This window comes from Clytia hemisphaerica, unplaced genomic scaffold (genome assembly GCF_902728285.1).
Source record: "Clytia hemisphaerica strain Z4C2 unplaced genomic scaffold, Clytia hemisphaerica genome assembly, whole genome shotgun sequence".
NCBI classification, from domain to species: Eukaryota; Metazoa; Cnidaria; class Hydrozoa; order Leptothecata; family Clytiidae; genus Clytia; species Clytia hemisphaerica.
In genome coordinates this window covers 836,946-950,300 of record NW_027103512.1, presented here as the reverse complement: position 1 = coordinate 950,300, position 113,355 = coordinate 836,946, and the positions used below count along the sequence as shown (strand labels likewise).

General features: G+C 34.8%; 10 protein-coding genes across 15 annotated transcripts; 8 read left to right on the top strand and 2 right to left on the bottom strand.

Moving 5' to 3' along the window:
- The first annotated feature begins 1,863 nt into the window (after window positions 1-1,863).
- On the top strand, window positions 1,864-6,355 carry LOC136799262 (uncharacterized). The gene is made up of 3 exons (XM_067055958.1): window positions 1,864-1,979; window positions 2,222-3,024; window positions 6,266-6,355. Exons 1-3 carry the CDS (start codon window positions 1,969-1,971, stop codon window positions 6,307-6,309), a joined length of 858 nt encoding a protein of 285 aa, XP_066912059.1. The 5' UTR covers window positions 1,864-1,968; the 3' UTR covers window positions 6,310-6,355.
- Window positions 6,356-7,593: 1,238 nt separating this feature from the next.
- Window positions 7,594-15,928, top strand: LOC136799277 (N-alpha-acetyltransferase 20-like). Its single transcript, XM_067055977.1, has 2 exons — window positions 7,594-7,727; window positions 14,696-15,928. Exon 2 carries the CDS (start codon window positions 14,720-14,722, stop codon window positions 15,245-15,247), a length of 528 nt encoding a protein of 175 aa, XP_066912078.1. The 5' UTR covers window positions 7,594-7,727; window positions 14,696-14,719; the 3' UTR covers window positions 15,248-15,928.
- Window positions 15,929-18,698: 2,770 nt separating this feature from the next.
- LOC136799276 (transmembrane and coiled-coil domain protein 3-like) lies at window positions 18,699-52,053 on the top strand. 5 transcript variants are annotated; one of them, XM_067055971.1, is made up of 20 exons: window positions 18,699-19,212; window positions 23,257-23,355; window positions 25,152-25,313; window positions 26,304-26,392; window positions 37,337-37,443; window positions 38,503-38,761; window positions 39,323-39,382; window positions 39,975-40,059; window positions 40,412-40,472; window positions 40,746-40,839; window positions 42,166-42,209; window positions 42,592-42,636; window positions 44,842-44,936; window positions 45,709-45,754; window positions 46,277-46,309; window positions 46,675-46,837; window positions 47,480-47,602; window positions 48,810-48,926; window positions 49,271-49,461; window positions 50,354-52,053. In XM_067055971.1, exons 1-20 carry the CDS (start codon window positions 19,140-19,142, stop codon window positions 50,547-50,549), a joined length of 2,142 nt encoding a protein of 713 aa, XP_066912072.1. In that variant the 5' UTR covers window positions 18,699-19,139; the 3' UTR covers window positions 50,550-52,053. The 5 variants fall into 5 exon arrangements, with proteins under 5 accessions (XP_066912072.1, XP_066912073.1, XP_066912076.1 ...); XM_067055972.1 differs by lacking the exon at window positions 23,257-23,355; XM_067055975.1 differs by lacking the exons at window positions 18,699-19,212; window positions 23,257-23,355; window positions 25,152-25,313; window positions 26,304-26,392 and adding an exon at window positions 30,303-30,399.
- Window positions 52,054-53,104: 1,051 nt separating this feature from the next.
- LOC136799278 (chromatin accessibility complex protein 1-like) lies at window positions 53,105-54,661 on the top strand. The gene is made up of 3 exons (XM_067055978.1): window positions 53,105-53,416; window positions 53,789-53,830; window positions 54,030-54,661. The coding sequence occupies exons 1-3, from the start codon at window positions 53,176-53,178 to the stop codon at window positions 54,152-54,154; spliced, it is 408 nt and encodes a 135-aa protein (XP_066912079.1). The 5' UTR covers window positions 53,105-53,175; the 3' UTR covers window positions 54,155-54,661.
- Window positions 54,662-60,020: 5,359 nt separating this feature from the next.
- Window positions 60,021-67,587, top strand: LOC136799261 (DDB1- and CUL4-associated factor 13-like). The gene is made up of 12 exons (XM_067055957.1): window positions 60,021-60,329; window positions 60,988-61,043; window positions 61,518-61,569; window positions 61,810-61,900; window positions 62,279-62,421; window positions 63,272-63,397; window positions 63,847-64,046; window positions 64,458-64,556; window positions 65,009-65,045; window positions 65,903-65,991; window positions 66,374-66,448; window positions 66,820-67,587. Exons 1-12 carry the CDS (start codon window positions 60,060-60,062, stop codon window positions 66,905-66,907), a joined length of 1,326 nt encoding a protein of 441 aa, XP_066912058.1. The 5' UTR covers window positions 60,021-60,059; the 3' UTR covers window positions 66,908-67,587.
- Window positions 67,588-69,301: 1,714 nt separating this feature from the next.
- LOC136799259 (tumor protein D52-like) lies at window positions 69,302-75,038 on the bottom strand. Of its 2 annotated transcripts, XM_067055954.1 has the most exons (6): window positions 74,838-75,033; window positions 72,567-72,682; window positions 72,267-72,368; window positions 71,986-72,046; window positions 70,374-70,456; window positions 69,302-70,150 (listed from the first exon to the last, which is right to left on the bottom strand). In XM_067055954.1, exons 1-6 carry the CDS (start codon window positions 74,961-74,963, stop codon window positions 70,144-70,146), a joined length of 495 nt encoding a protein of 164 aa, XP_066912055.1. In that variant the 5' UTR covers window positions 74,964-75,033; the 3' UTR covers window positions 69,302-70,143. The 2 variants fall into 2 exon arrangements, with proteins under 2 accessions (XP_066912055.1, XP_066912056.1); XM_067055955.1 differs by lacking the exons at window positions 69,302-70,150; window positions 70,374-70,456 and adding an exon at window positions 71,499-71,797 and having other exon boundaries at window positions 74,838-75,038.
- A 301-nt stretch (window positions 75,039-75,339) lies between these two features.
- On the top strand, window positions 75,340-78,491 carry LOC136799260 (histone H2A.Z). The gene is made up of 4 exons (XM_067055956.1): window positions 75,340-75,446; window positions 75,639-75,713; window positions 77,621-77,864; window positions 78,059-78,491. The coding sequence occupies exons 1-4, from the start codon at window positions 75,444-75,446 to the stop codon at window positions 78,115-78,117; spliced, it is 381 nt and encodes a 126-aa protein (XP_066912057.1). The 5' UTR covers window positions 75,340-75,443; the 3' UTR covers window positions 78,118-78,491.
- Window positions 78,492-85,179: 6,688 nt separating this feature from the next.
- On the bottom strand, window positions 85,180-98,164 carry LOC136799256 (pumilio homolog 2-like). Its single transcript, XM_067055947.1, is given in 12 exon segments — window positions 85,180-85,513; window positions 86,520-86,603; window positions 86,950-87,197; window positions 88,842-88,979; window positions 89,154-90,031; window positions 90,229-90,649; window positions 90,652-91,348; window positions 91,479-91,660; window positions 92,730-93,059; window positions 93,581-93,810; window positions 94,171-94,284; window positions 98,075-98,164. Coding segments are annotated over 11 exon segments (3,543 nt in total). The 5' UTR covers window positions 94,256-94,284; window positions 98,075-98,164; the 3' UTR covers window positions 85,180-85,263.
- A 6,816-nt stretch (window positions 98,165-104,980) lies between these two features.
- On the top strand, window positions 104,981-108,591 carry LOC136799255 (uncharacterized). Its single transcript, XM_067055946.1, has 2 exons — window positions 104,981-105,678; window positions 105,911-108,591. Exons 1-2 carry the CDS (start codon window positions 105,450-105,452, stop codon window positions 108,097-108,099), a joined length of 2,418 nt encoding a protein of 805 aa, XP_066912047.1. The 5' UTR covers window positions 104,981-105,449; the 3' UTR covers window positions 108,100-108,591.
- Window positions 108,592-109,815: 1,224 nt separating this feature from the next.
- On the top strand, window positions 109,816-110,208 carry LOC136799191 (thioredoxin-1-like). The gene has a single exon (XM_067055877.1). The coding sequence runs from the start codon at window positions 109,816-109,818 to the stop codon at window positions 110,206-110,208; it is 393 nt and encodes a 130-aa protein (XP_066911978.1).
- The last annotated feature ends 3,147 nt before the right edge of the window (window positions 110,209-113,355 follow it).

Sequence of the window (113,355 nt, the reverse complement as noted above, 5' to 3'; positions counted from 1 at the left end):
TCGCAAAATACGTCATACACTCCACCACAGCGCACAACGAACAGTGTTTTAGTGAATATCAATAATTATAAGAATATCTTATGTGCTTAAATTCAGTAAACTTTGAGTGCTTTATTGAATATTAAGAAGATAAGAAGATAAAAAATGCACTGGATAATTTTCATTGTAACAGTTTGGTCAATCATTGCTGAAAGTTTGAAAAAAATTTTCCGACGCAAAAAAAAATTTCAGCCAATTAAAAGCACAGTGTGCTTATATTGCCAATTAAAAGCACAGTGTGCTTATATTTATTATGTTTGCTACATCGTCTAGGCTAAAAAAAGTGCGAAAGACACGAACGTCATTTTTTAATGAGTGTTGTTATGATTTTTTAGATCGCGGTCGCATACAGGAACTCGCCAAATGTTCCTAACTGATTATAAATGACCAAGTTAAAAAATTTTAATTTTTCTATATTTGAGTACTAAAAAGGCATGCATAGACCTTTTTCAAAGAGGACGTCCTGTTGAATAAATTATGTAGTCCAGCCATAAAAACAATGATAGAGCCATGCATAATTACTGTATCATGCATATTGTAATAATTATGCATGGTTTTATCATTGTTTTTCTGCTGGACTACATAATTATTCAACAGGGTGGCCTCTTTGAAAAAAGGTCTATTCAAATAATAAAGGTTTAAAATTTTTCTCTGGGCTAGATATGTTAGTAAAATATCTCAAATTGCAAATAGCCAGACGGTGTCAATCGAACGAATCGAACGCCGAATCAATCGAACGCAATTGAACGCAATTGAACGCAATCGAATAATTGCAATTCGATTGTCGAACGAAATCGAATCGCAATCGAATATTACCCAAGGTTGGCTGTTTGATTGATTCGATTACGTTCGATTGTATTCGATTACGTTCGATTGTATTCGATTACGTTCGATTGTATTCGATTGTATTCGATTATGTTTGATTGATTCAATTGTATTGGATTTTATTTGCTTTGGTATGGTACATCAAGCACTCGGCCGCCCACGCTAAAAAGCTCTAACAGAGTGATCCAATTTAATTTAATCGCAATCAAACTCCACAGATGTTACGCGAGGTAATCGTCACAAGCCAAAATCCATGTTCAACAGATTTTGAAAACGAAAGTGTAAAGAATAAACATTGCCGTAAACGCGTTTAAAACGCGGGTAAAAAGTCCTGGGCCGAGTCCCGCGTTTGCTCATTTAGCCAATCAGATCACACAATCTAGCCGGTTCCCAACTCCCGCTATAAAATCACATTGTAAATATCGAAATAAAACCGGGGGTTTAAATATTTACTAAAGGCTTATTTCGCTGAAAGAAAATAGCTTTAATGAAACAAATTTTGGTTAAATATCTTTGTTATTATATACAAAACCTGAATCTAAATGGTTTTGAGAAATAAAAGATTGTACGACTTCAAAATAAACAAAGATCGTTTATGACCCCCGTCTCAGATGAGGTTTTCAGTCTGTATATAAAGATAGAGAACTAAAACAAGCTTGACCCACTAAACTATATATTCAGCACCAGACTCTCTGACATTCTGAGAAATTATTTGCCTGGGAAGAGCAGCAGATTTCAGCGAAATGCTGCTTTTTGCTCTAAAAGTGTATGGTGGAAATGGTGCTTGTTTTTAAACTTAAACATCAATTCATTTGAAATATTTTGTTTATTTGGATTATTGAAAGGTTAAAGGTTTGTTTCATTTTTATTTTTTGATGATAGCTTCACTCAATCACTTACAATTAGCCTTTGAAATTTGTTTATTTTGGTATTCTGATTGCTCTCGCATGATGCCGCCATTATGGAGTTTTTTTTTTGCGTTTGCTAAATGCGATTTCATTTCATAAAATCTCCGCCCGATCCAATACTGGATTACGCCCTTTTCTCGCCTTCAGTCTGCAAGTCATTGCTCAAAGCCTCTTTCGCCAATTCGCGCTGATAAAGATGGCCGCAATGTAAGTACAGAATTCCAAATTCCAAACATTCCTTTAGAAATCCAAAGTTATCTAATCTCTATAATTAAAATACCTTCATTACATACAGTGACTATGAAGGGAATCAAGGCTCTAACATATTGAGAGCTGTATTTTACTCGATCTTTAAGAAGAAACGCCTTTATTTCATTCAGTGATTATAAAGGACCAAATTTGAGGGTATCTTGTGATTTTATTAAGATGTTTAAACGTCTCTTTCCTAGAAATGGAGATAATGTTCCCGCAGCTCCCGAGAGGATTGAAGCGGATCACGAAGAAGAGGTCCCACAGGAGGTGGTGCCTGACAGATTTGAATTAGATCCTGATAATTCCGAAGAGAAATGGGATCTTCCAGAAAATCTCCTTGAATACATCCATAAGTATATCAAGCTACATGTCACAGATAAGGACATTAAAGACAGCATTATTTATGAAAACCCGGTGCCAACCAACCTAAAGCAGGTCCCAGAACTTGACGGTTACATACGAACGATACTTGCAAATAATCACAAGACATTAACCCTGAAATCTGAGAAAACCCTCAAGTTAATCCAAGAAAAGATTTTCTTGGCTTTTGGACCACTGATGAAAATCTGGTACGCTGTCGATCAAGATAAGATCCAAAATCCTGATGACGAATCTACGAAACACCTGTCACATTTATTAGACCAGACAATACTTGTGCTTGGTCAGGTCCAGAATGCAATGAATTATCACAGAAGGGAAAATGTTCTATCCACCTTAATCGACTCTTCAACAAGGGTTAAAGACATTTTAAAAAATCAGAGCCAAGAACTCAATCTACCCAACAACAACAAACTTTTTGGTGAAGAATTCGAAAACAAATTAATTAAGGATACAAAGGCAATAAAGAAGTCGGAATCAGTCTTTACTGGAGTCAAGCCTTCATCTTCTGCAACAAAACCTAGATTTCCCACAATTGGAACCAAACGACCCTTTCCAGGGGGCCCTCTATCAACAAGCCGTGGCAGAGGGCATTCATCAAGACCAGGCTTCTCATTCAGAGGTAAGAAAATTTCCTCTCTTAAACCAAAAAATATCAACTTGTTTTGTACCTCCAAAACCGAGTCCCATTCCTCCACTGAGTCAGGTCCAGGTAGAACAAGACCTTTCTTGTGTGCACCCTCTAGTAAAATCACTGTTTCCTCAAAAATTAGTCAAAAACCTGCCAAAAGCAGGTCGAACGAAGTTTTATTTGAGAAATTGGGAAAAACTAACACAAGATCCAGAAATACTGAGAACAGTTCAGGGATATCAAATACCCTTTGTTTCAACTCCAAGGCAAAATCAAATTCCCCAATCTCCAAACATGTCAAAAGAGGAGATATCACTAGTAGATCAGGAGATAGAACAAATGTTGGAAAAGAATGCTATAGAAATAGTTCATTTTCAAAGCCAAAATCAATTTCTAAGTTCTCTGTTCCTGGTTTCCAAAAAGGATGGAGGGAACAGACCAGTGATAAATCTGAAGTCCCTAAACAAGCACATTCCTTACCTTCATTTCAAGATGGAAAGCTTGTCCTTACTCAAAGAACTTCTAAAAAAGGGGGACTTCATGGTCAAGATAGACCTTTCGGACGCCTATTTCTCAATCCCGTTAAGTCAAAAATCCAGGAAGTATGTGAGATTCAAGTGGAAACAAAAAATTTACCAATTTCTTTGCCTGTGCTTCGGCCTTGCTCCAGCACCAAGAGTCTTTACAAAAGTGATGAAAGTTCCTATAGCCCTATTGAGAAGGTTGAATGTCCGTCTAATAGTTTACTTGGACGACATTTTACTCCTGGCGTCTTCCATTCAAGAGATAAGAATGGCCCGGGACACTTTGATGTTTTTACTTCAACATCTGGGATTCACAATCAACATGAAGAAGTCAGTTCTAGAACCAGTTCATCAGATTCAATTTCTGGGGGTGGAAGTGGACTCGTTGAATTAAAAATTGAGCCTGCCACCAGAGAAAATGGAAAAGATCATTTCCCAGTGTCAGAATATGCTGGAATCTTCTCAGGTATCGATAAGGGATCTCACAAAACTTCTTGGCCTCTTGTCCTCAGCAGCAGTAGCAGTTCTCCCTGCACCTCTTCAGTACAGAGCTATACAAAGCCAACAGATAAAAGAACTGTCGAGACACAAAAATTTCGACTCAATGATTTCCTTGTCAGAAGAGGTGAAGGAAGAACTGAACTGGTGGTGTCAAAACCTTCAATTGACAAACGGACGTTCTCTAGTTCTACCTCCTCCTCAACTTTTGATATCTTCAGATGCATCCAAGGAAGGATGGGGTGCATACTGCAAGGGGAAGGAAACAGGGGGTCAATGGTCAGCACCAGAACAGGATCTTCATATCAATGTACTAGAGTTGAAAGCTGCAAAACTAGCAATACTAGCATTCCACAGGCTTTTTCCACAAACATTGTCCATTCACATTCAGATGGACAATATAGCAGCCCTTACATATTTGAAGAAAATGGGAGGAACCCACAGCAAACTGTTAACAGACCTAAGCAAGGAGATCTGGAAATACCTTTTAGAGCATCAGATCACGATTACTGTAGAGTATCTTCCAGGGCGCCTGAATGTAGAAGCAGACCGCCAATCACGATCAGTGAAAGACTCCAGCGAATGGAAACTAAAAACTCAAATATTTCGAGAACTTTGCAAAGCAAGGGGGACACCGTGTACAGACCTTTTTGCCTCAAGACTAACCCACCAAGTACCTCTTTATTATTCTTGGAAAATAGATCCCTACAGCAGGGGACAGGATGCATTTCAGACTCAGTGGACTCACATAAGGGGGTATGCGTTCCCACCATTTTGTCTAATAGGGAAAGTTCTTTGGAAGGTGTCAGCCGAAAAGGCAACAATCTTGTTAATAACACCAGCCTGGCAGACTCAAAGCTGGTATCCACAACTTCTTCAATTGTCCATTCAAAACCCTATTCTTATCCCAAACCAATGGGACCTTTTGATGAACCCTCAAAACATAATACACCCTCTAATACAGAATCAAAGCCTCCAACTGGTGGCTTGGACAGTTTCAGGGAGAGAATCCAAGCAGAGGGATTATCGGAGAAAGCTGCAGAGCTCATCACTGCCTCAAGAAGACCAGGGACACGATCTCATTACAAATCGGCCTGGGGTAAGTGGGATAGCTGGTGTGGTACAAGACAAGTTGATCCCTTTCGATGCCCTCTAAATTTCATCATAGAGTTCTTAACTGATTCTTTTCAGAGAGGCCTGGAGCATAGTACAATTGCTGGTTACAGGTCCGCAATATCTGCCTACCATCAACCTATTGATGGTTTACCAGTTGGAAAACATCCCTTGGTTTCTTCTCTTCTAAAGGGTGTTCATAATGAAAGGTTTCCTCAACCGAAATACAATTTTATTTGGGATGTAGATGTAGTAGTTAGATATTTAACCTCTATTGATTCAAAAACAGCCAGTGACAAATTATTAACCTTCAAATTAACAATGCTCCTTTCGTTAACTTCAACAGCCAGAGCGCATGAAATAACTTTCCTTGACACAGCATTTTTGGTCAAACATCACTCAAAATATATTTTTTCATTTGGCAAACCAACTAAGGTTGACAGACCAGGAAAAGTCAGACCTCCAATTGAATATTTTCCGTTTAAGGACGATGAAAATCTGTGTGTTTGTAAAAACATTGAATTGTATTTAGAAAGAACAAAAACTTGGAGAGAGGGGAAAGGTCAATTGTTATTGAGCTATGTGAACCCCCATAAACCAGTAGTTTCTTCGACCGTCTCTGGATGGGTGTTAAAAACCTTATTTTTGGCAGGGATAGATACTTCAACCTTTAAGGGACATTCTACTAGGTCGGCTTCAACTTCAAAAGCTTATGCTCAAGGTGTTCCAATGAAAGAGATTCTAAAAAGAGCACACTGGTCAACTTCAACCACTTTTGAAAAGCGATACAAAAAAGATTTAGTTGAGGAAAATGATTTTACATCAGCACTTTTCTCTAATAAATAGTACGCTTTAAACAGAGGCTTTGAGCAATGACTTGCAGACTGAAGGCGAGAAAAGGGCGTAATCCAGTATTGGATCGGGCGGAGATTTTATGAAATGAAATTGAGGATTGTGCAAGGGCCCGAAGGGCCCGCAGTGCAATCCCGATTTTATGAATAAAATCGAAGCCAACGATCTAATACTGCCCGCCCACCTTATTCCCCTTCATCAGCCTAATATAACAGTATATTATTTTATTTTGTTCTCAATTTCAGGTCGTGGCAATTTCCGCGGACGTGGACGAGGTCGTGGCAATTAGTATTAGTTTTATTTACTCAGAAAATATATATATCTGAACCAAAAAATAAACAGAATTGTGTCAAATTTATTTCTCACCCCGAATTGGCTAATCTTAAAAATAAAAGTCTTCGACTTGTTAATTTTTACATAATTTCGCAATGACATTTCAGACTTTCAGCGTGAAAAGGGCGTAATCCAGTATTAGATCGTTGGCTTCGATTTTATTCATAAAATCGGGATTGCACTGCGGGCCCTTCGGGCCCTTGCACAATCCTCAATTTTGTGAGACTTTGTATTACCAACTTTTGCTTATGGCAAACACCTGTGACTCATCAAACATAATCTTAATCGAGCGAAATCGAAGATTAATCGAATGTAATTGGCAATCAATCGAACCAATCGAACATATTCAACTATCAATCGAACCAATCTAACTATACTCTAACGCAATCAAACACAATCGAAAATTACCCAGGGGCCAGGAATCGGCCGTTCGATTGAGATTCGATTACGTTTGACAATCGAATCGCAATTATTCGATCACGTTCGATTACGTTCGATTGGTTCGATTGCGATTTTTGTTCGAAGTTATTCGATTGACACCGTCTGGAAATAGGCTCTGGCCTCTGTGGAGTGCAAGGCTGAAAGCCACATGAATATGGTTCATCCTATAAAAGGAAGTTCATTCTATGGTGGCCTATCTATCTTGAAGTGAAGGTGGTTGAACAAAATGTTTTTGGCATATTGATGTAACTGACAAACATCACATTAATTTAATTTGTCACACGTGTAAAACAAAATTTGAAAGTCTGAAAGTGTCAAAAACAAAAAATATACTAAAGTTAAAGTTTACCACTGACTTGAATTCAAGGAAGGGGTACCTTGAAAGAAATACCCCTTACCCTATAGTACTTTTAACAAACCTAACAATACTTTTGTTGTAAATGAGAGGCAATTTTTAGGTATTCAGTATCAATGTTGATTGAGGCAATGCAATCAAGAGAGAGAGTCTGTTCGATTTTTTTTCTAATCTGTCACTGGGTGGTCAGTTTTACTTAATCTTACTACCGGTTTAAGGTGATACATGCTTCCAAAATCAGCTTAACAGATCTAATAAAACCAGCCTGTCGAGGTGAGAGCATTCTAGACAACAATATTTCATGTAGTTTTGATTGGTGATGTTTAGATCCTTTCAGAACCAAAGAAGATATTTTGATATTAGAGCTCTTCCGCCTCTATAGTAACATTCTCGCCCGGGCGTCAATTTGTTATTATCTAAAAGTCATATGTAGTCTCCACCTGTGTGCGAACGACAGACCAAACGACTGACACTGCTTGCTTGACAGCTTGACTGCCCTCTGGACCTCCTTGGACTACCTCCACCACTATTCAGCCAGGGCTATAACATGCTCTGACACAGCATCAAAACCCACAAAGGTAATTCCTTTGCATTAGATGGCTATTGTTCCCTCCATAAAAAGGCAGGATTCAATATGACGGCCCATAGAACTACAGTTACACGCAGTGTTACACGTCATATCTTCCTTTCACAAGTGTTTCAACCGGTATTCCAACGAAGCCATATTTTGGTTTGTACAGAAATTTCGCCCGCTCAAATCTAAACAACAAAATGGTCAATCTCACTAAAGCAAAACATTGCGGCCACGGCATTTCCCTGGATAAAAATTCTGGTCACGTGACCATCCGTGATTTTAGACCAATGAAAACGCTTCATTTCCCCGGATTAAAGTTGTGTCTACACTAACGCGCGGGAATTTGTTAGAAAAAGAGAAAAAAAAACCGGGGGTCAAATTAAATGTTTCTCCCTTCTTGCGGCAAACATAAAAGACTTTAAGAGGCCATTTATTTAAGAAAGGGTGTTATATCATATATAAATCATGTAAGTAAGTGATATTTTAGTAAGAAGTTCATTAACAATTTTATTTTGAAGTTTGTTTTTAAAAACAAAACCCCCGTGCTCTATGATAATCTCATTTTCTTAACTTATGGACCCACTTGGAAGTCTTTGTAATACAGATCATCTGGCAGTGTAGTTGCAGCCTATACAAGAATTGGAATCTAAAGTCTGAAGTCGTAACTCCTTGCCAGTGAACCCGCAGAGACATTTTTAGTTGGCAGACACTGACTTTAGGTTGGTTTGGAAATCATTTTATTTTGAAATGTAATCTTCACTTTAGATGAATACCTTTATTTATTTGGATTCATGAAAGGTTCAAGGTTTGTTTACTTTTTATTTCAAATTATTTCATTGATTTATTGAGCTGCAATAGCTGATTGAAAAACGAAGATTTTTGATAGTTATCAGCGTGGGCTTGGCCGCCATTTTGAATTTTGATTTTTTTTCTCCTGTACTCGGCAATTTAGAGGTTGTTCGTAATACGCGATTTGGCTTACGCGTAACACTTGTGCTTTGGGTTGGCAAACAATATCATCCACCAGGATCCAGCCTCTCTTATTTTCCCCCTATTTTCTACTTTCCTATCTTCTATCCTGATTTTCTGACTTTCTCTAGTGTTTCTGAAATTTGATTGTACCGGTGAAATTGGTCTCCGATCCCGGCTCGAACCACCAAATGCAAGCAACCTTGGTTTACAAACCCAATGCCTAACCGCTTGCGCCAACGAGACACGGCAGAAGGTTGTCATTCACAAATACTTATAACGTGTAATTTACAGACCTTTATTAAGAAAGCTCCCAACCCTACCGGTACCCCTACAAGGATCCCTACGGGATCCTAAGTTAGGTCCACAGGGTACGTATGCCCTCAAGAAGGCCTTCGGCCTTATATTGTGACTCTCGAGCTCCAACCCTAACCCTAACTGATAATAAACGAACCCCCGTCTAGGTCACGTCCGCAGATTGAAAAATTTCAATTGCATCCTGGTGGATGATATCGTCTGCCAACCCTTCCTTTGACACGACCCTCGACATGGCCCAAGAATTCTCGGGCCTCTTCGGGCCATGTTCGGGCCGTGAGGCCCTATCAATTCTTTTGGCCCGAACATGACCCGAGTCATTCGGGCCATGTTCAGGCCATGTTAAATGTTAAATTGATTCAGCATGTCCAGTCAAATAAAATAGTACATAATAAGATTTGTCTGTTTTGTTTATATCGCTCAAAAAACTTTACGAGCTTCCCATGGACATGCTTCAGTTTAAAACCAGGACCAGTTTACTAGCAAATATTACCCTAAGTATATTTATAACTATGTTTTCATACCAAATAAGACATTTAATATTTATATGAATTTACAACATTTATATATTTAATATAATTAAGAGAAACCAAGTTTTTCTCAAAGAAAGTATGGCCCGAACATTTATGTTAAAAAAATTCAGTCTTGAAATTACACGCCTGTTTAAATCATGTTTTCAAAAATTTCTCGGGCCATGTTGAGGGTCGTCCTTTGACGCCTTTGTTTCGAGCGTAAAACTCCTACTGTTCAGGATATGAGCACTGCTCTTGTTTTGAATATTGAAATTCTCCCGATAAATCAAATGCCCCTTTAGTACTAAGGGGCCATCAACTTTCGATTTTCGAATTTTTTAACGACATTTGACCGTTAAGGGGGGAGGGGGTCGACCATGTGCCGTTAAGGGAAGGTCGAAAATCTTGTTAGGGGTCAACTCACCACATATCAATTCTTTTCACCAGATAATATCGATTTTTGAGACGTTTATTCCATACAAATGTTACTTTCCATATTTCTTTTCCTCCTTTTATCAACTAAGATCTGCTAAAGTCACATACCTAAAGTATTCACTTCGCTGTTTTTTAGAATAATTTTAACCAAAACAAACGACCCGATGTTTAGCTATGCGGCCCTTGAATTTTGCAGACGGTTGGTCTTTTTTCTTTGAAATGCCGCTATTCTTCTGATTATGATTATGGAGATAATTTTAATTTGCGCAACTTTTGGAAAAAAGTTTAGAAATTATATCTCCGTTACCGTAAGTTGGTCTAATCTCGACATCCGTCTTCTAATTTCGACACCCTTCTTTAGAGATAGGAATGATATGAAAGTCGGAATCGGTGATTGAAAAAAGATTTATCCTCCCTTACCACTAAGCAAATAAAATAATTTCGACCTTTTCTTAATTTTTCAGCTCTAGAAAAGGGTGTCGAATTTAGAGGAGAGATGTCGAAATTAGACCAAGTTACAGTATATTTTTAAAATGTAAACTGAGCAAAGCCGTAGTGAAATTAAAGATGGCTGACAAAACAACGATGAAATTGAAGGAGAAAATTTAGAGTTTCATCGATTTTTGACAATTTTTTAACTTTAGAGAATTTGATGGCCGTTAAGGTCGAGGGGGGGGAGGGGTCAGAGCCTTAGGGGTCTTCGACAAAAAACTTTCGAATTTTTTATCGGCATTGGGCCGATAAGCTCCAGACCCCATCCCCCTTGCTCTTATCGGCCAAAATTTTTGAAGCCAATTTTTACATCTTCGAAAACACAAATCTTTCCAATCATGTCCGCCATCGCGTTGATCTCGCCTTCCCACCCGTCTTCGTTGAGTTTTGTCTATTTGCACCAACATTGAGTTTGTTAATTTTTTTTTTCTATTTCTATTTGGTTGAGTTGCAGGAGGCTTTGAGGCCTATTTTCGCAACTATAGACGCTTTCAATGAGCGCCCCGTCAGCACCTTGGACTGACTACCCAATTCCCCTCACATGAAGAGTTTTTTTATCAAAGCTAATTCAAAATTGTACTTTTAAAGTTGCAAATTTGTGCGCGAAGGTGAAAGCAAATGAAATTGTATGCTTTCAGTGGAGTTTGTGGACAAAATCAGCAAAGTAAGTACAGTATAAGCACACTGTGCTTTTAATTGGCTGAAATCTTTTTTCGCGTTGGAAAAACTTTTTCAAACTAAACTTTCAGCAATGATTGACACCAAACTGTTACAGTGAAAATTATCCAGCGCATTTTTTTATCTTCTTACCTTTTTCATCTCCATTGAAGCACTACTCAAGGTTTACTGAAATTAAGCACCTAATATATTCTTATAATTACTGATATTCACTGAAACACCATTCGTTGTGCGGCTGCGGTGGAGAGCATGACGTAACTCTCGCGGCAACTAACTCGTCTTCTGTTGGAAGATCATATTATTGGCCGTTTTGACGTTACCACCCCCAAAGCAGCGAGTGCCTCTGTCTTTCTGCATTTCTTTCCACTATTTTAGTTGGCCTTAACAATAATAGATCCAAAAGGGTAATCTTGGAAGATAATTTGTTTTTGGCCCTGGCTTTGGGAAATACCGTGAGTGATCCTAAATCCGACAGCCCTGCCTAATTCCGACCCCTCAATATTGAAACAAATATATGAAGGGTGGGATTTTACAGCTGCCCGTAGAATCTAGCACCCAGGTAACCCCTAACATGGTTAGTCTCCCCTAGCAACATGCTAAAATCAGGTACCAATTGCTGCTCGACCTTTTAGCCCCCCCCCTCAGGCCAGGGGGGTTCCAGCCATGTAAAATAAGGTTTTTGTGATAATTTGCCCAAATTACACCAAAATTAGGGAAAATCTCAGAAAACCTCTATATTAACATTAGAAATGATAAGAGATTGTTAAAATCACTCCAGGGGGTTAAATGGCCCAAATATGGCTAATTTGTTGTCCAGACAAAAAGATTGTTAACTAAAAAGAGCCATTTAAGCTTAGTCTATACCAAACCTAGTTCAAACTAAAGCTGAATGGTTGTTTTAACTCCTAATAGTAAAATGGCTCACTTTTTATGTTCTTTGGTCCCAAAATAGGACAATTTGTTGTCCTTTTTGGGACCGAATAACCAAAATTTGCTACCTGAAAATTAATTGTGAACCATTCATACAGTTTTGTGCAAAATTTTAGCTTAAATAAGCTGATAGCTTTGGCACTATTTTGGAAAAGATAGAAATGGTTGAATCCCTAGTGTTAGGTTAATTAAAATACATTTGCCTTTAGGACAACATATTGTCCACGAGAGGGGCCGTTCAACGATTTTAATTTCAATTATCTTATGTTTGAGGTATTTTGAGCCTGATCTGTAAGAATCTTGAATGAATTTTTGTTTTAAAGTTGATTTTCATGACAATTAATTGCCCATACTTTACAACATTTAGGACAATTTATTGTCCATTTTTGGACCTTTTTACAAGATTTTATAATTGGAATCTTGTTGTAGGATAATGTTCTTCATGTGTACCAAATTTTGACTTGATTGGAGCACCCTATCAAGACTTATTGATCTTGGATAACTCATTATCCTTTCAGTTAGGACAATTCATTGTCCTTTTTAGGACCGCAGTTCAAAAGCTTATATCTCTTTAAGTATACCTTTCACAGTCACGGGACCAGCATGGATCCGAAGATGGACCTTTTAACTTAACCACGGGTATCAATGTTGGGCCTAGAAGACATTTATGAGTCTGTAATTTTCAAAATTAGGAAGGGGTGTAAAGATGGTGCAAAAACAGCCATTTTTGTACCTTCTTTTTGACAGTGACCATTGGAAAATTTCCCAGTTGATAGAGACTGCCTGCTCTTAGTTCCAGTGTGTAGATTAAAGGCTGATACTGAAGAGATGAAGAATTAAAAGTAAGCTTCTCAGCAGGGAGAAAGCTATGTATACGCACATTTTATCCAATCTGTGATGCCATAAACCATTACTTTCGGCATCCAGTTAAAAAATAAGTTTGAGAACAAGATGGCTGTTATTGAATTTTTTTTCTCTATTTGTCAAACAAAAAGTGCTCATAATCTCCTTATACTTTTAGAGGAAAAGAGATATGTTTTCGTAAATGTTTTTATGAGTGTATTATTATGAATAGAACTCAAAAAATAACTGGAGGATCCCTTTTAATTTAATTATGTAGCGAAAAAAGATGAGTTTTAGCTTTTAGCTTTGAACGTGACCAATGACTTAGTTTGGCGAAGATCAACAGGCAAATCATTCCATATATTCGTAGCATTGTGGAGAAAGGTATTTGTATCAAATTTGATCAAAGTAAGATAAGATAAGATTAGATAAGTAAGGAGGGCATATTTTTTGAATAGCCTTGAAGGTCATGAGAGCATTACTATAATTGGCAACTTTATTGAAAGGTTTATTCATAGGGGTGAAATGATCAATCTGCCTAGACAATGACTCAAATTGCCTACAAATTGAGCAATGTTGCCCTGTGTTAACACAGTAAGTATGTTAAATGTGGATAAACCAACGCATTGATCAACAATCGCTTTGTATTGTCGTTCAAGGTTGAACCTACCCTTTTGATCTTATTATATCCATTTCATAGTTCAAACTCCCCCTTTTGGGGATCCCCTTTCTGCATTATGTTTTTCATTTATTAAGTATCCCCCTCCAACACTTGATATACCTAATACACCTTTTCGACCTTAGTCGCGCGGTCAGAAGCGTGCCACCTAATTATTTAATTATCCCCCTAAACTCAATCCAATCCTTTTTTGACACACTTTTCAATTGTCTATAGGTGTGAAAAAAGGACTGGGACGGTTTTAAAGCAGACAAGAAAATGTCTGTTTGGCAATTGTCAGCTACAGTCGAAAAGGTGTATTGTTCAGTCTTAGAATAAAATTTATTTATTAAATAGACAGCCAGTTATCATCAGTCATAATCAGTTAGTAAATAAAGAAAAAAATTTATTTTCTCAATGTGATACTTTTTTGATCAGTAGAGTGCTTAACCAACCAGAATTAGAAGCATGATATGATAGTTGAAGCAGTGAAATTATATCTTCAATACTGACAGTTTCATCGTGTTTTATGCAAACAATTTTCAGATGAAATCCTGGATTTACTATCAGTTCTGAAGCTGATAGATAAGGTTGTAGGGTAGTAGTACTACCTACGGAACCAATAACTTTGTATGCATTATCCAAAAAGTTTTTATTATTGACTGGACACATGGTTAGATACAAGTCCTTATGGTACACCAAGTTTATAAATTTCACAATCCTGCCAGCTAATATGGCATTGATCCATTTAGGACAGTTCCTTTTTCATCATTTTAGTTATCGAGTTAAATTATTCAGCTAAAAATTGCCTAAAATTGACAAAGCTCTATTATTGTTGCTGACTCTCAAATAATGACTATGCAGGACTATCAGGCCTGGCCTTGAATGGCGCGCACACGCTAGCACACACGTAAAATTATTTGCCTAAATCAAGCAAAAACAGGTATTGAAAGTCTAAATTTAAGGCTTGCAAGTGCTATAATGGCACACGCAGACTTTTCTTCATTTCATGGCCAGGCCTGACTATGTCTTACTCTTCATTTTAATAATTTTGATGAGATTCTTTGTTAAGATAATCTGTTTTTCATTGTGAAAATTTTACCAGCCATTGTATATACTTTTTTTAATTTGATATTATAGATTAATCACTTTTAAATAACAAGAATGACAACTTTACGCCAATTCAAATGTGAAGATCTCTTCAAATTTAATAAAGTCAACCTTGACCCCCTAACAGAAATGTATGGACTTTCATTTTATTTATCGTATTTGGCTCACTGGCCTGAATACTTTCAAGTTGCAGAATCACCCAGCGGTCAAGTGATGGGCTACATCATGGGAAAAGCAGAAGGACACGTGCAGAATGAACAATGGCACGGACATGTTACGTGTTTGACCATTGATCCAGAGTATCGCCGACTTGGCTTAGCAAGAAATCTCATGAAGGGTTTAGAAGACATTTCTGAAGATAAGAATTGCTTTTTCGTTGATTTATTTGTACGTGTATCAAATGAGGTAGCTGTCAATATGTATAAACAACTTGGTTATGTTATCTATCGGACAGTTCTGGAATATTATTCAGGAGATCCTGATGAGGATGCCTATGATATGAGGAAAGCACTGACACGAGATGTGGATAACAAATCGGTTATTCCCTTGAAGCATCCTGTTAGGCCGGAAGATGTTGATTAGATTGGTTCCTTATCATGACAGGCTTTTTGAAAGCTTTTTCTTATAAGTTGAATATTTATGGAACGAATGAAGAATCAATGAAATAACTGGTACTGAGATTTAAACTTGTCTCCAAAGTTCATATTGTAGAATTTCAACTATTCAACTTCCCCCTTTTTCTAATAACATAAAGATAAAAATCGAAATTTTAAGATGAATATTATGTTTTTTAATTAATTTTAGAATATTTGGCCAGCCTTATTTCTAATAAATTACAAAGTAAATTCTCTTTGTAAATTTCAATTAGTACGATAATAAAATGAAACTTTATCTTCCTTTTCTTTCCAACGTTTTTAAAGGCTTTTAGTAATCATATATTCTTTTAGTATATTTATATATCGAAGATATAGAATCTTGTGACGTTTGAAGTTTCGAATTTTAGGGTTGATGAAGATGAAGATAAACTCTCTTTACTTGGGGGTAAGGGCCATACTTATAAAGAATGAATAAAGAAGGAAGAACTGTTTCTTCTCAGTTCTTGCTGTGTTCGACTGTTTTGGCTCTAAATGGTGTTCAAAATAAAAGAATTATATTTCTCACCAGGTCTTCTCGATAATTTTTATGTTATTTTATGATATATTTTTTTGAGAACATATTTGGTTATATCTATTTTCCTTTTTGAAAGAGATATTCTCATTTTAATGTTTTCCTTTTTTTCTTCCCTTTTTTATTCATTGTAAGGTTTTTGCTATTATTTGGGGAAAAAAATCTGGATGAATTGAAGATATTATAATATTATTTGAGTGAAATCTACTTTGCATATTCAGATTTTGTTTAATTTGATAAAAGAAATCAATATAATTTCTTCATAGTCCTACCAGATTGTTGTTTGTTGAATGTTTCAAAACTAACCGAGTGAAGTTTTTAGGTTTGTTTATAATAGTTGTTAGGTTCTGTTTCGAGTACTGTAATTTTCAGATAAATTGTATGAAACTTTATTTGATTCACATTTTTTAGATAATCACAAAAGCTTTAAAGCCTAAATATTTGCACCTTAATATTTCTAAATTGAATGAAGTTTTTTTTTAAATGTCAACACTTTCAAGATCCTCTTGCAATGTATTCTAGATCTAGATTAAAATTGTTGTTTTCATAAGAAATATCAAATCCTTCAAAAATCAATATTGAGCTGCTTTTGCAAAGTAAACGATATTACACTTTCTGTCTTGTGTTTTCTTGATATAGTATTTGCTAGTGTATTTTGATATAAGTGGGGCCTACATACAGATACTTTCTATAATTTTACAAGAGAGATTTCTTTCAATTTCTTTTAATACTAATCTAGCTCACATATTTATTCTCTTTGTGAGTGAGGGTTTGATAAAAGTCATGTACAACTTTTCATGTTCAGAAACCACAAAATTGAGATTGTTAAAAGATTTTTTAGAGGAAAACAATATCTTGTCAAAACCCCTTTTAAGACTTATACACTGAGATTTGAAGAAGTTGCTCTTGCTTTTGAGTTGAATTTTACACAATTCCAAAAGTGAGATTAACATTGCATTCTATAGTCAAAGTTCATGCACATATAATTTCTAGCTACATATAGCTTTAAAAGTAAAAATAGTTTCGTCGAAAGTGTCAGTAAGTAGTGTAGCTATCAAAATTTGGATACTTCGAAAGGTTAAACTAGCAAAGTTCAAAATCTTCTTCTCTGCATAATATAAAGTGTTCTATAATAAGTAGGGTGGATTTATGTCAAATTTTTGATATGATATAAATAGACTCCCAAGGAAATAAGTAAATGGATCAAACTGTGTGTTTTAGTACATAAATTGATTTATGTCAATTGTACTTTCAAGAAAGTGCAATTGACTGACAGAGTTATTTGATTGATTTCAGAAATTTCTTTGAATATGAGTTTGAGCATCTGACTCACTTGACTTTCAGTTTTACAGGTTAATTGACAACAATCGATTAATTGCACTTAACAGTATAAGCAGCCAATTTAATAGCATTCATATTTCATGACAGTTTAATTGCTTTGACTGATTAAATCACATTTTACTTTATTAGAGAGATCACTCGTCAGTTTTCTTGAGGAAGATATTCTATATAATTTTTGTTAGTTGTAATTTGTAAAAGTGGGTTTACAAACTTATCAGTTGAATGAGAGGATGTATTTCGACTTGTATTTGCTGGTGTTATTTTGCAATTTAAATGAGCTTAGTTATTTTGACTGTTGGTTAGTTCTGTTTTTTCTTTTTCCTGCAATTTTCATGAGCTTTTATACATTAGATTTTTAGGTGAAGTTATTTTGACAGTTGGTTAGTTCTGTTTCGAGTCTTCTTTTTTAAGGTGAGAGTTTTTATGGAATCTAATAACATAATTTACTCCTGAAACTAATCCCTCCATTTTGTGTGTTGTAATAATCATTCATTAGAGATTGATCGAAAATGTTTAAACTTAGTACCTTAATAAATTAGTTTCCTGCATCCTTTTAAAGGGACAATCAGATGATTTGAGATATTTGGCATGTGGATTCCATCCATTGTCCTGAGCTAAAATATTTTTGCATAAACTATTTTCCAAAGTTGAGATATTCAACTCAAGTTATTGAATGGAAGGAAAACAACAGACTTTCAACGTAAGAACCGTGTAAGAACCCATTTTTTAGTAATTTCAAATTGTGGAAAATAGCTAGACGAAAATACTTTGAGGTTTTACTAAAGACCACAGAAAATTTCTGCCGGCCATACATCTCAAACCATCTGATTATCATTTTAAAAGAAAGTCTTGATATAGATAGGAAGTGTAGAGCTTTAGGAATCTTAGGACAATCACTAAATCAGTGTCCAAATCGAAATTAGCATTATGGTTTGTTTATTTATAATTATCTAAATGATTATCAAAGATAATGTTTTCGATTAAAAAGAAGGGGTTGTAATACCAATTTTTAATCTGATTTGTTGATATGTGCTGATTGAAATAGATAAATGGATAAATAGATAGAAAAAACGTCAGTCAACTTTATTGGGCATGACAAGTGATGATGACATCAATATCTTTGGCTTACAGTCACTCTTATTATGACGAAAAAGTTTTTGGCTTTGAAACCAGTAGACATTCTGACACTCTGTTGTGATGTAAACCAGGCGATTCGATGTTTATTTTGTTTTGTGTTTTTTAGTAAGAAAGTTCAAGCCATTAATTGCATTTGTATTTGTTGACTTTTTCTGAGTATCATATTTTAGATTTTGACTGTTTGAATATTGAACGTTAAAAAGATGTGGACATTTTTCTCATGTATCACTTTAAAAAGTGTCAGTTTTTGCATTTTAGCACATATACGCAATTTATTAACATTGATTTGATGACAATAGGGGTCAGGTTACAAACATATCAATTTTTCCTGTAAAATAAACATGATAGAGGAGGATTCTATCATCCATTTTTCATATAATATATTTTCTATCCTTTTATAGAAATTAAATGGATTAAAAAAAAACAAAGCAACAAAAATTCAAGAAAAATGGAAAAACGTAAGAGGAACTGATTTCGAACAAGAATTGTGTGAAGTTAACCATCTTTTTGAGATATTGGAAAGACTGTAAATATTGGAAGGAAGAGTATTGGTCCACTCCTGACATAATTTCAAAAATCTGAAATTTTAAAAGTTATGAATGATCAACTAACCAAGGCATAACTGATAGACTATAAAGAGAAACACACTGGAACACAACAAAATTGTAACAGGCTTGTACTAAACAAGCAAATGTTTAACGCATTTACAATCAAAGATCCAGCAAGGAAACAAACTCCTTATTGACAACCAGACGAATCAATGCATAAAAAAACGATTGCTATTCAAGCAAAGACACAATAAGCTCGTGGACCTTCAATCTAAACAAAAATGTCAACACAAAAGAAGACAAGTTCATTCGATCGAGATGGTATAAGAAAAATAAAGACTTCATCCTCGATGGGTAAGGAATACGCGTTTTTTTTTACAAGAACAAACTATATTAGAACTCGCTGGCCAAAATGTTAAGAACAAGTTAAGAACATTTTAAGGTTTTTAAACTCTAGGCTTGTAACTTATTAAGCTAGTTGAAAGTAAACATTATCCATTCTAGTGCAGTTCATTGCAGTTGGGCCTTGAGCATTCTTTAAAATTATTAGATCTTGACTGGTATATATTTGATTTTTGTTGCTTTTTCAAGACTTTCTGAAAGTTATTGTTACCTAGACTTCCTCTTTGCTTGCGAAATTAATATCTGTATAAAGTGGGACTAAGTACATGTTTTTTTATAAGCATAACGCTTATAAGCATATGAAGGCTCAGATTTGTAGAATTCCTAAGCATAACATAAGCATATGTGTCAGCCTGAAATATTTTTCTCAAGTTGTCATTTTTTATCAGTTTAAAATGGTTTGGTTGAGGTCAAGTAAAAAAAGACATTCCACGGCTACCACTGCTCCCAAATCTGAACAAATTTTTACAAAATTTCTAAAATTTCACTAAAACTTGGCTCAGGGTGAATTATAAGCATGATTCATAAGCATATAAGCATAATCTATGCCTGGATGCTTTGAGAACTTAAGCATACACGAGCCTGACCAAGGGGTATACACTTGCTTATAAAAAAAAAACATGTAGGTTCTATATTTTGTGTTCTTAAATAAACGTTAACTTCTCCGGGGGTTAATTAGAAAGGTTTTAAGTGAGTCAAACCCCAATCAATCAATTAACTTTCCTAGCCCTACTGAATTGTTACCCCTTCTATTTTCGTGGGTTAATTGATACACATAAAAGAGATAAAAAAAGATTCTTACCCCATGTCTTTGTCTTCCAATTTTCCCATGTGAACCCTCTTACGACGAGTCATCATTGATAATTGCTCTTAAAATAATCAACAACCATAAAAAACACTCAATGAGGTTCTATACAATCACATTAACAATACAAAATTTTGATTTCTGTCATTATAGTTTAGACTTCACTGCCTTTATTTATTTTCATTTAGCTAACCTTTGTAGGAGTTCGTGATATCTTTCTACTTTTACCCCGAATTCATGACAATTTTTTTATTTCCTGCTTATTACTAAAACACTGTCTCAAACGCATTATAAAATGGTTGCATATATTGATAAAACATAGATTTAAATTTCCTCTCTTTCTACCATCAATAACGTTGCTTTAATGCGAGCAAATCACCCCTTAGACGTATTTTATAGCTTCTAAAAGCTCTCTTAATAAAGATTTAGAAGCAAAACATTTTTAACATGCTTGGTATAATGAGAGTACAGTAAAAGCTAAGTATGAGAAATCTTGTGAAATTTTTCTATGTATATCACAGAAATGATATAAATGGTTTTCATATTAGTTTCCAGAGGTTACAGTGTAAGAGCCTATTATTTATACTGTTGAAATAGTATACTAGAAAAGAGATTTTTGCTCTGATCTGAAAAATGGTGTTAAAGGTGGAAATACAAGAGGGCGTTTCTGTGTTTACTTTGGCTTGATAATTCTTACAAGTTATAAGCAGTGGCTTGCTCCAGACTCGTTGATAATAGTAATTTCGAGAGCATTTTTATATTGTTATTAGAGGCTACGTAAAATTATTTTTATAAATCTATGATGAAAATTTAAAAAGTACTGATCTTTTTTGACATAATTACTAAAAAACGTAGATTTTGGTACACCTTAAATAGTTTTCATGCAATAAATTTTAATGCTTTTTCACTTCTGGATACTTTTTATAGTTTATGCTGAAGATGAGTTTTTCGTTTGGAGAGTGGTCGAATACACATGCGTCCTCGAAACCACAAGTTGTTTTTAAGCTCAGATTATTAAAAAAGAACTAGAAGTAATTCACATTATTCTCATCTCCGATGTGTAGACAGGCTTGTCTAAATTTTTGAACGGTCTTCTCTTATAAAGGCCAACATTTTAAGAAATGAAAAGCAAAAATATCTTTCGAAAAAAACATATAATTTGGCAACCTACATTGTCTTATTTATAGGGCTTTAAAATATTTTTTTGGACCTACCCCGGTGGAGGTCCTATAAATTAACCTGTGTTAGTCCGTTCGTCCGTTCGTTCGTTCGTCTGTTACCAACTTTTCTCAGGATTGAATCATAGGAATCTTTTGATTTTTGGTACAAAGGTGCAAAATGGTGGTGGCCAAAATGTGACGGAGCCCGATTTTCGAAAAAAAAATTTTGGGAGCCAATTTGGGCCAAGAAACGGCTAAAAAACGGGTTTTTTAGACTTTGTGAAAAATTCGATCATTAATTTTTTCTGATTTTTTGTATGAAAGTAGGGTACCATCATAGGTAAAAGATGGCTCAAGCAGATTTTTGCAAAAAAAATTTGTTGGCTCAAAAAACGCATGTTTATCTATAAGAATCACTATTAATAAGCATACATCAATGTTCTTAGTCAAATAACTGAATTTTTTTATGAGATAGATGTTTTTTTTGCTCACGAGGGCTTACTTTTAGAGAGTATGTGTGTTTAGACATGAAAATTTGGTTGCTTAGCGTGTTTTTATAGAAAAACTGGCCAAATTCGATATTTTTTTATAAGCACATTATCAATTACTTAGGTATTAGCTTTTCTCGAGATTAGCTCTTTCATTCTTTATGATTTTTTGCACAAAGATGCATAACTTTAAACCCTTAAATGTGACGGAGCCCGATTTTTGAAAAAAAATGTTTTTGGGCAAATTTGGGCCAAAAAACGGTTCAAAAAAGGGTTTTTGGACTTTGTGAAACATTTTGGATCATTGTTTTTTTCTGATTTTTTACATGAAAGTAGGTAAAAGATGGCTCGAGCAGATTTTTGTAAAAAAATAATTTTTCAGCTAAAAAAACGCATCTTTATTTATAAGAATCACTATTACTTAATAATCAATTTTTGAATGAGAAAGATGTTTTTTTTGCTCACGAAGTCTTGAATATGAAAGATTATTTCAAGAGCATGAAATTTTGGTTTCTAAACGTTTTTTTTTATAAGAAACAAACGACTAATTGTAATAGATCGTCACTATTTCTGTTCTGAATGATTGTTTAACGGTCATGCTCACGTAGATGTCAATTATATTTGTTAAATGCATAACCAGGTAGGTCCATAAAAGTATCACTTGTTTCAATTCCCTTTACCTCTTATTGTGTCTGTCTTGTTTGCAAGCCCACCAGAATGCTTTTGAATCCAACCTAAATTAGCTCTAGTTTATACGACACGCTTTTCACCTTGCCTATTCTAATTGTGAATTAAAGTAGGCAGATAGTTGGCTGTCTAAAGTTGATGCATTGTCCTATTTTGACGTCAATGCAAAGACATTATTCAATATTTTTCAAGCTAAGATTTTAACTGCCAACATTCTGTCCACCTTTTGCAAACTCGAACAATTAGAATAAGCAGGACAGAAAGTCGGTCGTCAAAACTAGAGCTTACCCTCGCTTCTTTTCCTACCGAATAAATGTTTTACTAGTTTCTGTCTGTCTGAAATAGAGATTCTTATTCCTTCATAAGACAGGTTTTCCTTTCAGCCTGATAAATAGACATTACATTTTCCTTATTCTTTTATCAAAGAGAGAGAATTTCCCTAAGAAAGTTTCTACTCTGCTGTATGACTTCTTCTTTCTTTTCATTGTTTTCAAGTTTGAATTTTTGAAGGAAACTATTTTCTTTTTACGTTTTAGAACTTTTTATTCCTTTTCTTTTTCATTTTGTTACTCCTTGAGTGTATATGAACGTTTGTATCTTGTAAATCTATCTAGAAAAATTTTAACATTTTAAATATTAGTGAGCCGGGACTTTGCTGAGGAAAATGTCTTTACAATTTGACTAGGACTCGCTTTATTTGTATCTTTCCTTGAAAATTTCTTAAATTACAGTGTTCTATCATCTCTACCAATAACAATAACGAATTCATTCATGTGGTATAAGAGTTGCAAGTTTTTCGTGAACAACTTTAGTACTTGAGTGATCAAATATTGTTATATTCTCTTTACTTTTCTAGCCAGAAACAGTCAGAGAAGTGTATCACCGTTAGCTATTCCAAAGTTTCCAAGATTGAGGAGTAGACCTAGAGCAAATTCTTTGGAGTCTCGCAATGCAGGTTCGTGTATGTAAACTTAATAGTACACGTTTTTTTATAAGAACATAAGGCTTCGATGGCCAAAATGGTAAGGGCAAGTTAATAACATGTTAAGGCTTCGCGGACTCTAAAACGCCCGATTTCTTAGGAAAATGGCCGAAAATGCTCAGAAACTGGTCGAAATAAGAACATTATTAAGAACATTTTTAGGCTTTTAAAACGCTCAAAAAGCTATGAACATCCGAAGCCTTCAAAAATTGTGGATAATCTTATAAGAAAACGTGTATATAAGCTTGATAGTATGAATGAAAAATTAGCTACTCATTTCAAGTCTTGGAGTTATTCTTATTTCCAAGACCTTTGAGTTTAAAAGTAAAAAGTTTTGATCATGTAGCAGCTAAGAAGAAAAATTTAAAAACAGGAACAGTCTCTCCCCGTCACTGTTTCTTATAGAAAAACCAAATATATGCTCAATATGTACCGGGTGACCCACGAAAAAGTTCGGACGTTTCTCGGCGTCTTGAGGCCGAACAAATGTCCCAAAGTGCTTGGAGTTTTATTATTTAGAAAGTAGATATCCTAACTTAAAATCCGAGCCATTACTTTCTAAATTTGACGCACAAGTTCCCTAGTTATGAGCTTTTAAACTCAAAATTCACTTTTCAGAAAGTGTAAAAAACAGGTAAAAAAAGGGGTATCAAATTAGGTATTTTTAGACGTTTTTGATATACAGTTTTTGAGAAAATTCCTTGAAAGTGCCAATTTTGATAAAAACTAGTCTTGTTTTAAACAAAAACTACTTTCAAAGGTGTTTTTAATAATTATTAATGTCATAAAACTCGTTAAATAAGTCAATTTATAAGAGATTTTCTAATTGATTGCATTAATTTAATACCTCTTTTTTACGTGTTTTTTACTCTTTCCGAAAAGTGAATTTTGAGTTTAAAAGGTCATAAGTAGAGAACTAGTTGGTCAAATTTAAAAAGTGATAGCTCAAATTTTAAGTTAGGATATCTACTTTTTAAATACCAAAATTCCGAGCACTTTGGGACATTTGTTCGGCCTCAAGACGCCGAGAAAGGTCCGAACTTTTTTGTGGGTCACCCGGTAAACACATCATATTTGATGTCTCAGAATAATTATATTCTAGTACAACATAGTCTCGTACTGTTTCCTTAACTCGGAATATGGTTCCGCATCCCTTCAACCAATAAAGCCTAATAAACACGTCTCTATAACTCGAATTTTCCATAACTCAAACAAAATCTACCTTCCCTTTGAGTGTCTTGTATAACTATCCAGGGGGGCTATTCTCACCAATTTTTACATTTCCTTTTTAGTTCCCTTTTCTGAGGATGACATTTCCTTGAAATGGTCATTTTTGGCCTGTTAACCTCAAACTGGCTCGAATAAGGGAAATACCTATATCTATGGCTTTGTCTTCATTAGCTCTATCACCTCCTGAAATCTTATTTCAGGATACCAAGTTTTGAGAAAGATATTGACAAAATTCTAAATTTGGTGTTTTTTCGAGAATTAAAAATGTCACACTATTTTTGACCAGCATCCCGAGCTGAAATGACTCCACTGTATTAATAGCAGGGTTAAGCACGGCTTTATTTTGACCTTAAAGTGCGATACCGTAGGCCTGTACATAACTTGACAAAGCAAACCATGCAAGTGAAATCAAATGTACAGTCCTACGATATCACATTGAACAGTGTAAATAAACACTTGCTTTAACCTCGATAATAGCTAGTCTGTTACACTTGAAAAACTGATATTAAATTTCCTTTTGATACATTGAATTTTCTTAGATGATATTCTAGATGAGCTCACCAAGCCGAGATCAGCATCTCTAAACAACATCGAACACTTTCACAACAAATCAGCCAGGACATCACCCAAAGTTGAAAGATACAACAGCCACGGGAGTCACCATCATCACGGATTTCACCTTAGTGCTTCACCATTGAAAGGTAACTTTTATGGGGTTATTCTTCTATTTTCTAAGGATTTGACTGAGTAGATATTCCCTGAGAAATTCCTCAGTGACAAATTCAAGAACACCTTTCTTCACCATTGAAAGGTAACTTTTGTCCAGACTGGATTTGATTATAATTCATTATAATAATATCGGTATTACAGTTGACTTTCGCTAATTCGAAATCAAACAGGGAATATTATTTGTTCGAATTACAGAGAGATTCGAATTACAGAAAGTATAATAAATCGGTATCTTCTTGATGGGGACTGGAAATAAGTTCGAATTATAAAAAGATTCGAACAGCAGAAGTTCGAATTAGTGAGAGTTTACTGTATGTAATAATACGATAATTTTAGCGGCATAATATCAGTTTGTTTAAACAATGTTTTCATCTACAATTTGCCCCTTCCATTAGTTTTACCTTGGTTTTGCTTTGTATACGTCTGAATTGGGGTTTTCCTACTTGCTTAGAATTTTCATTGGTAGAAATTCTTTGACAAATCAACCAGAACATCTTCCTTAGCCAATGAACATAAGAGTCCCAGAGGAATTTAGATGGCCTTCACTTAAAATTGCTCTCTTTCGAAAATAAAGTTCCTGATTGGTAATCCATTCCAAATTCTTCATGATAAAATCAATTTTAGCTAATTCCCACGATTTGGAATTGAAGCCCCCCCCCCCCACTTTTTTTGCAAAGTAAAAAGATTTTTCTTTAGCAAATAAACCATTATTCTTGAATAAATCCTAATAAAAAGGATGCCCTTTAGCCCTGTCGGCTAATTAAAATCCAAAATCTTCTGGCCTATCTTTAAACTCTATATTTATTGGGCCTCACTTTTAAATTCGAGGTATGGGCCCCTGATAGGGTTTGCAGATCACATGATACAAATTCTTGCCAATTTACCAACAGGTTTTTCTTTGCATCAAACTCTACTGAAGAAAGCATTTCATAATTTTACTTTTTATTTTTTGTTCCTTACAGGTTTAAAGAAGAAATTAAACGCGTTCAAATTAAGTAGAAGTAATTGTGATCTATCAAGTCAAGCCAGCCAACAGGAAACCATCGAAAAGGTAAGCTGGTGCACTTTTTTTAGCAAAAAATACGAAAACCACTCTCAAAGGAATGAATTACTTTTAATTACATGGTTTTCACAAGGTAGCAAAGAAAGACACCCCTTTCTCACAGACCCACTGGGTCTCCTTCCCACTTGAAAAATTGTCCAAAATATCGTCCCCGCGGTAGAAAATAATTATCCTCCATTTTTGTCACCACTAAAAATGATCAAATAAACCGATCCTCACTGCAAAATATTATGTTATTTTTTTGAAATCCCAAGCCATAAAAAAATTTGGGAATATCAATCCCCATCGAGTTTCAGTCTGTTATTTTTATCCCCGCTGGCTGAAAAAATCCTACCGGGTCTGTGAGAAGGGGGTGCAAAAAAGTGTACATACTTAAGGCAAGTGGATTTAAAATGTGCAACGATCCACCTCGACTGAATAACTCCACGCATTGACCGATTCCAAAAAATTTTCCCCTCCCTCCTTCTTCCCCCAATTATTGATGTTGAGCAGGTTAATATTTATACTAGCCATAGCTTTCACTAACTGCCACCCGCTAATTAATACAAATGCTTGTAAAAACTAATTAATGCTTATTAAGGCTTTTTAATGCTTTATAGCAAAAGTCTGGAAATGATTTGGAATAGTTAGAATGATTCTTCTCAGCATTTTCTTTGAGATATCAATGAATAAGCTAACATAAATGAAACATATTTTTTTTCTAAAAATGTGAATTACTTTTTACAAAGAATAAACTACGAATCTTAAAACATTCATTAGGAAAAGTGTCCAGGTAGAATCAATTACAGACAGTTACAGATACTAAACCAGTCAAAAGACATGCAACTATATTTATTTCAACCAATTTGAAATATAAATGAAATATGGTAGAACCAAACAGCATGAGAAATACTATGAGCCAGAAACATAACGAGCAGGAACCAAAAATTGACAGGTAACAACGTACTTAGGAGTGATCCAAAATTGTTTACATTAAATGGATTTACCAGTAATCTAGAAGCTGTAACAGCGTTGTGTAAAGGATGGAAGATGATAGGACGTAACGTGGTAATAGTATCAGTAACGAGGCAATATTGATGAGCAGGAAGCAGGTATTAACAGGAAATAGCGTACATTCAGGACTTTTTCCAACGTCATGATAAGGGATCTCATGGACAAAATTGTTTACATTAAAAAGATATGCCAGTTATCTTGCAGTTGTAACAGCAATATCGTGTAGAAGGATGGAAAATCATGACGTAACGTGGTAATAGTAGCAGTAACGAGGTAATATTGCGTTGTCAAGGTAAACGAATCCTCATTCATAAAAAGCTTAAAGGGAAAATAAGAAATATGAAATTAGATGATATATGCTGAGTGTACTGAAATTTCCTCAAAAATAGTTAACCAAAAGTTTCTTTCAATCTTTGATAATAATTTCCCAAATAGTGCCTGGTAAGTATCAACAAGAACACAGGTTATTAAATATAAAAGATTAATAAAACCAAGTCTAAAAGTACAGAAAGAAAAAAATATTTGTACTTACTGTCGAAGTACCATAACACAGGATCTTTAAACATTCTTGTTGGTTGGGAGTAGAGTATGTTGAATGACGATTGTCGAATAAATTTAGTTACAGTTGAATTTCGTTGCCAATTCAACCACCAACAATAATTTTCAATATTCAATCATTGTTCTACTATTATCATTTTAATCATTGTTCATTATTTATTGCATTGCCATTGCCATTGGGGACAAACTGTTTGGGTCGAAAAATGAATCAATCTCCTCAATGTCTAAGACAGGAGACAGATGTTAATTTGACTGTCAGCAAATTCACTGATTGGTATATGTATATATCTTGTTTAATCCGAAAGTCAAAAGTAAATGCGTATACTGGTATAATAAGTATTTTGACAGGAATTCCATTTTGACTGCAGGAGGAGAGAGCTTGAATTTTAAAAAACTTCCAGAAACTTCTCCATTCGATTTCCTGCATGTTGACCAATCGGGCAAAATTCTACAAGCGGAATAGAATCTACTGTCGAAAGCTGAGTAAAATGCCCGCGGCGCCTGCTATTATAAAGAAAAAGTTTTTAGGCTAGCAACTGCCGTCCCGGAAAAAAAACCGAACATTTACGGAAGAGACTGATTACGGGTAGGCTTGCGCGACAAAACAAAACAAAACGCGCAAGAATTCGAGATTCCAGTCCAATATCTATGCGTGAAACTATAAGTGCCTCCTCGTCGCTGCGCTCCTGCGGGGGCAAAAACAATTCCAAAAGATTCTTGCCCTGGTTTTCTGCCTGCTTTTAAGAGACACCCTTAATTCTCTGTGCTTTTTGACGATTCCCTACTGGGTTAAAAGAAAAGGTAGAGCTCTCGTGGGTGTAAATGGGAACATGTATGTAAATGTTTTTCTGGGGAATAGCCTGACTGATCGTCTTGTCAAAGTCCCTCTCATATTGTAAAATGAGATTACTTCATCACAGACTTCTGATAGTGAAGGGCCGAATTACAGCGCCTCCTTTATATTAAACACCAAAATGTTCGCGCTTCTTGAAGCTCTGATGAAATATCGGAGATTTTTTAGGTCCCTTTTAAGGGGTTTAACCCTATTCAACCTAGGCTTTTAGGGGCGGTTCAGAACTAGGGGGGGGGGGCTTTTCCTGTACCACCCCTTAACTTTTGATCTAGTCGGTCTTTTTGGATGAAATTTGGCACACAAGATCCTTGTCACGTAAGGTAACTTTTGACAAAAAAAATTTTTAATGACGTCACTCATCATGCCCAAAGTGAGCAAAAACCGAAAATTTCCTTTGTTCTTATAAATAGCTATTGTATTCTAACAAAAGCTTTAGAAAAAAGTTGCCTGAGTTCAAAATGCTTATTTTATCCTAAATATTCAATAAATTACGGTTTAAACGATATATTTGACATTAAAAATCAATTTGTATTGGAAAAGTGTCAATTTTTTGACACCTTACTGTCAGAAATGTCATCATGCTCAAGGTGTGAAAATTGTTAGGTGTCAAATTTTTTTTTATTTTGAAGCTAAATAAAAGTTAGGAATTTACAGAAAATTTCACGGCAAAAGCTCTATTATTTCAGGAGCTATTACCAATAGTTTGACCTCCGAACAGAAAGAGCCCCCCCCCCTAGTCCGAATACACGCTTTTTTTTATAAGAATACACTTTATAAGAATGTCCATGATGAAAATGACCAAAAAATTAAGAATATGCTAAGAATATCACCATCATGGAATTTTGCTATTCAAGCAAAGAATGTCATTTTTAGAGCATTCTAAATCATAAATTGCCAATTACCCCCAAGTAATAAGAATGCTGTAAGAATATTTTAGGATGATTTTCCCAAAAAAGTTAAGAATATCCATGATGAAATGGATTTACACCATTCTTATAAAAAAAAAAGCGTGTAGGGTTAAGCTATCCTATTTTATGTTTACAGGTATAGTTGTTTCAGACTTGATTCTATGTGGAAGACAGTAGCTATTTTTAAGTACAAACCAATTACATATGCTTAATGGATGCTGACAGGACTAATGTCTCATACAATTAATCATGTTGAATGGCGTTTGTTGTTGATTTATGGTTAAAAGTCTGTCTGAATGATGAATTTTACGGCCTTGGAAAAAAGATTTTTCTAATTTTGTGCAATTGTTGTAAGTTGTGTGTTGAATGGAAATGTCCAAATTAAATAAAAATGTTTGCGGAACAATGAAAATTTGAACCTTGTTTTATGTTTCGTGGCTCTCATTCTGAATGATTCAAAGATTTTTTTTATGCTGAAATTACTGAAGATGAAATTTTGAGAAGTGGGAGTTGGTTATTTGCTTCATTGCAAAAAAAACTCTGGTTGATTCAATAGTGCTTGATCACTTTGATCACTCAGGCTTTTTAGAGAGAGAGGAGTTTGTTTGATTTGTTAACAGGGTTCTTCACAAATTGCGGTCCGTTTTGCTATGAAACGAAGATGTCGTCATTTAAGCCTACAGGTACACTTACACGTCTGTTATAAGAACATAAAGGCTTCGATGGCCAAAATAAGAACATGAATAGGCTTAAATCTCAATAAGTTAAGAACATTCCAAAGCTTCTAAAATTGTAAATGTTCTTATAAAAAAACCGTGTATCTTTAGCTCTTCAATACTGTCTCTAATCCTTTGCTTAATATGATCCTAGACTTTGGTATTTTGTTTGGAGCTCAGTCACATAGATTTAGATTATTTTTGTTAATTTTCACTTGCCTGGTTTTATCATGGACTTTTCCACCATCTCAGTCCTTTCAACATTGACATTAATACATGTATTTTTCAGCCCAAAAAGTATTATTGATTTTTTTCCTTGTTCTTTATATATTCCCCAGGTTTTCATCAAAGGAGGATCTTTCTTTGTATTTGTACCTAGGTAATTTTCACATATTATTCTTGTCAAAATAATTCACTTCTCCTCTAAAATATTTTGTGGCCTTGAATTGTTTGGGTATCTTTACACTGAAAGGGTTTTCTAGCGAAAGTACAAAGTCCACGTACCAGCTTATGGAACTATACATAGTAGTTCTTGTTGAAATAAAATTGAAATTAACTCCAATGATTAAAAGTTGATATGGTTATAAACCCTTCAAACATAAACGCTTTTTTTTTATAAGAATGGTGTTTTTTCATTTCATTTTGGGAAAATCATCTTAAAATATTCTTACGGTATTCTTAGGTTAAGATCAAAATTGGCAATCTACAGGTTAAAATGCATTAAAAATGGCATTCTTAGGTTCAGTTGCTAAATTCCATGATGGTGATATTCTTACTACATTCTTAATTTTTTGGCCATTTTCATCATGGACATTCTTATAAAGTGTATTCTTATAAAAAAAGCGTGTAAAGCTATCTTCAATGAAATGTTGAGGTCATAAAGATCTTTTTGAGAGGTCAAGTAGAACCTTCTTTCACGTTAAAACGGAATGGGAAAATGAATGTAGCCCTGAACCTATTCAACAAGGAATTAAATTATTAATACATTAATCTTTACATGAATATAAATGTTGTGATCTACTTCTTTTCTGATATCCATACTTGAATTCTTCAATTTTTCCCTCCATTTCTTCTCGAATCAATATCATATATATTATTTTTCAATATTATTTTTATCACTATTGATGACATTGGAGAGATATTGAGTTAGATTTCCTGAGAAAGAACCATGCTTTTTCAGAATTTTTGGGGAAGAATAGAGAAAGTAGGGAGAAATTGAAGATGTCTTTATGTATATTGAGCGATTGAACTTTAAAAAAGAGGAACGTGGCTGGATACTTTCCTCTATCATTTGAAACTCTAAATTCAGTTTATAACTCGTGACCCATTAAAAAGAATTACACGAGTATGGAGTGATATTGGTTTTATGATTACCGGTGAATGCCAGAGAACTGAACTGTCCAATCTTACCCTGGGATCGATGTTTTGTCGGCCTAATACTGAAAGTGTTATATTTATGACGTTGTTGTTGTTGGACCAGTAAACAAAAGCTTAAGTCATGTCACTGATCCGATATTACAAGCTTGTAAGTTGCCCTTTTTATCGAATTCTGCATATATTTGTTCAGACAGCCGTTTATAATCAGTGTTTGTTTGAAACATTGTTTTCTTCGGAAAGTATTCATCAACTGTATTTTGTATTTTAAATTTTATATGGGAATAAGTTGCATTGTGTTTATCTAAACATTTGGCTCGTTTTGATTTTTTGTTGTTTGAATGTTTGTGGGTCTGTCAAAAACCATTGGCTTTCTATCATCTTCATGAATTAGGCTTGCTTTTTTGTTTGCTTTGTTGTTACGGGTTGTTTTGTGGGCTTAAATCATCGTAATCGACTCATGTTTCGACTTGAATGGGGAAAATGTTATACAAAGTCTTCAAAACACAACTTTTCTGTAGCACAATTGCTCGAGAGGTGCAAATCAAATTCAAACTGTCGTTTCTTTTCTACTTTCCAACTCTCCAACCGTCTTTCGGTAAGGTCTTCAAAACACAACTTTTCTGTAGCACAATTGCTCGAGAGGTGCAAATCAAATTCAAACTGTCGTTTCTTTTCTACTTTCCAACTCTCCAACCGTCTTTCGGTAAGGGGGCGTCTCTTGAAGGAGCTACGTGCATAAAAATTGTCATTAGATTTGTGTCGAGTTTCCACCGAAACCTTTCAATACCTAAGATCATCTCGAAGGCTTGAATTCTCAAAAGTCACACAAATTTTCTGTTCAGTAATTGGGGTTTTTTAAGTATCTTCGATAAAAAATATTTGAATTCTAAAATCTTTGACTGTTTGTACATGCAAGGTGAAATAATTAAGTAAAGAACAGGGGAAAAGATTCATGGACTCCTAAAAGTGTCATCGCATGAAAAATTGATACATTTTGATGTAATGATGTTAGAGGCATACCCTCATATGGGAAAATACTCAACGAACACTAACTTTTGAGATGAACTACCTGACACACAACGTCGTTTCAACATTCTTTGGGACGTTTTATGGACGTTGTATTGACCTTAAGTACCAATTAGTTATGCCAGCCCTGTCATAGCGTAAAAAGTAGCTCTTTTCTTTATTTTCAAGCACCATTCTAAGAAAGGGGAGAGGTTGCATAAACATAAACATAAACAAACAAGCTTATATAAAAGATGCTAAACTTGCAAACCTCAAACTTATTTTACTGTATAAACAAGTCTAAAGTACAATCTCTAAGTTACTTTTGACATTATGTGTGTTTTGTTAGACTTTCTTTTGAATACAGCTGGATATTTTCTGCGAGTGATAGGATTTTGGTTATTATTACAGTATAAGATTAATCATGCCAGCTGTATTTTTTTAAATTTTATTGCGTTTTTAATCATTAGTCTGGAAACTGGCCTTGCCGTTTGGTATAATTGCTACTTTTTGTTTAGATAAACCTAGCATGGTATTTAGCCTATCAGACGTATATAAACTTTCTTAACATTCTAGTCATAGTAATGAGGTTTTTCTACTTGTTTTATAGCTTCTTTGGAAAATTATTTTTTGGAAAGCTAGATTTACGTATTCTATGTATTCAGGTTGTAAACAATTTTTTTCTAATTTGCAATTTTTAACAAATATAGTGTATTGACTACGTCTTGACTACACTAAAAAGGCATATTAAAGAATCATTTAAAATTTTGTTAAGACAATATTATATTAGTGAGTCAATAATTATATAGAAGAAAAAATTGAACATTTTGAAGAAGTGTTGCTCAGTATACCATTTGCAAAGAACATCGAAGAAAGGACATGAAAATTATCCATTTTACAACTTCAAGGTATTACCAAAATGTAGTCTCCTAGATCCTAAGAGTACACGTTTTTTTATAAGAACAACCAAAATATTTGAAAGCCTTTGGATGTTCTTAACTTTTTGAGTTTTAAGCTTCAAAATGTTCTTAACATGTTCTTATTTTGACCATTTTGTGAGTATTTTTGGCTATTTTTCCTAAGAAAAAGGGTGTTTTTGAGACCTTAAAACTTGTTTTTAACATTTTAGCATCGAAGCTTTATGTTCTTATATAGTTTGTTCTTATAAAAAAACGTATAGTAGTCAGACGATAAAACAGACCAGGCAAGCTTTATATTTAGCAATTTCGTTCTAACTTTTAAGCACATTGCAATAAAAACTGAACTGAAGTTTTGTTTATGTCATATTAGGATTTTAATTTTGATACTAATTCTCACACCTTTATTCCTCGATAAGAATTAGTTTATTTTAAGAGATATCCAGGGATCTACAGGTCTTGGGGTTTAGGGGTTTAAAAGGTTAAAAAATATTTCACAACGTAGTAGAGAGATTATTTTTCAGAGACTCTTTGTTGATCCTAAATGACAATAGTCTATATTGATTCTCATTCATATCTTTTTATAAGAATAGCTTTGTTTGAATGTAGAGTTTTTTTGCCAAGAGTTGTTAAATTGTGAAGGCCCTCCCTTGATCCATTAAGGTAACAGTTTTGGAAGATCATAGCATTCAATCGAAACCCTGAAGAAGTCATGTTAATAGCTAACCTCTATCTCAAAGTTCAGTTTCAATTGTTCTTAGATAGAATTCTATAAATTGGTGAATTATCAATGAAAACGTTCTATAAACATCATATGAAATTTTGAGAAACAACTATGTAAATAAACAGTCTTCCAGATTAAACTTAAAGCGCTCGGAAACTTTATTCTTGATGTATAGCACTCATCGGGTGTGAACCAGGTTTACCTAAAAAATTTGTGATTTTTTATGGCCTCTTATCTAGGATGGTTTCTACTTACGAAAGTTTGCTATCCGTTAATTTCTAATTCGTTTAACTAAAAGCGTTAAGAAACTATTCTTGATGTAGTGTAATTTTAACCATCTGGTGTAAACCAGTTTCACTTGAAATTTGTGATTTAGAAAGAGCTTTCATCCAGTATGGTTTCTATTAGCGAAAGTTTGCTATCCAGTAATGAAATGTCTAATCCATTTAACATAGAACCTCCAGGAGCCGGATGAAATTTCAAACAATTTCATGAGTTTATATTCGTTCAGTTATGTTTATGTTTATGTTCATAATGTTTAAAGCTTTTAATTTCCTCTGTAGTCTAGTTCATTGAGGTCAATTTGAAGGCTTGAATTTGTGTTTTGGTTTGATTGTAGGATGGGCTTGCTTTTTGCTTTGAAGAAAGACATATGTAACATTGTCCAATTCGTCTGATTTGAGCTTTTTGATAGATCTGTTGGCATAGTAATGAATCTTAAATTTAGCATTAACATGTTCATTTCCAATTTAAGGACCCATTTTGACCAGTAGTGTAGTGGTTTGACCACGACTGGACCAAACTGGGAGGTTATTTTCGAAAGTTTGGGTTTTGGCGCCCCCCTATTATTATAAGTTTTTGGTATTTTTCTCTTTTTAGCTAAAAAATTTTAATTCTAAGCTCTTAAAAGGCAAAGGACGCCGAAATTAGTAATCAGTCAGAGGCGCCTTTTTGCACTCCTTGTCTTTCGCCCCAAACCCCCCATCCCCCACCAGGAAAAATCTGTCGCTGGCATCACGCTACTGGTTTTGATTCTACTTTGTTAGCATCCGTTGTGACATCGTTATTTCAAAAAAGAATCTTTTTTTACAATCCTTGAATTCTATACCCACCCGTCTTGTATAGTTCCTCTGCTAAATGCCCTTCTCGGAATTATACAGAATACAAGCCATATCGTTGTCTTGGTCAAAAGTAGCTTGTCCTTTTGCTAATTGTCTAGACTTGATGACATTTATCACGGAGTCAAGCTAAGCGAACTTTTTGTATTATTAATGACAACGCTTCATCGTCTGTATGTCTTTTTTCTTCCCTCTCTCTCTTTTACTCTCTCTGTCATGGTTTTTCCTCGATTTCTTCCCTTTTATTTGGAGAATTTTTCATAGGTATTGCTTCATTTTCTCCGTATATCTTTCACAACAAAAATGCAAGGGACAGTGTTTTGATGTTTTGATAGGGAAAGGGGAAGATGACTTCTTTGTTGTCAATGGAAAGTTGTTTTCGAAAAGAATTTTGATTTTGAGGTGTGTTTTTCGTGGTGAAGAGGACGTATATTTTCCTTCTCATTGCTGTTTCTTCGTTAACAATTATCTTATGATCAAGCTGGATTAAGTGACTTATAGACAGGTAAAGTAACCCTCGACTTGCAAATGAATAATGAAATTGTTTACGATATTTGTCATTAGAAAAGGTTCTCAATCACTTTTTGTCCAATTATGTTTGAGCAAGGAATTCATTTTTGAAATTTCGAAAACCAGCGAAAACATAGAGAGTTTGTACATGGTAAAGTCGCTTACGAAGTCTTATGGCTTTTTCACAACCATTTTCCAGACTCAAAACCTTTTACACTACACTATATGCAACACGGTTTCTTTTACTAATAGCTCTAATGATCATAATCCGTCCTTGTTAGCTTTTTTATCAATTTTCCCTCTTTTCTTTCTATTTTTCACTGTTCTTCATTTCAAGTTAAATGTGATGTTTTTTCAGTAGCTTCTTGATAGTTATACTTTATGTATGAGTGAGCAGTGAACAAAAATAATGGAAAGACGGGAGTCCGTAATTGTTTTGTTTTGATTTTCGCACGAATATTTCAATCCGAGTATTATTGGGAGTTCTTCGTTTATCTAAATTGAATTTCTAACTTAATTAAAAAAAATAGAGTATAATATTGATAAAAATGAGACTAAAAACATTGAAGCACAGTCAAAACGGATACCAATACACCACAGGCTCTTTCAAGGTATAGCTTTTAGAATTCTCAACCGAAAATGTTCTTTCAAGCTATAGCATTTAGGACTGGAAGGAAGGGTACCATTTATATCTTTAAGAGTGATTCGTGTGTGAGAGTTTGTTTGTGGGAATATTTTATGAGCTGTTAAACTCTTAAATATCGATTTTAAGAATGTAGTTTACAAATCACTGAGTTTGGTGCCCTTATTTTTTTTATTGTTTATATTTGAGAGCAAAGCTGTGTCAGTATGGTGTTCTAGTCCATTCACATTAAGTTTGCACATATTTTTACTACTTTGTGGAAACCACTTTCAAGGGAATTGCTATTAATATCGCTGACATGGTTTTCATATGGTAAAGAAAGAAGAGTGTCCACTTCAGATGCGGTGCTCTAGTATATAGTACAATAACGAAAGGATCAAAATAGCAATAAACTAGTTGTCTTCAAAATAAAAATTTGCCTAATTTCTAAGAATTATCTCACTTTTTAATAGCTTTTGGCTCGTCTTTACCCCCTGGATACATCGCATTAACACTGCCAATTTGGAAAGGGCTTGAGTCGAACCGAGTCCTCTTTTTCAAGCAGGTCTTAATAAGTGTACTTGATAATGGTTTTCTTTTTACTTTTATTTTCGTTTCTCTTTTTTTGTAGAGCCCGAACTACGACCCGAACAAATTACTACCTTATGCCACTCCAAACACTCTCAATACAAATGTTGACAGCGGCAATAGAAGTCCTCGTGATGTAAGGAAAAACTGGTAAGTTACCCCGAATTCCCCGATTCTTAAACCCGATAATTTCGACCAAGTTATTCCGATTTATTGATCTGTTATCAAAATTGTTACTTGTCCAACCGGCACCGGCATCAATTAAGTATGATTGAATTCTCACAATGCTGATTCCCAGTTTATTGTATCGAAAATAGAACAAAATAAAGAACATTTGACTGCTAGGACACTTCCTGGAATTATTCATTCTTGATGACGTCATCTGTCACCAAGTGCAAATGATGTCATTTTTGGTTTAGCTAAAAATCTTTTTAGATAAGCAAAAATGATACATTTTTATAATACACTTAACTCTGCTCGCTAAATAAATTTTCTCAAAGCTCTTTTAATGAGACTTTTGATTTCTTTGTTGAGTTGGCTGTGAACATTTTTAAGGTATAACGGCGTATTTGGATAGACTCATTGAAAAGTCGACTGTATTTTCGAACTCAGTCTATTGCTGAAGGCCAGTCTACTTCCCAAAGCAGTAGGACCCTTTGATGAATTAAAAGTCAGATCTATATTTCCGGGGCTTTTATTATCATTCATTACTGATTAAGAGAAAAGATCGTGATGAGTTCAATACAACGAACATACACTTGCTGTTACAATGTTACTGTTGTCCTTTCTGAAGATAGACACCCTTCCATTCAAGGTGTATCGAGCAATCTAAATTTGAAGATATTTTCTGGTATACAATGCAGGTGCACCTCCTATGCCGACAAAGCAGAATTAACCCGCGTCGCGGGAGACAGGGAGCAAAAGTTGTTCTTTATTTTGCTTTAATAGTGCGATGTAAAGCAAATGGTTATAAAGATACGTTGAATGTTGTTATCCGGCTTGAAATACCCCTCCAAAATTTCCAAGAAAAAATATTCATTGTCTCTCTCTTCTTGCTTCTTTTTATCAGTGACATGCGCAAAGACGACAAAATAATCGAACTCGTTCGAGATCTGAACCTAAAGACTTCATGATCTACTAAACCTTAGTAGAGTTTTCGGTAGGTTCGCTAACCTCAGTTTTAAAATTCTTTTTTTCCCTTCATCACAGGCAACGAGATGAGATGAGAAAAAAGAAGAATTCAGAAAACAATAACTCTTTCGTCAACACACAACAACAACAACAACCAAATCATCATCACAGCGAATCGAACGGCAGCGTCACCAACAGTCATGCGCACTCGCAATCTTTCGATCGTCATTCCAGTAATTCGGACACGCTTTCGTTGTCTTCAGTGAAAGATCGACATCGATCATCGCAAGATTCGACAGACCAATATATCGTTGTTGAAGCACTTCATGATGATTCAGTAAGTTTTCTACAGGAAAGTCTCTTAATTTTGACTGGATAGTAAGTTCAGGCAAGTCTTTTAAGCTTGACTGGGTAGTTGAGACATTATTTGACAGACCAATATATCGTTGTTGAAGCACTTCATGATGATTCGGTAAGTTTACTATAAGAAAGTTTCTTAAGTTTGACTGGATAGTTGAAGCATGATGCAGTGAAATTTATATAGGAGAGTTTTTAATTTTGACTGAATATTCAAGACATTATTCAGTGAATTTTATATGGGAAAGTATTTTAAGATTGACTGGATAGTTGAAGCATGATGCAGTTAAGCTTCTGTAGAAGCGTCTTTAAGTTTGACTGGATATGTAGCATGAGTTTTCTATAGGAAAGTTTCTTAAGTTTGGCTAGATAATTGAGGTCTGATTCAGTTCTTTGGTCTCACAATATTGGCTAAATTATAATTGAGACAATATGATAGTAAAACTTAAAAACAATGTCAATTATTGTGTATTACCAATCTGTAAAAAGATCTCAATAAAAGGAATGTCTGTATAATTTTCTATATTTTTCAATCCTTTAGCAAGACAGTCCATCAGAAACTGATGAATGCGATGGCTTCCAACCCACATACTCTGAAGAGGTAGGAATCAATGTTTTCTGGCATGGAGATTTTGTCAGTGCAAATTATTTTGCCGTCACTTTGAAACTGTATTATGATCAGTTTTACAAAACATTCTACCCTAGCCGTCCATTCACCTTAAACACTATAACAAAAGCAACCAGTACACCTCAAACACCAACCAAAATCCAACCAAAACTCAATGTTTACATTTTGCGTGGTCTCAAAAAGGGGTCCCAAAGATGGTAGACTTTCGCTCTCACCCGACGTCACTTTCAAACACGGAATTCCGCGATCCAGTGTTTGTATACATCGGTCTTCACCTAGCTCTTGACCTTGAGTCATGTATCTTAAACCCTTCAAATACGCTCAGCTAATTTTCCATTTCAAGACTTCTCGATGCCACCTGAGCATTGAAGTTGGACATCTTTCGCTAACTTTTATTATTCGAATCTCTTCCTAATTTGAACAACTTCTCAGTTCCTGTCAAAGGGAAAACCTCGAAAAATGCTCTCTATTTTTCGAATCTTTTACTAATACGAAGAAAATTTTGATCCCATGAAGATCGAATTAGAGAGAGTCAACTGTATTTTTTTCTCTTCATTCGCCACAGTACACGCACCAAGAAATCGATCGACTTTTAAAGAAGATTGATAAAACCAAAGATGAACTGGTCCAGATGCAAGCCACTAAAGATGGTATGGAATTTCATTCTCTCAATTTCTAGTGTATTAATATTTAATAACGAACGAATGAATGAACTAGAAAACCCTTACACTTGAGGTGCGTTTTTTAATCAAAAGGAGTTTTTTCCTTTGTGTTTATGGTTATCGATTACGAGAAAGAAAGAGTTTCTTGACATCAAATCGCTGGTAAATTACTAAAGCCTAGGCTGAATCACAGACCTCTACAAAACCGCAGGTAGTATAAGGAGCGTGAATCCATCAGTGGGTGCCAGCAGCCGAGAGATGCTAGCTTGAAGCCGAGACAAATCAGTACAAACTCTACAGTTTGAAGCCTAACTTGTTTTACTTTTCCTTTGTGCTATAGAATACGTGAAAGAATACCTGAAATCAGCAGACGTTGACGACTCGTCCGAAACGGCGATCAAGTAAGCCAACTTCATTTCTATAGGCCATTCCAGTAACCAGGACCAATGGTCTCTTCTAATTGGTCTAAAATTTTTGCGATGAGAGTAATTCATGATATGCACCATTGCAATGTCTTCCATTCCACCCAATAGCTGATTGGTTGAAAGTGACGTATTGACTGATTTTACGTCACTTACAACCAATGAACTACTGGTTCCGTGGTGTAATGTCAGAAGACATTGCAGTGGTGCATATCATGAATTCTAGTTCTAACATAGGATTCTTTTTTACAGGAACAAAATGAATTTCGAGAAAAACAATCAAAAGACCAACGCCAGCATTCAATTACTACAAAAGAAGTTGGAAAAATATCAGGAGAAGCTGAAGGTACTATTTTGATTTATCACCGATACTCATCTTGTCAAAACAACTAATTGTTCAACAACGTTATTCCTTAAAACGGAAGTCTTTCTGGTCTGTGATTCATAATTAAGCAAGCTAGCATACATTCAAAGTCGTCCTATGACTTCTGAATCTATGTATTTTGATGGCCAGAAAAGTGTTTTTTTTGGGAGGTATTGTGAGAAACATTTTTTTATGGTATGTAGTAAGCTATTGTAGATCAGATGCATTTTATCAAATCAAGTTTTAGCTTTTTGTTACCGAGCTGCGAGGTTTGTCAATCTGTTTGTCTTACCGATCCGAATCAGTATCGGAAATTTCGATAATGAATATTTCCTACCTCGGTGGTCACATTAGTTTTACATGGTGGCCACGCTCCTGGAAATTCCTGGAATATCCTGGAATTAATGTTTTCTCCTGGAAAGTCCTTGAAACTCCTGGGATTTCTTGTAATTTTTCAAAATGTCCTGGAATGTCCTGGATATTCTAAATTCTTTGAATATATTTTTTTTTCAATCAACTTTTTCGTTTCGCATTCTAAAATTGGAAAAATCATTTGATATTTTCCTTGCTGAGATAGTAATATTTTATTTTTTTATCCTGGAAAATCCTTGAATTTTTCTGTTTAATGCTATTTTGTCCTGAAATATCCTGGAATTTGATGTTCTAAAGTCCTGGAAAAAGTCGAAATTTGTCCTTGAAAGTCCTTGAAAGTCCTGGAATTTGAAAAAAATAATTCTGTGGCCACCATGTTTTAGCAAGAACTCAAAAAAGTTCATTATATCTCAAATTTTTTATTAAGCTCTTTGATCAGTTTTTAACGAAATTATCATTTTACATTCGGAACGTTCAAATTCAAAGAATTTCGTCATTTTTACATCACTCCAAAATTCCAAAAAAACCTGTGGTCTGAGAACTGAGGTCAATTTTCAAAAGATCTTTATCGTATCAAAAAATTGATTCAAAGTTTGATGTATTTTTATACTATATCTTTCTTTGATTATCTATAAGTATATAGTGTTTTTGATGTTCTACTATAAGTTTAAGAGTTTGTTTGTTGTATTGTAATAGTTATTGTAGAGAACTACTTAAATTTCAAGATGAATTCAAGTGAAAAGATCTTCATTGTATGGCTGTATTTTTTCCTATTTTTCATTAAAATTGCCGCGTATCATGTCTTAAAAGTGCCCCTTATTCCTAAAACTTGCCATGTTATTATTGTACATAAGGCTCTACGTTTTGGATTTTTAAGTTTAATCAAGGCCGAACAAAGCCTATTCAAAGTTAACTTTGACATTTTACTTATTTCAGGTCCTCGAAGAAAGAGGGATTCATGGACCAAAAAGAATTATCAGGTATATTTGCAAACACACATTCCACAGGCTTTCAACTCCTTCAGCACAAGAGAAAAGCTATTTTAAAAGATGGATTCATAAATCTCGATGCTTTCTGGTGAATCGCTTGCATGTTTGTCTTGTGGTTTTTTGAAAACTTATCACCGCTTATTAACACCAAAGACTAGGCTTTTAGATGGAGCCCTTTTTAAAGCGTTAAGTTCTTTCCACTTCCTATCAATCAATGTCTCGAAACTTATGCAAGAAAACTGTTGTCGGCATGACTAATTTGAGCACACTTCTTATCTTGATAATACTTTATAGTAGCTCTTATAACATCTTGACATTAACTCTCTTGTAAGATCTTAACATTATAATTTCTTTAAACCATTTTTATATGAAGGGCTGTACAAGACTCAGTGAGATCTGGTGCGTCAAGTATCACAGGGTAAGAAAATTATAAACTATCGTTTTGGATAAAATTTTGTCAAGCATATCGCCGTGTGAACCAGCAGTGCGAATCAGTCAAAAGTTCGTCCGCCTCAGTGAAGTATATGAAGAGGAACTTCTGTCTCAAAATCCTACATAATTCCTCAAAATTTCAATGTGCTAATTTGCTGTGTAAAATCAATTTTATGGCTCTGATGAAAGACTTTACTTTGACTACTGAAAAAGACTAGACACCGATTAAATAAAAAATAGCGTACAAGTAAAGGTTGCTAACAATTGTTGCTCACCAAAAACCGACTAAGTTCATTATACAGTTGCAGGTTTTGTTTTGATTGGTTCACAGTAAGGAGTACTTTGCTTCTCAATTTCCTCGCCTCGTTTCCATTATCTCTCTCAAAAACTATTTCCAAAATACACAAAAACATAACATACTATTCAACGTTCGTTTCCCTTTAATAAAATATGTTTTTAAGGATATTATTCCCTTACTCGTTCCTGCAAGAAAATAATAAGCTCTCTTATTTTTCTCGCCTGTGAGATTATTTTATCGGTTCAAAAAATATATTTTCAGCAAAGATAAGAACCTGCATGTATTTTCTCCGTTTTGAAGATCTAATTATTTCATTTGAAGAAAAATTCGAAGTTTTGTGTTTTTAACTGGGTTTTACTTGTTTACGATCTGAAGTAAGGTACAGCAAAATACATGTTCCACTTTTCTATTTTGAAATTGCCACTAGTTGTCTTTATAGTTAATATTGAAATTTAAGGTCAGTAAAAAAAGAAGATTTTAGTTTTCTCAGACACTATTTTTAAGATTAATAAGACCTTTTGGTTTGATGTTGGTGACTGTAATACAGTTATTATATTTACCGTTGAGGATTATGTATTTGTTGGAGAGAATTAAAACAGGAAACATAAGTAGTAGTTATCAGACTTTGAAGAGCTGAAAATAAACTATTTTACTCATTCTGAAATAAAATTCATTGTATAAGGTTCACCGATAGCAGTCAATTTAATTTTACATTTTGCACTTTGAATTCAGGATATTCAAGTTTAGAAAAAAAGTTGTGTGAAGTTTAAAGATACAATCTCATAGAAAACCGAGCTCACTGGAGCTATTTAGTTAAAAACAAACGTTTTTTTTAGAACGCGTTAAAAATAAGCAACCACTTCTTTGCCTAGATTGACTTATTAACTTGAAACATTTTTGCTGGTTGATCTTTCATGGGCTATAGTGCTGCTGTCTTCTCTCAAGATGAGATTCTAAAAATTATATCAAGTTATGAGTTTTTCTTGATTTTTGGGAAGGTTCTTACAGTAGTGCGTTTCTAAAACTACTCAATATTAAAGCAGTCAAAATATTCATTAAAAAAGACAACGAACGAAACGCGACGATAAAAAGGGACGAGATAAAAGCACACATGAAACCTCTTAGTGGGAAAGAAATATCCCCATTTTTCGTTTAAATGAAGAAGAAAACAAAAATAAAAGTCAACATTTTAACTGAAAAACATAATCAATTTTTGAAAAGTAAAGTCTAAGAAAGTCAACTGAGTCGTACACATAGGTCGTGTTCGGTCTTTTTTCATTTGTTGTTGTGGTTGTTGTTGTTGAAAAAAACACTTCAAACTTTGCTTGAATGGTTTTTATTTGAAGAAGAAGATTCTACTTTAGCCTTACATTTCCTGTTAGCACGACGAATGGCTTCTATTATGCCTCGGTCCCCATACCGGCCATCTCTTAGACGGTTAGTAAACAATCTCCACCTCCTGTATCATAGATTAGATTAGACTGTTTCGATAAAATTAAAGACACATAGACGAACAAAGGGCTGGAATAGCCCTATTACGTAGCCCGCTTAAATTTCATTTTTTTCCCAATTCCGGCCATTTAAAACTAAAAAACTTGGATTGTGGTGACAAACTTGAGTCTATTGTACGTAGGTAGCTTAGGCAGTATTTGCTATCTAGTTTATCAGGAACTTCTTTCTTTTTTTCTAGTGTAGTGTAAATCTTTTCTGTCTGTAGAAAATGTTACATCAATTTCAAAACCTGATCATTCCCCTAATGTCAAGGTCGAAAGTTCGAATGAATTCAAATGTCTAAGTAGTAAGTCTGCGACTGCAGTAGTAGTTTCTATGACATTCACACCTATCGTAAACTTTTATTAATTAATGAAATTTAAAATTTCTCTTCATTTACAGGGCCGTCTCAAAGCCGTTAGGTTCACTTAACAATTTTATGAAGAAAGACAAACGGAACACAAGTTCAGACAATGTTTCTTTACATACTTCACAAAGTAAGTGACGGAGAATGTCAATTCATGATATGCACCATTGCATCACGAAACCCAAAAGCTGATTGGTTATAAGTGACGTAAAATCAGTCAATACGTCACTTTCAACCAATCAACTGTTGGGTCCGTGGAAGACATTTCAATGGTGCATATCATGAATGGGAAAAAACTGAGGTTGATTTTTTGTGTTATTTTTAATATTACTCTCTAATTCGACTTCTCTTTATAAACAAGATTTTTATTCGAATTAGAGAAAGATTGAGATTGTGATTGTGAAGAAGATATAGGTGTTCTATGATAATATGATCATTTTTACGGGATAATTTTAGTTTGTATATATATATACTCCTATAATTTTCCTGGACCTACTTTGTATTAAATTTAGCCGTGTCTAGCATGTTATACCTTAGACTATAGTTTTCATTAAAATAATGCTTTAATCTTTTTTTATGGTCAATCTAATCCACAGATTGATAAAGCCTGAAGGGCTAGATATCGTGCTTTAAGCCATCGCAGGCAAAGAAAAATTGAATATCCATATCGGAAAAAATATTGTTGATATTGTTTTGGAAAACCTGTGAAGCTTCTGATTGGTCAATCGCTGAAATTCTATTGTAATGTCACTTGACCTAGGTAGGATTTCCTACCTAACCAAGGCACACTTTTCAGCCGAAGCACGACATCTAGCCCTTCGGGCTTTATAAATCTATGGTCTAGCCCACACCGATGAGACTGGGTTCAAGGCATTGTCTAACTTTCTCTAATATTTTTGCAGCGGAAGATGGGATGGAGAGGATGACAAATAGCATGAATAATATCAGGTTCGTGTTTATTCCATTCTTGAATCGGATCACTGATCTCTAAATCGGTGTTAAAATGTTTTCCGCCGAATTTACGTCTCAGCGAAGTACTCTCAGGTCGAAATAAGCGGGGGGCGGCATAACTTAATAAAGCAGGGGGGGTTGGAATAAAAATGTCCTGGGTGTAAAATTTTCGAAAAACTAATTAGCGAGGGGGATGGTTATTAATTACCCGAAAGTATGAAGATGCTTTGTTCACCAAAAATTTCAAGAATACGTGCTAATTTGCTGTGTAAAATCCATTTTCCGTCTCTAGGCTAGTTCGAATGTTTTGAAATTAAAGTGTTTGAAAATCTTGAAATGAGCAGTTACCATATCTAGTGTCAAAAGAAATATTTTCCCAATTTCGAAGTGTGAACATCAGTTAAAATTCATCGAATGATGAACACACTAAACTCAATTGGGATCCAGTACCGTTATTGAGAATTCCATGATTTAATTGATTATATCAACACATTTATTTTCGATATTTCCTTTTTCTAGTGACGAAGACAGCTCGAGTTGCTCCAACAACATGTAAGTTTCCTTCGATTTGACCTTTCATCATGTTGTTCAAAATTTGAGGACGAGAAGGTTCCAGTCTGTTCTACGCACAGATATCTTATATAAAACACTAGATAGAAAGTTTGTTCTACACTATTGAATTTTTTTTTGATTATGGCTTTATTGATTGAGTAATGAATTATGAATGCAGCAACGTCTCGTTCTTGCGAGAGCTGGCAATAAAAGAGCCTTCTTGTTTAAACATTGTCTTGGAAGTAAGTATTTAATCTTTCCGAATGAAGAAGGGCGAAGCTAAAAGATCAATTAACAGCAATCAAAGTCCAAAATCAAACAAGAAAGGCAGTTAATCTGAGACCGTTTTTGCCTCCTTCTTTTAGCCTGGGATCGTCCCATCACAGTGATATAGATTGTGGTGGCATGAATGAAAACCATCCTCTACATGGTATCCATTTTACCGAACGCATTAATTCGCAGAACGAACAGATCGAAGATTTAGTAAAGGAGAATGAGGAGATGAGAGAAGGATTCACAAAAATGAAGGTAGTCTTTTCTATACACCAAGATCTTCACATGTTTTGTTAAGGTACGTAATTTCCACCATCATGGAAGCAAACATTCGAATCTGTAGAGGCGATTCTATGCAAATCGAACGTTTGCTTTCATAATGGCTGAAATTACGTAACTTAACAAAACATGAAACATGAATATCCTCAATCCACCGAGATCTTCATGGATAGCTCGAGTGAGTATCTGGCGTAGTCGTTTTATTTTCCAGAAGTTTAGTGCCGCAGGAAGCATATTGTTATGTGCTCTAATTTGGAAGGATTCTGCGTGCGAATGCAATGGAACGACTTCTTTCAAGGGGGGTTAATAAACGATTCCTCAATCTTTCTAAAGCAAAGATTGAATTGAAAACGAAAAATCGGACACTGACAGTGTTAACAATTTATCTGTCTCAAACGGATTACCGTCTCAGTTAAGCATAAAAAGAGACTTTTTCGCCCTTAGAAAAGTTCTGAAAATTATTGAAAATCTAGACTAATTTTTCATGTTGAGTCTGTTTCCGTCTGAGATGAAAAAAATTGCCTTTGACCATTATCAATCAAATGAGGAGCCCAGAAAAAAGTTAGTCTACTAAACTAATGTTCTCTTTCTGATTGACTTTCTGCATCTCTTCTTCAGGACGACATGGAGCGAATGTTACAAAGCTTCCAAGAAGAGAGATATAAGAATGAACAATTGAGTAATGAAGTCAGTGACATGTATCATCAATGGCATGATCTGACTGAACTACACCAAAACGAGGTTAGTGAACTAACTCGAACCCAGTCCATTAGTTCGCTCATTTTGGTACAGGTAGCTCTGGGTACGAGATTGGTTAGTGAAGGTTTCTAGTTATAAATTCTCTCTAGGAAAATAACCGATCTTTCTTGTTTGTATTGTAACTAATGAGGAGTGAAACTCTTTGTTATAGTTTGCAGTCCTCAGTTTCATCTAATACCAAAAGTCATACTTTAAAGAAACCGATAAACTTTTTTCCTTTGCTTAAAGTTTCTCCTCTTTTTAAATTTTATGCACTCAATTTTTTAAACAGTTTGTGAACATTTCAACCTAGTGAATTTCATTTCAATTTTTACTGATAATGATGATGATCGGAAGACACCGAGACGTCTAAATATATGTTTTAAAAATGTTATTAAAATAAAATGAAAACGCTATTGTGCTTGAAATTCACGTTAAAAATATTCAGAAGGATCAATCAATTTAATTAAAATATCTTGCTTTTTCCCGAGCATTCATCAGTTGGTTTTCTCAGTTATGAAAGTATGAAATTGCTCTGCAAATTACAGTGTTGAGCACTCTGTTGAATTTAAAGTCAGTTGTACAAATAGTACCAAAAAATAAATGTCTGATTGCTCTTATTGTTGTATGTTCAATCGTCTTCAAACCAATTTTGTGGCTATTGTTTTTGTAAGGCAGAAAATCGCCATCTAAATAGGCTAAGAACTACCAGAGTGTGATTAATTACTTTTACTTCGTTCGGGACTTCATTTTATGCTGAGCTTAACCACTTGGAATATCACGAACTACCCACGAGATTTTTTTTTGACCCACGACCTACCCACTTAATTTTTTTCAGGACCCACGAACTACCCACGTAATTTCTTTCGGGACCAACGAGGGCACGGGACGCACGTAATTAATCACACTCGAACTACCATAGTCCTATGAAAAACAAACTAGGTCTGGAAGCCTTTTTCTTTCCATTGTTACTTAATTGAACTTGCATTGAGAAATTAGTTTGTTTTGCTCACTTTTTGATCATGTGATCAAATCTTAAGCCAATCCAAAATGGAGTACTTGGTAACGTGATCAAAAACTGAGCAAATCGATTTTCATCTTTTGATAATAACAAAGAAAAAAGCTAACAAAAAGTTAAAACAATAAGCTTCCAGATCAGGGTTTTTTATACAGACTATGTTACAAACTTTCCTCTCTCTCTTTTCTTCAGATGTCTGGCTTGAAGCAAGAAATGGACCAGACACTGGAACGAATCGAATGTATGGAATATCGATTCTCTGAGAGATCGGGTGATATCGAAGAAGCAATCGGTGGATGTGAAACTCGCGTATGTACTTTTCTTATATCTTTTTGCAAATGTTTTGTTTTCTGATACTGATTACAAAGTATAAATTATTATTCTGAGATGTTCTTCATGACCTTCCGCCTAGTTACATTAAGAAGTGGGAAAATCTAAAACGAGTCTTCAACTCGTCCTGTTTTTGTTGAGAGAGAATTTCTTGAGTTGCTACAAGGTTATGTACCGATATACGTTGTCAATATGTACGTTAAAATTTTGGGTTATTTGGGATACTGGGCGTTCCGAAACCAAATAAAGCCATCTCATTGGTCAGAAATAACGTAATCATTATAAAACAACCAATAGAAAGCCTTCTTTTTTTCATTCCACAGATCACTAAGATGGAGTTGCAACAACAACATCAACAACAACTCTTACTTTCGGTTGACGGTTATTTCGACGCTGGCGGGAACACGAAAGCTCTTTTAACCAAACTTCTTTCTCTCGTGCTTAACATGTTCACTATACTACTTTTACTATTATCCACTTTATCGAAAATCCTGATGCCGTTCACTTCTACAAGGTGAGAGATCAGTATTCATGCAGTGTACAAAGTATGAAAAAACTCGCTAGTGAATGGGCTTTTCCAGAAAAAAACCGTATACCCCCTGTTGAGGAGGTCCTTCCCTCTGTGGCTGGAAATGCTGTACTCTCGGGTACCTAATAGCCGGGGGGGCCCGCTAATTAATTTTTCGGAAATTTTCCACCCAGGACATTCTTATTCCAACCCCCCCGCTTATTGATTTTCGGGAAATCTTTTTTGAAAGTTCCCTCTTTTGCCCTAATTCTGCTGTTTTAGCCTCTTTTTCGAAAATTTTCCACCCAGGACATTTTTATTCCAACCCCCCCGCTTATTAATTTTCGAGATTTTTTCCAACCCCCCTGCTTATTCCAAACCCCCCGGCTATTAGGTACCCGAGAGTAGCCCCTTGGAATTCCAGGCAATTTCAGGTTTAAACTCCTCTGGAATTTTAGTAGGATTTAAAAAGCTACCCCCATGGAATTCCAGTTATTTTTGACAGACTTTTGTATCTCCCTATGGAATTCTGCCACATATTAAACCTTACCCCCTTGGAACGAAAATGGACTTCCTCAACAGGGGGTAAACGGTGTTTTTCTGGAAAAGCCCAATTTTTTCTTTCTAAAGCTTTTTATATGAAGGTAGTAGCAGGGCGCTACTCTTTCTCCCTTTCTACACTTTCCCTTGAGTGTACAATTTGTTAGTCACCCTTCTTAAGCAATAGCAGCAGTAGCCATCAAATTCTATTCCAGTGTCATAAAAATTTTTATATTGTTTTCAAATTTTTAACTGCCTTTGATAAGGAATTGAATGGAAACATTCCTTGACTGCTGCCAACTGTTTTGGCTTATCACGGCAGCAATCAGTAATGATATTTTCCCGTTTTTCGTTTCAGGACTCGTATAATTACAACTTCAATCACGATATTGTGTCTTATAATTTTCTGTCGGAATACCGAAAACGGACTAATGACATTATATGATATCGCAAGACAAATATTTCTCCCGTTATATAATAGGATACCTTATAGGACTGCATCTAGTGAAATGAGTAATAGTGAATCCAGTGAAATGGGAACCGAATCTAGGTAGCATATGACGTGTCGTGTTACCATACAACTCATGACCCACACTGCAGATTGTTTATATATAATTGGATGTGTACGAGGCTGGCCTCGTCTTGATGTAGAAAATTAAATTATTGATGTTGTTTTATTATTGGTACTTCGATACTTTAAAAAGAAAATTCCAATTTACCATTGCAGTTCATTTTTCGAAGGTTGCTTAAAATTATGATGGAGCGTTGATTGGCTTTGAAATGATATCGAAATGAGTTTACCACTTTTTATGGATTGATGATTGGATAAATTTGAATGTATAAAATCTAATTAGTTATGTGGTTCCATCATGTTTAGGCGTTTAAAATCAAATATCCATCGAGAGAATACTAATTTGCTAAGGAATATGATGTACTTGATGAATGAGTTGTTGATTTTATGGATCAATCTTTTGAATGGTCACTTGGGAATTGTTTTCACAATCGGTTTATGTTTTTGGTTCCCATGCACGAATTTTGGAGATTTATGTTATAACGTCTGTGATATATTACTTATTTTAACAAGTAACTGTGTCTTAAATTATCTGCCAAACAATTCGATCTTCTTCAATTTTCTTCTAGCAATTCCACTAATGATTAATAGTGTAGCTCAAAAATCTGCGGTCGAAACTCTCATCTAACCCGGACTCTAATGAATTCATCTACAGGGATTTTCATATTTGGTTAAGTTACATAGCTTCCGCAATTATGGAAGTAAACGTTCAATTTACAGATTCGAATGTTTGCTTCCATAATGGCGGAAATCGTATGAATTAACAAAACACGAAGAACCTTTATGTGCCTGAAATTTTCTCAGTTTTCTTTTAAACGTACTATCAAAGCTCCATATCATTTCGCAAAGAACGTCTTTTGATCGATTTTTCATGAACGTTGAGTTTGGTGTTGATTCGATAGACGATGGCTAGGATAACAATCCTGTAATCTTCATCAATAGATTGAACATCTTGTCTCTAATATGTTTGAACCAATGTCTCTGTTTAAACCTATGTCTCCTTTGCTAACCATTCTATAACCAATCCTCTCTTCCCCTAAATTGAGATGTTTAAAATTAGTTTTATTAATTTTTGCTTCTACCTTTTTTCCAACTGAAACGTTTTGAAAAAAATGTTAACTAAAGGGTTCTAATATGCTATAGAAATTAAACAATAGATACTTTTGTGTGGCGAGGATTTTGTTTATAGTCGCCTTGTGCAGTGTAGTGAGTGAGTACCTTCGGACTTTCTCTATCCCCTGAACACCAGGTGGGCTACGGACCTTCCCAAGCCTCTTGTGTAGCATTAATGCATAATCATATGATGCAGAAATGTTTTTCTATAAAATTGTTAATTTAAAAATTATGGATTCGGTGCACTACAAATAACAATATTGTATAATTTTTATTTTTATACTCAATTTTTTTAATTATTATTTTGCTCAAAAAATTTTAAGATGTTTCTATATTGACCCGTTTAATTAACAAATATATATTTTGATTTCGTTTTCAAACTTTCATACTGAAGGGAATCTGATAGGGGAAGCACTGATCTCTAAATACCGGAGTGGATCGATTTTCCCATATATTATGAAGTTTGTCCAGCGGGATTTGAATAATTTTGAAATACACAGGTTGCAAAATTAAAGTCTGAAGACAAATCACGCTTTTACTCAAAAAATTTATATGTTTGTTACATGACATTTTTTTCTGATTGGTTCGAATTTATTGACACTGATATAGTTATCAGCTGTAAGTAAGTTGTAAAGCAAGTAACATGGGAATAAAATCACGTGAACTTTTTCGAGTAATCACATATTTTGACTGTATTGATATAATTTTGCAACCCGTGTATTCAAACTTTGTAAAATATAGCATAAAACAGAAATAAACATGGCGGACTAGTCTAGCATTTAAATTAGACAGACTTTCTTGAGAAGTCTCTGAGCAGTTAGCCTGTAGAGGTTAGCCTGTAAAGGATTGTATTATCTGTGATGATGCCTTATTTTTCATTCATGGTATTGGGCTCTTACATATGAGATTGAAGGATCGTCGAGAATACGATGAAAACCTAGGATATCCATAAATCTAACGTAGAGCCCTTGAATATTCTCTATTCAGAAAAAAATACATAAACCCCTGGACAGTATAGCCCTCCATTTTCGGGTAAAAAGTGAAGAAATAGAAAGTTTTTGCACGAAATATTCAATAAGGAAACTACAATCAGCCAACACTTATCTTGAGATGGAAGAATTCTAAACATTTTTGCATCCTTCCCCCGGACCCCACTACCAATGTTCCTGCCTGAAATGGTCAAGAGCTCAACGCTGACAGTGAGGATTTGGGTACCGTCTGAACTGTCTAAGATCAAAATTTGGAGGTTTTAGGTGAATTAATAGCATTACAATAAATATAAATTAAAATATATATTTACTTGATTACTTGATTACTTGACAAAGACAAACGTCGAAATATTGTACACGTGTGTGTTTTTTCTGTGAAGCTATAAATTAAAATAGATATAGGTTGATGTTCACTTTGTCTTGATGTTTACCATTGAACTTTCATTTCATTTTTAGACAAGAAAAAAAAATCAAAACTAAAATTAATAACATCATACTCCATCAAAGATGCCATCTATCTCACCAAATAAGTCATTGAACGATTCCAAAGCTGGTGTCGCCAACAAATTATTACAACTTCCAGTCGCTCGTGTCAAGACCATCATGAAAAGTTCACCTGATCTCGGGAATGTCAGTTCAGAGGCTTATTTCCTGATCACTAAAGCAACAGAATGTTTTGTTCAATATTTAGCACAAGAAGCTCACAAGAACTCAAAAGGTTGTGATGAAGTGGATTATAAACATTTATGTGAGTAAAATTTTGCTTGTTTGTTCCGAAGTTGGATTTCTGATTAGGATTTTCTCTTGGAGCTTAAGAATTTTCTAGTAATTTTGAGACTTTGGAATAAGTGATTTTTTCATCCCTTGATAGTCAAAAAAGGAATTCAATTTTTTCAGACTAAATGTTCTTATGATGTTCTTAATACGCTTTTAATGTTTCTTTACTTAAAAACTGAAGCTAGATTTAAAATCTGTTAAAATCTGTACTTTCTTAGTAGCTCCTAAAATCTGAGGCTCATATTGTTATTTCTCTTAATTTGTTCTTAATTTGTTCTTAGGTTTTGGCCAATTTTCAGCCTCGTGTTCTTATAATAAGTTATTTTTTTCTTTTGTTTGACAGCTAACATTGTTCTCACTGATGACAGTTTGGAGTTCTTAGAAGGTATGACGATGTCAACATTTCTTTCATTCTTTCATAAACTTCCCTATGATTTCACACTGGTGGGTTTAAGACAATAGAGAAAGGGAAAGGCTGGGGTGGTTCGATCAATTTCCCTAACTCACTTTCTTAAAACTCGAACGGCATTTCTTCCTCGTCTGCTTTGGTTCTCTTTAAACACCTAAAATCTTTTTTTCTTAAGAAATCATCCCACAAAAAATCAAAGTCAAAGAGTATTGGAAACTAACTGGCTACAACCCAGACCTCCAACGAAAAACACCTACAAAACAAACAAGACCTGACGCCATTGTTATCGATGATGATTGAACGTTCCTGATTGGACATCGATGATGTAATCCTACTCATTAACCAATCATGATACTTCAAAATACAGTTCGTTTATTTGGACTTGGGATTGGTTAAATATGCTTCAAAACATCGCCTTGAGCAATATAACTTAAAAAGTTTTATTTGAAAACGAAAATCTACGAACATTGGACTATTATAAAAGATTTTTTTTACAATGTCGACATTATGATTCCATTTTTATATAAACCTGCATTTGAGTTTTACAGGGCGTACGACAAGTATGAATTTCCATTGGGCGTTTTCAAGGTGCATTTATTTATGGTATTTTTTGAAAAGATTTCATAACAGCGCCACATTTCCAACGGTGGTAGGAAACTTGTACTATTTTTTAATCATAGGACTATTTATGTATAATTTATTGAGTCAGTTTTTTTTAAATGACGATTTAGGAATTTTTGATAACTTGTTATAGATTCATACAGTTTCTCAAAGGTTTAACTTCGAAAGATAAAAGATAAGACCATACATACATTTTATTCGCTGTTTATATTTAAAGCCTGTCTCATAAAAGTATGCAGACGTATTTTCTCTGCACCCACTACTACAAGGCTCCCAGATGTCCCAATCCCGTCCTGATTTACAGATTTTTACTAAATTTAGAGAAATTACAACAAAATGTTCTGATTTTCCTAGTTACTGAGTACATTGTCCTAGTTCTTAATAACTTTTTATACAAAAGAAATCTTCAAAAAGTATAGCTTTACATCTCAAAATTCAAATATATTTTTCGCTGCTCAACTACAGCCCTATTTTACTAACTAATTTGAATTAAAAATGGCTAGGAGCATTTCACTTATGACTTAATCCCTTATTCTATATTTAAAAGAAAGTCATTCTGTACAACACCGTTGAAAAGATATATTTAAGATAATAATAATTCAGATAACCTGAATAATCAAAGCCTCGATTTTCGTGAAAAACTGAGGATGAAAAACATTGACCCTTTCTGCTGGTTTAACGTTCAACAATCACGATATAACACTTTTTTAGAAAAATTATTCATCATAAATAAACACAGTCCTTGCACCCTAAAGCAACACTATTGCGGGGGAGAAGGAATATCAATATGCAGTTAGTGAACATACAATAAAGGTCATAATATTTTGATAATTTTGGTCATTTTAACGTTTTTCAAGATTTAAAGTTCCGGCGAGAAAGTCGATTTTGGGCTATCTCTTTAATTTAATCGGATATTTCAATTTGGAAGGGGTTGACAGACTTACAGGCTATATTCTGAGCCTTATTGGACTATTTTTGAGCCTTTCGATCCTCAGATCCTAAGGTCTCTAGGCTCATGTCAAAACTCTACCCTTCCAACCTACTTTAGAGCACTTACAAATCGATTGTGGTTCAAAAACTTCCCGGTGTATTTTCCTTTTTTCTCAAATATATGACCTTGATTGTACTTCAAATCAGCTCATCAAATCGGAAAATCGGAAAATTGTCTATTTAGCCCAGAATAAGCAAGTTAATCCAGCTTATTGAGCAAATTAGCCGATAATGAAGAAAAACTTGAATTTTAGATTAATTTTCAATGATTCATTCAATGTGTATTACAAATTTTATCCCTTGATAGCTCCCGAATGGAAAATATTCTTTAATAATAGTTTTTTCTAACTGCGCATGCTCGAGCGTGCGCTTGACCAATACATTATATGCCGATTCAGAAAAAGTACTCCGCATCAGAGCATCGTTCTTTTCTGGGAGCTAAATATAAACGATTTTTAAGGAGTGGAGAAATATTCTTGTTTATGGTCAAAGATCAAGATTTTTTTTATAATAGGCTAATTTGTCTATAAAATCTGGGCTAGTTTGGCTATAACTATAAGTGGGCTAAATAGAGGATAGGCTACCTTAAGTGGATAAATTTTGGCGTGGATTTAATTCGGCAATTGGCCAAAATACAAATTTTGGCGGGGATTTAAATTGGCGATAGATCAATTTCGTAAAATTTGGCGGGTATTCTCTTTTGTTTAATTTGGCGAATTGCCGAATGTGGAAATTTTGGTGAGGATTTAATTCGCCAAATTCGCCAAATTTAATCCCCGCCAAAATTTATCCACTTGTTTGTTAAAAAGGTAATTTGAAGCTGTTCCTGACTGATAAAGAGCGCATCGCGGCTGCATTCAGATCATTGAACACGGCGTAAACAAAAATGGTAGTCTTAGCTGTGGACGTTTTTTTGGAGGAAATTTTTACTAAACACGTGTGTGGAAGTAATCAAACGATTGTCCAAGTCTTGCACCAGTGATTGCTTTGAAGGGGACGGAGCAGAAGTCCAAGTGTGGAAGTACCAATAAATTCCAGAGAGTGAGCATTATTGATTTGTTCCAGGCATATAAACCCTTGACTCTGTCGTCAGTTCAGTGTCAGTTCAATCGTGTTTTGTGAGCGAGAATAGTGTTCTGTTCTGTAAGGACAGGTTGCTTGAAAGTAGGACACCAAGATCTTCCAATGAACTTCTCATTTCAATGGGCTGTTGTACATCTGACTGGTAGACTGAGTGCATTTTTTCTTAGTTTGAGTTTGACCACGTGCGTTTTGCGTAGGGTAAAATGGCGGCGAAATGCGAAAATCGAATTTGGCAAAATTTTTTTGAAAAATGACCCTACAAGATTTGACTATATCTTTTTATTCCATGAAGAGATTACTTTCAAATAAAAAATGTATTGACAATGAATGGGTAAGCTTCCTAGAAATCCAAACATAAATTGCATAGCTTTTACCAAAAAATAGCACTTTAGGATCAGAAACAGTCAAAAACCAGCTTTTTCCAATTTTCTTCGAGTTACAGGAATTAATTCCTTGTTTGTTTTGATCTGAAATTTTCAGTAGGGGTGGCCAACATGGTTCCCTTGCTCATATCATCAGGGGGGTGAGACAGGGGTAAGGGAATTAAAGTTTCTAAGTAAAATCTTAATTATCACCCAAAAAAGTGCCTTTTTTTGTCCATATCTTTTAAATAGATTGTCCCAGCCTTATCCCTCTTTCAGTAAAGCTTCCTATACCTTTTGTCCTTCAGTTAAAAACCAAAAATATTGGCCTTAATTGCTTGCTTTCAGTTCCTGTAGCCAGTAATAGTGTGACCCCCTGTATTTCTATTTTAATTCGCGCGGGTTTTTTAATGGAGATGTCACATGACTCAAATCCCGCAGTCTTATTGGACTAGAGAAAGCAAAAGTGAAATCGCGCGATCTGATTGGATGAAAAAAAGACCGCGGGAGCTGGATTCTAAAACAAGATGGCGGCGAGAAAAGCACGTCTTTTGCTTTGGACGAAAGGTTTAAATTTTGGTTGATTTTAAGGTTTTATCTTATCTTATCTCATTTACTTTAATTAGTAGAGGCTTCTTCAATGTTTGGGGAAGGTAAGTCTGTAAAAGTTATTTGTTTTTCGGTGGAAAAAAGTGTTTAAAAAAGCATTTTTTGTGCTCAAGGTTTATTTTTCTTTGCAAATTTTTGTCTTCAATCTTAAATAGATGAACGAGTATTTGACTGATGGTTATGATTTTTTCACAGAACATAGTAAAACTATTCAGGAACTTAGACCTTTTTACAGAATTTCAAAAAATCTGTTAGTTCTGGAGATATATTGAAAAGTTTAGACATGGGTAGTTCGCGTTCGTGTTTCGCTTTCCCAAACCAAACGCATGTGGACGTTGTTTTTTTATATACCTATACAGTTATTAAATTTCAATTGAAAATGTCTTGCACAGTTTCAATAGATCCCTATTGACTCTCAAAACTTTGATTGCAGGGTGTGCACCCCAAAATGCTTACCGTAGAATCGTCTAATATCGACATGCGTCTTCTAATTTCGACACCGCCGGATCTGTAAAATAATCAAAACAAACCTTGAATGAAATTCTTAGTATCATTCTTATCGAACAAGTTCATCCATCAAACTAGAAGTTCAGTAAACATTGCAATCCTTTCAATTAAAAAAGCAGCCAAATTATAAGCAGTTTCACACAACACACGAAACGCATGCAAACTTCCTCGTAACTTTCTCGTGCCCATCATCTGATCATTAAAATTTTACAACTTTATTACGCTTCAAGTCACGTTCCCCGTCCTTATTGTTTATTGCAAGCACGCGCTCTAGGCGCTAAGAGGCCGCGTTAAACTTCTAGGCGCCGCACCTAGCACACCTGGTCCCTTTTCAAATTCATAAGGAAACCGGGTTCTTTTAATTATTTTCGGTTCACGGTAAAAAGGTCTACTAAAAAATTCCTCGCGTGCAAAATGTTGTTGTGATTTGGGCATCTTCGTTGAAAGCATGCTAATTAGTTTTTTAGTGATTACTACATCGTTAAAGTTTCCTTTTCAAATATAAGTAATAACACTTCACATTTCTCATATTATATATATTAACAATCTGTGATGTGATAGGGAGAGTACAATTTAGTGATTGATTGATAACTTTGGTATGTATTTGTTTATGTTTGATTTTTTATTTCGAAGATCAGCCTACAGCTATGTCGAAATTAGAAGACGCATGTCAATATTAGACAATCCTACGGTATTGTCAAACAAGTTCGAACAAAAATTAAATGCAAATAATTGCAATTCGATTGTCAAGCGCAATTGAATCTCACTCGAACTGCCAATCCCTGGCCCTGGGTAAAAATATTCTACCGTCAACTGCTCTAACTTGGTCAAAACATGGGACTGTTGATATTCTGACCTGTTCTTCGCTAGCCTGGATATCCAGCCCGTAAACTTTTTTTGATTTTGATATTTCTTATGTTTACGGTCTGGTTTACCTAGATCGTCTGCATTCTGATCTGAGGATGATTATGCGGATATTCTGATTGGTTGGGTCCAAGCGAATCAGAGATCTGAATGGTGGCGCGCCTATAAGAAATTATGCGAGCCGACTTGAAGTGTCCGCCTAACCAGACGTAATTAATCGAACAGTTTGATTACCGAACTAATCGAACTTTGTCGAACTTAATCGAACGACAAAAGTTCGATTAAATTCTTTAATCAAACTTTTCAAAAGTTGCTAAAATTGTGAGTATTCGATTAAGTTTGACAAAACATATTAAGTTCGATAAAGTTCAACAACGAGAAATGTTCGACAAATTCGACAAAAAAACTCCGTTCGATATTAGTTCGACAACAAGAAAGGTTCGATAAATTCAACAAAAAACCCCGTTCGAAAAAGTTCGACAACAAAAAATGACCTCCTTTGGGTACCACCGTGGACGGCCGCTGGGGGTCCCGGCCGAGGTACCGGGGGGTCTGATCGGTGCTCACTGGTCAGGGGGATGTGAGAGTACACGCCTGCACCGTTGGGGGTCCTTCAAAGTGCCGTCAAAAGCCTGCAAAAATTGCCAAAAATGACCTCCTCAATTGAGGCTGCTACACCCCTTTCTCACCAGGAAAAATCGCCGGTGAGACCAATTGAGGCCTCTACAGCCCTCCATAGCCCCCCATAGCCCTTCGGACCCCTTCAGACGCCCTCTGCCTTGCTCTTCCTCAAAGCCAGCACCCTCCATCAGTGCTCTGAAGCCTTTAAAAGGCTTGGAAAGGCTTGAAAATTGGTAAAAATGACCTCCTTTGGGTACCACCATAGTCTTCTGAAACAGGTTTTATAACTTTATTGTGAAACATGACATAAATCCCAGCTAAAATTGCTTAAACTCAAAATTTTAAGGAGCTGATAACTTCTGAACTATTTATGAGACACCAGCATCTAGTAACATGAAAGCCAGAATATAATAGACCTTTTACTAGTCAAAACTTGAATAAGTAAAAACTCCCGCAGTTAGGTACATATCCCTGACTGATAAAGGGGCATTTGTTGAACTTCAAAACTAATATCTGTCAACAGGTATTCAATAAAATATTGTACAAAAATGAAGGTCAAAGTCATTGCAAGAAATCCTGACAATTATGTACGAGGCTCAAACCAAGAGATAGATAGAGTACCCCGTAATTTGGATCCTGATCTTCATCCATTTGAAGCAGCCAGAGAATACACCAAGGCAATGAATGCAGTCAAGTTGGAACGTGTTTTTGCAAAACCATTTTTGAAGTCACTTGATGGACATACTGATGGTGTTTTTTGCTTGAGAAGAAGCTTGACGTCATTATCAACAATTGCCTCTGGGTCTTGTGATGGCGAGGTGAGATTGTAGACCTTTTGTTAGTTTGAATTTTTTTCCTATCATTCGATTGCTTTGATGCTGGAGTTTTTATTATTCAACATGACTGTACTACCTGTGCAGCAGGAGTACGTGAGAAATGAGACAGTGACTAGCCCGGGGGGGGGTACTAGGGCAAAATGGGTTACGGGGATGCTCCGCTGGTCAGGGTACCTTTTTTAACCTCCACGAGTCCCAGGTAGGGTCGCAAAAACACCAAAATAGAAAAATCAGTCCCTCGTAGGGTGCCTATTTTTGGAAAATTTGGGGAAAAAGTAGAAAATTTGAGAAAATTTTGGAATTTCAGTCCCATTCAGGGTCACTTTTTTCGCAAATTTCGAGTCCCACGTAGGGTCCATTTTTCGAACCTCAGCGGAGGGTAGTACCCCCCGGGGTGACTAGAGACGTCTCAACATTAGTTAGTCGTAGTATAAAGAGGACATTTGCCTCGCCCAGGAACTATATACACTATATACATTATAATGACTTCCAAACGAGATAAAAGGACTATTTTTCTAAAAAGATATTTCATTTAGATATTTAGTATAGGAATGGAGGTTATAGAAGTCTTTAAATGAAGACATTCTGATGTGTAATCCATATTGTACTAGCCATAACAAACGTTATTCTTCTGTTATAGATCAAGCTATGGAATTTGCAAACAAGCAACTGCTTTAAAACATACAACGCACACAAGTAAGGACCCCTTTGTCTAACTAACTTAAGTTGGTCTAATGTCGACATGTCTCATCTAATTCTGACACCCTTCTAATATGTTGGACGGTGAAAAAGAATGCGGCTATTATATTTTGATTTTTCCCGACACGTTTCGGACTCGGTCCGTTGTAATAGATAGGATTAAAAGGAAGGTCAAAATCACTGATTGAAAACATTTTTTCCTCCATGATTGCTAACTAGCGTTTGGCAATTTCAATCTTCATATTATTCCCAGCTGTAAAGAAGGGTGTCAGAAATAGAAGAGAGATGTCGACATCAGATCAATTTATGGTATCTGATGTTGAATTTAAGATTTCTTTTAAAAAATTTTGGTGTGAGAAAGACACATTTTCATAAACCTATTTCGATACTCGAGTCTGATTTATGGAACCTTGTCTCAAAATTTGAGAGAGTTTGTTGCCTTGTATCAAGCCTATGTAATTTATTTTTCAGTGGCTTTGTTCGATGTTTGACATTCAACAGACAAGGGACTTTCTTATATTCAGTAAGTATAAAAATGTTTGATCCTTCTGAAACTGATGATGATTGGATCCTCTAAAGAGTGAACCTTTTATTAACTTTTTGGTTACAATTTACAGCAACTCGTCCTAATTACACCAAAAGCATGAAATGCTCTAATTTGAGACTTGAAAGAATTACTTCTGCGGGAATGACAAATGGTATTTGACTCTGCACTCCTCTTTAACATTTTTTAAGGGGATGACTTTTTTTCTCACATCAATAGGTTGGAGATGATAAAGTTGTGAAACAATGGGATTTGGAGGAAGAAAGCAGTCAAGCAAAAACAACTTATTTACATTCGAATACAATGATTGGTGTGTATTTCTCTTCTAATATATATTTTTTTATTTATGAAAAGATTTTTGAAGGTCAAATTCCTATTGAAATCCCAATGGGGAAAGAAATTCTATTGTTCAAAGGTTTTGGAGTGCAATTTTTAAACATTTAATTTCGAAATTTCCTTTTCGATATCGCTGCCATCAAAGCAAAAGGTCCAATCTCAAAATTGGTTTCTGAAAAAATGAGGAACTTAAAAATTGAGATTTACCCTTTTTTTGTAGCGGACAAGGATTCTATCTTATCTACAAGTGAAAAGGGCAATAGTGTAAATAGTTCAGAATGGTTTGAAAATGTTTTGAAACTTTGCTGTCTAGACATCCTGAACAATGTCGACATGTTATCTTGTTATTTAGGAGTCGACCATCATTGGTCAAAACAACAATTCGCAACATGTGGTGACAAGGTGGATATTTGGGACATTTCGAGAGCCACGCCCATTCAAACTTACGATTGGGGTATTGATACTGTTGAAAGTATAAAATACAATCCAGTGGAGGTAGGCCTTTCATTGATTTGCTAACCTAAAAGGCTCTTATTTGTCAGTTTTTGATGATTTGACATTTATCTTATATTTTAGTACTTTTGTTTACTAAAACTTTCTGATGATCCTGATTTCGTGATTCTTGAACTTTTCCTTGACGCAAGTTAATGTCAATTAAAATAAGACTCTTGATTCATAGCTGAAGTACTTTTATTAAAGGTTTTGTTTTGATTGAAAGCTCTGATGATGCTGATGTAGTAAAACAAGTGCGACAAGATTAAAAAAAGATTTTGAGAAAATGAAAGTACATTGAATAAAAAACATTCCTCAAACAAAGAGACTGATACTCTTTCGAATGTTGAAATGTTTATAATAAATAGAACGTCTTCTATCTTATAATCAAAACATTCGATTGTAAATTTGCTCGAAATCAACTTTGCTAATTTTTTGTTTACAAAAGCAATAGAATGTGAGGTCACATCTCGAAACAACTTTCGATCTTTCACTTGCTTGCAGGATGTCGTTGCGTAAAAAAGTGGCTTTAATTTATCTGACTCAGCATGAAGACACTGCCCAAAATAAGCTCCTTTAATTCCCGTAGAAAACCTTTAACCATAATAAGTTAATTAGAGTTATTTTAATTAGAGATGTGTCATGTCTCTGGTCTTATGTAGTCCATGTTCCAAATTCATAAGTTCGTATCATTCTAAAAAAATACAGCTTTTCTATTGTGAGATTTTAGGACTGAAGTAATTTTTAACCGATAGAAGCCTCATTTTTGTTTTTGTTTTCTTTTAGCTTCCTAACATGTACACGAGGCCTTATCTTTGGTAGGTTATAACACCATTTCTCTTTCTCCTTTCAGACGCATATCGTCTCTGCGACAGCATCCGATCGAAGCATAATACTATACGACACTCGTGGCTCGAATCCATTGCGAAAAGTCACCATGAAAATGAAAAGTAATGCCGTCGCGTGGAATCCCATTGAGGTTTGTGTCCCATAGTCTTTTTGATCTTAATATAATTTTCTTTAAAGAGTGCTTCCTTGGTGAATTATTTTTCCTACTTTGAGAAAAACGTTACAGTTGCCTCTCTTCAATTCGATCTTGAAGAGAGTAAGCATTTTATTCGAGATTCGAATTATAGAGAGTATTTTGAAACTTCCTTTCAGCTGAGGGGACCAATGTTTCAGTTCGAATTACAGAAAGATTCGAATAAGAAAGAGTTTACTGTAATTAATGATTCGCTGTTTATGGTTTATCACCTTAAAGCATGTTACGTTTTGAGGAGAGAAATTTTTATGTTCGAGGATCCATAGGAAGTCTTAAAAAAAAAGAAAACAATTCAGTGGATTTTATACGATAAAAAGTGGACACAGTTTTACTGCCAATCTAGTGTTTTGAATATACCTGTGTTATACTACATCTTCCTTCTCCAGGCGTACACTTTCAGCGCAGCGAACGAAGATTCGAATGTTTACACTTTCGATATGCGTCGCTTGGATACACCTTGCAATGTGCACATTGATCACGTGGGAGCGGTCCTGTCCGTTGATTATTCACCGACCGGTCAAGAGTTTGTTACCGGAAGTTTCGATAAAACCATCAGGATTTTCCCAAGAGACAGAAGTAAAAGCAGGTATGACTTTTAGATTTTTCGTCTTAGTCAGGTTAAGCAAAGAAAATCTGTGAAAGAGCAGAATGCCGTATTACTTCGAATAAACGCCTGTGGCGTTTATTTAATTTTTTCGATTTTAGGAGGGGGCGTTTATTCGAAGTAATACGGTAGGTCTTTTCATGAATTATTTTTAGTGCAACGACAGCCTCGTTTTGAAACCATTTCCAAGTTGATTAAATCCATCGAGTCCTCGAGTGTTACCTTCATGAATAGAGTAAATTTCTTCTGAACTCCTCTGGGAATCAATTACTATAGTAATATTTAAAAAACGAGATAAGAATTCTTCGTGACGTAATTTATGAAAAAATCTATACAAAGCTCATTACCGGAAAATATCCCCTCTTATATAGTATAATTAACATCTATTTGCAGAGAAATTTACCACACATCCAGGATGCAACGTGTCTTCTGTGTGGCGTTCAGTGGCGATGCGAAATTCGTGCTCTCCGGGAGTGATGAAACGAACATCAGGTAACTAAAGAATTTTACTACAGTGAATCCCCTCTAATTAGAACATATATTGTTAGAATTTTTTTGTAATTCGAACTAAAACTCTGGTCCCTTTAGCTGAAATATATCCGTAATTCGAATATTTTTCTTTTTTGAAAAAATTATAAGAGAATGTGAACGGTATACATTATTGCAACTTATCCTTCTGTATACGGAAATCCGTCCAGTTGAGGTTTTTCACTTGAGTTTTCGTCCCAATAGTAAACCTTCGAAGAACGGAAGTTCGTAGAACAATTCTATCAGAAAAAATTCAGAATCGTAAGATTTAACCAAAATCCAGCTACCGGCTTCGCCTGTCGATTGTATTTAGTGTTTATATAACCGAATGGAGATATTTTCATAAAGAAAAGCTCCTTGGTTTTGAAGAATTATTTTCTAAACGATTTTAACTTGATTTCGATTCACTTTTAAAGGTTATGGAAGGCCAATGCTTCGGAACGTCTTGGAGCTGTAAGTTTGGTGTTGTTTTGTATTTTAAACTTTGGCCCCTCAAGGAAGAGCATGAATGAAGGATGCATTGACCCGTCAACAATACACTTCTATTCTTTGCGTTAAAATTTCAAATAATCTTCCACGCAATTCCTTTCAAAAAGCTTGCAACTAAATCTTTACGTAGATTTTGGATTTTTTTTGAAAGCTCAATCGCCCCTTACATTTCTATATAGCAAGCATGTACAGTAGACTACCGGTTATTCGAACCTGCACTTATTCGAAGTGAAATGGCTTTCATCTTGGATCTGCTTACCCAACTTAGACAAAAACTCGGCTGCGACTGTTCGAACTTCAGTTATTCGAACTTTTAGTTATTCGAACTTTTAGTTATTCGAAGCGATTTCTATTCCCCTTGGGGCAAATTATAGGCTAAATCACCCTCAGTCATTCGAAGTTTTCTTATTGGGAGATTGTCGAGTGAGGTCATTGATTTCTTGCGATTAAATTACTTTTTGGGTCTCTGACTTACCAAATTTTCGCGGAATAAAATTTTGCCCGAAAAAGACCAATACACCTTTCCCGTAATTCGTAAAACTATGATATTATACCACCCTGAAAATCTTTTGCCAAAAGAAGACCGCTATCAAAAGTTAGAAGCTGAAAACCCACTTTCCCTAACCCCTCGTAGGAAAAAACGTGTTCGTTTACCTCCCAAACAATTTTATACACAACGGTGGAGGGCACATTTTCCCGGGCCATTTCTGAGAAGTTTGAATTACGGGAAAGGTGTATTAAGGATGTTATTTTTTGAATATTTGAAAAATTCCACGAAAGTTTCTTCCCTTAAAGTACTCTTCTTCTCAATCCCGTTATAGAGCAACCCTCGCCAACGAAGAGCCATGAAATACAATCAAAAACTGAAAGATCAATACCAACACCATCCTGAAGTAAAAAAGATCATGAAGTATGATGAATATTTATTTACTTTTACTGTTGAGTCTTTAGGACTCGAACCTCTATCTCCTTAATTCGAACAAATTTTCTTGTTCCTTCACTAAACAATTACTTTTAAACTACAGAAAACTTTAGAATATAACTCGAATAAGTTTAAGTTTCCTGTATGTGTTTGAGTAATGGACGCTCCACTGTATCAGTTCTGACCATTGAGATAGAGAAGAGTAAGTAACAAAACATAACAACCCTCTACTCGGACAAAATCTGCATAAAAAACCTCTCTATACGAAATAGAAGGACACGTGGCTAGATTTTTCAAAAATATTAAAGATCGCTCGTATGAGGCGTGGTGGTACAGTCTGTTGTGTCAACATTTCATTTTCTTCTTTCAGACATCGTCACTTACCGAAGTTGGTGTACAAGACAGCAAAAGAAAAGAAAGTCATGCTCGACTCTCTCAAACGAAAGTAAGTCAAATACTTATCATACCACTGTCTCACTGGCCCGCTGAGAATATTTAAAGGAAAAATTCTTTTCTTTCGATGGGGATACATTATTTGACATTGGGACTCCCTTTTCAATACGGGCTCGGAGGACATTTTGCTTATGACCAACTCTGTAAAGATTAAGCGAACTCTTTCATTGTGACTACGGCCATCGTGTATTTGGATTGAATATATTTCCACTGCAACGCAGCAGGATGACCCCCACACACACAAAAAAATTAGTAATAATAATTACTCTGATACAACGGGGAACCTAAAAGAGACTGTAAAATTGTTACAGAACTAAGGAAAGAAAAGAAAAATATTAATTAAATCTGTTATTAATTTTGCAGGGAGGAGAATGTGCAGTTGCACACAAAAGCTGGGAGCGTACCCAAAGTTGCCGAAAGAAAGAAACATATCGTTCGTGTACAAGAGTGATGATAGAAGCGATGCTACCATTTTTGTTAGTATCTCGACTTTGCGTAATCGTCGCGTCGGTTATTCGTGGATCCAGCTTACAAGACGATCGGGATCGAACACTGCGAAGGTGGAGCTACTATTCCCTAGAAGACTCCCTGACCTATTCAACAAAAATCAATTTAAAAGTGGAGATGTACGGAATTAAAAATTTTCAGTAAAGATGTACTTATGAAAAACATTGATTGTCGAAAAGTAGAATCGAATACAATCGAAAGACATGATCAAACGGTGATCAAATGTCCAACCGTCATCTGTCTGTCAAAGTTACCAAAATATTTTTGTTAATATGCATTGTGCCAGGAGAAAAGCCGGGTCAATATTTTTCAATATGATTTATTTTAAAAGAGCTTTCGATTAAGATGGAAATTCTTTGTCTACATATTAATTTCCCAAGGTAAATGTTTTTATTTATTCATCAAAGAATTTAGGTGTTATAAAAAATTATGTGTTTTTTTCCGGACACTTGAGACCTGAGAATGAAGAAAGCAGAGCCAACCAAAGTTGAATAAGGAAGCTTTTATGATGTATACAACCGTTTGTATTTTTGTAATTTTTAAATGTATTTTTATTTGACAGGAATTTTTAAAAATTTATCACAAAAGATATAACGACAGGATCAAAAACAAAGATTCACTGAATTTGCCTACTTGACTTTGCCTACTTCAGAAACTTTCACGATTTTTACGATTTTTGGCATTTTTCGCGAAAGTAAATGTCTCTGAAAATTCTTAACTGGGCAATTCGCGAAAGTGTATGCTCGGGAAAAAACATTTTTTCTCAAATTCGCAAAAGACCTTTCGACCTCGCGAAAGTTTGGAATACCAGATTACCAGATAAATGTAAATAGTGAAGAGGTTAAATCCTAAATCATCTTAAAAAGCATAAAACCAAAAAAGAATTTGCTGCATGAAAAACTTTAACTCTCTACTTAATTTCCCAGAAGTTCTTTTTCAAAATTTTCAATTTCATCAATATTTTTCAATCGCTTAAAGATAGGTAGCTTTTTTATAAGGGCCACCCAAAACGGAGGTTTGAAATTTTAGCGATTTCTCGAGATGTCTTTAAGATACGAATACAAAATTTTGATCATAGTTTTGAAATGTGATTTAGAGGGTTTCGGGCATAAATTTGTTTGATAAAATTTTTACAGTATACGCCTGGTTGTCAAAACGTAGGTGTAGTTAAAATCAAAGCCCAGTGGTAATAGGGGGAGAAACTATGAACATATTTGTGTTTTCCCTTAAATCTACGACCCGATGGATATAAAATTTATGATTTGTATTTATTAAATATTTCAAGATTTTCGATGATGCAAAGTCCAAACTGAAAATTTATAAATTTTCAAAATGACATTTTTGATTCAACAACGTTTTAATCAAGTTTCTGAAAACCAATCTCTTTTGAAAATAGTTCCATTCGTGTATGGAATATGCTGTTAAAATTTTAGAAAAACAGCTTAACGAAAATATGTTGAACAGTGAAAAAGAATGCGGCTATTATATTTTGATTTTTCCCGACATGTTTTGGACTTGGTCCGTTCTCAAGGGAAAACTGAAACTGACAAAATTAAGCTTTAAAGGTATTTTTCTCCTACATTTTGCAAGAAATTGACAGAATTTGCCGTTTTTGCTGATTCAGTAAAAAATTTTATTCGTAATATTAATTTTTTGTTATAAACTATTATTTCAAGCTGATAGGAATGGAATTCCAAGATTTTTTGCTGCTTCTCATATTTAGAATTTTCGGTTTTATCAATGCTGGTTCTAGGACCCCAAAATACTAGTTGACCTTTAAGATGCTATATCTTTTACCCATCCTCTAAAGTCACAGATGTATCTGCATTTTCTGAAAGGCATTAGATGTAGAAAGTTTCCTATAACCCATTTTCACAACTTATTTTCACTATCCAAGGAGCTAGAGTGAGTTATATGCAATTTATATCTAATTTTGGTGTTGTAATATTTCCTTCAGACGCAAATATGTTATTTTGAATCAGTCTCAAACCATCAAAAACATGTTCATTTTTAAGTATGACCATTTTTCAAAATAAACAAAAATCGTCCAATTCTGATAAATCTACAGGTCAGAATCCTCATTTTAATGACGACCTACGTTTTGGGGGCCATCTCCATTCTGGGGGCCATATAATGTAGGGTATTTTCCTGTTTTTTCACGAAGTAAAATTTCTGAGTGTAATTTAATGGGATTAATTGGCGCTTCTTTAATGGCGGTAAACATGTTAAAAGTGGTCTAAATTTTTTGTGGACTAAATTTCCCGAAACATCTGCGTTTCATCTAATTTCTTACATAGGGATTTTTCTTAAGGATTTTAAATTTTTCTAGATTTCTAAGTTTGTCGTTTAACATTTTTTTTCTTATCCAATAAATTACCGTTGAAACACTAAAAATAAGAAATACTCCATACCAAAAATATTACATACTATCGTAAGAAATAATTGATTAAAAAACTAAACGATAAACATTCGAATGTTCAGGAAAAAGAATTAAGAAAATATTTTTACGAAAACTTGCAAGGAAAAGGTCTTTCGAAAGTCAGCAAAATTCTATTGTTAAAAAACCTTTGACTCATACTGAAAACGGTAAACACTAATGAAAGAAAACAAAGAGTTTGGGAACTAGGAACTGAGAAATCAAATAAACAAAAAATACAAATTAAATACCCAACAAACAAAGGAAAAATGAAAATAAAACATCAGGAATTCTGAAAATGATTATTGATTGAAGAAATATTACAAAAATATCATTTTATCTTAAAATTTATCTAAACGTATCATTATTATAAAAATCCGAAAAAAAAGACAAGTGTTGATAACGCAAAACACTTCCCCTGAAAAATATTGAATAAATTGACAGAAAGCATCAAAATGTGCTTTATGCTTGGAAACTAAAATAAAGGCCGCTTTAAGGTATCTTTACAAAAATTTTTAAAACTTTTAAGACCTTGAAAGAAGCCTTGCAAGTCACTCAGAGATGCTAGATAATAGATTGAATCTACAAAAAGAACTAGCAGCCATGCCATGAGCCGTCAAAATGAACTCGTAAAAAATATATATTTTATTTGAACAAATACGATGAAAACATTTATGTGAAATTTAAAATATTATTTTACGTTTTTTGTTGATACCTTTCATTGCTCAATGATCACATTATACCAGAGATCGACCGAAAGAACTTTATATGCTGAAAAAAAAGATTGGGGAATTAAATAATGTTGAAAATCTTTTTGAAAACTTAAGTATAGTATTGAAAAAGCTATCAATTCCTTCTACCAAAGTCTACAAAGACACCCTTATTAAAAAGTGAAAGAAAGTTGTTTTAAAACTTATAAAGATTTTGCAACAATGTAAAGGTTAACACCCAATCTATGATTTCTAATTTCTATAGTTCCCTTAAGGTATATTACCTTGTGTTTGTTGGTGTATCAACAATTGGCTCCTTGTTCGTCTCCTCTTGCGATTGAGTTTGGCCAGTTCCTGTTAGTTTAGCCTGTAATCACACACATAGAAAAAAGGCTAATATACTTTTAGATTATTATATCAGAACTTTCCCATTTTGGTGTAAATCTCAGATGAGATGGAGTTCTTATAAGATACTAAATTGTAACAAAATTGTTTTACTGGTTAACGACCAACCAAATCAAAATGAGAGTTTGTAAAAACTCCATCTTGTTCCCGTAAATCTAGTCGGCTATGTGACTCGTATTTCAAAGTGACCAGCTTTCATGAAGCATCGGTCTAGTGAATTCTGAGCCAAAACCGTAACACATCTTTGCTTTAGTGGGTCAATTGACTAAAATCACTTTTATGGAGGAGATATGGAAAAATGGCGCCATTGACTAAATTTGTATGGGTTTAGGAGTGAATTTGTTGTAAAATTAAAAATTAAGTTAAAAAAGATAGGCGGGATGCTTGATTAATGACATTTAATTTCAATGATTCACTAAGGGAGTCAGGTGTTATAATTTTTAAATTAGCTTTATTAACATGAATCAATCTGAAATTATTTCTATTACATTAGCAATTAGTAATCATTTCCCATAGCAATTTCTACTAATATAATTAATAAGTTTGATTGATAATACAATTAAAATTTCACACACAGGTGCATTTTGAAAATTTCCAGTTAAAAAAAAAAATATTTTGAAAACAAAAAACCACTGAAAAATGCTATGTAATAAAGAAACCTGAACGTTTGTTTCCTCATATTAATTTAAGAGTTTTTTGTTTGTGCAATAAACTTATTCAAAAAGGTGCAAGTTATTTTGGAAAAATATTTAGCAGTTAAATTTTATACATTATATATCAACAAATTCAAAATATACACTAAAAGCGAGACTTATTTAATTTATTGTTCTACAGACCAAACAACCTAACCCTTAATAATATCCAATTTCCACTTTAACAGTTACTCCTACCAAATAGATATTTGAAATAAAACTGAAAATTCATTATACAGCTTCGACAAGCATAAAACTACGAAGTTCAATTATATTTTTAGTTTAAAATGTAGGTTAACTTAATAACTTTCAAAAACATTTACGGTACTTGACAAGCGATTTGCCTGAATAACAACAAATCAAATTCTCGCCTAAGAAAAAAAACAACAAAAAAAAACACAAAGAATGCTCTAAGGAAAGTGTTTAAAGTGTTTTAATGAAATGAAAAGTGTTTAATGAAATTTTAAGATGAAATTTTCTTAAAATTCAACAGAAAACTTTTTAAACAAAAATTTATATTTTAATGTCAATTGACTCATTGGTTATAAACTGCTACTTCCAGCTGGCACTCCCGTTATCGATTGTCTTAAAGGCATTCCGAAAAATTTCATCTAAACAAAAATAAATAAAGGCATAATAAAGTTTAAGAGGTTTTTTGTCTTTTAATATAGCCTTTTAAGCATGGAATGTTGTTTTAAGATGACTTTGTTAGTTTCTAAAATATTCAATTCTCATGAAAAACCTACCACAAGAAAGAATTTTCAATGATTATTTGGTTGCATAGTAATAGAATTCATACCTTAACTGCCCCAGTTGTACTCCAAAATCGTTCAGATACATTTTGGTAGCGTTGTGATTCTCTGAATTAAATAAAAAAACCCATTAACATCAGAAAAGTAAAAACCTCACTAAACAGATCTAAGATTACCATTGAATCGTCATTCAAAACATTAGCTATCAAAGGTAACAGAAGTGAGTTAGACTCTTGACCTAGTTACAATCAAAATATGCCTTTTGAGGTTCAACAATACAATTTCAAATGGGTTGGGTATATCCAGTACTGAGTTAAATTAATCTTACTTAATTTCTTGCCATTTGCTAGCAGTTATATTTCCAACATTTTTCAATGCCTGTGATGTTTTGTTTCCAGCATCTGAAATTGCTTGCTTTGATTTTTGTACGCTGAAAAATGAAAAATTAAATTTTAAATCAGAGACTATAAAAAATCTCTACTCAAGCCTCACTGGGCTGGATTCTAATCGTTGGTTTACTAAACCCATATGTCTGCAGATGGATAAGTTGAAAGTTGAAAAAATCTTATTTGTGCAATATTTTAGCACATTTCTAGAGGGAAAAATATCAAGTTGTTTCATTTCTTACGCCTGAGAGTTTTGAAGTCTTGCCCATCTTGTTTCACCTAGCTCTGTTCTTAAGTTATTGAGTTGTGTTTCTTTACGTAAAAGTGCTTGTCTCAACGTCTTGATTTCATCTTCTAACTAAAATATGAAATGATGACAAATGAAGTTATGTCCATCTAAGTACAGTAGTTAGGCGAAGTACAATTTAAATCATGCCGGTCAAAATAAGATTGGTTTTTGACCATTTTAGATTGGCTTTAAGATTGGCACTGCCAACCTGTTCAGCTTTATATTATTATTCTCATGTAAATCATGCTTCAAAGCCCAGGTAGGTGTAATACCAACATACCTTGTCTCTTGCAACTATGCGATCTGTTCTCTTAAATTTAGATCTTGTTTTTAGATAAGTTTTAAAAATCTCTTTGAAAACAAGTTAGTTCTGATACTTCAAGTTTATCAATCAAACTTTCACCACCCCATAATCACAACCAAATGTATTTTTAAAGCATTTTAAAATTATATAATTTGAAGAAGTAATTAACAATTTAATCACACACACGCTGCTCACATCTTGACGCTAATTCTTGTTTTTGTTTTTTGTTGTTTTTCTCTAGAGACTTTTTTCCAGTGTGCGCAATTGATTGGCATGTCAAAGTTACAGAGTCTTGATAACAGTAGATCTCACAATTTTCCACTGTGGAACGGACTTTTTTATATCTGTGTTTGGACGCTTGCGCGAATGCACGCAATCGCATTTATGCGTTTCTCGTTGCAAAGATTTGTTCCTTTTGTGGTGTAAAAGCCTGATGAGAGAAGCATATTCACATAATTTGCTATCTATGATTCATGGTTATGCTAATTAAATGACTTTGGAGGTTTGGTGAAATGGTGGCCGAATTGCTGTCCCATGTTTTGTCAGATAGTCCCAAGTTAGAGCCCATCGACGGTAAATGTTTATTGATAAAAGCTGCTGAGTAAGCTGTTCAAAAAAACAATCACTTTAACTAATTTGTAGACCAGATAGTTGCTACTGTATGAGGGAATTAGACAAGGTGTGTTGGTCAGGGAGGCCCTCCAGTCGACCTTCACTTCACACAATCACGCAATTTTTTTTCCCAAATTCACGCATTCACACAATGTTTTTTCACAATTCACGCAATTTTTGTTCACGCAAAGCTTTCCAATTCACGCATTCACGCAATTATTTTTTAATTTTCACGCATTCACGCAAACTGCTGGGGGCAGGGGGGTCGGTAGTAAAATCGCAGACAGCGGCAAAAGGATTTTTACGAATTTTTACATCCCACCCAGACTCTTGGAAGAGGTATTTTACTACCCTAGTAGTAAAAGTTTTTGGGACAATTTGTCATGGAGACCACCTATTTTTTGGTTGCTTTTTGGACTTATTTTACAAAAAAAGCTAAAAAATGATTATTTCTGTGACACATTTTTCACTTAGTGCAAAAATTAATGTTTCGCCCTTAGAATTAAAGTCTTTTTTATATTGACAAAAAATTTCAATTTTTTGTTTGCAACAAAAAATGATTATTTCTGTGACACATTTTTCACTTAGTGCAAAAATTAATGTTTTGCCCTTAGAATTAAAGTCTTTTTTATATTGACAAAAAATTTCAATTTTTTGTTTGCAACAAACAACTTTCCAATTCAGAAATTTTTTCAAATTATAAAAATTGTCAGACTTTTTCAGAAAATTCATCCAAAAAATTAAAAGAATTACAAAAATAGCTAAAGTTTGCTAATTTTACCAGTGGCGGCATCCATATTCAAAGTCGCCACCCGTAACGGGAAAAGACTGTTAGTGGTTGATAATCAAAATGAAAGGGGGGGGTGGGGCGCTGTAAAACCCCTAAACGGGTCCAGGGCTTGGCCCTAGGATATTTGATTTTCTCGCCCCTAAAAAAAGTTGCTCAAATAATTATATTTACACTCTACGTCCTTATATGGTGGTCGAGGGAGAGGCTTAAACCTGACGTCATGAACGCCAATATGCCAAAAGTAATTACTGCCTCACTCCGAATATATTCGGTGTACTGTGCACCATTTCTAGCCTGGCGACGCATCCAACTGTCTGGTATTATTGGCCAGTGGCGAAAAGTATTATAAAATGTCCTGGGTTAAATGGTTTTATCGACACTACTTTATTGCACCAATTTAACTTACTTTTGTTTCCCGGCATTAAATTTTTAAAGTTCACTTTCAACTTTCAAAAAACAATTTGCAACGCCTCTGCAAACAGGAATTATTGATTAATAAATATATTCGAAATTTTCACCTTAGTTACTTCAACAATAATTTCTTCTCTTCTTTCTTCTGTCATTGGATCTGTAGGGACACCATTGACTTCCTTTGATTCTTCAGCAAGGTCAATGTTTTCGATATTTCGTTCTTCGGTCGCCATTTTAATTTTTTTTTTCTTGTGCTGTGGAACACGTCTACGAGCCAAAAGCCTGTGTTTTGATTTAAAATATCGGATTGCTATCGGGCTTCCTTTGATTTTCTTGATAATTTTCTGTTTTTGTGTTAGATTAACTTATCAGTAAAATTTTACCATGATTCTACAAATTATATATACTTATTTCAAGCTTTAACTCTATTTCAGCATTTAACTATGCCTTTTTTTTTATTTATCAGTAATTTGATAGAAAACGTAGCCCGATCGGGAAAAACCGGAATTATCAATAATTTTTGAAAATCTCCGAGAAGGAGATCAAATTATTTCAGTGGCGCGTTTTAAGATGTAATTTGATTGGCTAATTCCTTCCAAAACGATATTGATTGGTTGATAAATTGACTAGGAGATGGAGCTTCACGCATATCTTTCATTCAGCAGTCACTTGAGTAGCACAAGGGCAAGAAGATAGTAAATACAAAATTGAAAATGGTATGTTGTTGATTTTTCCATCCACATTTCGACCTTGATTTCATCATTTTTACTTCCTCTATTTCATCTTATGTTATTTTCTTTATGAAAAAGTGATGATTTGTCTTATTAAGTTAAACTATGGATCGATATTTTCAAACTTATGAGATAGACCACTAAATGCATTTCAATCTTTATTGTTAATTCCTGTAGGCTGGAGGAAAAGCAGGTAAAGATTCCAAACCCAAAAGTAAATCCACATCAAGATCTTCGAAAGCTGGGCTACAAGTAAGAAATTACTGGCTACCATTTATTTTATGATTATACTGTAAGACTGATTCATGATTTATACACCATAACAATTATTATTCTGTGTGATTTGGACCAAACCTTATTGTTTGTCTCAAGTCAACTAGCGTATTGTATCTATAACATTGCCTGGATTTAAAGTGACAAGACAATAGTTCAGTGTTTAAATCATTAGTATAGGCTGCAATCATTTAACTTTCTGTTCATATTTACAAATATGATCTGTCACTTAAAATTCAAAAATTCAACATGTGCATCATCAAAGTCAGACATTCATAATATATTTCCAATGGAAGAAAATAGGCCATTCCAGAAAATTTCCGTTACCCCTGGCATGGACCAATTGATGCCATAGTTAGTGCAGATATTATCTTTCCCACGTAGAAACTCAAATTGAAGATTTTTGTGACCTAAAACTCATTTATTCATAGAGGACCCTGTCGCTACACCGGACGCAATAAGTCCGACTTCCTTTAGTCCGGTGTAGAGATGGTCCGGTGGTAAAAAAATTCTCATTTTACACCGGACTTTCGCGTGTCCGGTGTTCGTTAAGTCCGGTGCGTCGGCAGTGTCCTATTCATAGAGTTAAGTTTTTGTTTCAAACATGTAAACTTTTATTAACAACTTGTGTGGGTTGTGGGTTGGAACAGCTATTATTGCACTGGCAAGATTGACTTTTATAATAGTAACTGTAATAAATAGGCTAGAGAAAATTGCCTTTGTAGTGAAAATCAGGGGTATATAAAAAACTGCTACTAAAAGCCAATGGCAGAAAATTTTTTCTTCTTATCACACCAAAACCAACATTCCAAGTTGTTAGATCAACTAGAGGGAGAAAAGGAATTTATTTTGATAGGGAGAACCAGGTCATTTTGTTATTGTGGGTATTAAAGTTACCAAAAAGTATAAAACATTAGATTTGTATATTATTGTATAAAAATGGGTGCATGGTTAAGTAATAGTTATCACACAGTATATTTTTAATACTTCAATACCAGTGTTAACTGGGTTTGAAAAAGAAGATTTTAGTCATTTCTTGTAACCAGAGCAGTTTTCGATGTAATTTTAGTCGTTGAACCAAAGAAATTTTGCACTAAAATTCTGATAAAGAACTAAAACAATTGTAAATCATTAGAATGCTCATTCAAAAAATAAAAACACTCTTATTAACCCTTTCCGTGCCGATGTCGTATATATACGACATGCAAATTTTCACTCTACTTGCCAATGTCAGATATATCCGACATCAATTTTTTTTTCCTAATTGCCGAGGCCTTTAAAAAAGAGTGAGCTCTATTGCCGAGAAATCAGCTTTTAGGAAAATGGTTTTCTTATTTGCCAATGTCGTATATATCCGACATAAAAAAATCCATAGTAGTAGTGAAAGTATATATTAAGTGCTCAAAAGGTTTATTTCAGGTTTATTTTAGTCATCATAAAATATATATAAAACAAATGTCAAATACAAATGTCAAACATTGGCAAATAGGAATAAAATATCCTTGTCGTATATATACGACATGCGGCAACACGAGTTAAAATTTGCATGTCGTATATATACGACATCGGCAAATCAGGTTACTAAAAAAAATTACCCCTCGGCAAATGGATTGGGGTACAAAAACAAGGTAACGGCACGCAAAGGGTTAACCTGATTTGGCAAACTTTTTTAGTGATTTTAGAGGAATAAATTTAAGTAAAAGATACAAGAAAGTCCAAAATACGACCTCTCCCTTACCAGAGAGACTGTATTTTTTTAACGTGGTCTTGTACATGGGTTGTAAGCCAATCGGATTGCTTATATTTTTCATATTGTTGATAAGTGCATATTGGCTGTGCTTGTAAACATTTCAGTTTTCATATTTTCAAATACATCCCTTTTTCAGTTTCCAGTCGGTAGGATACACAGGTATCTGAAATCACGATCAACGAATAAAGGACGAGTTGGTGCTACCGCTGCTGTATATAGTGCTGCCATCTTGGAATATCTTACTGCCGAAGTTTTGGAATTAGCAGGCAATGCATCCAAAGATTTAAAAGTAAAACGTATCACACCAAGACATTTACAATTGGCTATTCGTGGGGATGAAGAATTAGATTTACTAATCAAAGCTACAATTGCTGGGGGTGGTAAGTGTCGTGTTAATGCCTGTTGATTGTTCTTAAGTAAAACTTTTCTGAACCATGACGAGGTTGTCATTAAATCCTAAATTCAATACTTTTAGCATTAATCTGTAGTGTGATGACATAATTGAAATAGCTTTGCTCTCTGACACACTTGGAAGTTGTATTTTATCAAAATCATACTTTATTTTCTTTTTCAGGTGTTATTCCACACATTCACAAGAGTTTGATCGGCAAGAAAGGTGCCAAACCATCATAATTTTTAGAAACTTATATAATCATTTTACCACAACAAAAGCCTATATTTATTTTGTATATTTTTAAGCAATCATTCAATTCTCCAACCTGCAGCTCTCAGTCCAGAATCTTGCTTTATTGTTTGCAACTTTCTTTTCCATTGGCGCCAGAAATGTCTTTTATTTTTTAGTGTTTTGCAAGAAAGTGTATATAGAAATAGGTCAACATTTTTATCACTGTTTTTATCTCACAAAGTGTTTTTTTCTTCCTTTATTCTTGCTATATTTGCTCATTTATCTCGGATATATGGAATTTGTTTTAATTTTTCTCATTAGATATAATTTATGTTTAACTCAAGACTTGTAAATATGATAAAAGAACTGATGTATAAAATAATTTAACCTTTTCCTTTTAATCCTCCACCCCCTACAATTGACTTTTTATTTCATTTTATGTCAAAATACCTCAAATTTGGTAGTCGAATACTATTTGGTACATACACAATATAACCAGACGGTGTCAATCGAACAACTTAGAAAAAAATCGAATCTCAATCGAACGGCCGATTCCTGGGTAATATTCGATTGTGTTCGATTGCGTTCGAGTAAGGTTAGATTGGTTCGATTGATAGTTGACTATGTTCGATTAATTGTCACTTAGATTGTAGTGAGAGCTACAATGTTTTTCGTGTGCACAGACTTGTTAAAAGCAAAGTAACTTTTTTAAATGATCAATTAGGTCTATAAGATCACAAAAACGAATGGTGAGAAAAAATTTGACCATTTTACTGGTCCCCATGTGACGTCATCACTTTTGCTGGGACTTGAAAATGAAAGTGAAAATTAGAAGCTCATATATGGCTCAAATGAAAGATATTTATACAAGGATTCCAAAAAATATCGCTACATTTACCAGAAAATCAATATTTGAAAAGCTTTAAATAGCTACCATGTTGGTGTGTTTCGCGGAATTTGATTTCGCGAATTTGGGCGTAAACTCCGCGAAAATTTCTTCCCTTAAGGTACAACAATGGTATTCAGATTTTGATAGAGTGAGATTAATATGGCAGATCTTTCAAATAAATCCGGTCCTTTTTTTTGCGCTTTTATGACGTCATAATTTACCTAACTCGACAATCCTTATCCAGGGTGTCTACGGGACCTTGAAAACCTTGAAAACTATCAATTTTCTGGGAAAAACCTTGAAAAATTGTTAAAAACCTTGAAAAGCACTATCCAGTCATTCGAAAAGTAAGAATAAGTAAAAAAACCGCCTACCGTAAATCACCGATTAAGCGCCCGGGCGCTTATCTAATTTTTCAGGCTCTGAGGGGGGCGCTTATTTTTCTATTTCAGAAATTCGTATATCAGCAAACTCGGAATCTGCTTAAACTTAACTTCAAAAAAGGATGAATAAAAGAAAAATCCAATTGACAATTTCTATCATTTTATTCTTAATCGTTCCAATCGTTCCAATTTTTTTCGACTGTTAATCATCTGAAGAGAAATTCTTATTTATCCCGGAAATTAGCCTAGGCCACCAATTCGAATAAGCGCCCCTCCCTGGAGGGGGGCGCTTATTCAAAGGGGGGCGCTTATTCGAGCGGGGCGCTTATAAAATTATTTTAACTAAATGGGGGGCGCTTATTCATCGAGCGGGGCGCTAATTCAAGCGGGGCGCTTAATCGGTGATTTACGGTACGGCGCTCAACCTTCATAACACTTAGAGAATTCCATAGTTCCCTGTTTCTGTTGCAACGAATGCAACATATTCTTTATCATTAGCTGAATTTTTGTCACTAATTTTCCGTTTGCATGAGCCTTAAGAAATCGACTGTTCCCCAATTTTCAAATCGATTCAGGGCGTCTTGGAATAATGGCCGTTCATCAATAAAATTCCGAGGATTCCTTAAAACAACTCTTTTGGCAATTGATTTTTGTAAAAAAACAAAATCAAAAACAAGGCGTTTTTTAGCCATTTGAAAGAGTCAAAATCAAAATTTTCTCTCGTCGGCGCAAACCATGGTTGCGCCTCCTCGGTCACTGTAAACAATTGGTTATGCTCAATGAAGTATAAGCCCGAAGGGCTAGAAGTCAATCTCCTTGGTAGGATTTGAAGCCAACAAATCCTACCAAAGTTGCACGGCCTTGAGCGGCTCGCCTGGTTTTTACACAAATGACAGATTGAAACTAAAATTTACCTCTAAATTTCGAAAAAAATATCAATCGTAAACAAAGGGATTGCTAGATTCAATCTGTCGTCAAAAATGCGGCGCATTTTTTAAGGCTTCACTTTTTCTTGCCTGAGAAAGGTTAGAGATTGACCTCTAGCCCTTCGGGCTTTTAACTCAATGGTTATGCTTCTAATCCTTTATTTCTACAGTTGGAAGACTAGGGAGCTGGAGTATTTCTTTTTGTGCTATTGTTCTCGAGAGGGAGATATGAATTTAACTGCAGAAGTAATTCCCCGGGCACCAAAAGTAAATAAATTTTATTTGCTGTCCTCTATTTTTCTTTTTTCTTTCGCCTACCACTCTGAAAAAAAACAAAAATTCCTGTAAAGAGCCATATCAACTGAGTATCAAAAAACCTTGAAAAATGCCAAAGCTTTTGCCAAAAAACCTTGAAAAACCACTTAAAAATGACCAAAAAAACCTTGAAAACCTTGAAAATCCCGAAAAAAAATCCGTAGACACCCTGTTATCCTATGCCCACAGATCTAGCAAAGCCCGAACGCCGCCGACGGGCTAGATCCGCGGCCTTTATCGAAAAGTGAACCAGTTTTGGTAGGATTTCCTACAAAAGAAATCACGTGACAACAAGCAATTTCACTGCAATCATGGTTGAAATATATTGAGAATTCCAGTTATTTTAACCTTTTTCAAGATTCAAAGTTTCGCCGAGAAAGTCGATTTTGGGCCATCTCTTTAATTTGGGAGGGGTTGGCAGACTTTCAGACTATATTCTGAGCCTTATTGAACTTTTGGATCCTAAGTTAGTCCCAAAGTCTAGCTTTAAAACTCTACCCTTCAAACCTACTTTTTAGAGCACTTACAAATCGATTGTGGTTTCAAAACTTCCTGGGGAATTACCCTTTTTTCTCAACAATCTGACCTTGATTGTGGTTTGAAAGATGCGAAATAGCGTTTGACGCCTACTTTTTTTTGATCTCGCGCCCCCGAAAACAATTAAAATACTAGATTCTATCCATTGGAACGAAATTTAAAAAGTCAAATTTTTTCTTCACTTTTTTTGCTGAAAATTTAGCCCTTCGGGCTTTACAGATCTGTGTCTATGCCTTGTTAAAAAAAGTTGGTTGGTATTCAAAAAAAAGTTTGCAACCAAAGAAAATTGATATCGATTCGAAACAAAAAAGTTGGTATCAAAAACCATTTTGGCGCGCCATATTTCAAACTTAAAGTGGTTTTTATATAAACAATTACAGCAAGAATTTTGAAAAGTGCTAGATGTAATCCGAAATGCAGCGCATATTTTAAGGCTAAGAAAAAGAGCTACATGCACAATGCCAAACAACACCAGGCCTTAAACCCTGACCCGAAATTTGGAATTGCAGAAAACGCTGAGTCAGTAAAATTTCAAATTCAAATATTCTTACAGATCTAGCCATGGAAACCTTGTAAATAACACCTCTAAACGAAAGTACTCACACCATGGAGGTAATAAAGATAGATGGAGAGTCAATGTCTTTTGTTCTATTCTGATTTATCATCGGGAGCAAACAGCTGTTTGGTTGCTTTGGGAATAAGATGATTAATTTTGGGTATACTCGTTGGAATATTTAAGTTCTTAAAAAACTGAATAAAAAGATGTTGGATTTTTAACAACTATTGTGAGATAATAACTTTGTTGATCAAAATAAGAAAAAGGTTGCCGTAACAAGCACAAAATCCTATTTTTCTAAGGGTCCCCTCTCATAAAATCATCGATAAATTTCAAAAAGAATTCTATATTACGATTAGGTAACCTTTTAATTAATCATCCATCAGAATTTGAAAACCCCCTCCCTTTTAGACGTAAAGATTTATAATGAAGAAATTTTCAAGGAAAATGTGCTGAAACTCTCAAAATTAGCACTGTGTTCGCCCAAAGATACATCGATATTAAATCATAGAACTTTTATAACCTGACTTTGAGAAAATTATTTTTGAATCGCGCTTGAACAAGAACTTTTTGCATAATAAGTTTATTTCAATCAGGATAACATTCTCACTTCTGTTCTTATAAATTTACATTTCGGATTTTTTTGCTTCCAATGATGGTACATCAAAGAAAAGCCGCATTGAATAGATTTATAAAAGATTTCAACGATCATTTAGGTCATTACCGAGACGTTTTCTCTCCATCTGTATCTTCTATTACCTTCATGCTCACACCAAGATGCATCTGCTGAAAGCAATTTCTTTTTGTCAAAATAATACTGACCTCAGAGTAAATATTTGTATATTTGAGATGTATCGTTCATTTCTGGGGGGAAATTTTTAGAAGGCAACAATTTAACCACTCTAAATTATTTTTCCAACAAGGTATCACTTCTTGAATCAGACTGTATTGGTTTAAACAATTGAAAAGGGAAATAACTGAAAAGTCATCATTTGTTTTGTAAAGCCCTTTTTCCAAAAAAAAAAAGAGTTGATTATTTCGGATTTTTTTTTACAATTTTTACTGTATATAAGCTTACACATATAACTACACCAAAAAACTGTTCTAGGTTCTTAATAAAAAAACTAATCATGACTCCTGATAATAATATAGGCATTTCATTGATGGAGAAGCTTTCAAAATGATTTTCATTCAAAAATTTGCTGAGCTTTTGGACTGTATTTTAGATAATGTCATGTCAAAAAAAATCACAAAATGGTATTAAATTATATATGTATACATGAGGGAAACTAAGTTCGAAAGCTTTTCATACTTAGAAAAAGCGAGACAAATCTTTATGCATGCTTTTCGTTTCTAAGAACACTAAAGAGAATGAGGCTCAGCAAAAACTAGTTCCTATAAAAAAGAAGTTGCTCGCCCGTTCATGGTAATCATAGCTTGGAAGCTTAGTTTCCTTGTGTTTAATCCTAAATTATCATTACGTTAGGTTTGTTTTTTTGATACAATCTTTACAATATTGTGGTTTTTTCAAGTTTTACATACAAGAGGGTACTAATAAACATTGTTTTTTTGTTCAATTCTAAAAATATTATGATAAAGTATACACTATCAATAAATGCACGAGTGACTTTATTAGGTCCTTCTTTTCCTCTATACACCAACAGCATCAATTTTCAACAACAAAAAACTTGTGGGTCTTATACATACAATGTTTATACAGTGCGTTTTAAATTTTCACTTTAATTAAAGGTGCACTAATTAGTATGATTCATTAAAAATACGTGCAAGCGATCTATACATAGTCTATACAAAAATCATTTTACAGGTTAAAAGAGTTTGTAACATGCAACTTGATAACTTAATGGATTTGTATAACAGCTTAAAGCCATTCATTGGAAGAACAAACTGTTACAATATAGCAAATATTCAAATCAAACATGGTAAAGCCAATAATGTACACTTAAAAATGTACAATAGCATAAAACACCAAAAAATTGTTGGATTTTCTCATATAAGGGACTTATAAACACCAAAAACAGATTAAAATATTCGAAACACTAAATATATATCATTTAGGGAAAAGGGGGCAATTGGACGAACCTTTAAAAAAGTACCATTTACAAAACTAAAACAAGCCTTTAAAACTTTCTCTCGTTATAAGATTCGAAAAAACACATAAAACTCGCTAATCCAAAAATTTCAGGGTCAGGAGGGGGTTGATAGTGAAATAAAATATTACTTTTATTGCCTGTTTTTAATTACATATATACCATGCTCAAAAAAGTAGTTTTTCCACCTAAACAAAAACACAATAAAATTTCCGTAAAAAAATGCTGTTTTTTCTTTTGACAATGTACATATGCTTTTTCCTTCATATTTACATATGTTCATATAAACACAATTACAACTTACAAGATCGTAGTAGAAGTGCAAAGGGTCCCCTGTACATGACAATCAATCAAGTTTGTTCAGGCAGAACAGTAAATTCAAAATTCAGGACATGCACCACTGCAGTGACTTCACAAGATCATTAAATGTTATGGCCTTTCTTCACAGAATAAGTCACATGCAACCAATCAGTTTAGTTGTAAAAGGGAGTTTGTTATGCAGGGCAGTGCACATATCATCTTGAATTTATCCATTCAACCTGACAAACTATCACTATACATCAATAGCAGAGAAATGCAAAGAGAATGCTTAACCTAATAGGGGCATAATAAGTGGACTTAAGTCAATATACATAATCAAAAATTTATATATGGGGTGAAGTAAACGATACGTACCTGTGGTTCTGTATTTGTGGTCATCGAATATACAACAATAACCAATTTTGTTTGCTGGGAGAATTCCAAATACCACTCTTCCAAGAGGGGTTAGTTATAAAGAGATCATAAACAAAAAATCAACCCAAAATAGAAACAAATAAAATTCTATAAGAAAATCATTACTGCTATATATAATTTTTAACTACACAATATTACTGTTAAAGGGGTCGTATCAAAGATTTCAAAATCCTATCTGCATCAAATCAAATATATAATCAAAAATAAACAAAAATTCACTACTAAAAAGTGAAAATCAAAAACAAACTTAAAACAAAAATTAAGTATACTGACCGTTAAATCTAATACCCTGAGACATAATATCACAAGGGGTTAAAATGACATTTTAAGTCTGATAAAATGTTAAAAGCCATCACCGTTAAGTCAATATAAAGCAAAATATAAAGTAATAAACAAATCAAAATTTGTTAGACATTATGTATATAGAGTATGTAATAATATAAACAATATAAAGCTAAATGAAAAATATGGTAAGAAATTCAGCAATAGGTCTTTAAAAATCAACCGTAATTGAAGAATTTCTATCTGTTCATTATATAACTATTGGTACTAAAATCATTTTAAAAAATGACAAAAAATAAAGACAGAAAAAAAATCTACCAAAAAGATAACCCAATCATCCACAATAAAGATTTCCAAAAAATCAACAACATTGAGAAAAAAATTCCACCATACAGAATACTACTTCTTTCAAACAGTATCCAACTAAAATGGTGCAATCTGGGTTGTAGCGGGCAAAAACAACAAATCTGTTGGCTGCATGTACGCTTTCTCGAAAGTCTCCAACTTGGCTAGGATATGTTTTCCGTAAGTATATTTGCGCAGTGTTGCAACATGTGGTCTAATTTTCATCATCAAAACCTTTCTTTGAAGGGGCTCAGCAACATCAATCATTTTTTGAACAACATAATTTGCATACTGATCCTTCATCATACTGTAGAGGGCACCATGGGGGCTAAAACGGTGGAATATAGATTTTAGAATCCAACAGTACCAGAAAATTTCAAAAAATATAAGAAAAAACATAACCCGAAGGTCAGCATCCTTCTTAGTTTTTAAATAAAAAACAACAAGAAAGTTCGTAAATTTTGGTGGAACACTTTCTTGTTGTTTCTTATTTAACCCTTTGAGTGCCAGGGTCCTTTTTTCTAAGTTTTTTTTTAAAAAATCGCTAGTTCAAACTTTAAGGGCTTATATCTCCTGATCTAGAAGGAATTAGAAGCTCGTATATAGCTCGTTGGATAGCTTAGAGTCTCTTCTTTCTTTTGGGCGCCTTCGGCGCCGCCCGATTTAGGAAGGGCGTGGTGGGCGGCGGCCAAGGGGGGGGGGTAGGTTAGGGAATTAAAGCAGTCAGGCCCGCTGCGCGGACCTGACTGAACTGATGAAAAGGTGCCCAGTGGTAAAATTTCAAATCAATTCACTAGAAGACAGAATAAAGTAAAACAGGGCCAAATTTGGAGGTTCTTGGATCACTCGTTGACCAAAAATAGTCAAAAAACGGTCAGAATCTCAAAAAAGTGAATTTTTGTCATTTTTTTGCATTTTTTTGACTTTTTTGCTTAAAATTTCGCTGGAAAGACTCACTTTTGAATTTTTTTTTGCTTGACCATAAAGGACAATCTAATTCCTACGAGTTCGACCAAAAATAACGATTTCTAACTCAAACTGGGCATTACAGGAGGGCTTCGCCCTCCTACATAGCCCATGTCGTATATATACGACATCGGCACTTAAAGGGTTAAAAACTAAGAAGGTTGCTGATCTTTGGGTTATGTTTTTTCTTATATAGATTTTAGATGCAACTGGAGATGAAGAAAAAAAGAATCAAATACAGCAAAGGAAGTTTGGTACTTTAGATAGTTCTTGGTCAAATGAATTGTCAACAACTGACAGACACATAAAAGCATTTTACAAAAGGAAATCTTATCGAAACTTTTCAATTAAAAGTTTGAGCAACTTACCCGTCAACATAATTGCAAACTTCTTCGATAAGTCTTGAACGTTCAGCACGGGAAGCATGGGTTACGCATTTCTCAATCACATTACTATAAAAAGAAAAGAAAAGAAAAGTGAGATTTAGTATGTACTTCAAAACAATGGTTTATTCGTGCCAAGTAAAAGCTTTGTCTGTAGATTACTTCACTGACTGGTTCTGAGCTAGCTGAGAGGTTCGGCCTACACGGTCTAAAAAATTCGACGTGTGTACCGGACTTAACGTAAGAACAGAGGAAAGAGAGTACTAGGCCGATTATTAATGAAGGTCCTGGCGCCGAATTCTATTGGCTGTTAAACAATGGTTGAAATCACGTAATATTACTGTTTTGATTGGAAACGCGCGAATCTGATTGGCTACCTTATCAATATTCATGAATTAGGAGAAGCACTACCTACCTTGCAAATTTGTGCTGACTCAAGAGTAAAACATTTCCTCTGACCATATTAACAATGGCCGACTTGTCGTCAGGGCTACCATGTTCTAAAACATGTTGAATCACATAATTTCCATATTGGTCCTGTATTAAGCGCTCTGTGTGTTCATGGAGTTCAGCAAGGATGGGAGACGTTTGATCAATGGTACAGTGCTCCAAGATCCTTTGAATCACACGACAGCCATATGGATGTGTCGATAGCGCGTAAACCTGTAAAGAAAGAATTAATTTGGTCAAAAATAATCCTGGAAATGATCTTTGCATTTCATTATGAAAAGTCTAACAATATTTGAGCAATACAAGACAAGGAGTTTTTACAAACTTGAACTTCCTTTGCCAGAAAGGGGGGGGTCAACTGATGCAGTCACAATGTTCAGGGGGTTAAATTCCAAAAAATGTTATATCCCACCCCCAATATTCATATTCTTTCTGGAAGAGAAATGAGAAAATAAAGTAAAATAAGTGTAAGAGGAATTTTAACAAACTTGAACTTCCTCCTTTGAGCATCTCTCAAATAGATTTTTCCAATTTAACCCTTTCCGGACGCATGATTTCACGGCTATATGACGCGAACAAAAATTTGATTTTTGACTGGCTTCACTAAAATTGCAATTGAAAGTGATTGATAAAAGATATCACGATAAGTAATACCTCGTTTTTTTCACATGTAATAGGGGTTTTGAAATACCAAAAATTTTTTTTAAAATATGGCTGACACCTTGTCACGTGACCGAAAAATCGACAAATTTTTTTTCGGAAAGGCAAAATTTTTGACTTTGAATAAAGAAATAGAGTAAAAGACATTTGCTTTACCAGGGGGGGGTCTTGCAGTTACTCCTTGACACTATGTGGAGTAACTGCAATTTTGGACATTTTCTTCAGACACCACCACCCTTGCAGCTATTCCATAGTGTACTAACTGATTTTACCCTCAAAATTGATGTATACCACCCCAAAAATGCCAAATTTGGCATTTTTTTCACTGAATTCCTCATTTTTGATACCATTTTACTGGGTACGTCCCCGGTACGTCTTATTAACGACCGTTCAAAAGTTAGATATCTCAACCATTTTCCAAGTTTGTTAAAATATCTTTCATGCCTTGATTGAAGAAAAAATTTTGTGATTTTCTTTTGACTTTTAAAAAATGATTTGAATTTTTTTGCTTCCGGAATTTTTAAAAACCTAAAATTTTAAGAGAAAAATTGAAAAATGTGCTCACTTAGTACACCATATCCTACCAAAATCGACAATTTTGGGCTTAGGCACCACCCATGTTGCAGTTAGTCCACTGGCGGAGTAACTGTTTTCCCAAATTTTGGTTTATATACCACCACGGTAGTAATTGTCATAGTGTTTATATAATAACTGCATGACCCCCCTGGCTTTACGCCTTGAACTTTGAATATGATTTAGAGAATTGAATTACTGACCGGGTAAAAAAAATTTCATGTCATAAGCTTCCCAAGAATCTGAGTAAAGTGATTTTTTGTCCAAAATTTTGAGCAATTTTTCCCTTACAGATTTAGCCTGAGTAAATTTACAACAAACATTGAAAATTTATAATTCTAGTTGTAAACAAGATATCGTAAAGCGGTTTTTTGCAGGTTACGGGAAATTTATCTCAAAATCATTATTCAAAACCATGTTATTGTATTTTGGCGCGAAAACTGTTAAAATCTTTTACAAAGCTATGGGCCACCCGGTGGCCCGTGCGTCATATAGGAACACGATTCATGGGCCACCCGGTGGCCCGTGCGTCCGGAAAGGGTTAAATATTGAGGTATGCATGTCATGAGAAACAAAAAATAACAAAGTAAGATAAGTGTAAGATTGACGAATTGTACTGACTACCTGTCCCTTGAACGCGTCAATGATAAATTGAAGTTGATTTGAGTCGACACACTCAATACATTTTTGCACAACATGATTCCCATTCTGATCTTTAACACATTTTAAAACATGGCCATCAAGTTCCCTTACAAGTTCGCCCTAAAATGGAAGAGAAACATTATATAGAAAGTAGAGATTTGACTTTTGTGCTTTAGGAGAATAAGACTAGAAAATTTAAATACGTTTTGTGAGAAATGGTACAGTTAAAACAAGAAGTAACAAATCAACTTTTTGGGCAAAATGCTTTCAACAAAAAGATTTACAAGAACTTACATGAATCGGCATATCACAGGGAATTGTTTCCAGCGCTTTTTGGATAACTCTGCAACCATACATTTGAAGAGCCAAAGGCAATACATGGCCTTTGATACGCTGGGCTAACAACATCTTTTGGTCAGGAGAACCAAATTCGAAAAATTTCTGAATGACATAATTGCCAAAAACATCAGTCATAAGACTGTATGCAGCAGTGAGGATTTCATTGAAAACCATACTCTTCTCCAAGACACTTGCTCTTTCCAGTTTTTGTTGAATGAATCTTGAGCCATGTTGATCTTGAGAGAATTCAACAATATGTCTTTGAAGATCATGTAATTGAAGGTTTGGATATCGGTTATTTCTGAAATCTTCTAATAGCTTTGAACGTCCACTATCTCTACCACCGCCAGGTCTCCGGTACAAGCCAGATGTAGAAGAACCAAAAAGAGAGCTACCAAGGGAGCTAGAGCCTCCATATCCACCACCAGCACCACCACCTCTTCGTTCATTTGAATTTAGAAGACTTGCATATCCGGACAAGCGACTACTAGCTGCTGGAGAGCCAATTTCAAAAGAGTTTGGACCTTGTGTATGTAACGGAGATGTGTTTGGATTACTGATGCTGAGAGAGTTAGCAAGTGGAGTGTTCACAGTGAGAGAGTTAAAAGACCCAACCATTCCTGGTGTCCCATACATAGGGGTAGCTCCTTGTCTTTTAGCTTGACCAAATGCTCCAAAGTCATTCCTTGGACCACCTGGTGATTGTAGAGGTCCAGTTCCTGTTTGCTGAAGATGTCCACCAATTACTCCAACTGGTCCATTTTGCATTTGCATGGCATTTTGACCAGGCAATGGTCCTAATTGACCAGTTGAGAGATAGCCGAGATTGATTCCTGAATAAAGCAATTTCATTCAAATTTTCAATACTGCAGAAATCTGCAGAAATGTGTATTTAATGTTTAAAGCAAAAGAGCATACATTGAAATCCGGTGACTTGTCTGGGTGTATAAGAGAAATAGCAGGCAGGTTGCTGATACTGTCAAAAGGGTCCTAAGTCATTTCTGTTATAACAGAATCAAAAATAACTTACCAGGTCTCTGTTGTTGCTGCTGTTGTTGGGTAGGCTGTTGCTGTTGAGGCTGAGTTTGCTGTTGACTATACATTTGAACATTCGGAGAAGTTCCGCTTGCAATACCAGGGCTAACAGTGGGCTGACCATTTGCATTTAATACCATGGGTGAAACCATTCTTACTTGACTGAGAGGTGCAGCCATTCTACCATTGATAATAACAGGATTTCCATGTTGATCGTAGAATTGTTGGAAATTCATTGGAGCTTGAACTACTTGGTAGCCTGCAGGGATTTGTTGACCTTGCATTTGCTGTTGCTGGGGCTGCTGCTGTTGTTGTTGTTGTTGTGGAGGTTGAGGCTGTTGTTGTCCTGGTTGCCCACTGTTTGGTGTAGTTGTGGGAGGTCGGCCATCTTGGATTGCATTTGCTGTTGTTGTTGGGCCTGCTGAGCTTGCTGTTGCTGCTGTTGTTGTTGCTGGATAAAAGCTGGGTTGTTTCCTTGGTTTGCAAAAACATATTGTTGAAGGCCATAAGCTGCTGCATATTGTGGGTGAATCATTGTGGTTTGGCCTTGAGCATTCACAACTGGGATTCTGATTTCCTGTCCTTGGGCAGCTGCAGCAGCATAAGGATCTTGAGATGAGCCTTGAGCTGCCGCATTTACAAAGTATTGATTCTGTTGCATTTGTTGCATAGCAGCAACTTGTTGTTGATTGAAAACAAAATGTTGTGGTTGATTATTCATCCCTTGTTGCTGAGCTTGTTGTTGCTGTTGAGCTTGGGCTTGTTGTTGCTGTATAACCTCACTGTTCTCTGGTGAGGCAACTTCTGCTTGATTTGGTTGTTGAGGGACTGTTTGAGGGGATTGAGGCCCTGCGTTCATTTGTTCAAAAGATGTATTGGCATCTGGATTCGTTTGTTGAGCAACTTGTTGTTGTTGATCAAAAGGCACAGGTGAAGCTACCTGGTTTTGAGGAACTTGTTGGAGGTCTTGTGTTGGGGAAGCAGCATTTGATGGTGCATTACTGTGTTGCTGTTGTTGAATGATGGTCCCTAAGCCTGCACCACCCTCAGTTTGTTGATTTCCTGGATGTGGTGATTGGTTACGGCTATTAGAGTTTGTTGGTGGCTGACTGGACCTTGAATAAGGAGAGAAATAATCAAAGTTATCAAAAGAAGTTGAAAACAACAGAAAATTAAAAAGTCAGATCGATGAAGCAAAGATTTCATAATTATAACCATATTATTGAAGCTATCAGCATTTCTTACATGAAAAGAGATTCTTCAGTTGGTTGTGGTTCAGAAGGTTGAGCTTCAGGAGGAATTTGTGATTGTGTTGGTTGAGGAGGTACTTGCTGCAATTGAGAATCCTCAGGTTCATCACCATCAAACGGAGACTTGCGACTTACAATGTTGCCATTTGGCATTTGAGAAACAATCCTGGCTTGGTCCTATAAGTCAGATCCAATGTTACTATATATAGAAAACACATCCTACTTTATAAGGAAAGTTGTGAAAACTTCAAGTAGATTGTAATAGATAGAAGGGGAGAGAAATGAACAATAAGATTGCATTTCTCTGCTGAGGAACAACATAAATTATAGATTAGTTCCTTTTCATTGAGTCAGCAAAAGACAAAGAATCTCCAATTATTGCTTAATATTGCTCTGAAATTTGATTTTGCAAGATAGCTTTTCATGGAATAATATTTTCTAAAATGTACTTAGAGAGAATATATAGAAACTAATACATTTCAATTCCTAAAATAGAGGACAAAAATGTTTCTTAAGAGAGAATCTTTTTAAACTTTACTAGGAAATGGGAGAATATAATACCAGGACATATAATTTAAGAAGCTTTGTGAAACAGTGACCTGGTGTACCTTGCACTTATGTAAGAGATTTATGCAAGGATGCCTATCTGAAGAGGTGGAAGTAAAGAAAATATCAATGTTTCACATTTAACACTATTTATACCAACATTTACAGTTTGATACTACCAATATTTTTAAAAAAGAATTTTGAGCAATAATATTATTACAGGCCATATTTTAGAAAGGCAGGGCAGCATCTGTTGGAGGCCAAAAAGGGCACCTTTTCTTGTGTTGGCTGTTTTCACCAAAATTTTACTGATTTCAGGAGGGGCAGCATCAGATGACCAGACGCTAAAAGGGCATGAGCAATGGCCTGTATTATCTTAAACCTGTGAAAACTTGAAGTAATTTGGATTTAAAAAGTTATTCAATTTCATGTATTTCAATTTTAGCTGGGTTTTATGAACAATGTTCACCGTAAAGTCATAAAACCTGCCCTGGTGGGTATTTTGACAAAAGATTTTGTTAAAAGTCAGAAAATTACTTGTGGTTTGAAACAATTTTCAGGGAGTTCTAAGCATAGTAGCGCCAGGGTGGTTTAAAATGTCCCCCCTGTAAAAATAGGGTTAAGTTTTTTTTCAATGTAAAGGAAAGTAGTAAGAGAGCAAAGATTTTGATGTTTTGAAATAAAAACATTAATATCTTACCATATTATTCATATTATTTCCAAGTTTCATTTCTTTCATTCGGTTTTCAAGATCATGGCCACCAGGCGAAGAAGCCAAAACATATTCAACCATATGAACACCAAGTTGACCATCAGCAGATGTTGGCGAAGTAACTGATTGTGGCAGGGGTCCTGGATATTGTTCTGGCCTTCTTCCTGCCATGGTTATTGGTTGAGAAATGGCATGTTCAGACTTGTCATCATTCCCCATGCTCCAAGAGCCGTCTGATTGCCAATGGTTTTCAAAAGTAAACATATTTGCTTGTGTGTTTTCTTTGTTGTGTTCAGAGTGGTCAGATTTATCCCAAAGCTGAAAATAAATGTATCAGGCTGGACTTAAAATATTGTTGGTTTGCCGTCACCCGACCAACCCTACCTCGAAACCTGCCAACCCAAAAAATTTTATTGCCATTTTAAAGAAGATTTTTTTCCCTTCAAAAACTTCAAACAATAAAAAATCAAAACTCGTATCTTGTTTGTCTCAAGCATAAGAATCGTAAATTCCCTGCTAGCACTTCTGTTTTTTATACAAAATTACCTAAATGTAAACAAACTGTTAAGCCTTCCATGGACGAAAATTTCATAAATCGCCATAATAAAAATAAAATCCGACCGACCCACCTCCAAAATCTAGGGTCGGGTGACGTGACGGCAAACCAACAAGCCCAGCCTTATTAATAAATTGTTTATTTTTAAAAATGTTCTTCAAATATTTTATCCTTGTTTTGAAAGTTTGGCTGTTTTTATTTAGTTTTAACCCTAAAATTGTGAAAATAGATCATGGCAAATTCAAATCGCCACAGGACAACACAGCTTGTTTAACATGAATACCTGTGGGTTTTGATTATCGTCAGTTGCAATGCTCCACTTAGTGCTGACAGTATCAGGTCTTCTTTCCAGCAGAAGAGAATGATTGGTGTCAGCAGTAGTATTTACAGGGGTGGATTTCGTTTTAATATTATTAACAGTAGAAAATGTATTTGCACTTGTATCTTGGTTAGAAAATCTGTTTCTTGTTAATTTGTCATCTGAAACGTTGAAGTGGATCCTTTCAGGTTGGTCTACAAACAAGAAGATTCAACTATTTGTGGTGAAAATGGAAAAAATCTAAACATGGCAAACTTGTGTATCGATAAAACTTAAAGAGAGAAACCAATAAACAAGAAAATTAGTTCCTTTTAATTTAGATCTTTAAGACAGAAACCATCTCCTTACTTTCTAAGTAATTCTTTTTGAAACTCAAGGATTTGCTGCAGATATAGTCAAGAAAATCATTTCATTTGTCAACTGACACATTGAGGTGAATGAAAATGTATGAAAAATCTAGAAATTTCAAGACAACAATAACCTTCTTTGGTGAAAACAGTAGCATTAGTTACCACTTTAAGGTTTTTAACTGCTGCAAGTTGTTTCTAACTAACCTGAATCATAATGTTTGAGTTGCACTTTAGAATTTTGTGGCTCAGGTCTGTGATAATTGTGTTGTTGCCAAATAACGTCTGTCATTCCAACAAACAGAATATAACGTCAATGACCTAAAATAAAAGGAAAATATTATAACCAGCTGTAACAGGATTGCCTGGAAGAAGAATTATTCATGCCACAACAGGCCAAAACAGGCCACAATAGTTCATAAACTTCTAAAACAATGACTTATATTTAGTTTCCAAGAATTTAAGTTCAGCATTTACAAATAACTTGTGTATTCCTTAAAAACATTATAAACAGAAACTTTTATTGGTTAAATTATCAACAAGATAGATCATCATTGAGAAATTGACTCAAAACTAAAGATTGTTCTTGAATTGTCAAAGATTTGTATTGTAGGGAAAAAACACTGGACACACTCAACTCACAAGATTTTAACTCATTAGAAAGAAAATTTTGCATTTCTTAGCAGTTCTGGGAATGGCTGACAAAAAAAGGAATAAGAAATTGTTTTTTTGTATGATGAAAAGTTTTTAGTTGTGAGAAAGGCAAGCAGAAAATCTTTGAAAAGTTGAATAAATTTTTTTTTTCAATTCTAGTTTGTCTGTTTCCATTTCAAAACTACCTACATTTAACTGAACCCTCATAATTCTTCAAAATTGTTGCATTTTCTTGGATTTTGTCAAATTAATTGTAGATGAACATAAAATTTGCACCTAAGCATTAAAAAAATTAAGTTTAAATCAGCCGTTCCATAAAGTAATAAAAAAAGACAACAAGCAGGCTTTTCCAGGAAGAAATTAGTAGGAGAACGACGAATCACTCACGTAACAAAGACAATTTTTTACATTTTTACGAAATCACCCACTAGAACCTCTTTCAGCATGCGCGATTTCGTACAAAACGCCCTTAGATATTATACCAGATTGACGAGCGTTTTATTGAAAAGCATGAACAAGACAACTTGTTGTCTTTTCTTTACATTAAAGAAATATTGAAAGTAATCAAAAATAATTGTTCATAAAAATATTGCCAGCAAGAAAAATTTAGTCACTAAGGAATTTTACATCACTAAGTAACAAAGTCTCAAGTTATAAAGGTTATCCACAAACATTAAAGTCAAAGAAATGCTGTTTAGGATGTGAGTAACTTAAAGCTACTTGTTATTGGCTGTAAAACATACAGATTTTCAAATTCTTTTACTTTTTCCAATTTATCCAGACATCCCTCAAAGTAACCCTACTAGTATACTCAGAAAAAACAGAACAGCTATTTTACCATAGAAAGATCACTATCAAAAGTAAGTAATAATCTGAAGATTTATTTCTAAGATATATTTCTTATAAGAGAAGCTGAACTTTAACTTACAAGTAATAAAATATGCCCCTCCTGCCCCTGAACACCTTTGTGTTTTCTTGCAGGTGGCTATAAACAACACCCTGCTCCACCCACGCTTGAAGACGCTGTAATCTTTGATTGCACTTGACAATCAAATTTGTAAAAACAGGCGAAAGTTTAGAAAATAAGGGAAGCGTCTGCTGAAGATCGAAAGGGCACTTACGTTTACCTGTTCACTTTGGTAAGAGTCTGATAACTAAAAATAACTGAAACTATATCCATACAAATCTGTACAAATTCACAATATACACCAGACCTGATCAATCGAACTTGTCGAACCAATCGAACCATCGAACTAATCGAACTTCATCGAATGATTAAAGTTCGATTAAAATAATTAATCGAACTTTCCATTTTTTTTAAATATTGTGAGTGTTCGATTAAGTTCGATCACTAATTATGGTTCGATTAGTTCGACAACCTAATTTGTTCGATTATTTCGCACCATTGAAAGTCCGATTTTAAAGTAAAAATCGGATTGTAAAATCGGGAAAGCTACTCCCGATATCGGAATTGAACATTTTTTCGACACCAGTGCTAACATCGCGTCAGCAACGCCATCGGGCGCACCCGGCCCGGCGTCAATATTACCGCGCGTTTTAAAAGTTCGCTCACGCGGCGCGGGTGGGCAGTCGTGCGGACTAGATATTTGGGTTGGTAAACTAAATATCCGGGAGAGCAAAATATCCAGGACTCGGCAAGATGGCAGCTTTACAAAGGTCAAAGAAGTGGCAATAAGTAATGCAAAATGAGGTAAGGATTGGAATAATGAACTATTCGAACTAATCCCTAGCTTAACCTACCGAACTAATCGAACTGAAGCAACTTACCAAACTAATCGAACTCCAATTTCCGGTAAAATTGTGAGTGTTCGATTAATTTTTTAATTGAACTTTAATCGTTCGATGAAGTTTGATGGTTCGATTGGTTTGACAAGTTCAATTAATCAGGTCTGGTATACAAATACATAATACTGTGAGATCGGGTAACTTGCATCAGTTGGGAAACCAATCTACTCTGTCCGTGTAGTTTCAAAGTATAGCATTTAGTTAAAGCGAATGGGCCATTCCAGAAAATTTTTGTTACCCCCCGTGGTACGACGTGCATTTTTTGATTTTTTCTAGCTAGTGCTAGTCGGAAATTCCGATGAAAATCCATTTACTTTTGCAAAATGCGTTGGAAATTCCACTCTTTTTTGCCTTTTTTAATTCAATTGCCCTGGAAATTCATACATTTTCTTCTCTCGTCTTGGAAATTTTGAATTTTGTTGAAAACTTTGCCCTCGGAAATCATGTGTCATCCGCCCCCTGTTACAGACAAATTCAGGAATGGCCTAATAATAATATAGAAATGACAGAGTAGCCGGATATTTTGTAGATGCTAAATCTGGTCGCAGAATTCTATTAGCTGTTAAACAATTGTTGAAATCACCTGATATTGTTTTGATTGGAAGTGCGCGAATCTGATTGGCTAACCTTAAAACAACTTTTTTGGCAAGTAATTCAAACCAAATGTAAGCAAATTCAAACTGGGTCATAAATACCATACTCACCGAGTAGCTTATGATGGGATTTTCACTTATGTGGTGTAAGTTTGAATAGAGAGTATGGATCTACAGACTAAACTTGCATATTTACCTGACCAAACAAAGTAGCAAAATTTTGAAACAAATGTTTCTAAGGCTCGAAATAACGATTTCAAGTGGGTCGGACAAAATGTCCGATCAGGGTTGTTTAAGCTAGAGAATTATGATTATTCGGTCGGACATGAAGCTATTTGGGTCGGACAATGTCCGATGTCTGACTGTTATTTTGAGGCCTGTGTTTCCACTCGCAGCTCTACTCTCTTCCATTTTATTAAGAATCTCATATTTTACCGCGCGAGTAGTTTTGGCAAGTCGCTCGTCGACAGAATCGCGGGTAAATAAAACACATGGTTGGATCATAAAAATCATGCAAGATCATAAATTTCAAGATGGCAGGAATTCAGATGTTTCTCGATGGCTGCTTTTATGATTAGGAGATACATTTTACAACTTGCAAATTTTGTCATCAGGTTGTTTTTATTTAACTTTCTATTTTAATGACCAGCCAGGTTATTCATTTTAGGGCTGTGCAAGTTAGCCTCCACTGATGCAAGTTACCTGATCTCTACTGCCTGGAAAGTTATACAAAAAATCCTTGACAATCCGAACAGGAAGTAGGTCAGTATCTCTCAAGCAAATTGTTATTCAAACCCCTAGCTCCACAACCTAAACCATCATTGAGCAAACTGGAGTCAAACGGCTAGTAGACTAAAAATTATATTAGTAATTGGGTTAAATCATACGACTTTTTGTCTAATGAGCAGCAAATCAAAACAAACGCCAGAAAATGATCAATATACAAACAGACAAACCAGTATAATACAAACTAAACTATAAGTCAAACTTTCATATTCATTTACAGTGACATGATCAAAAAATTACACTAAGAAGATAAGGTATTCAAAAGAAATTACCAGATAATGGCCAAGAGTATTTTGATTTAGACAACTTTCATAGTGCCACCATGTTTGTCATGAAGTTCATCGGAGAACATGCCATATCCAGAATGCTTTGCGCGAGAATGTATCAAAACATTAGGTAAAGCGAGCGGAAAATATTGGCGCGAAAAAAATATCAGGAACAAAAAATGTTTGCTTTTTTTCATAAGGGGGCGAAAGTTGACGTCAGTCATGATAAATGACCTTGACTTTTACTTTTCCTGTGTTTTCATTGTTTGTGATGATCCTAACTAAGCAAAAATTGCGTACCTTTTTCTCAAATTGCGTGTCGAAAATTCGTCAATCTACTGTGTAGTGATTTTTGTTCTGCTGTTTGTGATTTTGCAAATGAAGTTTTTTCAGGGACTCTTACACTAAAGACTTGCGCTGTGTTCCTCATCAAAAACACAAGCATATGAACTATCCAAAATTTATAGTCATACAAGGGATTTTTAACGGATTTAATAATGCGAGTAATTTTTTAACTAACGTCCCCGCAAAAAGAATCTCAAGGGGAGGTTTAGCCGCAACGCAAGCTTGCAGGTTTGTGATTTGATTTGACCAGGGATGGTTTTCACATGAAAGCTATCTCTATTACGTTTCTTTTTGTGCTTAAGATTAGTAAATAGAAACCAGGTCTTCCTCATGAGACGCACAACAAGTAATTAATTACAACAAATTATTACAACGCAGTGAAATTACTTTACTTTATATTTCTTGTTTTTCCATTAGAACACGAATATCGTAAGAAGCAAAGAAACTTGTTACAATAAAGGCATTTTTTTTGTTTCACAGAAAATCTTCTCGTACTATATTAGGAAGTTCATAGCACCACCATGGCCAAGAGGCTTATTTGCAGTGTTTTTGCTTTAAACCGGGACCAAATAAAAATCCTATTGTGGTGAAGTCTTTACTGCCGCTTACTGTTTCTAAATATGCTTTTAAATAAAGATGGATTCTGTTTATTAATTGCCGTTGCTTCTCTTTTGCATCGACCGCTTAAATTGATGTCATAATGACTTTAGTTCCTTGTATGAAATGTCTTTTTTCTTTTTGCCAGACCATTTTGTAAGAAACAACATTAGTAGGAACCCACAAAAACTTTTGAAAAGATCGTATGGTAATAATGAAAAAAAAACCCCTATTACCTACTCAAACAATAACAACATTGCTAAATCTTTTAAACACAGGGGTCTGGATTTTTTTGTTTGCTAAATTCAAGGGCTTAAGTTCGTTTTTGCTTTCCCTGAGGCTTCTTCTTATAAAGAAATGTAAAAATAGTCTCTTGTGTAGTATAGCAGCACAGGCTCTACTTCTCCTCTCTTGTTGTGCAAATAGAAAAATTGCGGATCTTTTTTCTTTCCCTCCAATGACGCTTTAAGATAATTAAAATGCGACTTCAATTGTCATGTGTTAATAAAGCTCTTTTCCTGTTTCCATGACTCTGTCATGCTCCATATCCCGTGTGAGTGAGGTGTGTTGTGTACAAGGTCATAGTCTAAAGAAAGAAAGCCAACGGCAGTCACAGAATTTAACTCAAAATTAATGACGGAGTTTTTCTTTTGTTATCATTCCTTTCATTGGATTTACTGTTTTCATGAGTTTCCACTAGTAATGTGGAGATGGATTTCTCCCAATTCAATGTCTCTGCCCACTCAGTAGACAAGAATTCACTCCTAGTAGTAATTGAGTAGCTCAATGGTAAAGCAAATGTCCGCGAATGGCATGGTTGTGAGTTCGAGTCTCTCTGGTGCCTGGTCAAAAGACAACATGAGAGCGACTGTATTCACTTCATTGACTGTTTTACATAAAAACTTCGAGCCCCTTCTACAACCGCCGTTGGAAGCTTCGATTAACATGGCAGCCCATTGCTAGTAAAGCCTGTTAGACGACTAATTCAGAGATAGTTTAGTAGAAAATAAGCCAAACAAAAGGAAGGAGCAACTGCAGTTTTTTCCTACTAAAACGATTTGAACCATATAATCCTGTGTTCTAACCCACAAAATCGATGAGGGTAAACAGACGGGAGGCGTCGCAGGCGGAGAAAATGTGAGATCTTTTCTGCATAATATATCACACAATATTATATACCAGTATTTTTAACTTTTTTCACTCCTCTTTTTCATAAATATCAAGGCGTCGGCCACCTACTGAGTTTGCTAATCAAAACATTGTGAAAGTTCAACATGGCTCTCAAAATTATCAAAACAATGAACGACATAAGGGAAACATGTACGTCCACGCACGATTGAAAACAAAGCATTTGAATCATTCAGTGTACCTACCCCCTTTTACCCAGAAAAAGCAAGTATTGTAAGCCTCAAGTCAAGTGAACAACCCTTTTTAAAATAATACTGGTGCTAGCTAACTATTGATTGATTTTAATCTTTTTAATAATATTTAATGTTAAAAATCCTCTTATTTTTACACCTAAGTGCAAGATGGTTCTTGGATTACATAACAACAGTTCATTTTAGTTTCACATTCCACGTTTATGTTGATGAATTTTCGTGAAAGCACTAAGCTGGAAACTCAACCTGCAAACATAATTTCTACCCCCACTACATTTAGGGGGGATCTTGGGTTTTGATGAACCAAAAGCAAGGGGGTGTTAAAAGTAAGGCTTTCCTAAGGGGGGGGTTGCCAGTTAAGGGGTCGGTCTTCTTACCTAAGGGGGGGGGTCTTCTTAGATAAGGGGAGATCTAACCTAATTGTGACTTTTGTACAATTGTTTCATTTATACTGATTTTCTAAGGGGGGGTGTGAAATTTTAAATGAATTTCCTAAGGGGTGAGTTAGCACTTAAGGGGGAGGGAGGGTCCTCTTACCTAAGGGGGGGTCTTGACTCCTCTAGAAACTATGGCAAATGAAAGCCCGATGATACGACATGTCTGTATAGTTAGTTACGTTAGGAGATTGAAGTGAAAAATAATATGTGGGTCAGCCTCCCATTAATTTTGCAGTCCTTTTTTTCCACAATTGTTGACAATAAAATTCATTCAGAATCTTAATTTACACTGGATTTCTTTTATCCACTCTCCCAAATATGACCACAAAATAATTCATTCCTTTTCCAATTTTTTTTAAGAATAAATTCTTTTGTATTGAAAAGAAGAAGAATAAACTTAAATTTTGAGGAGTCATTTGTCAAATTTGGTCAAATCGATCAAAAGTAGGTCAACATTCAAAAAAACCCGAAGTTTCACCCCTATTGTTTTAAAAATGTACTATAAAATTCTCCACCCTTTAAAGACATGCCATATACCATCCTTATTGCCATATTAAACCCCCCAATTTTATACTTACTTCTTGCCAGGCCACTGGGGCAGGGATATAGGGATATTAACACCCCTGTATCACAGACCCGGTGGGACTTCATACCCACTGGAAAATTTGGCTAAAATTGCGTCCACGGTAGAAGTTTACCCTATAACTTCAGCCCCACTGGAAAATTGACATATTTTCTTGCTTTCCAAAACCATCCACACTGACATTTTCGACCTTGGGAAAATAGAAATTTTCGGGGGGTGTATGTCAGTGAGAACAAAAAGAAGAAACCTAACTAGCAGTGCAGTGAATGACGATGTGCCAATAGACCTTTTCCACCCTTACATAGTCTCAGATGCGTTTGGCGAGACACTAAAATAGAATAATCAGACATTAACTTTTAGGCTCATTTCGTGAATTTTGCTAAAGTTTTTCCAGAACTCTTACCTAAAAAATATGTGAATGTTGTATATATGGAGAATAACCATCAAAAGATCTGTGTTGGAAGCTCGACTCGTCAAATAATGACTACACCTTTCTACTGAAACTACACACTACCAACTGAATGGAATTATACTGGATGTGAGCTTTAATGTTTTCATTTTTCAATTTTCAAAAAAATCTTTATTAGTTTTTCTGTTTTTCATTTTTTCTTCGGCATTTCTAACCAAAATTTATTATGATGTTTTTAAACTCTGTTGTCTGGTAATCTTGTTAGAGTCTGAAGATATGGGAATATTGTAAATTCTTCCAAAGGCTTACAATCTTTTCTTTTTATAAGAACCAGTAAAGTTTTGATGAGGCTCGGATGTTCTTATCCTTTGGCACTTTGGGCCGCAAATTGTTCTTTTTGTTCCTATCCTGTTCTTATATATAAGAGTGAAATTAGGCTTATCTTAGAATTTATACCCAATTTTTACTACTCTTTGGAGATTTTGAGCCTCGTTGTTCTTATAAAATTTTTCTTATAAAGTTGTTTTTATAAAAGAACAAGAGTGTATGTAAATTGTAACAGATAAATTTCCCAAATTGTTTCTACATCATATACGTAACATACTCAAATATATAGTATACTCATCATGTGGCTTCATGGTTTTTCATAAAGTTCTACCCAACATGGCATGGTGGAAAAATTTTTCTGGGGTGGCCAAGCAGAATTTGGCGCCATTTTTAGAGATTTTTGTTTTGGCACCCCCTCTCTCTACATTTAATTTGCCTACGAAATAAAAATTAAAGCACAAACATAAACACAGCAAAATTTTGAGTTTTTGAGGTGATAAGGGGCGCCTGAGTATCAGAGGTTGAGTTTAACCTCTGAGGACCCCAAGTAAAGAAACTTTATCGCGCATGTGTCAATCTAATCACTGTAGAAAAAATCAAAGATGCAGAGCAAAATGGAAATGTTACTTCAATGGAATCGAAATAATACACAGATCTTTATGTTATCATTCTCTATCACTGACTCTATTTAAAAAGCGTTGATGACATTTTTGAGTTCTGTTTTCAACGACGCAAAAAAAAATATCAACTTAATCCTTAATGAACTTAATCCAAGATCTTGGATTGTCGTCATGGTTACTTTTCTCTGCGTTGATTGCGCGCTAAATAGAATCTAGATCTGGTCGACATAGGTCGATAGCGGCCTGTGCTTTTAACGGTATATAATACTCTACTTTCAAAAAGGTAAAAGCGATACTTCTCCTGTAAAGCTTCTATGAAGGTCAAAGAACAATATTTGATGAGCGTGAGCTACAAAAGTGCAGGCAACCTCTATCGAAAAATTATGAAATCCTTAGCAACGGTTACAAATCGTTCATATCTGAATGAATTTAAATTGATTGAGATCGAGTTTAAAATGTTCTTCACACTATAGGGACAAAAGTATTCAATCAATAGTCAATTTGATGGGGAAATATGTTTTGACTTTTGAATGAATCAATGTTATATCATCAGAGGGGGTCGGTTTGCTTGCCCTAGTTACTGTTTATTTTCATGCACTAATTTGAACGTCATTTGAACGTTTCATGGATGTGATCTATGAACAAAATGATTTCAAATGCAGTTAATGGCTCAATGATATATTGTTCACCACTTGGTTTTGTGGAGTCGTATCTAAAATCTGTGGGAAGTTTCAGTTGCCCTTGGATACACAATATATTCCACACTAACAATATTTTGCAGATAATTTGATTAGCAGACATCTGGTTACTGTCTACATATTGGAGCCCTTAGGTCTCTTCCAAAACTGAGGATAATAGCATGAATAACATTGGCTTTCAGTCAAACTCTAACCCAGTCCCTTAGTTTGCTCTTTTTGTGGTACGTCCATCAGTAAAATCAAGAAGCTCTGGGTACGAGTTTGTGTTTCAGTTTCTCTGCTAGATGCTATCAAATTCACAAAACGTAGAATTTACGGATAAAACACCCTATCTTATTCCCTATTTCTGACACAAAGTGAGGATCCAAGCAAATATACTCGAAAAAAACACAGTCATATTTTCACTGATATGCTGATGGCCGCTTTCTACTGTACATCGCATGTATTTTGTCCTCTATACAGACCTCGACTCTCTTCAAGCGTAAAGAATCCCTGAGAAATGTTTAGGGTGGAGTCTTGTAATTTTACTGTCAGTAAAAGCATAAACAAAAGTCTAAGAGAGCCAAATTACACCTACACACTCCTTTCCATAACGGTTATGAAGTGACACAATTATAAACTTTTGTTGAAAAAATATTTGTCTTTTTATCTCTGAAAAATCCTTTGTCTTATAGAGAATTCCTATAAGTTATTACGCGTGAAATTATTATTTTATCAAAGTTTGTAAATTAATCAGAATACACCTTTATGCGACCGTAGCCGCCGCGCGGGCATTTGTTTGTCCGTTTTACCGCCCTAAAACCGTCCCAGTCTATAGACAATAGAAAAAGGTTTGGGTCGATTTTAGGGGGATAATTAAATCATAAAGTGGTACGCGCCTGGCCGCGTGAATACGGTCGAAAACGTGTATTGCTGAAGCCATCGCCAACATTGGTTTTGTAGCCAGGTTTCCAGGCTAGTTTCAACGGAACATTGATTTATTTTTGTCAAATATTTCTAATGGACAGTTCTACGTGACAATAATAGAGACAGGAGAAAGAGAATCATGAGTTAATCGAATCATCTTTCAAATGAGACATCAAAAGTGTTATAAAAGGAAACAAGTTGCTAAAATTATTGACATTAATACTGTAAACCAAATAGTTCCATTTGCCTCGCTTTTTCATGCAAATAATGCAGTGATTGTACAACATTTTGAATAGTATACGAGGCAAATTTTAGGCATCTCAGGAGGAGGTTCTTTTGAGTAATTCATTGAGAATACACTCCATCTTTGCGCTTCTTAAATGAATCAAAGTTACAATATGTTTTGTTAGGGAGTATAATTTTTTTTCAAAATTTAATGAATCTTTATTGAGATGAATTTTTAAAGAATAGCATCGATTATATATTTGAATAAAGTATTATTAATTGACTAAATGCCTTGATTGAGTTGGAGATAATCAAGATTTTCAAATTTTAAATATGGTCTTGCAAATTTTGATGGTATTCGCTTGAATTTTTTTATACTCTTTGACAGTCGGATTTTGTTTGAAAAGAAATATCGCCGTGTGAGGTTTTCATCGACAGAGATTTAAGAACTTTTTGCCGCGCGTATTTTCACATCAAAGAAGAATTTGTGATTGTTATAAAGAAATAACATATAGAGAGAGGCATCTTTTTGTCTGAAGGCGAAAGAAACTTTTGACATTGAACATTCAGGATAAACGAATTTTCGTCAAAACAAGTCAGAACTTACAAGGAAAGAAATTTGAATAATCAAAATTACTGCTGCGATTTCAAGAAGGATTCAGGAGAATTTTAAAATTTAAAAACGATATTTGAAACTTATCTTTTACGTGTAACAAACGGCTACAATCTATTTGGGAAATTTCTAAAGTATTATAAAGAACTCTTGGAAAGATCAAATCATGTATGGTTAGATAAGTATTGTCTCACATACTACACAGACACACAGACACAGAATATTTCAAGTACTAAATAACTATGCCTGGATCCATTTTGATAAACGACGGTCGGCGGTCGGCCTCACCAGACCGGAGGGTCACTTTCGGGAATATAGAACGTTATGACATTATGACGTCAAATGAAATCAAGAACAACATGAATCAAAAGCGCGACAACGAGGCTCCGGTTGCTATTAATGACTACCCAATGACACGACTTGATAATCGCATCCGTAAAGCGTTACTGTTAGGATTCACACCAATGCCAGGTAATGAAATACTACTTTAGAAAAAAAATTAGTGTATTGCTGTTGATGCCTTTCAAACACTTTCGAGTGCTCTGATCAAAGATTTTGGTTGGCTGGGATTGAGAAACTCCCTTCAGGGTTTATGTATAAAGCTAAGTAAATAGCAACCTGTCCATAGCAGAGTCTTTGAGAATTAAGGGAAATCATCATTGAGATGCATAAAATTAATTTCATATTTTAAATCCATTTTCAGGCGATTCAGTAACATACGATGAAGTCATTGATTTTCTTCTCGAATTCAAAGTCATCGCAAATAATCGTATTTGTACGGAGCGCCAAATCACTGCAATCGTTCAAGCATCTTTTCCTAAAGTGGTCACCAAACCAAGCGTCAAATACAATCTCATTTTCGTCAATTTGGAAAACAATTCGGATGATGTCATCAAGGAGGAGTTAGTGAGGGTGACCACGGAACCTATTGTTGATCCAGCTAGCCGGGAAGCGCAGACTTGGATTGAAGAGGAAGGAGAAATCGAATCTAGTGGAACAGAGGAGGATCAAGAGCTGACAGAGATTGAAAACAAGAAACTAAACAATGTACAATTACAGCAATTCAATCCACAAAGGTTGACTCAAAGCCCGAAATCGCCTCCACCTCCTACGCCCCAGCAAGAGAATGGCGCCAATGGCGTTGATTCTGATATTACGCCCACTGGAACTCCTCGAGGAGCGCCTGATGTCACTGATGGCGGAGGTAAAGCTGAGACGTTCGAAGAACGTGGTGTGGATGTCAGTTTTGAGCGAAGTTTGAATACAAACCGATCATTGAGTAAGAGTACAGGTGATGTGCGAAGCGGGTCAGGAATCCGGCGGAATACGTCATTTAGTAAACGGAATATGGGTGACCGGAGCGTGAGCGTTAGCAACGTGACTCGAAAATTGGAGAATGGGAACGTCGGAGATTCGGATGAAGAAAACAAAGAGCCGACGATTACGAAAGCTACTTCAACGTCTAACTTGCAACGAAAACGGTCGTTTACAAAGTCGACGAATCCGACTTTTGTCGGTTCGATTCGCGACAAATTTCGTAACAGTTTACGGCGTAAAGGCAAAGAGGATAAAGAAAATAAGAAAGTTGAAAACGAAAGTAAACCGACTCCCGAGAAAAAAGCCGACAATGAAAAGAAAGGTTCTTCCAACGTTGTCGTTAGGCGAGGGACGACAACAAAAGCGAGTTTTTCGGTTAAAGCGAATACAAATGACAAACAGCAAGGAGCGACAAAAATTGGACCGAACAACGATATCCGAGTTTCAGTCAATAAAGGAACGCGTTCAACAAACAGTCGGTTTGGCGGAAGCTCAGTAGACATTCGTAACTCGGGAAAAATGAAAACGAACGAGCCTAATGTCGGTACTACGAATAAATCTTTGAGTACTAGTTCCGGAGATATTCGAGCATCTTTTCGGGCAAATAGCGCAAGATCTTCAAATAAGGAGCAAACAGAGATCAAGGGGACTTACAGTGCACCAAATAGTGCTCGCTCGAGTTCAAATCGTTCTGCTTCGAATTATCATATAAACACAACAACTGAAGAAAAATCGAATTTTGTTCGCGCTTCAAGTTACAAATCAAACGACCCGAGATCTTCGGTACGCCGAAATACAAGCTCGGTAAATACAAATGATGTCGCTAGAACCTCGGTGAGGAAAACTAACGATAATAGAGCGACGGTTACAAAAACGACTTCGATGCGACAAACAGGAACGAATGTTAATAATCGTAACCAATCAGCGAGAACGCTGACACCACGTGAAAATTCAACAGCGAAACGAACGGGTGCTGGCTTAAGGCGTAGCAATTCACGCGCTGGAAATAGTAATCGATCAAGTGCGGCCAGCACACCAAATATCTCAAGAGAGAATTCACGGACTAATATGAAAATTCCGATTCGTCGCCAACCTGGTTCGCCTGAGAAATCATCGCCGATGAAACCGCCAACAACACCTGAGGAAAAAGACATTTTGAGGATCGCTAAGGCGTTCCAAAAAGCGACCAACGAAATCGATAAAGCTCGAGATAATGTAGAACAATTTATGATTAATGTCGTTATCGAAGATATCGAACCGAGCCCGAATAATCGATTACGTATCGATGATTTATACGAACATATTCGACATCAAATGATCGTTTCACAAAAACAGATTTTCGATGGATATCGATCAGACTTGAGAGTTGATATGAGTAAGTATTTCGAGATGTTTTTCACAGCTCTGGCATCACATTTAACAAGAGTTGGTTGTGAGATTGTTACCGATTCAGCAACACAACAAAAAGTTTGTTTTCTCACACATGTCAAGTTAAACGACTTTAAGAATGGCTCATTAGCCTCTGAACCACAACAAATTGAAAGTGACGATGACATGCAGGCTAGTTATGTTTGAGTTTTAATAAAATGCAATGCTGGAAAAGGGGAGTGAATGAAGGAAAATTATTGTTTATCAAACATTTAACGAACTCCCTTCAGGACTAAAATATAGATTGAACACTTTAGATGATACTAATGTGTCATAGGAGTTGCTACAGTTGTTGACGGTTTCTATTACTATTACTCAAATTTCGAATTTTTATGGAAATTCTCGAAATTCTGGCTCAAAATACTGTTCCTGATTTTCTACTCACTGATACTATGGCATACGGACATTATTGCAACAAAATTATAATTGCGATAAAATTTTCGTCTCGAACTTTAGAACTATTGAAGTAAAAGAAACCCTTTTATTTGTAAAAATCTTCTCATAGCAAAACTTGGCGAGAGAACTATATTGGGAAATATTGATTGATTATATTTCAATTTGAGAAGTGTTGAATTTTTTAACTTCTAGATAAATTTTTTGTAATTTGTTTTTGTAAATAAATCAAAGATACTCGTTCAATTTAACTTTACTAGCAACGTTAAGGCCGGTATCCACTTTCATGCGAAATGGGCGATTACGTCATAAAAGAGTTTCGCGCGAAGAAAAAAAAAGTTGAAGGAAGTTCAACTTTTTTAATTTGTTACGTCAGATTAGCCCAATGGAATTGCTTCATTTTTCATCCAACCAATGACTTTACAAAAATGTTAAAAAGTTTTCGCTCATTTCGCGTGAAAGTGGAGACTGGCCTTTAAGCTTTGGGATGGCTAGGCAGAATGACTGGGATGTCAGACTGTCAGACTGTAGGAGAGCTGTCAAATCACGTATTTTAATTGGATGAGGCTTCAAACCTCTTTTTTTTAACAGCTAAGAAAGCTAAAAAGATTCTCAAAATTAGATTGATTTTCTATTTTTCAGTGAAGAGAGGGTCCAAACCATAGATTTATAAAAGCCCGAAGGGCTAGATAGAGTGCTTTTGCTGAAAAGTGTGCCGAGGTTAGGTAGGAAATTCTACCTTAAGTCACGTGACATTACAATAGAATTTCAGCGCTTGACCAATCAGAAGCTTCGCAGGTTTTACCTATAATTTTTGATTTTACTTTGGATGAGATTCGTAGGTGAGCGCATAATCAGTATAAAAAGGGGAACTGGGTTTCAAAATTGCAGGAACCAGCAATTGCAAAGGAAAAACAGCTTTATGACGTCATGAAAGTTAGAATTGTGTTGTTTTAAAAATTTGTGTCGGTGGGATTGCTTTGATAAAAACCAAGGAACTTTGATAAAACAGATTTTTTTTCAAGTTTTTTGGGAAAACAACAGCTGATTTCCAAAAAGAAAGATATTTCATTTCAATAACCGCTTCATTAAACAATAGAGACTTGGGTATGATTTTCTATTGTTGTTTGAATGCAGATAAAATCTATACTTTTTGCTGCTTTTTGTTACATTCAATCAATGTAATACCAGGAATTTTTCAAATTGCGGCTTTACCGGTTCATTTCAAGTTTTCATGAAGATTGTTACAATATTGTGTCTTGGTGAAAATTTTTGAAATTGGTTAATTGACGATCTTGGACAAAAACACTTTTCAACTTTTTAAAAAGCTCCATTTTGTCCGAGGGGCTACAGATTTGATTGGTCATTCTTAAAATATCAAAAAAGATTTCTGTTGGATAGAATAAGATAACAGAAAGAGCAATGAAGTCAAACTACCATCAAAACTTTTTGTTAATATGTATCACATTTATGCTGTGTCAGCAGAAATCAGTTTCAGCTAAAGATAGCGCACCATCGGGAAGTGAGGATAAAAGCGAAATCACTAAAGCCGAGTTCGTGAAATATTTAGATACCAATAAACTTGTGGTGGCGAAATTTTACGCTAACTGGTGCCCTCATTGTAGAGACTCCACACAACAGTACGAAGATGCAGCAAAACTCATTGGAAAAGCTTCAAACTCGAAAGTGAAAGTTATAAGGATAGATTGTGACCAAGCGAAGGATGTGGCGAATAAAGAGAAAATTGATTCGTTGCCAACAATGGTTTTTTATAAGAACGGTAAACGGATTGCCAAGTTTGATGGTGATATGAAAAATGCAGAAGAAATTGCTGAATGGGCTGCAAAGACTGGGGATGAGTAATAAGAGATTGGGTCCCAGCTGCAAGAATTCTAAATTTAACGGAAACTTGGAAATCAGAAATAAGATGATTTCAAATTGAAAATATTATTTCAATGGGCTTTTCCAGAAATAGTCCGTGCCCCCTCCTGTTGAGGATATCGGATATCAAGGGGGTTAACAATTTTTGTTCAAAAGTGGATATCCAGGGGGTTAAGTATGTACAAGGGAGCGGATATCCAGGGGGTAAAGTGTCTTTTCAAGCAAAAAATACGATATCCAGGGATAAGCATCTTTATAAGAGAGGATATCCAGGGGGTTGAGCATATTTCTAAGAGTGAATATCCAGGGGGTCTTTACTAATAAAGTAGGATATCATGGGGGCTCGATATTCGAAAAATCAATATCCTCAACAGTGGGGGTAAAAAATCTTTCTAGAAAAGCCCAATATCATACAGTAGTTTCTATGCCTCATACAGAGGCAGGGAGACGCAAAGAAAAACGTTTTCGAATTTACTTTTGAGTTTTTAAAGTGGTTTTGCCACCAAAGACAACGACCTCGACAGTTAGAGTTAAGGAAATTTTGAGTTTTTTAACGGGTTCGATAAGTGAAAGAGACAAGATAACTTGTTCGAATTAAAGGAGACGTTCGAGTTATAGGGTATGTGTTATGGTGACTCTACTGTCTAGAGATTTGCAATATTCTGAATTTTATGAATTTTATGAATATGTTTTTCATGAAGCCATGACCAGCTGATAACTTCAAGTAAAATAAGACGAAAGCAAGTCCGAAAAAAGACATCTTGGATCCTTGTTACACAAAGAAAGACAAAATTCAAACATTCTGTCTTTCTTTGTGTAACAAGGATCCAAGATGTCTTTTTTCGGACTTGCTTTCGTCTTATGTTTTTCATATTTTTGATATTTTTGATATTTTTCTTTGTATACGTCTATTGTAAAAACAATTTTTAGAAAAACATCATGATTAAGTTGTCAACAAATATAAGCAAGGAAGAAAGAAAATGGTGTTTAGATTTGATTTAATTTCATATATTTCTTTTCTGAGGCATCCTAGTATGGGAGGTTTGTCTACTCTACAACGTGTTTTAACAAGATCTTTAGAACTTTATAATAGAATATTCATGATGAAATTGGCCGAAAAATTAAGCATATGCTAAAAATATCACCATCATGGAATTTGGCAACAGAACCTAAGAATGCCATTTTTAGAGTGATTTTAACTGTGAATTGCCAACTCTCCCCTAGAAAGGCTCAAAACTTATTATTAATAATTTGGATCATAACCTAAGAATAACGTAAGAATGCTTTAGGATGATTTTCCCCAAAAAGTTAAGAATATCCATGATGAATATAATGATGAAATGATTCCCTCAACAAGATAAAAAAGAGGTGCAATTTACTCTCGGTATGAGATTTAAACAAATTCATCCTACAATTTCTGCTTCACCAAACAACAATGTCAATATTGAGCATAATTAACCATTGTCCTATTGTTTTTCCTGTGTTTGAATTCATATGAAAATCTGTCATGCTGTTTTCAGTGTTGTTTTAAACCAGCGGTGGCCACAGGATTCCCAAAGAGATCACCTGCAGGTTTAAAAAACTGCAAGGGTGGCTTTTTGAAAATTTCGGCTAGTTTCTTAAAATCTTGTCGATCAAAAGTTTAAGACCTGATTTTGAAGATACCAAACAAAATTAGTCTCTTTTTAAAGACGACCAATTTGAGCATCCTTGAATTTGATTGGCTCTTTACAACAAAAGAATTGGTTTTTATTGGTCAAAAAAAGAACAATATGAACCCACTCCATTGTTTAAGCTTCTTCTGGCTGATGTTGGTGCTATGTTATGGCGCACCAACAAACATAGACTAGTAAACCACGTCGTTGTATTTCGCTGCAGATTAAACTTTCAATGGGATCTATTTTTTTTAAATGTTTTCTGAATACAACTTTCAACTACAACAGTCTTTCCAATCAACTCTCCCGCGGCAATTTCTATTTTTTATAAGAACTCTTTATTATAAGCACTATTCCCGCCTTCCTGTGTCCAAGGAAAGACAGACGCTTGCTAGTCTACAACAAACACAAACATCAAAGATGAAAGCGACGAAACTATAAAATTGCTGGAAAGTAAAGATTTAGCGGTTGTGAAATTCTACAGTGATTCGTGTGTCCATTGCAAAACCACAAGCGGATCCTTCTTAGAAGCTTCCAAAAAGATCAAAGAATCAAACCCGAATATCACCATACTTGAAGTCAATACTGATAACAACCATAAGCTTGCAGAACGAGATGGCGTTCAAATGATCCCAGCTATATTGTTTTATAAGAAAGGTGAATATAATGGACCCAGAATCCATTGCGAGATGGGCTTTGCAGAATGCCCAACAAGACAATGGCACGGTGAAAATATGAAGCACTGGAAGGTATAATTCGTAGAGAACTATGTTGATGTAAGATTTTAACAAGTACTCCTTATTTCTGAGTTATTTCACGTTCAAGATTTTTCTAAACTTCTAAACTTGATGTCATCCCTTTTTAGCCCTCTCCATTTTTTAAGGACTTTAATGCAATCATTCTTGGTAAAATAATTTTGATAGAAAGTTTTACGTAAATTTTGTAAATCATTTTTCTTAGAGGATAATCAAAGCAGCAACATCAAAGAAATTTTCAAATTGTAACGAATATATTTTTCAAAGATATTAATTTTTTTTTTAAATTGCAAAAATATATATTCTATATACACAAAAATAATTAACATAAGATATTATATATAAATTATAAAATTAATTGATCAATAAAATTTCTATTGTTCTTATGTCAAAAGAATTCAAAGAATCTTTCAATTTTGAAATCTGAAGAAAAAAAATGTCTTAGGAGCCTGCCTGTAACACTTGTGAATAAAAATGTTGTACATAGATATCGATCCTAAACAATCTACAATAATGGTCATAATATATTGGCACTTTTGGCTAATTTACAATTTTTCGAAAATTGAAGTTCGAGCGAGAATGTCAATTTTTAGGCCTTCAACTTGATTTCATCGAGTATTTCGATCTGGGAGGGATTTATTGGTTTCTAGGCTATATTTCAAGCCCTACTGGACCATTTTTGAACTTTTGGATCCTCAGATCCTCAGAGTCTTAAGTCT

Coding starts and splice junctions, on each gene's coding strand:
- LOC136799262 (XM_067055958.1), top strand. Junction 3,025..6,265: donor ACCAGGCTTCTCATTCAGAG/GTAAGAAAATTT, acceptor TCTCAATTTCAG/GTCGTGGCAATTTCCGCGGA.
- LOC136799277 (XM_067055977.1), top strand. CDS start 14,720: ATGACAACTTTACGCCAATTCAAATGTGAAGATCTCTTCAAATTTAAT.
- LOC136799276 (XM_067055971.1), top strand. CDS start 19,140: ATGTCAACACAAAAGAAGACAAGTTCATTCGATCGAGATGGTATAAGA. Junction 40,840..42,165: donor AATATCAGGAGAAGCTGAAG/GTACTATTTTGA, acceptor TACTTATTTCAG/GTCCTCGAAGAAAGAGGGAT. Junction 46,310..46,674: donor TCGAGTTGCTCCAACAACAT/GTAAGTTTCCTT, acceptor TCCTTCTTTTAG/CCTGGGATCGTCCCATCACA.
- LOC136799278 (XM_067055978.1), top strand. CDS start 53,176: ATGCCATCTATCTCACCAAATAAGTCATTGAACGATTCCAAAGCTGGT. Junction 53,417..53,788: donor AGTGGATTATAAACATTTAT/GTGAGTAAAATT, acceptor TTTGTTTGACAG/CTAACATTGTTCTCACTGAT. Junction 53,831..54,029: donor CAGTTTGGAGTTCTTAGAAG/GTATGACGATGT, acceptor TTTTTTCTTAAG/AAATCATCCCACAAAAAATC.
- LOC136799261 (XM_067055957.1), top strand. CDS start 60,060: ATGAAGGTCAAAGTCATTGCAAGAAATCCTGACAATTATGTACGAGGC. Junction 61,901..62,278: donor ACATTCGAATACAATGATTG/GTGTGTATTTCT, acceptor CTTGTTATTTAG/GAGTCGACCATCATTGGTCA. Junction 62,422..63,271: donor TAAAATACAATCCAGTGGAG/GTAGGCCTTTCA, acceptor TTCTCCTTTCAG/ACGCATATCGTCTCTGCGAC.
- LOC136799259 (XM_067055954.1), bottom strand. CDS start 74,963: ATGGCGACCGAAGAACGAAATATCGAAAACATTGACCTTGCTGAAGAA. Junction 72,047..72,266: donor AGCAAATGGCAAGAAATTAA/GTAAGATTAATT, acceptor TATTTAATTCAG/AGAATCACAACGCTACCAAA. Junction 70,457..71,985: donor GTACAACTGGGGCAGTTAAG/GTATGAATTCTA, acceptor GTGTGATTACAG/GCTAAACTAACAGGAACTGG.
- LOC136799260 (XM_067055956.1), top strand. Junction 75,714..77,620: donor CTTCGAAAGCTGGGCTACAA/GTAAGAAATTAC, acceptor TCCCTTTTTCAG/TTTCCAGTCGGTAGGATACA. Junction 77,865..78,058: donor AGCTACAATTGCTGGGGGTG/GTAAGTGTCGTG, acceptor TTTCTTTTTCAG/GTGTTATTCCACACATTCAC.
- LOC136799255 (XM_067055946.1), top strand. CDS start 105,450: ATGCCTGGATCCATTTTGATAAACGACGGTCGGCGGTCGGCCTCACCA. Junction 105,679..105,910: donor AGGATTCACACCAATGCCAG/GTAATGAAATAC, acceptor ATCCATTTTCAG/GCGATTCAGTAACATACGAT.
- LOC136799191 (XM_067055877.1), top strand. CDS start 109,816: ATGCTGTGTCAGCAGAAATCAGTTTCAGCTAAAGATAGCGCACCATCG.